At 35.5% G+C, this 101,650-nt stretch overlaps 3 protein-coding genes across 3 annotated transcripts; 2 read left to right on the top strand and 1 right to left on the bottom strand.

The window, feature by feature from the left end:
* Positions 1–8,585: 8,585 nt before the first annotated feature.
* LOC110112059 (plastidial pyruvate kinase 2) lies at positions 8,586–39,823 on the top strand. Its single transcript, XM_020844141.2, has 12 exons — positions 8,586–9,030; positions 9,556–9,843; positions 10,660–10,825; positions 12,509–12,643; positions 12,820–12,930; positions 13,067–13,155; positions 13,264–13,326; positions 33,883–34,058; positions 34,870–34,972; positions 35,079–35,227; positions 35,372–35,480; positions 39,493–39,823. Exons 1-12 carry the CDS (start codon positions 8,791–8,793, stop codon positions 39,598–39,600), a joined length of 1,737 nt encoding a protein of 578 aa, XP_020699800.1. The 5' UTR covers positions 8,586–8,790; the 3' UTR covers positions 39,601–39,823.
* Positions 39,824–49,389: 9,566 nt separating this feature from the next.
* Positions 49,390–49,797, top strand: LOC114580382 (fructokinase-1-like). Its single transcript, XM_028697751.1, has one exon. The coding sequence runs from the start codon at positions 49,390–49,392 to the stop codon at positions 49,795–49,797; it is 408 nt and encodes a 135-aa protein (XP_028553584.1).
* A 5,569-nt stretch (positions 49,798–55,366) lies between these two features.
* LOC110112060 lies at positions 55,367–56,572 on the bottom strand. The gene has a single exon (XM_020844142.2). It carries the CDS (start codon positions 56,397–56,399, stop codon positions 55,476–55,478), a length of 924 nt encoding a protein of 307 aa, XP_020699801.1. The 5' UTR covers positions 56,400–56,572; the 3' UTR covers positions 55,367–55,475.
* Positions 56,573–101,650: the final 45,078 nt, after the last annotated feature.

Genomic DNA, 101,650 nt, shown 5'->3' with positions numbered 1-101,650 from the left:
AAAAATCTCAACATATTTTATATAGGCTTCATTTGGGACTGTTTTTTACTTCTTAATTAAAGATGCTTTTTAAAACAAAAATTTTAATTTTTATACTAAAAAGCTGCTTTAGTAGCAGTAAAAAAGCCGTCTTGAATAAAATCATAATCTTTAATATTATCTCAACCCAAAATAGACATATAATTCACCATATAATGTATTTAACCACATTAATTGCAGTTGTTCCAACAATACCACTCAATTATTTTCTCACATATAATTCATGTACATTTCTTAGTAGTTCATTAATTTACTCATTCCTTGCATTTCTCTTTTGATGGATTGGCGAAGAGCAATGGGATATGCTAACCTCTTGTTAGAGAGTTTTCTCTCTCATGCCCCGACAACTACCATCCATGAAGAGATATTTATAAATTTTGATTAGTTGGCCTTAGCCAAATCCTTTTTTTTTTATAATATAAGCACCAGATTCTTTGACAAGGAACTAGTTGGCTATGTGGTCAGTCCAATTTCAAAAATAGGTTTCACATTGAGCTAATAAAAATGGATTGGGAGCTGGTTGGCTAGTCGGTCAGGGCTATTTCAAAATATGGTTTCACATCGAACAAAAAAAAAATTGATTTGAACTAGCGGTTCAATTGGTGAATTAAAAATGACGGATTCAATTGCTATTTCATTTAAATATTTAAATAAATTAATTTAATAAGTCCAACATTATATATTTAGCTTATTAAATTAAATTAAAAAATATATTTTAATTTTTGAAAGAGCATTAAGTTCTTATAATAATCATTGTCAAACAAACACAAACTAACCATTTTCACGTGGTCATACCATTCATGTGGCTTCCTAACTCATATACAAAACAAAAAAGCTATATAAACAATACTAACTCAAAATTTCCAATTGATGTTCAACTAAATATGTAAAGTGAAATTCTTAACTTCACAATACATATATTATATATTTTAAATAAATTTTCTTATGCAAATTATTTTTATATTATAAATAATAATATTTAAATTTTTATCTATTTAGTTTATTTATTTACACTAAAGAAAAAACTAATTTAAATATATTTTTAATTATAAATGATCTAACATGAATTTATAGATGTTATTTTATAATGTGAATTTAATACATAATCTATATGTGCAAATTATATAAAAAATATAATAGAAATTAATAATGATTTATATTAAATTTATAAACTTATATGTAAATTAATTTTTTATTAAATATGAATTTAATTTAATAATTGAATGTGTTAAAATTTAAAATTACAGAATACATTATTTACATATAAATTTTATTTATTTTTTAGTAAAAAATTTAAGCTATTGCATAATTATTATATTATTATTATGTTATTTAGATATCAATTAAGTAATTATAATACTTATTACACTATCTATTTCGAATCATTGAACCTTGAATTTCTTTTTTCTTTTTTTAAGTTATATGTGCGGTCCAATTTTCATAACCTTTGATATATCATCCAAAAATTATCTTGATCGGGCATGATCTCGAGGAAAAATTGAGTTGAAAGCTTCTAGAATTAAATATGGGACTATCCAAACTCCAAATTCAACTAACTTATAATCGAACTGAACGTCTCGAAAAGATGAACCCAGCGACATCAAAATTAGCCTAATCCGAGCCCAATTGAAACCAAATCAAGGGTCCAAAGCATGTTTGGAATGTTCAAAGCATAATTTGGATTACCAAATGAATTCTAAATGTGACATGCTTATAAGCGAATTGAATAGCTTGATGAGACAAATCCAATGAGCCTAAGATCGCCAAATTCTGATATCATTAGGACATTCAAATAACTAGTAAATGGTCCACAATCAAGGAGATCAATATCGCTCGCCCATTCAAACCACTCACATCTTGAACTTGATCCTCCCCATATTTACAAGCCATGTCATTCCCAAAAAACTATAAATAGCCCCCCATTCTTCACATGAAGTGGAGAGGAGAAAGAAGAAGAAAGGAAAGAATGAGAAAATTTTGGGAGTTTTATTGCCATCGACCACCACCAGAGTTTTTCTTGACCGCCGCCAACCTTTGCTCGTTCATTGACCATCATCAGAGTTCTTCTCGATCGCCTTCAAACCTTTGCTCATTCGTTGACCATCGCCAGACCTCTGCTCATTTGTCAACCACCGCTGGACTTCCGCCTTATCATTGACCACCGCCAAACCTCTGCTTGTTCGTTGACCATTGCCGAACTTTTGCCTGTTCATCAACCGCTGTTGGAATTCTTCCCTACCATTGTTGAATATCCGCTCATTCTTCAACCACCATTGGACTTCTACATATTCATCAATCATTGCAAAACTTTTGCCCACTTCTCCAATCTATTATAATTCCACCATCTCCAAGTAAAGGAGTGAATCAAGCTTTTTAATTCATTCAAACTTAGTTGAACTTTCTCATCTAGGCCAGGCCCGGTGGTTTTTCCCTTTTTGGGTTTTCCACATAAAAACTTATGGAATTTTTCTATCTCTCAACTATTTATTGGTGTACCAGATATACGTATATTGCTAAGATGCTTTATTCTCTTACTCTATTATCCCATATATTCTCATCCGCAACAGTTTGGTTTGCTATCTATGGAAAACTATTTCCAATACTTCTTCTTTAGTGGCTAATTGAAGTAATACCAATAATAGATTCTCTCGCTCCAACACTCGTCAAACTAAATTTCCATATGGCAATCATGGACGTCATAATTACTCAAAAGAAGAGCCTTATTCCTTGGAAATTTGAATTCGTAGGATGGAGGAGCAACATGCACAAATCTTATAAATATTGGAGGAGGCAGACCAACAAAGGATATCATCTCAAAATGATGAAGCTCCTCTCTCATATCCTCATCAAGATAATATGAGTGGGCAATTCAAAAATGATCATCGTCAAGTTAATGCTCCTCCTCAATAATGTAATGCAAAGATAGACGATTCTGCAAGTTCAACACATCCTCCACCTAGAGCCCATCAGATACAAAATCTTTAACCCTCTATAAAAACTCCTCGCGATGTCGTATGAGATGAATTACAATGTCATGTCCAAGAAGAATTCCTAATAAGGGATATGAAGCATTTTAATTTCTAGAGATGTTTCTCAGAATCTTCTTTACGACTTGCAAAATTCTCCTACACCATATTCCAACAACAAGCTACTAACTATTAATACTTACAATGGATCATCTAATCCCTATGAACACATTGATCATTATAGAACAAACATGCACATATAGCGAGCTTTTGATGCCCTTCTTTGCCAAGTTTTCCCTGCCACCCTCAAGGGTCAAGCTCACACCTAGTTTTACTCTCAACTTAAAAATGCAATCCAAAGCTTTGCTCATCTTACAAGGCTAAAAATTCATCGCATCTCTCTAGAATCCGTCAAAATGAGAGAGAATCTTTGAAATACTATTTTAAAAGTTTTCCTCTAAAGATTGACAAATCCTAGGAGTGGATCCTGGGCTACTATGAGGTGAATTTCTTGGAGGACTATATCCTTGATCATTTTACTCTTCATTGATGTGATAGATAGTTTGTTCCTATACTGACCTAATTCATAGAGTGGAGGCTCAAATTACTGTTGATGAGACTATCAATGTTCATCAAAAATAATTTAAACAGCCTTCTAATAAAGAAAGAACAGACACAAAGCTGGGGCCAGAGCCCTAAAATCTCATAAGATGAATCAAGATCTTCCACCTCGACCCCTCAGCAAAATAGAGATTATAATCCAAAGAAGGAATACACTCCGTTAAATACAACTCGTGTTAATATTATCATGGCTATATAAAATGAGTAGAATATTAAATGGCCCAATCCACTATAGCCAATTTCTTAAAATCAAGATTAATATTGACACTTTCATTGAAGTCACAAACATACGACTAAAGCTTACAGATAATTGAAGGAAGAAATTGAAAGGTTGATTGAATAAGGATATCTTCATCAATTTACTCAAAATCCACCTGCTCAAAAAGAGGCTAATCCAACTGGGTGGTAAAATTAATAGCAATAGAGACAACAATATGCAAACTGCAAAATAGTTGGAGAAATTGAAACTATTGTGGGAGGACCCCTAATATCCTCTCAAGTTTTACTTACCATCCCAAAAGAACCAATTTTAAAGAAGGCACGATCTGATCACTCTATCATTTTTGGCAATTCTGACTTATAAGGGATTCATACTCTGCATTAAGACCCACTTATCATCAATGTTGGTATTGAAGATCTATGTTATAATGTCAAAAGAATCTTAATTAATAATGGGAGCTCTGTAGATATCCTGCTCTACTCAATTTTTCTTAGCATAGGATTGGCCAGAGAGAAACTTCTGCCTACCATTAGACCATTGTATGGATTTGATAATCAACCAGTAAGAGTGAGGGAACAATTACTCTACATGTCTAGGATATGTATCTTCAAGGGTCGAGTCTCACTATCTGAATCAAGAAGAATTATATCAATAGTCAGATGATTTACAACATCCTACATCTACCATCATCTCTCGGCATAATCACTTTATCTTTTATTTTTCCCTTCTTTAGAGAGGGAGAGCCAGTTATTTTTGACCTTCTAAAGGATGGCTAGTTGAAGGCTTAAGCACATTGAAATTTACTTATGGAATATTCTCGCATTTCTTTAATTGAATTGCATGTGATCTTCTAGATTGAGTAGAGAGTCTAACTTTAAAAAGACACTCTTCTGCCACACACCGACTAATATAACGCAATTCATGTTGAATACTTTCTGTATTAGAAAAAAAATTAAAATCTTTAGTATCTCCTCCTCTCCTAGATTGGGATAATTTAGCTGCTCCTTTAGCTTCCCCCATTTCTCTAGAAGACCCACTCATTTTTCACTGAACGAAAGAGCTAAACCAATTCTTAAAAGGATCATGTGTTAAACAATTCAACCACTTCTTATTATTCCGACAAGAAACTAGCCTTGAGAATCATTTATAAATTAGTATTTTTTTAATAAATACTCAACAGTCAATATCGCCCCATGCTCTCTTATGAAAAATGTTAAACCAACTATAATTGTTATAGCTTTGCATCTAGGATAAGGAGATGCCACATGACTTAAAAAGCTTAAACAACTCAAGCGCTGGGAGAAATCTCAATCCTATGTGTAACTTCATATTTTACATAGCTAAAAATCTAGGTGGGGGAACATGTATTGTATCAAATCTTTTTGGTGTGATATAAGCACTTTATTTGGTATGTAAAATTTCTTAATGGATCCTTGTCAGGCCATCAGAAGTGATCTTGGATGCGACATCATCAATTGCTCCATGGGATCTTCTACTATCACCGTTCTATAAGGGAGGATGATAATTATATAATCATGTAGAAATTTAGAAAGACAAGAACGAAAAAATATCTACCTTTGGCACTTTATCTTATTTCACCATTCTAGTAGGAGGAATAAATCTTGGTGCACCTCCTGAGAAATATATATATATTATGAAATTAGTTTTTGATGAATATAAAAGTTAATATATAAAAGTACTCCAAAGGAAAAAACTCAAAGTATGATCACCTCACATATTAACTGAAGTGTTGGAAATGCGCGTCTCCCTAAAGATAAATCTAACCTGCTCCGTTGGTTATTAGCTTGACCAATATCCTCCATATATATTTCTAAAAGCCACCACCAGCTACCAACCAGGTATTAAAGAACTTGTTTTATTGGAGATTGATGGTCTTATGACTCCTACAAGACAATCTTTATAGGAAGATAGGAGTCTGAGATGGTGGACTGGGCATTTAACGAAGATTGATAGTCTTGTGACTCTTACATGATAATAAATGGAGGAAAATAAGAGTCTACGATGGAGGACCGGGTCTTTAACGAAGATTGATGGTCTTGCGACTCCTAGAAGACAATCATTAGAAGAAGATAGTAGCTCGTAACGAATGACTAGGCCTTTAATAAAGATTGGCGGTCTCATGACTCAAACATGACAATCTTTAGAGAAAGGAGCCTACGATGAAGGACCGGTCCTTTAATGAAGATTGACGGTCTTGTGACTCCAACATGATAATCTTCAGAGGAAGATAAAAGCCTGCGATAGAGGACTAGGCCTTTATCGACTATTGATGGCCTTACAACTCTTACAAGATAGTCTTTAGAGGAAGATAAAGAGCCTGGGATAGAGAATTGGGCCTTTACCAACTATTGACGGTCTTGCGACTCCTTTAGGACGATCTTTAGAAGAAGCCCAGAGCCCATAGAAGAGGATTGAGCCTTTTCCAACAATAGTTACCTAAAAAATTTAAGTTTTTGTCAGTATGTTTTCTCAATTTTTTAGAGAAATTTAGGACCAACTATATTTTTTTAATTTTCTTAAGCCCCCAAGGGGGGAGTATTTATAGGATTGGGAAGGAGAAGCTAAAAAGGCATTACCAATTTTTCTATAATTTCTTTTGGAAAGTTTTAATAATTTTTTCAAAAATTTAAAAGCCCATAATTAATTATTTTTATATATTTAAAGAAGAAATAATAATAATAATAATATAAAATTAAATAATCAATTTAAAATAGTAATAATAATAATTAAATTATCAATTTAATGCTTTCTAAAAACTAAGAGGTGGCATTCTAGTGCTGCCTTAATGTAGCATCGGACATAATTAAAATTTAAAATAATAATTGAAAATAAGTGAGGTGGCATAACAATCACCTCAATCAGAAGGCGCACACGAGGTTGACGGACGAGCCAATTTGGACATTTTAGGGTACTTAGAATCATTTTTCGACATTCTAGACTAAAATTTGATACTTTTGAAATAATTCAGGACATCAATGCCTAATATCGAGATATTCAAAAGTTTCAAATTGCATAATTTTTTTTTTCCGAAAGTTGTGATATATATTTACGGACTTCTAGAGTTTTGACGTAAAAAATAGGAGGTAATTGTTATATCATCAAAAAATTATCTTAATCGGGCACAAATCTCAAGGCAAAATTGAGTTGAAAGCTTTCAAAATTAAAATTGGGACTATCCAAATTTTAATTTCAAAAACTTATGGTTGAACTGAACGTCTCAAAATGACGAACCCAACCACATCAAAATCAGTCTAATCCGAGCCCAAATGAGCCAAAACTAAGAGTCCAAAGCATATTTAGAGGGTTTAAGCATAATTTGGATTAAAAAAATGAATTTTAAATGTGACATGCTTATAGCCAAATCGAGTAGCTTGACGGGACGAATCTAACTAGCCTAAGATCATCGAATTTTGATATCATTAAGACATTCAAATGGTCAGTGAACAATCCACGATCAAGGAGATTAATATCAACCGTCCATTCAAGTAACTCTCATCTTGACCTTGATCCTCCCATATTTACAAGTCATGCCACTCCAAAAAAACTATAAATAAACCCTCATTTTTTCACTTAAAGAGGAGAGGAGAAAGAAGGAAGGAAGGAAATAAGGAGAAAATTTGGGGAGCTCTTTTTCCACCGACCATCGTTGGACCTCCTCTTGTTCGTTGACCATGCCGAAGTTCTTCTTGATCATCACTGGACCTCCGCTCATTTGTCGACCATTGCCGGAGGTCTTCTTCGCCGAAGTTCTTCTTGACCACAGCCAGACCTCCGCTTGCTTGTTGACTACCGTCAGAGTTCTTCTCAAACACATTCATGGACCCCTGCTGGACTTCTGCTAGTTTGTCAACCACTGTCAGAGTTCTTCTAGAACACTACCGGAGCTTCGTTTGTTCGTTGACCATTGCTGGACTTTCACTCGTTCATCGATTGCCCCGGAATTCTTCCTGACCACTACCAAATTTTCGCTCATTTGTTGACCACTGCTATATTTCTGCTCATTCGCCGTTCTTCTCCAGACTTCAGAAGTGTGATTCTCCAATTTATTATAATTTCCAAGTAAATGAGCGAATCAAGCCTTGTAATTCATTCAAACATAGTAGAACTTTCTCATATGGGTCAAACCTCGTGGTTTTTCCCTTTCTTGGGTTTTTATGTAAAAAACTTTTGGTGGTTTCTCTTTCTCAACTACCAGTTAGTGTGCTAGATATACGTACATTACTAAGACACTTTATTCTCTTACTCTACTGTCGTATATATTCTCGCCCGCAACAACCATAATTAAAATTAAATTCTTAACTAATGGGTATTAACTCTATGACTTCATTTGAGATGATTTTTTTACTGTTTTTTAATATAAATTTTTAATAAAAAATTAAATTTTTATATTAAAAAAATTGTTTTAAAAAATAATAATAAAGCGGTCTGAAATTAAGACTATATTTACGCCAATCAAAGATCATATAAATTTAAGCCAACGCATCCGAGAGACATGAGCAGAACACGTGATTCATAACTGCATTGGCAAATTTTTGTACAAATAGGACCGCATAAATACTTCTACGCGGGGGAAGCATCCGCCGTCCATTTTGAGAATGGCAACGCTCTGATGCGAGGAAAAGTGGCATCTTGCCGGTGCAGGAAAACAACATTTTCAGGCTGATGATGGTGGCATTTTCGTAGATATTCACTAAACGGCGTATCATAATTGTAAAACCTTTCTTGCTTCCTCAATGCAGAGTTGCGAGTTAGCTGTCGGCTTGGAGGCGATGTAATCGAAGTTATGGCGCCTTCTTTTTTAAGACTTCTACTGCGATCTCAGTGAGGAGAAGTTAGGCAAGAGATAGAAGGCGAAGCGGCCGGGGCTCCTGTCGGCGATTCCTAGGCTATCATTCTCTCTCTTACTTCTGTGGCATATTGAGCATGGATCAGGTAATGGCGATTCGATCCGTAGGCAGCTCGTCCGTATTGAGCGCTCGTTCTGCATTCGGCGGACGGAAGGGCACCCTTGATGAGCTCAGACCTTCTAAGCTAGCTGTGAAGTTATATCAGGAGAAGAATCGGAGCAAGAGAGTCCGCGCATCGCCGGTTGTTACTGTGGCCAACAGGTTATCTCCGAGTGAGACGAGTGTTCTTCCCGTTTCACCGGAAGATGCGCCGAAGGTGATTTTCTATTTGATTTTGTGTTTTTTGTAGTCAAGTTATTTCTCCTTTTTTATTTTACACATTTTAGACATTTTTAGCTTGTTTAACTTGATGTTTGTAGTGGTAACTCAAAAGGAAAAAAGTTGGGTCAGCATGAGTTTTAGAATAATTGTATTTGCTTTAGGCTTAGCACAATGCAATGCTTGATTGATTAATTATCTACTACGCCCAGCTTAAAGAAATCCAATGGTTATAAAACCCATCTGGTTCAAATTTTGGTCAGACTATCCTGACCCAAATTTCGTCTACTTTAAAGATGTGATTTGCAGGAAAAAGGTCCTCATTTCAGTGATTTACATTTATTTTAACCCATTCTATGGAAGTTGGAGTGTTTTTTTGCCGATAATTTGTCAGATTAAAGTTTCATTCCTTTATATTAAATGCAATAGATGCAAAATTTTGGGCTAATTGGTTTAGTCCTTGTACTGATTCTTAGATTTTATTGAATTTCCTTGTTTCTTCTATATGGTAATAATGTTTTAGGCGGCAGAGATGGTTCAACAACTTGAAAACATTCAGAAACTTGGGGAATTATCAGCAGGAGTGTGGTCGAAGCCAAATGTCAGGCGGAAGACAAAAATCGTTTGCACCATTGGCCCATCAACAAATACTAAGGAGATGATATGGAAGCTAGCTGAGACTGGTATGAATGTTGCTCGCCTTAATATGTCTCATGGAGACCATGCTTCTCACCAGAAAGTAATTGATCTGGTGAAGGAGTACAATGCACAGAACAGTGAAAATGTGATTGCCATTATGCTCGATACAAAGGTGAAATTTTCTTTTTATTTGTCTTTTTTCAATGTTCCTAAATTGAGGTTACCCCTAGAAGGCTTGACTCATACAACGAACTCATCTGGATTTTCTAAGCCAACAAAAATATCAAGGTCGATGTGATGTTAGTCTTTCCAACATAATCTAATTTTTTATTATTTTATGGAAACGAAAATTAGGTGTCAAGGAAAATATATTTTAAGGTTTATTGCCATCCCAGCATTTCGCAGTTTCTTGTTCCTTCTTATAAACTGCCTGTGTTTTTCTGATTGCGACATGTTTTATTTTATAACACTTTTACCATCGAATATCTACAGTCTAATGGATTTTTTCAGAAGTGTAATGTAGTCTGCACAATAGGCCACCTGTTTCCAATCCATTGGCCTTTTGCTTATGAAAATACTTGTCTTTTTCTTCTCGATTGGGCTGGGTGGAAGCAATCTTATTTTGAAGCCTGAGCAGCCTGCCTATTTATGATACAATATAATTAGTTTTACTTTTTTATGCTAAAAAAACACAGAAAACAATTCAGCTTTCCTTATTTTCCCGCATGCGCCCTACAAAGGACGTAGTGTTGAGTGTTTAAAAGCACGTAAAAACATATTTTCCCACCTTAACTTTGTCATTCTTAAAATATTTCATGCTGATGAAACACTTTTATTCTAGTTTAGGGATAGTGTTAGATAAATAGGATTCTCATTCAATTGGGATGAACTTGACTTTGTGCATGGACAGTTATATATTTGTTTTCTCCTCCTCTTTGTAACTTATCTTCATAAGTTATCATCATTTACTTTGTTTTGGATTTCCCAGGGCCCAGAAGTTAGAAGTGGTGACTTGCCGCAACCAATATACCTGCAAAGTGGCCAAGAGTTCACTTTTACGATAAAAAGAGGAGTTGGCAATGAAAGCTGCGTTAGTGTCAACTATGATGACTTTGTTAATGATGTAGATGCTGGTGACATGCTTTTAGTAGATGGTAAAGAACGACCTTTAGTTCTTATGTATTTCCTTAAACTAAATGGGAATATAAGTTCACATGTGAGAGATTTGAGCATGTATCTTTGAATTTAAACTGCATTGATATTGTCCACCATGTTATATACATACATATATACGTGCGTGCGCACACACACACACATTTATTTATTTATATTTCTCATATTGATGAGATTGCTTTCATTGACCCCTTTGCTTCCTTAAGCTAGCTTCTATGTTGCATTGATACATCTATTTATGAAGGCGCACTTTATCCAATACACCGATACATGGATACGCCTCCAATACGGCACTGATACGCGTCGGATATGACAAAGCCATATCCAATTAAACTACTATTTAATTTCAAAAGGACACGCATATCTGATACGTGTGTCCATTAAAAAAAAATGACTTGTCGTATTTACTTCCGCTGTTGCGAGCTAGGTTCTCTCCTTTTTGAATCTCTTGATGATATGAGATTATTAGAAATTGGTAATCTTTCACTTCATGAGTCTGAATTAGAAGTTATGATATTTATTGAAGATGATATAGAAGTTCAAAGACAACCCACTGAAGAAGCTAATCATATCATTCCTTTTATTAAATAGTTGAAACTTCGTGTGCTAGACAATTTTTGTTTATACTTTTGTTGTTGTACTAGATATTTAATGCTTATTTTTATTTTGATATTATAAGCTACAAGGCTACAAATGATGTTGCTTTCATTTTTTTTTTTGTAATTTTAAATACTATGCTTTGATTGCTTTCTTAATTTTTATGTATGATTTATAAATTATAATGTTGTGTCCGCACCGTACCCGTATCCTGTATTTTTAAGAATTGACGTGTCTCGTATCCGTATCGTGTCGTATGCGTGTCGCCGTATCCGTATCGGTGCAACATAGGCTAGCTTCATAAGCTATTAAAATTTTTCCAAACAAGATAACTTGGCTTTTTTGTTTAATTTTTTTTGGTTATTTAATCATTTTACACAGATTGTTTGTATATGTAGAAACTAAATCTGCCATGCGAATAGCATCATTTGCAATGTTGAAATGGGGATATTCATGGCCTGTCGGTCAACTAAAGACTTACTAATGAAATATTATATGAGATTTACTTAGGATGATTTAGCTGATGATTCGTCTCACTACATATAAATGGTCGCTCGACTTAACATATATTTCTCAATTATGCTTGTAATAAATGCTATACGGGAATACATAATGAAAATAAATATTAAGTTCATTTTGATCTACCTTTCTTTGGCATAATGGTCGGATAAGATTTCATTTACCACTCCATCATACAGTGGAGGTTGAGTTTATTATTAAATACAAAGATTAAGATAAAATTATTAACAAATAAAAAAATCATCATAGTTAACCTAACGGAATGATGATTAGGCATGAACATTTAGGTAGATTTGGTTGATTTACTTTAGATTTTTTTAAATAAGGGTGTTTAGCTTTGAAAACTTTGTAGATTATATTTGGGCATGGTTTGATGACATAGAAACCAACCAATCAACTCTTCAGAAAAGTAAATGATCCACATTTTGAGCGGAAGAAGATGTAAGGGTCCTTCTGCACTTGGAATTTATTATGGATTTGTGTCCAACTTTAGCTTTTACTATTATATGTTAAGCTATTACCCTGTCTGAAGTATGTGTTTTCTTCAGGAGGAATGATGTCATTGCTGGTTAAATCTAAAACTGAAGATTCTGTCAAATGTGAAGTTGTTGATGGAGGTGAACTAAAGTCTAGGCGACATCTTAATGTTCGGGGTAAAAGTGCAACTCTTCCATCTATCACAGGTAAGTTTTTAAATGAATGCAACGTGAAATGAAAACACTGATGTTGGTACATACGTATATGTATCCTTGACAGATATAAGCATGTGGATATATGCTGACATGCTTTTTCACTTCTTTTGTTGCATAATATTCTTCCTATTATTACTCTCTCGTATAACTTGCATTTTTCTTTGTAGATAAGGACTGGGATGACATCAAGTTTGGAGTTGACAACAAAATAGATTACTATGCGGTGTCCTTTGTCAAAGATGCAAAAGTTGTGCATGAGTTGAAGGATTATCTGCAAAGTAATAGTTCAACCAGGGCACCAGTCAATGCATGAGATTTTTTGTATTTTTTAATTTTTGTGCCGTTGAATAGTGCTGTTTCCAACAGAACTTTGGATTTTTATTTCCTTTTTTTTGCGTTTTCTTATTCTGACAGAAAGTGGTGCTGATATTCATGTAATTGTAAAAATTGAAAGTGCTGATTCAATCCCAAATCTTTATTCTATACTCTCTGCATCTGATGGGGTATGCCTTATTCAACTGATCTTTTGTTTTGTCAAAGTTACTTTCAGTTTTCACATGGATGGCAAGTTATTATTCACCCTGTCATGTTTCAAAATTCACTTTTTGCAGGCTATGGTTGCAAGGGGAGATCTTGGAGCTGAACTTCCTATCGAAGAGGTTCCTATTTTGCAGGTATCAACTCTTGCGATTAGCTAAAGAATGTCTAGCTTTATATGCATTGTAATTTCTAAACAAAAATAGCAGTGGTAATGGTATTTGCTAAAAAAAAAAATAAAGTTCCTTGTTTCATTGCTAGTCCTCAACAAATTCCTGACATATATAGAGTCCTTCAATTCTTATTAATTCTGCTCGAGTTTGGCTAGTGTCTATCCCTTTAATGCAGGAAATCTGCCCGTTATACATGTTGCTAAAAGAGGAGAGAAAATGTTTGTAGTAACTTTAATGAAAAATTATTTTTACTTAAAAGGGATTTTCAGAAGGCAAAAGACTTTTCCTTCTCGAAAACTGACACTAGGTTTTAGTGAAAATTTATCCACCATTTTCATAAAAACACAATATTGGTTGTTGTTTTGGCTGTCAAGTTAAAAGGTTAGTTCTTTTGAACATTTTGCATTAGTTATAACCATTTAGAAGGTACTGGGGCATGCTTCTAATGGAATTATCTTTTTGTCCGCCGGGAAGAGAAGGACAGTGTTGGAGATGATGGCCAAGAATATGAAGTTTTTGTGGTTATGGTGACAAATAGCATAAGAATTGAGCAACAGAAGAAGGAAGAGAGGCTTTTGAAATTTAGGAAAAGCTGAAAAGAATACTGGTGCTGGTTGTTATTCTTCTCTTACTATTACCACAAAAACCAGATCCGCATTAAAAAAAAAAAACCCAGCTCCGCCACCTCATTTATCACACTCATTTCAGTCAAATTGTCGGGGCATAAGAAAGGCATGATCGGCCATGCATTGCCATTGTTTTGATTTCTTTCGTTTCCTTGACTAGTCCACATCGCCACATATTCATGTCTAATGGAAAATTGAGGAGATAATGCTACATTTGTTTTTCACCTCTCTCGATGATGTTTACATCAACTCCTTTTCACGATGATATTTTCCTCAACGCTCCTAGTTATACTTATATTAAATATAGGAACCATGGTTTTTAAAACCTATTTGTGGTTTTCATATCTTTTTTAATTTTGGTTTACTTTAAAAAATAAAAAAAGTAAATTCAAAATATAATTGTTGCGTCCTGGAGTATTCGCGGCGGTAGAGAAATATATAGTTTAACGTCTTAGCATTGTATGAAGATCCAGCACACAATCAGATAAGTGAGAGGGTGTAGCGTTCATAAGAGACACCAAAGTTTTTACGTGTAAACCCCTAAAAAGGAGAAAAAACCACGGGGCCTGACCCAGTTTAAATGAATCCACTAGTATTTGCAGTTGATTACAAATGAGGCCCTTCTTAGGGAGAAGGCCTTGGCTTGATGTCACAAATGTACAGCATATAGAGCGCATTACATGGTGTGAGTTACAATATAAACATGTTTGTTTGGTCGGCATGACCATAGTCGATAGGATGGAGGCTGAAAAGAATGTTGTCTGGTGATGGAGGTCGGAAAGACCGTAGTAGGTGAAGCAAGTCGGAAGGATCATAGTCGGTGGGAGATAGGGGTCCGAAAGATCGTAGTTGGCAGGAGACCAAGGTCTGAAAGACCGTTGTAGTAGGGTGGTACTCTAGCAGAATTCTGGGCATCCGGTGGTGGCCTAGTAGAAGTCTGGGCCTTAGGTGGTGGTCCGGCAAAAGTCTGGGCCTCAGGTGGTGGTCCAGTAGAAGTCCAGGCCTCAGATGGTGGTACAGTAGAAGTCTGGGCGTCAGGTGGTGGTTTGGCGGAAGTTCGGGTCTCGGGTGGTGGTCCGGCAGAAGTTTGGGTCTCAAGTGGTGGTCTGGCAGAGCAATGACGTTAGACAGTGGTCCGGCGGAGCTCAGGCACTTAAGTGGTGGTCCGATAGAACTCCGGCGTCAGGCGGTGGTTTGGTGGAGCTCATGCCCTTAAGTGGTGGTCCGACGGAACTCCGGCGTCAGGCGATGGTTCGACGGAGGAGAGGGCCTCAAGTGGTGGTCCGGTGGAGGAGAGGGCCTCAAGTGGCGGTACGGCGGAGCAACAGCGTCAGACAGTTGTCCGGCGGAGGTGAGGGCCTCAAGTGGTGGTTCGGCAGAGCAACGGCGTCAGGCAGTGGTCCGGCGAAGGTGAGGGCCTCAAGTGGTGGTCCGGCGGAGCAACGACGTCAGGAGGTGGTCCGATAGAGGTGAGGGCCTCAAGTGGTGGTCTGGCGGAGCAACGACGTCAGGCGGTGGTCCGGCGGAGCTCAGGGCCTCAAGTGGTGGTCCGGCGGAGCAACGACGTCAGGTGGTGGTTCGACGGAGGAGAGGGCCTCAAGTGGTGGTCCGGTGGAGGTGAGGGCCTCAAGTGGTGGTCCGGCGGAGCAATGACGTCAGGCAGTGGTCCGGCGAAGGCGAGGGCCTCAAGTGGTGGTCTGGCAGAGCAACAGCGTCAGACGGTGGTCTGGCGGAGGTGAGGGCCTCAAGTGGTGGTCCGACGGAGCAACGGCGTCATGTGGTGGTCCGACGGAGGTGAGGGCCTCAAGTGGTGTTCCAGCAAAGCAACAACGTCAGACGGTGGTCCGACGGAGGTGAGGGCCTCAGGTGGTGGTCCGGCGAAGGTCCGGTGGTGGTTCGGCGAAACTTCGGCGGTGGTCGAGGAGGAGCTTCTTTCTTCTCTTCTCTTCTTCTCCTCTTGCTTGGATCCCCTCTCAAGAGAAGTAAGAGATTTATTTATAAATTTTCTGGAGTGGCATGACCTTTAAATAGATGAGATATTAGGGGCAAATATGGAGTGCATCGGATGAACGACTGATATTGAATCCATCGATTGTGGACCGTTTATCAGATATTTTAAGGTCTTAATGACTTCAGAATTTGGCGATCTTGGGCTCGTTGGATTCGTCTCGTCGAGCCGCTCGATTAGACTATAAGCTTGTCAAGTTCGGAGACTGTTTGGTAACACAAATTGTGGTACAAACTTTCCAATAGCGCTTCGGGCCCTTGATTTGGACTCATTTGGGCTCGGATTGAGTCAAATTTGGTGTCGCTGGGTTTGTTTTTCCGAGACGCTCAGTTTGACTATAAGTTTGCTGAAATCGGAGTTCAGGTGATCCCGGATTTAATTTTTGAAGTTCCCGGCTTGATTTTTGTCTCGAGATTCGTGCCCGATCAAGATAATTTTTTGATGATATATCAATAATATATATTTTTATTAAGTTTAAATTAAAAAAAATGTAAAAAATATGAAATGGAGAAATTTAGGTTTGGGAATTATATATAATCATGACGATTAAAGTTTCGATGAACTGAATGCTTAATAATTGGTTTATTTGAGAACATTGAAATTAATAGTAATTTTTTTATGCTCAATCTCTTTAATCCCCATCATTATGATTTTGATATACCATCATTTGGCTTTGTGTAATATAAATAATATTTGTAATGAAAAAAATCACATTTCAGAGGATAATTAAATTGGTTGTTTTATGCTTTGCGTAGAGTGTTGGCTTGGCTTGACGGGTTGTGAGGAAGGAAACCCATGTTCAAATACTATAACTGCCTTCAGCTGGGAAAAAATTAAGAAAAAAAGTCTCATATATACAAGATTTGTTATTTCTAGATTCTTGTTTATTTAACATTAATGCATACATGCTGGTTTTCTAATACAGTTTAATTTTTATGGTATTGTTATTTTATATTTAAAACTCTCTTATATAACTCCCAGAGTTTTCAGGCATACATGCTACTTTAATGTTATGCAACTTTATTCAGTGTTAACCACTAAAAATTATTCTATGATTAATTGAATACGTAAATTTAATTACTGGGTCAATTATATTAATATTGCATTAGCTAGTTAATCCAATCACTTAAACGAGTTAACTATTAAAGGCAAGTTATGTAGGCTGGGGGGGGGTCAAAACAAGTTGGGTTTTAATTTTTGTAAGTTTCTACTAAATTCATTAATGAGCTTCTTCTACTTATTCGGCTCATAAAGTGTCATTATTTGGTTCAATCCCCCTTGTTTTGGCTCTTTGGTTTTCCCCTCCTTCGCTCTTCTCCTCTTGGCTGCCTTTTCCTTTTCCCCTTTTTTGTGTCTCCTCGGTTTCCTTTTATGCTGTTTCTTGTGGCTGCTCTTTCTCCCTTGTTGGCTACTGGTTCCAGTCCCCTTTGTGCCCCTTCGGTTCCCTGCCTGGCTGTTGGTTCGGTTCCTGTGCAGCCCCTTCGGTTTCCTCCCTAGTTGCTATCCCATGGGCTGCTTTTACCCGGTTTTCTGTGGTCTTTCGGGTGTTGTTCTAGCTCCCTTTGGCTATTGTTTTGGTTCCTCCTCGGCTGCCTTTTTGGGTTTCTATGTGACTATTTGGATGTTGTGCTGGACTGAATGTTTGGCCTTCTATTTCATGCTTTTAATTTGTTTAAATGCGGGTTATGGTGGCTGTTTGGCTGCCCTCTTTCCCCTATAAATAAAAGGTGTTTTATATGAATAAAAAGGATGTTATAATATGTGGTATTTTTGGAGACTAAAAACCTGAGGGTTTTTTCTTCCTTATTTGGAAAAGCTTGCGAGCTTGTTCCGTGCTTCCTCTTCGTTTAGGAAAGCTTACGAGCTTCTCCTCCCTTTCGTCTCGACTTCTTATCTCCTTCTTTCTGCAAGTGACCACTCCAATTGTATCTTTCTTCTCAATCAATCAAAGAATGAAAGTTTAGGTGTATGTTTATGTTTCTGTTTGTGTCAAAAGTTATAAGTGTTTTTCTATTATAAAAGTGAAGTTGTTTTTGGTTTAATTGTTGTATTTTGTCTTTTTTGAGTATTTTATATAATTTTCTACTTATCTCGGAAGTCTTTGTTTTTTTGTTTGCAAAAATTAGGCTTTCTCCTAATTTTTGAATGCATCAATTTGGTATCAAAGCCGAGGTTTGTGAGTCTTCCTAGGTTGTTTCGTGTCTTTTCTTAAGTGTTTAGAAAAAATGGAAAATCACAGAAAAATTGAGTTAATCGTGGAAGAAAATCAACCAGTCGATCCTACATTTGAAACTCCAATGGACAGATGAGTTCCGACAGATGGAGATTCAACAGACCCTATTCAAAATGAACTTTATAAGATACGAAGATGGATGTACTTTTGTGATGAGAAATTCAAAAAAAGAACTCAAGTACTTCGCGCTGAATTTAATCAAGAAATGGAATTGATTGAACTAAAGTATGTGCAAAGATTCAAGAGCTAGATACGCCGCCTCCACGGGATAAATCTAAAGCAACCTCATCGGGAGATTGAGTATTTTCAACCGAAGAAGAATTGATGTAGGCTAGGGGGGGTCAAAACAAGTTGGGTTTTAATTTTTGTAAGTTTCTACTAAAGCCAGCTGATTAATGAGCTTCTTCTACTTATTCAGCTCATAAAGTGTCATTATTTGGTTTAATCCCCCTTGCTTTAGCTCTTTCGTTTTCCTCTCCTTGGCTCTTCTCCCCTTGGCTGCCTTTTCCTTTTCTCCTTCTTTGTGTCTCCTCAGTTTCTTCCTGTGCTGTTTCCCGTGGCTGCTCTTTCTCCCTTGCTGGCTGCTGGTTTCAGTCTCCTTTATGCCCCTTCGGTTCCCTGCCTGGATGCTGGTCCGGTTCCTGTGCAGCCCCTTCGGTTTCCTCCTTGGTTGCTGTCCCGTGGGCTGCTTTTACCCGATTTTATGTGGCCTTTTCGGGTGCTGTTCTAGCTCCGTTTGACTGCTGTTTTGGTTCCTCCTTGGCTGCCTTTTTGGATTTCTATGTGACTGTTTGGATGCTGTGCTGGACTGAATGTTTCGCTTGGTTTAAATGGGGGTTATGGTGGCTGCTTGGATGCCCTCTTTCCCCTATAAATAAAAGGTGTTTTGTATGAATAAAAAGGATGTTATAATGTGGTATTTTTGGAGACTAAAAACCTGAGGGTTTTTTCTTCCTTCTTTGGAAAAGCTTGCGAGCTTATTCCCATGCTTCCTCTTCGTCTAGGAAAGCTTGCGAGCTTCTCCTCTATTTCATCTTGGCTTCTTATCTCCTTCTTCTCTCCGCAAGTGATCACTCCAATTGTATATTTCTGCTCAATCAATCAAAGAATGCAAGTTTAGATGTATGTTTATGTTTGTGTTTGCGTCAAAAGTTGTCTTTCTATTATAAAAGTGAAGTTCTTTTTGGTTTAATTATTGTATTTTGTCTTTTTTGAGTATTTTATGTAATTTTATACCTGTCTAGGAAGTCTTTGTTTTTGCTTGCAAAAATTAGGCTTTCTCCTAATTTTTGCATGCATCAATTTGGTATCAGAGCCTAGGTTTGTTAGTCTTCCTAGGTTGTTTTGTGTCTTTTCTTAAGTGTTTAGAAAAAATGGAAAATCACAAAAAAATTGAGTTAGTCGTGGAAGAAAATCAACCAGTCGATCCTACATTCGAAACTCCAATGGACATATGGGTTCTGACAGATGGAGATTCTACAGACCCTATTCAAAATGAACTTTACAAGATACGAAGATGGATGTACTTATGTGACGAGAAATTCAAAAAAAGAACTCAGGTACTTTGCGCTGAATTTAATCAAGAAATGGAATTGATTGAACAAAAGTATGCGGCGAAGATTCAAGAGCTAGATACGGCTCCTTCTTCTCCACGGGATAAATCTAAAGCAATCTCATCGGGAAATGATTATTTTCAACCGGAGGAGAATTGATGTAGGCTAGGGGGGGTACAAAACAAGTTGGGTTTTGATTTTTGTAAGTTTCTACTAAAGCCAGCTCATTAATGAGCTTCTTCTACTTATTCAGCTCATAAAGTGTCATTATTTGGTTCAATCCCCCTTGCTTTAGCTCTTTGGTTTTCTCCTCCTTGGCTCTTCTCCCCTTGGCTGCCTTTTCCTTTTCCCCTTCTTTGTGTCTCCTCGGTTTTTTCCTGTGCTGTTTCCCGTGGCTGCTTTCTCCCTTGCTGGCTGCTGGTTCCAGTCCCCTTTGTGCCCATTCAGTTCCCTGCCTAGATGCTGGTCCGGTTCATGTGCAGCCCCTTCGGTTTCCTCCCTGGTTGCTGTCCCGTGGGATGATTTTACCTGGTTTCTATGGCCTTTTCGGGTGCTGTTCTAGCTCCCTTTGGCTGTTGTTTTGGTTCCTCCTTGGATGCCTTTTTGGGTTTCTATGTGACTGTTTGGGTGCTATGTTGGACTAAATGTTTGGCCTTTTATTTCATGCTTTTAATTGGTTTAAATGGGGGTTATGGTGGCTGTTTGGATGCCCTCTTTCCCCTATAAATAAAAGGTGTTTTGTATGAATAAAATGTATGTTATAATGTGGTATTTTTGGAGACTAAAAACCTGAGGGTTTTTTCTTCCTTCTTTGGAAAAGCTTGCGAGTTTGTTCCGTGCTTCCTCTTCGTCTAGGAAAGCTTGCGAGCTTCTCCTTTGTCACACCCCAGTTTGGCCTACTCTCTAACAAATAAACTAGAGTATAACAGAGAAGGAAAGAAATCTAATTAGGCTCTCCTAACATGTTAACCTATTAACTCCGAACATCATAATGGAAGCATATAATGTATTTTGCTGAACATTGAACATAATTAAAACAAGTACAGAGCTCTACTAAATTTTTTGAAATTTACTTATATACCAAAAGGTTTATACAACTATCCTTCAGATCTCCTCTAAAATCTCTTTGTACAACATAACATATTTACACAAAAAAAAAAGAATGGTCACCTCTTTCTCGCCTAGTGCCCTACGTGCTCCTTTCCCTTATCTGCAGTATAACCATTGCAAAAGAGCTATGACTCAATGAAATACACAAACAATGTATAAAAAATAATAATAAACAAATAAGAAATGCTTAATATGCTAACATAATTAAGCACATATTGAAATGTCATATTGAGCCTGAAAGTGCCTAGCAGTATTATTTATCTTGCCAAAACTATTCCATATCTTTAAATAAGTTATATAATGACTATAAGCTTTTGCACCATTTCAACTTTCCAATTCAAGGTTGAGTCTAACTTCCCAACTTTTTAGAATGGAAGCTATTCTCTCATTCAGGGTTGAGTCAAATTTCTCAACTTCTAAAATTAAGAGTGTAGGCTTACCTCATCAGGTCTTTCGCCTTTACTTGTGTGGGCCTATCCCCCATATATAACTTATTTCACTTTTCATATAATCATCCTATTTAGCCCTAATGACATATGCTTTTGATGACATTATTGCATTTTAGCTGCCCTTTGATTGCCCTTTAGCTGCGCTTTAGCTGCCCTTTAGCTGCGCTTTAGTTGCACTTTAGCTGCGCTTTAGTTGCACTTTAGCTGCGCTTTAGCTGCGCTTTAGTTGCGCTTTAGCTGCGTTTTAGTTGCGCTTTAGTTGCGCTTTATGCTCATTCACTAGTTTATTAATGTTTACCCTTTTATGCTTATGAAATCATTAACATTGCTAAAGATTATCCTTTATATAAACAATTTCATACATATACGACCATATCCATACAAAATAACTAAAATAAATTAAAATACATGCGGTCATAAACATAATCAAGATGAAGTGCAATAATAAAACATTTATTAATTCTTATAACCTTGTTTGGGTATCTCATCTCGTTCTCTAGGGAAGCCAGGTCAATTCGTTCTCCTAAAGTATCCTTGCTTCCTTTCCTCTTATATACAATCTCAAAGAAGTTTCTCTTAATTTACCCCAATGTGACCTCTCTTCTCCTAAGCCTACTACAGAAAAATCACGCATTTCCGGCGGATTTTCCGACGGATTACAATGAAATATTTCCGACAAATTTTTTGCAACTTTTCCGGCAGACTTTCTGACGGATTTGTTTCCGGCAGATTTTAGTAATTTCTGTAAATTTTTTTTTTGCAATTTAAATGATAACTACTTTTATAACTCATTTAATTAAATATTAATAATTAATTTATTTTAATTAATTATTGATTTCAAACCTTTTGACAGATTTTTATATTCAACATAGTGGTTGAGTGCATGTATAAGTATATATACACACTTCGAATCCCATGGCAGTCACAGGCGGATCCAGCGCGGGCGGGGCAATGCCAGGCTGGCCATGCGTGGGTTTGGTTAGGTATGCGGGCGGGCTTGTGCTTGTGGCATGCACCTACTTGAGCTGGCCGAGCCACCTGTGGCGGGGCTAGTTTGCTTTGGCAAAGCGGGCTAGGCTACAAGTGAATTTTTTTTTTTAAATTTTTTTTAGTTATTCCTGCAGAGAATTTCCGCTGGACAGTCGTTAAAATTTTCCGGCGAACCTTGTCCGCCGGAAAATATTTTCCAGCTGATTGTTTTCGGCGGTACAATTTACCGACGCTCGAGTTACCATCGAAATCATTTTCATCGGAAATTCGCCAAAAATTTTTAAAATCTGCCTGAAGATTCAGAATTTTATGCCGGAAAATCCGTCGGTAATTCACGATTTTCCTATAATGGCCTCCTTTCTTCATTTTTCCTCCTTACCTTTTTCTTCAACCCAAAGAGTAACCAGTTCCATCAACTTAGCCTGCATTAGTTTTCACCACTATTCTGCACAACCAGCTTCAGTATTTTACTGAATTCCAACAACTAGATTTCAGAAATTTATTATCTAAAATCTTCCTTCAAAGCATCTCACAGCAGTAGCCTCAACAAGTGGCTCCCGCTACTCAGCTTGAAGTTGGCTTCTGATGTCCAAGGAGGGACGGGTGGGGAAAAGAAGCTAATGTCTCCACAGAATAAATCACACAATTAAAATGATATTAACACTTCTAATTCTACTAAACCTTCTCAGCCATTCCTAGCCCTAGGATTTCCATCAGCTTCATGCTTGCTGGTTTAAGTGGAATTGCTATAGTAATTGAGTGGAATTGCTACAGTAATTGAAGTACATACCATTAAATAATTTACTAATACTTAGGGCAGGGTAATAGAATACAAAGTCACCCACTTCAAACTTTACTGCTCTGTGCTTGGGGTTATAATACTTTTGCTGGCAGTCCTGAGCAGCTTTTAATTTGTCTCTAATTAATCTGATTTTCTCTATTGCTTCCTCCACCAGTTCTGGACCCATTAACTATCTTTCTCCTACCTCAACCCAAGTTAAGGGGGTTCTGCATTTTCTACTATAAAGTGCTTCATATGGTGCCATTTGTATACTGGATTGGTAACTGTTAATGTAGGCAAATTCTATCAATGGTATGTAATATTTCCAGCTACCTTTGAAATCCAAAACACATAATCTCAATAAATCCTCCAGTACTTGAATGGTTCTTTCAGATTGACCATCAGACTAAGGATGAAAAGCTTTACTGAAATGCAAATTTGTACCCAAGCTTTCACGAATACTCTTCCATAGTTTGGAAGTCAATCGACCATTTCTATATGAGATAATGACTTTTGGAATACCATATAATCTGACAATTTCCTTCACATATAGTCGTGCGGTCGTGCTAATTTGTCTACTGAATCAGTTTGCTTAATAGGCAAAAAGTGAGCTGATTTTGTTAGTCTATCAATAATCACCAAAATGCTGTCATGTCCTTATTTAGATCGGGGAAATCCCATGACAAAATCCATTGCAATTTCTCCCCACTCCCACTCATGGATAGGTAGTGATTGCAGTAATCCACTAGGTCTTTGATGTTCAGCTTTCACAATTTGACATGCTTCACACTTAGCTACATAATCAGCAACATCTTTCTTCATAGTCGGCCACCAGAATATTACTTTCAAGTCTTTATACATCTTGGTACTGTCCGGATGAATTGTATAGCCAGAATGACGAGCTTCTTGTAAAATTTTTCTTCTCAACTCCTGATCATTGGGTACCCACAACTGAGATTTCTGCCTAATGCTTCCATCAACATCAACAGAAAGATCAGGTCTTTTCCCTGACTGGATATGCTCTATCAATTTTGAAGATTCACTGCTGAGCTTTTGACCTTCTTTGATACGATCTGTTAAAGTGGACTTTACTGTCATCTGATATAAATATTTCACATTTTTGGAGTCTCTAACCCCCAATTGCAAATTTTCCATTTCCTTGATCAATTGAACCTCTTGAGTAATCATCCAGTTTATCATGCCTGTAGACTTACGACTCAAAGCATCAGCTACAATATTGACTTTTCCTGAACAATATTGGATATCCAAATCATAATATTTGATGAGTTCTAACCATCTTCTTTGTCGCAAGTTTAATTCTTTCTGCAAAAATATGTATTTTAGACTCTGATGATCAGTGAAAATTTCATATCTTATCCCATATAGATAATGTCTCCAAATCTTCAAAGCAAATACCACTGCAGCTAAGCTCCAAATCATGAGTGTGATAATTTCTTTCATGGGGCTTCAACTTTCGAGATGCATAAGCAATCACCTTTCTATTTTGCATTAGAACACATCCCAAGCCCTTCAAAGATGATGCATCACTGTAAATCTGAAATCCTTCTATTCCTGAGGGAAGTGTCAAAACTGGGGCTGTCATCAGATGCTCTTTCAATGCTTGAAAGCTTTTCTCACATTCAGTTATCCATTCAAATTTTAACTCCTTCCTCAATAGTTTGGACAAAGGCATAGCAATCTGTGAAAATCCTTTAACAAATCTTCTGTAATATCGTGCTAATCTAAGAAAACTACGAACTCTGTAACATTCTTTGGTGTTGGCCATTCTATAATTGCTTTTACTTTCTTTGGGTCTACAGAAATCCCTTCACCACTAATAATATGCCCCAAGAAAGAAATACTTCTCAACAAAAACTCACATTTTGAATATTTTGCATACAATCTATTTTTCCTCAGTGTCTCCAAAACTATTCTTAAATATTCAGCATGCACTTTGTCAGTCTTTAAGTATACCAAAATGTCATCAATGAAAATTATCACAAACTTATCTATATAGTCTTTAAAAATCCAATTCATCATATTCATGAAGATGGCAGGAGCATTTGTCAACCCAAAAGGCATAACTCTAAACTCAAAGTGACCATACCTGGCCCCAAAAGCCGTCTTACTGACATCTTCCTCACTTGATGATATCCTGATCTTAATTCAATTCTGGAAAATACCGTGGCACCGGCTAATTGATCAAACAAGTCATCTATGCAGGGTAGTGGATATTTGTTCTTGATTATCACTTTGTTCAGCTCTTTATAGTCAATGCACATTCTCATGAATCCATCTTTCTTCTTAACAAAAAGTACAGGTGCACTCCAAGGGGAATGACTAGCCCTGATAAATCCTTTATCCATCAATTCTTGTAACTAAGTTTTTAGCTCCTGTAATTCTTTTGGGGCCATCCTATAAGGAGATTTGTAAATTGTTGATGTTCCTGGTTGTAATTCTATACCAAATTCAACTTCTCTTTCAGGTGGTAATCCAGGTAGCTCTTCAGGAAATACATCTGAAAATTCAGGGACAACTGGAACATTCTGTAAAGCTTGAACATCTTTATTTAAGACCTCCATTTTGGCTAAGAATACTAACTCACCCTTCCTTAAATATTTACCCATCTTTAATGCATTCACAAGAGAGGAAGTTGTATTCTTCTCACCGGGGAAATAAAAGGTTTTCACATTTGGTAAATTAAATTGTATTATTTTCTTCCAGCATTCAATAGTAGCGAAATGTTTAACTAACCGATTCATTCCCAAGATGATGTCAAACATTTTAATATGCACTCTAATCAATTGTGTTGGAAATTTGTAACCATGAATATTCAAATTTATAAGGCACATCCTATTAGCAGGCAAACTATCCCCCATTGGCATCATAACAGATAAGGTAGGCGTAAAACATGCAGTCTCAACAAATAAATCAGAGCAGAATTCTTCAGATATAAACGAATGAGATGCACCAGAATTAAAAAGAACTCTGCCAAACTTGTTAGAAATCAAAAGTATATCTGTCACTACCTCCTCTGAATCTTTAGCTTCTTGGGGTGTAATAGCAAACACTCTAGCCTTCACAGGTTGATTGCCTTTAACATCTGATGCTTCTCCTTTAAGTTGAACTGGTGATATTCCTTGTACTGTTGGCCTTCCTTGAAATTGAGTTTTTCCTGTCTGATTGCCTTCCAGATATCTCTTATGTTGTGTCTGCTCTTGATACCCCTGATATCCCTGTGGCTTGACATTGAGTTTTCTTTCTTTAGGGCAATCCACCTTGCGATGACCCGTCTCACCACATCTAAAACATCTTCTAGATCCCACCAAACACTGACCAAAATGTCGCTTCCTACACTGCTCACTTAAAGGTTTTTCAAACTGACTCTGCTTTTGTTTATCATCAAACTTTGGCTTCTTATTTTTGAATCGATCACCCCTTTCGAATATCTTCCTTTTGCTTATTGGTTGCTGCTCCAGACTATGCTTAGAAAAATTCAACTCATTTTCAATTCTCTTGGCTCTCTACACTAAGACTGAGAATTCACTGATATCAAAAGGTGCCAATGTAAGTCGTAGCTGATCCCTCAGGCCTCTCAAAAATCTGTGACACTTCTCCTCCTGAGTGCTGACATAGTGTGGCGCATATCGGGACAAAGATGTGAACTCAGTTTCATATCGCGTAACTGTCTTAGAACCATGAGTAAGATTGAAGAATTCGTCTTGCAGAGCCAGTCTGGCTGAAGGAGGAATAAACCAGTCTCTGAATACCCTTACAAAATCGTCCCAATGTATACTGGTGAGAGCCATCTGTCCAAAATTTTCTCTATGTTGTGCTTGCCACCATCTTTTTGCTTCTCCTAGCACAAATGTAGCCAATGGTACCTTTCTGTTTTCAGGACCTATCATACCATCTAGAATCTTTCCGATCTTTAACAACCAGTCATCAGCCACTGTTGGATCATCTATACCCTTAAATGCTGGCGGTTTAAAAGTCTGAAATAATTTTAAATGTCGATCCACTTCACTGTCACTTTCAGATCTGGGTCCACTGCTGGTAGAAGATTTCTCCATAGATGCCATTTTATCTACCACTTGTGAGATCAAAAGCACAATATCTTAAAACACTTTAGACTTATTTTCTCATGCATTCCTGTTTCCGTATCTGGCCTGGAAGACTGTCCAGTCATTCTTTCTGGTAACTCCTCAGACATATTTATCTGTATGCATATAGATTATTTATATAAGCATTTATTAAGCATGTTATGTACATGTGTTATTGTACTAAAATGTCATGCATATTTCTATTAAAATTTGATTCAACCTATAGCTCTGTATATATCAGATTCATAGTATTTCATCCTACCTCTTGACCTAAATCCGATTATGCTTCCATTTGATTTTAATTAGGCTATGATACCAATTTCTATCACACCCCAGTTTGGCCTACTCTCTAACAAACAAATTAAAGTATAATAGAGAAGGAAAGAAATCTAATTAGGCTCTCCTAACATGTCAACCTATCAACTCCGAACATCATAATAGAAGCATATAATGTACTTTACTGAACATTGGACATAATTAAAACAAATACAGAGCTCTACTAAATCTTTTGAAATTTACTTACATTCCAAAAGGTTTATACAACTATCCTTCAGATCTCCTCTAAGATCTCTTTGTACACCAAAATATATTTACAAAAAAAAAGAACGGTCACCTCTTTCTCGCCTAGTGCCCTACGTGCTCCTTTCCCTTACCTGCAGTATAACCACTGCAAATGAGCTATGGCTTAATGAAATACACAAGCAATGTATAAAAAATAATAATAAACAAATAAGAAATGCTTAACAATGCTAACATAGTTAAATACATATTGAAATGCCATATTAAGCCTGAAAGTGCCTAGCAGTATTATTTATCTTTCAAAAACTATTCCACATGTTTAAATAAGTTATATAATGGTTATAAGCTTTTGCACAATTTCAACTTTCCAATTCAAGGTTGGGTCTAACTTCCCAACTTTTTAGAATGGAAGCTGTTCTCTCATTCAGGGTTGAGTCAAATTTCTCAACTTCTAGAATTAAGAGTGTAGGCATACCTCATCAGGTCTTTCGCCTTTACTTGTGCGGGCCTATCCCCCATATATAACTTATTTCACTTTTCATATAGTCATCCTTTTAGCCCTAATGACATATGCTTTTGATGACATAGTTGCGCTTTAGCTGCCTTTTGGTTGCCCTTTAGCTGCGCTTTAGTTCCACTTTAGCTGCGCTTTAGTTGCGCTTTATGCTCATTCATTAGTTTATGAATGTTTACCCTTTTATGCTTACGAAATCATTAACATTGCTAAAGATTACCCTTTACATAAACAATTTCATACATATACGATCATATCCATACAAAATAACTAAAATAAATTAAAATACATGTGGTCATAAACATAATCAAGATGAAGTGCAATAATAAAACATTTATTAATTCTTATAACCTTGTTTGAGTATCTCACCTCGTTCTCTAGGAAAGTCGGGTCAATTCGTTCTCCTAAAGTACCATTGCCTCCTTTCCTCTTATATACAATCTCAAAAAAGTTTCTCTTCATTCACCCCAATGTGACCTCTCTTCTCCTAAGCCTCCTTTCTTCATTTTCCCTCCTTACCTTTTTCTTCAACCCAAAGAGTAACCAGTTCCATCAACTTAGCCTGCATCAGTTTTCACCACTCTTCCGCACAACCAGCTTCAGCATTTTATTGAATTCCAGCAACTAGATTTTAGAAATTTATTCTCTAAAATCTTCCTTCAAAGCATCTCACAGCAGCAGCCTCAACAAGTGGCTCCCGCTACTCAGCTTGAAGCTGGCTTTCGATGTCGAAGGAGGGACGGGTGGGGAAAAGAAGCTAATGTCTCCACAGAATAAATCACACTATTAAAATGATATTAACACTTAAAATTCCACTAAACCTTCTCAACCATTCCCAGCCCTAGGATTTCCATCAGCTTCATGCATGCCGATTTAAGTGGAATTGCTACAGTAATTGAGTGGAATTGCTACAGTAATTGAAGTACATACCATTAAATAATTTACTAATACTTAGCCTTTAATCTAGCTGTCATTTAAACCATTAACTGTAACTAAACACGATCAATTAAACAATTAGTTTGTTAATTTACATATACTTCTATATGTCAAAAATGCTTGGAATTAAAGTGGAATGTATATAAAAATAAGCTAACATTTAGAGGAAGTTAGAGGAAATTGAAGCTTACATTATTTTAAATATTTTGAGAGTATTACAATTCACCCCTGTTGTAAATTTCGTCCTCGAAATTCAGTGTCTTAGTTGTTGTCAAATAATTGAGGAAACTTAAGTTTAATATCTTCTTCTCTCTCCCATGCTGCCTCTTTTTCTGATATGTATTTCCATTTTACTTTAACATAAGGAATCTGACGATTTCTGAGCTGTTTACTATCAAAATATAGTATTCTTTCGGGTGCTTCCGTATAAGTCAGATTCTTCTGTAGCTCAATATCATCATGTAAGATTCGTTGATGGGCATCTGTAACCCATTTCCTTAGCAGTGACACATGAAAAACGTTATGTATATCTGACATGTCAGCTGGAAGAGCAAGTCTATAAGCAACTTTTCCAATTCTTTAAACAATTTCAAAAGGTTCAATAAACCTAGGACTCAATTTGCCTCCCTTACCAAATCTAGCTGTACCCTTCATAGGCTTAACCTTCAAGAATACAAAGTCACCCACTTCAAACTCTACTGCTCTGTGCTTGGGGTCATAATACTTTTGCTGGCAGTCCTGAGCAGCTTTTAATTTGTCTCTAATTAATCTGATTTTCTCTATTGCTTCCTCCACCAGTTCTGGACCCATTAACTGTCTTTCTCCTACCTCAACCCAAGTTAAGGGGGTTCTGTATTTTCTACTATAAAGTGCTTCATATGGTGCCATTTGTATATTGGATTGGTAACTGTTGTTGTAGGCAAATTCTATCAATGGTATGTAATATTCCCAGCTACCTTTGAAATCCAAAACACATAATCTCAATAAATCCTCCAGTACTTGAATGGAGAGGATTATGTTGTCTTTGCTCTGGATGGATTAGGGAGTGGTGGTGAAAATGTTTATTTTTTATCTGTGTTTGTCCTCTGTAGTGGGATAAAGGCTTAATGTTGTTGTTGTTGCTGCTTGTCCTCTGTAAGATGGGAAGTTGTTAATTCTGTTGGTTCCTGTAGAGAAGAATAAGAATGAAAGGGAAGATTAAAGAAAAAAAAATCTAATGAAAAAATGATTTTCTTCATTTTGCTTCTTTCGTTATCTAGCACTTTACTAATTGGTAGAAAATAACCTTATTTTGTTGATCTTGTATCTTGGTCATGTTGAAGAGCATTCTCATATCATTGATCTGATATGGGTTTATGCTCTCTCGTACCACTGATCTTGTATTTGGCTGTGGTTGAAGATTGCCTCATTTTTTAATTTTTTATTTAATTTTTTATTTAATTTTTATTTTGGTTGAAGATTGCCTCATGCCATTGATTTTAGATTCAATTAGGGTTGAAGATCACTTAATGCCTAGGACTATAAGAATGGTGCTTTTGATGAAAAGACCGATAATTTCTAAGGCAAATCTCTTTTATGCCTATTTATTTAGATAACTGATTAAGCTCAAACACATTTTAAATCTCTACATATAAATGAATAAGCTTGGATAGCGGCTCGCTTGTTCTTTTACATTTATGAACATACTCATTTGTTAACGAATTGCTCACTATGAGCTCGATTAAATACTCATTTGATGATGATTTAGCTATTTTTTCATAATTTATTTTTTATTATTAAATCAATTTTCATATATTTTATGAACTTCAAATGTTATTTATATGAGTAGAAGTATACATATGATGAAATGTTGATTAAACAACTAGATGGATATTTTAAAAATCAATTTTTTTTTTATTAATGTTTGGTATAAAAATATTAAATAAATAACCTGATGGATCTATTAGAAAGCTAATTTTATTTTTATAGAACAATTGATAATGAGAATACTGAACAAATGTGTAGATGGATAGATTAAATATCTATTTTTTTAATTCATAATACATTATAAATAATGTTTAGTTATTTATTGTCAATTTTGATAAAAAAAGTATCAATAAATTTATTTTTACTAGTAAGTCTAATTGTAGGAAAGTAGAATTATGAAAAAATTAATTTGAATTTTTTTGCTTGATTTTGTACAAAGTTTGGAAGTATGTATATATATATATATAATTATATATATAATATATATATATATATAATATATTTATATACTATAATGAAAATAAATTAAAGCTAATTATATAAAAAAAGAAAAAAGTCCCTACAAGAGGTTGGCGGGTAAAGGTGAGGCACAAAATTGCAATCTAAATATATAGACATCAATCCAATGTTAGAAATCATTAATCTCTATGCCCAAGAATTCTTTAGCAAGATTGCTTGACTTATAAGTCTCACGTCTTTCAACTTTAATTGTTTATATTATTAGCATTTATTAAAAATCGATAAGAATTAAAATAATAAGTTTGAACAGCTCGGCTTGAGCTCGATAAAAAGATAAATAAATGAGCTTGAACCAATGTTTAAAATTGCGTATTCGGGTATTGATGCATTTTTTGTTCTTGAGGCGAGGCGTAAGCCTCAAGGCGTAAGCCTCAAAATCAAAAGATTACGTAAACATAAAATAATAAATTTTTATATACTAATGAGTGAATAAATAAAACATAAAAAAAAGCATAAGATATGAAGTGAAATCAAAATATCTCAACAATAAGACAACATGAAATATAGTTCAATTCAAAATTCTATCTTTTCCAAATCCTAGTATTCTTTCATTAACTTATAATTCAATTTCCAAAAATAAGCATAGCAAGACATATCAGATAAGAACTCAATCAAGTCATCAGCACTGTCATCACTAAGGGGCATTATGGTGAACTGCTCTCTCCCCTTCCTCCTCTCCTATAGAGTCCAATGTCAGGCATTTACTTTAAGATTTATGTAAGTTTTAATATATATAGCGTGAGGCGTAAGCCTCAAGCCAGTGAGGTGAGGCGGGCCTTAACCAAGTTGAGGCGCAAGACTCATAAAAAAACTCGAGGCTTTTTTTACTGGAATTGCGCAAAGGCGGGCCTCATATTGCGCAATTTTAAACCATGGCTTAAACAACTTAATACTTGGCTTAGTTTGATTCACACACGGCCCTAAGTCATGCCATTGATCTTATATCCAATCAAGGGCAAAAATCACCTTTTGTTGTTGATATTAGATCTAACTAAGATTGATGATGAGTTATTTGATTGAAATTTTAGTATAATCTCATATTGAAAGAGTAGCTTAACCTTGTCATGGATGATTGAAGGGGGAACATTTGATTTAGAAGCATTTAATATAGTGAGACAGATTTGATATGGTGGAGATTGGGAGTGGGGTTATAGTTTCCATTCATTTTGGAGCTGTTAGTTTTGGCTTGTCTTGAAGTTATATTTTGACCTCATCTTTGAGGAGTAGGGGGCCAGTAAAATTATAAGTATTTTATATAACATTGGGTAGTCAATTATGTGGATCTTGTTGCAATGGAAAATATGGTATTCAATATAGAGTGATAGACTGATAGTATATTTAGCCTCATCCTGAAAGGATGATGGATCTTCATGCTGTTTGGGTGAAGAATATAGGAAGTGCTGTTTTGCTAATTTTAGAAAGTTTAGATTTTGACCTGATGAAATTTGGGCTTGAGATTTTCATAAATTTGGTTAAAAGATTAGGTGTATTGGTTTTTTGATGATTTTATAAAAACCTAGATTTTGAGAAGATGGAATTTTTGTTTGAAAATTTTATTAGAGGTGGGTATAGGTGCGAGGTGGCTTCTCTCCTAGTCGTTAGAAGCTCCACAACCCCAGAAATAATTTTTTTGCAGTCAACTTTGGCATAGTTTGGTGAGGGGAAGCTCTCATACGAACTTTGAAATGTTTAGCAAACTTATAAAATAAAAAATTAGAGAAAATTTGAATTTCGAGTGTTGAATAGAGGAAGTTTTACTATTGGTAGAGCTAATGGAGAATACGCTATTCACTACATTTTATAATTTTTTGAGTTTTATAGAAGTTTTTCTAAATTTCAAAAGATGTAGGTGCATGCAACGAAGTTGATCAATTTATGTACGAATATATGACCATTGGCTTGTTTTTTGGGCTATGGAGCTTTTAAGGACATGGATAGTCATTGAGACATTATGGTGGTTGTGTGTAGGATTTGTCTTTTTGGGAAAATGGGCAACATGGGATTCTTTCTAAAATGGCTTGAATGACTTGCTTGAGTGCAAGTAACCACATGACATTGATTTGACTCATCATGGGAAGGCAAAAATTTCAGATTTTTTAACTTGGGATGTTAAAAGCTGGTTTTTATTTGAGTTTGGATTGTCTTGACTTGAAAATTTAGTGATTGAACCCTTTTACATATTATGGTGGCTTGAGTTCTAAGAGGGCATGAAACGGGGAGTTGCTTATAAACTTAAGCTTGTCGTGCCATTGTTTTGAAACCTATTATTCCGTGGATTTAAATTTTACCTTGGTTTGTGGACCATTATTGTTTACCCAAAAATTAAAGCTGAAACATGTCAATTTGGGTAGATTAGAATTCTATTTTACCCAAATTTTTTTTTTGAAGAAATGCCCCCAATGAGATTTTAATTCTAAAATTCTTGAATTGCAGGAAGAGATTATTAGAATTTGCCGAAGTATGGGAAAAGCTGTTATTGTGGCAACGAACATGCTGGAGAGTATGATTGTTCATCCAACGCCTACACGGGCTGAAGTATCGGACATTGCCATTGCAGTTCGTGAAGGTTCTGATGCTGTGATGCTCTCTGGAGAAACTGCTCATGGAAAGTATGGCAATTTCAATTTCAGCTTTGTCAGAGAATTCCACTATTATATACCATCAAATAGGAGATTATTTATTCTTCGTACTGCTTTGTTTTCATCAGCAGATAGTTATCATCTATTACCCCATCCACTTCAATATTATAATTGTCTGGATAGCCTGCATTGCTTAATAATATACCCTGCTGCCTTTTTCCTGTGTCAGATTGAAACGTTTAGACAAACGCTGACATCTTCAACTTTTTTATTTTATTTTTTGTGATGCCTGATGGAGAGAATATCATATAGCAATCTTGATTCTATTTCCAGCATGCTTTCATTTCTAGATAACAAATTTCAAAGACAGCCTTTGAATATTAAACTTCATTCAGTAATTAATTTTAGGTGTCGTACTTTTCTTCTTAAATCATATAGAGATTTCTGTTCTTGCTTTCTTAATGCTATTTTAGTGTAGAAAACTCTCCTGTGATCTAATTTTCTGGCTTCTTTTATGATGGTTAAAGCTTTTCCTTCTATCTTCATAGAAGAAATTGTGCCTATGTATCTCTATTTTTATGTAGTTTCAGTCAATCTGTTCATAATACGTATTTACATGACCACCCTTTAACTGATAATTTTATGCATGAATATCTCAACGCCAAGAAGCATTGTCTGAGTGTTTATCCTCCTAAATATCCTGTTATATTTGACATTCTATCTGAATCTAATAGCTCAAGAATGGAGATAAGAAAACTATAAAAAAATAACTACTGTCAAATCAATTTAGTTTTGGTCATTGGGATTGTCAAAACTGACACCTGGTTTTGTTGTCATGTAGATACCCACTGAAAGCAGTGAAGGTCATGCATACAGTAGCTTTAAGGACTGAAGCAACTATAGTTGGAGGTGAAAAACCAACTAATCTTGGGCAGGCTTTCAAGGTTGGAAGTATAATTGTTTTATTATTTTTCATCATTATAATGATTTCTTTCTTTGTTTTTCCTCATCATATGATAGTGTACCTAAACTTTGTTTTTTATTATGTAGAATCACACAAGTGAAATGTTTGCTTACCATGCAACTATAATGTCAAATACTCTTGGAACATCAATTGTTGTCTTCACAAGAAGTGGATTTATGGCAATTCTATTGAGCCATTATCGGCCTTGCGGCACCATATTTGCTTTCACTGATCAGTGCGTATCCAACTTTTTTAGGTTTTAAATGTGTGATAATATTCATAAAAGATATTTTATTTTAGTAAATTCTCTCATGCTTTTCATTGTCATAACTAGTTCTGAAATTACAAGTACTGATAATGGTATGCATTGGCCATTTAGGGAGAGAGTGAGACAGAGATTGGCCTTGTACCAAGGGATTTGCCCTATATATTTGCAATTTTCAGAAGATGCTGAGAAGACATTCACAGAGGCCCTTTCTTACTTGCAGGTGATTTAAGCTACAGACTTCTTTATCTCCTCTGGGTTGATTTTATTTCAAGGTCGCATAAATAGCAGTGTAAACCATCAATTTTGTGGACTTCGATTCTGGAACCTTGGTCCTTTTTCAATTATTGAAAAAATGAATAGGATTAGTTCTTTTTTAGTAAATGTTTAGCACAATTTCTTTAGTAAATAAATACTTGAAATTTGGGTGCTATGTGTTATAAACATTTGCTTCCCTGTGTTTACTAATCATACAAAATTGGTCGTGCAAAGAGGAAACTGGGAAATCTCTTTTCTGTTTTTATTTTTTTTAAGAAGCTCCTTAGGTTTACTAGTTTTTTCTAGGCTGTTATATAGGTTACTCTCTTCGATGCTTGTCTCAGACTATTTACTTGCACAGATAGTCACCTGCAACTTTTTTATATACGAGAGGCAAGCTAGAGATTAAGGTTCAATGAACCACCTACTTTGCATGTGTCGCACACCAGCAAGTTGCAGTAGACTTCTAACAACATGGACTTTTAGCCACATTACAAGAGTAACATAAAAAGAGGTGATGAGAGGAGGTGATATTTTATGGCTTTTAGCCACATTACAAAAGTTACATAAAAAAGAATTACTTGCAATACAGATAGCAGAGTTCCGTCTAGCTAATGTCTGAAGAAGCTGATGATATGGATGTCCCAACCATGCATGCCAGAGAGATGTGGAAGGATGATAAGTGTGAAGTGTTGAAGTTGTCGGAGATGGAATGGAGTAGAGGTTGTCACGGCTTCGACCACTAAGTATTGGTTAGTTGGTCAAGTTGTCCTTTATGATGAAGCCAAAAAAATCAAAGAAAATAAAATAATTGTTATTAGCTGTAAGCTTGTGAATGGAGAGAAGGTTTGTGGGTGAGAGATGGTACATGAAGTAGATTTTGGAGGTAGAGCTTACGTGGTGTATGAGGTAATGGAAGAAGACCTTGACCGCTTGATGGAGATACTATCAGTGCCATGATATTGTTGAGGTTGTTGTAAGTGGGTAGCATCGGAGGTAAGGTGGGAAGAAGCACCCAAATCCAAGTACCAATCAGTTGGAGGAGAAAAGTGCTGTGGTGTGAAGAGGCCACTTGGTGGGTTGAAGTTGCTTGGAGTGTACTGGAGATTGCTTCGGTGCCAACAATTGATGGTAGAGTGTCCAGTATTGCCACAAATTTGGCAGATAATTATGGGAGTTGCAGAAAAGCGAGGTGCACAACCGGTAGAGTTGAAGTATCTTTGTGAGGAGGATTTTGCTGCAAAGGAATGACCACGACCTGACCTGAAGGAATCAGCTGAATGAACCCGATAGGAGGAGCCATTGAATGCATGAAGGGCTGTTGAGTCTGCAGGAATAATGACTTCTTTAGTGTAATCGTTATGGATATTTATTTCTTCACTGCATAGAAGAGAATAATTAAAGATCATCCAAGCTAATAAGAGTGAGGGATGTGCGAATAACAGTCTTGAATGCATTGTAGGTTGAAGGCAATCCGTTTAAAATGTATAAGATAATGTCCTTGGTGTCTATATGAAATCCGGCTGCTACTATGTTGTCCACCAATGAATTAATCTGCACCAGGTATTGAGTGACAGTGATATCTTTCATGGTAATGTGATGAAGTTCATTATTGAGTTGAATTACTCTTGAATGATTTGTGGGTTGTAGCCATTTCTCAAATGTGACCCAGATTTCATGAGTGGTTTATAGGGTTAGAACATATTGGAGAATTCAAGGTGAGATGGTAGAAAATAATGCAACAACTAGATTTTGATTGGTGAGCTGTCACATTTGATAATGTGGATTGAGTGTAATGTCACCAGTGGAGGAAGAGAGATGTTTTGGAGGACATGTCTTAGAGCTTGAAAGAAAGCCATCAAAGCAATTTGCAGCAAAAATTTTGACAACTTTAAGCTTTCATATGGCATGATTGTCATTGGTAAGTTGAATATTGACAACGTGCTTGATGTTTGAGAAAAGAAATTTTAATGGAGCTGGAATACTGAAATCATTTGTAGTTGCAATATTTGACGATGCTTGCGGAGATGAAGAAATATGGCTGTCTGCCATTGATGTGAGCAGTAACGTGGCTCTTAAGACTATAACTCTGATACCATGAAGTAATCTGTGAGTAGGAGAAAACAGAGAAGAACAGAGGGAAAATGCAATACAGGGGAAAATGCAATACAGGAGAATGTATTTTTCAGTTCATTACGGTTTCAGAATGATCATTTACATATTATGTTAAGTTAGTTACAGAAGGATGAAGGGTATTGGCTAAGTGACTATTATGGAATGTGGTATCCTACTGAAATGATTCCCTGCTGTAGTTAGTGGAGCTAACAGAGTGATAAGTTGGCTTGCTTATCTACAACAGCTTTATCATAGTTGCTAACAGGAAGGACCTTTGGGACCTTTGGGATTCTGCTCAAGCAATTTACTCTCATTTTCACCCAATACAGTTCTATTTCTATGAAGAAAAGGAATATTTTTGATTGATTTTGCTAATTAAATATTATCTATTTTGCATACTAAAGCAATATATTGGAGTATTGGTTTAGTACATTGAATCTACTATAACAAAATATTAAGTATATAGATGGTGACTTAAAATTTAGACTTAATTTGCATGATTAAAATAGAGAAATATTCGAAGAAGGCGGTAAAGATATTATGGATACTTGACAGTAAATTTTATTTTGTAATTAGATAATTATGTATGGGGGTTGATGGGCAATGAAGAAGTTGCTAAAATATATACCAATAAGTTAGATATATAGAATTATTATATAAGGACTAGTAAGCACAAGGGGAAGGTCCACGTTATCATGACTAGAAGCTGTGCTAAAAGATTTGTCTTATTGTTAACACTCTGTGAAGTACTTAACAATAATGAAAGGGGATGTTTAACAAGACTGACACTATATGGTCAGGCAAAATGGCGAATGATGCTGAAGAAATGTTTATTCAGGCTAATTGAAATTACAAAATTAAAAATAAAATGCTGAAAGACTGCTAAAACCTACCAGTCATGTTAATAGTTTGGTTTGTCGAGCCATGGGAACTTCTATTCAAAGCACAATGCTAAAAGACAGATGCTAAGTTTGGTTTCTTGAATCATGTGACTTCACTTATTCCTTTAGCTTACATAAAGCTGGTAAAAGTTGGCTATTTATCCTTTGATAACTTAGGTTTTGTTGGGGACGGCTTTTTGTTACTTCTTAAACCCGCTTTCTAGTAAAAAAATTTAATGATTGAACTAAAAAGTTCTTTAATAAGCAGCAAGAAAGACGTCCCAAACAAAGCCTTAATTTATGATTTACTGTTGTAGGTACCATGGAGTTTGCAAGTAACGCTTTATTAATTTTTTTTTTTCAATCTATATATTGATGTATCAAAGTCTTTTGCACTAGATGCTCACTATGTTTGATTCATTATCTTAAGGATTAAAATTAATCATAAATATTTAATTATTTGAAAGCAGGGCATAAAGTTACTTACAAATAAATATGCATGATGCCAGTTATAAATAAGGAAAGCACAAAACAAGTACAAACATAATTTCACTCGTGAAGCTAGTAATATTTAGTTGAAGATCGCATGCCCTTCTCCTATATTTAGAGCCTATCTGTAGCCTCTACGTTGAGAATCAGAGCATATTCTGTTCAAGCTAGAGCTTCTTTAATACCTTCTAGGATAAAGCTTAAGTCAGTCTTATTGATTGATTGTTGTTTAGCTGCAAAGCATGTGAAATAGCAACTATTTATCCATCAATTGAATACCACTACTTAAGATGGATGCAAATAAAGTTATACTAGCTTCTCTTAGTGTAATCGTAAGCTGAAATGCAGTCTAGTGCTCCATTAAGCTCTATAAAAGCTTACAAAAAAACACTTTCTCTATTTCATCAATTTCCATCCTACTTTGATGACATTGTTGCGTACATTAGACTTGCTATACTGCACTAACTTTCATGTTTTCTTCTGAATATACAGAAACAAGGAATGGTCAAGGAGGGTGAGCAGGTTGCTCTTGTTCAGAGCGGTAGAAAACCCATATGGAGATCACAGTCCACGCATAATATCCAGATCCGGAAGGTTTAGCTTATGAAGTTAAGCTTTTGAAACCTTTATCTTCAAAGAACACGGCTATTTCTGAACTGTCTGGAAAACAGCCTTCTTTCCTGATTTATCTTTATTTTATTGAACTTTATTATGTAATAATATGCTTGCGGTGATAGTTTGCAGCTTTTTTCAGTGACTCGAAGGCTGTTTCTATGTGTTGTAGTTTTTGAAATTTTATCAGCGTTATCAGTTTTCTTCAGTATTTATTTCTGTTCAGATATTTTTCTTTATTATCTTTTCCTATAATATAAACATATATTAAATTTTTTTTTTTTTACTTAAAGCAAACGTCTCCTTTGATAATAAGGACACCAAAAGTATAAGATCTTATATTATTATCTTTAATAAAAATTCTATTTCACATGAGATATGACATTAATTATGAATATGTTTAGACTCAATTATGAATGTTAGCATGAATAATATAAGATGCTTTGTATTCATATTAATAAAATTTTCTATACATTTTATTTTGTACCTAATAACTTCAATAACTTATATTAAAGCTTTTGTTGAGGCTGCCTTCTAAGAACCCTAGCTGCCCTCACCCTTGTTGCACCTGAGTTGCCCCCTCCTCCGGCTTTGTTGGAGGGACTCCACCTCTTATGATCCCTTGAAAGCCCTCTTAAAAGCAGCTCCCCAGTACCCTCCATAAAGGTGCTTAAATCTGGCTTGCTCATAACATTAGAATTCCCTCAGTACAATTGTTAGCAAATTGAAAACCACCAAATCAAATCATTTAACCTACCCTTCATTCAAACCCCTAAATCTCATTTCTAAACTAAAAAAACTCTTATCTTTGTGAGAAGCTCGTTGGTTGCAACATTTTTGATGAGTAACATACTATCACAACATAATATCATTCTCTCAGTGGGGGGGGGGGGGGGGGGGGGGGGGTTTGGTTGTCCAATCAATGGGTTCTTCCATTGGTTGGATATGTTATTGGCATGTAGCCCTATCATGAGGCATTGCTCGTCGCCACAAAAAAATGCGGAATATGAATGGTATTTTACCTTTCTTCTATTCGAATGATAGGTTTTTTTTCTTTTCAATTCCTAATCCCTTGAAGATTATGAAATGGTTTGGTGCAAGGGATATTGGTTTTTCTTTTTCAAACCTTTCTTCTTACAAAAAAAAGGTCCCCCAAAATTTAGACATAAGAGAGAAGAGTTATCCACCCTCCCTCTCTAGATCCAAATACAAGATGACTCTTTAAGCTGTTGGAACCATGCAAGAATCTCTAAAATTATGAGCTTAGATCTCCACTGACTGTAGATACCTTAACTATAGATAAAACTTGTCCAACAATTGCATGTGTTTATGTTCAAATCAATAAAACTACACATTTTCCTATAAAAAAAAAAAAAAAAATCCTATTTTCCTCCGAGGTAAACCTCAAACTCTTTTATAGAATATGATTGGAAACCTTTTCCAAGCCCCACCTATGGATCCATGGTTCATCCTCAAAACTTCTATCCTCTTGGCTCCTTCGATGCACCTATTCCCTTCAACCACAGGGGTTGAAGCAAAAGTAAAAAACCTATATCCAACAACCACCTTTTTTGGCCTCCGTAATTATGAACCAAACTATGAAATCTCCAAGCAGCATAACAAATCACACTGACACCTCTCATATCACACAGCCTTCCACTAAAGCCAGTTGCCAACCCCCTCATGATATAGCCTTCCTTCTACTCAAACCCTCTATAAAAAACTCGCCAACATTAGCCACCCATTAGCAACCTACTATAAATCACAACATTTTTTTCCCTCTCGTATGTACTTGATAACTATTCACTCTTATAAGAACACATCCCTGATCTTAACCAAAAGCTTTTCAAATCAGCTCAAGAAACCTAATTAGTTCTTTGAAACCTCCCAACATCCCTAAGGCCAACAATAACCCAAAATTCCAATGAACTCTCCATCATTTGCTTCTTGGAATGTAAGAAATTTTAATAGGTTTGACAGAGTCCTCAACAACAAAAGTCTTATCTAGTCTTTTAAGCTTATCTTTATATGCATTTTAGAGGAAAAAACTAATGATTATCATCTTTTTGATATTTGGTTTCTCCATAACCATAAACTCTTCTAAAATGAAGAAAGTTGTAACAATTTTTCTTTTTCTAATTCAAGAAGAATCTGGTTGAAGTGGAATGCTTCCATTATTCACTTTCAAGCAAAATATGCTAATTGTCAAATAAAACATGGTGAAATTCTCTTTGGTTGACTCTACTTCTTTTCTCCTCTCTATTGTTTATGCTTCAAACCTACACACTGAAAGAGCAAAACTTTAGAATGCTCTTAAAGACATTAGGCTTGATGTTGCCTCCACATTCAAACCTTGGTCTATTATAGGTGACTTCAATTGTTATAGTCACCATAAAGAGAAAAATGAGGGGCATACCTGATCTCTAACTATAAGATATGAGACTTTAATAGTATGATTTTTGATACATCGTTAGAAGACTTGACTTCTATTGGTATTTATTTCACATGGTTTAACAACCTAAATAACTCTCCAATTTGCATAAAATTAGACTCGGTGCTTGTTAATGATACCTTACACTTTTCCATTCTCCTACTATAGAGTTGAAAGCCCAATATGCTCTGATCACTCTCGTTTGATCATTCACACCCAACAAATTCCCAAAACCAATAAGAGACCTCAATTTAAGAATTATTAGTCCATGCTCTTTACGCAAATTTCTATAGCAAAAATAACAACAATGACCCTATCAATTCTCTATATTCTAAAGTGAAGTTGCTAAAAGACCACATTAAAGGAAAATATTAGAATTTCCCCATATTCCATCTCTTTGAAGTTGAAAGATTTAAAAGCTTATCAAGTTAGATGCTTTGAGCTCTTAAACATTGACGCTTTAAATCATTCTCTTAATGGCATGGCTAAAGATATGGGTGAGGCCACTAATAACACATATTTTTCTTATTTATATTTGAGAAAATCAAAAGGAGGAAAAACTATAATGTCAGTTGAGAAATTTCTATGGATCAAGGAGCCTTTCACTCATCTGATATTGCTTGTGCTGCTATCTCCCATTTCATACATCTGTTTAATCCTTCAACATCAGTATTGATAATTTCATTACAACCAACAATGTAATCCTACCTCACAACCTATCCCTCCTTATTGCTCCTATCTGTGATTGTGAGAGATTAAGAATGCAATCTTCTATGCACCAAAAGATTCTTCACCTAGCCCTAAACGGTTACACCTTTGCATTCTACTTCCCCACTTGGCATATAGTTGGGCCTTAGGTTTGTGCTGCTATTAGACATTTAAAAAAAAAAGCTATCTCAAAAAAAGTCAAATCAATGTGCATTGCTCTCATTACTAAATCTACTCATGCTGGAAACATCACAAACTACAAACATATCCCTTTGCAATACAATTTTCAAAATTATTATAAAAGATATTTCTTCTAGAATTCAATCTATCATGCCTTCCATTATTCACCAAAGTCAATATGTGTTTATTAAAGGTAGAATTTCATATGACAACACCATTTTGACTAAAACAATGCATTCTAAATTCAATTTTATAGAAAATGATCATCTATTCTATGCAAAATTGATGCGTTTAAAGAGTTTGACACTATTTCTTGAGAACATATCCTATGTAGATTACAACTCAATGGTTTTCTCACTCGTTTCATTGGTTGGATCTAAAAGTGTTATGGGGCACTTAGATGGGGGAAGGGGGTGAGTTATGTTGACATTCATATTTATGCCAAAATTGGTACGAGCGAAAGTGACATGAATGACGACTGATAGATACGAGGTCATATGTGGCGAGCATCGAAATGCCTTGACCTTGTTTAAAATCGCTCAAAATTGGTCCAAACGCAAAATGGATTGCATCAATGAATTAAGGGCATCCAATTTACTAAAGGGGAATCACTCATGCTCAAATCGATTGAAATTGATGATGAGCATGATTGTTTGCGAATGCTATGCTACACAAAAAAAAATACCTAAGCAATGTCTGATTACAAAACGAACTTTGTCGTTGAGCTCTAAACATCAAAATTACCCAAGGAGAAACATCTCATGATCGATTTGAGTGAAGGAGACCAAAATCATTGAACTACAAACCTAATATTGCATGATGTTAACCGAACATCACCTGTTCGTAAAATCGACTTTGTCGTTGCATCTGAAACGTCAATAATACATATAAAGGATGTAGTATTGCCTAGGTTGCATGCAAGGGAAAGTACAAAACTAGCAATATTGTCAACAATATAGGAAAACTCGTGATTACCATCGGAGCTTTCGGCAGAAATCTATCGTTGGAAATTACGGTGTTCGAACCGGCGTTTTATTCGACGGTTAAATTACGACAAAATTTACCGGCGTATATTATGCCGGTAAGTTTCTAACGCATTATCTGCTATTAATGTCGTATCAATCTATAAACCTATATTATAATGCGGCGTATTTTCCGCCGATAATTTCTAGCGTACTAACCGACGGATATTATACTGGTGTATTTACCTTGCAAATTGCAAAGAGATGATACGAGCATGAATAATGAAAGATCTTCTAGGGTTGATTCTAATTTCTTTATGCTATTTAATTATCTCTCTCTCTCTCTCTCCTATCTCTCTCACTCTCTCTCTCTCTCTCTCTCTCTCTCTAATCTATCTATCTATCTATATATTATATATAATAAAATATAATTTTTTAAATAATATAAATAAAATCTTATTGTATCCCATCTACTGCTAATTCCTCTCTATATGCTTGCTTGGGTTGCCTAGAATTAAAATTACATTCTTTTGAAAATAAATCTAAAAATTGGATATTAATTTGATTACAAATTTAACAAATATCCTAATTCAAATATATTTGCTCTATAAAATAATTAAAAAATATTGATTTTTAAAAATTGTCATGAGTAATTAACTTTTAAAAATAAAATTTGAATAAATGCTTTCTTATAACATTCACTTAATAGTGTATGAATATAAAACTATTTTTTTAAGATCAAAATTATATTTATTTAAAATCTATTATCAAAATAGACTTATGTTGTTTTTTAAATAAAAAATATAGTTAATATTATGATGTAATTTAATATGAAAATGAGCATAAATTTTTCTATTTTCTTTGAAATTAGTACTCTAGCTAAATAATTAGTATTTAGTAATCTTAAATAGAATTAACAAAATTTAAAATTGGGATTTATAACATACCACTTTATTTCATGCTATTTACATATCTAACACCTAAACTTTTAATAATACATCCTACAACCCATAGAACAAATATGTGTGTATGGAATGAAATACTAAAGTTTATAGGGTGGTATGGGTGGTAAGAATGAAATATGTTAGTGAATATTTGATATTATTAAATTTTATATAAGAGATTAGAAATTGTAATATTAAAGTTTTGGATATTAGATATTTAAATAGCATGAAATAAAGTGATATGTATGTAAATCTCCATTTTATTCTATTATAAAAATTATCAAAATATTATAATAAAAATTTTGTCCTAAAAATTTATGAAATTTAGAACACAATATCAAATGACTAGCTTCTTCAGACGACATCCCCTTTAATTTTTTTTTTTAAAGTCGAATGCTAGTCGTTTAGTATTTAATTTTTTTTAAAGAAAATCTGAAGGCCAGTCTTTCACTACTCAAATGATTGGCGTTACATCAATAGGACGAGCCACATTAGCTGGCCAATTATTACTTAAGCGCATGATTAGAATCAAATTATTATTATTTTTTTAATTTTTTATTTAACAAATAAAGTTTCTGAACAATTTTATTTATAAAATTTGTCAAATCAAATCTCCATTCAATATTTCACAGGCAACTACTCTCTTCCTCATTAGAAATTTTTACGCACGGACATCGGATATGGAGCTACGTTGGGGCTCCAATAAAAAAATGATGTGTGGACTGATATATTACTATGTATTACTGTGTATTGGTGTGTGTATTAGCTATGTATTGGTATGTATTAGCTATTACACAGTAATACATGCCAATATGCAACTAATACACACCAATACATAACTAATACATATCAACACACAACTAATATACATCAATACACGATAATACCTAGTAATACAGTAGTTTACTTCATATTTTCATTGGAGTCTGAAATAGCTCTACGCCCGGTCTCTACATGTAATAATTACTCCTTCCTCACATGCTCTAGTAGACAACAACCCCTTCCATTCTCCATTCATTCAACCTCTCAGTCAAACCCAGTTCTGCATGTATACCTCTCACCAAGGCATATGAAGGAATTAGAGTTAGTAGAGAGCATTTCTCTCATCTTCATTATACTAATGATACCTTAGTGTTTGGCAAAGAATCTCTTCTCAATTTTACAAAGCCTCAACTACATCCTTAGAAAATTCGAAGACTGTTGTTACCTCTATCAACCCTGCAAAGAGCAACATCACTTAACTTCTCTAAACACCCTGAACCAACAAACTAGTTGTGATGTTCTACATATTGTTAAAGATAAAGATGCATTCTCTTACCTAGGGATTCCTATTGTTGCTTGAAGGTTGTTTGTTTCTGATATCTAGCCTCTCAAGAAAAAAAGTGACCCTTCTCCTAAATGTTTAGGAGGCCAAAGATCTCTGTTTTAATGGTAGAATGCAATTCATCAAGTTCTTTATGTTGAACTGCATTGTTGATTAGATCTAGACTCAATTTTAACAAAAAACTTACCTTAAATATATTAAAAAAATTATGTGCCAAATTTGTATACCATAGTGAAATAAATGCTGAAAAAAATCCACCTAATGACTTGGAAAAAACACTTACAGAACTACCAAGTATGATGGCCTTTGTATTCCGGCTATTAATGATTTATTTGATGCATTTGGTTGCTCTTTGATTAGCAGATCTCTCACTCCTAATTATTTGTTGGGCTAGTAGTGGAGAGAAAAATTCCTTTCCTTTTGGTATAATAAATATCATAAACCAACTAAGCGCTAGAAAAGACTTCAAGCTTTAGCTGCTCCCCCATTACTAAACATTTCACATTTAAGATAACGCCTGAATGCAACCTTTTGTTCCTTGGGGCCTCCTGGCTTCGTGGAAAAAAAAAACTTTAAAGAACACTTCAATATCCTTAACGATTCAGTTAACATTCCTAAGACCAAAAAATTTTTTGAGGTCCTTTTGAATGGTAACTGGAACCTACCAGCTTCCCTCCCTGTTCATGTGCAAACTATTATACTAAAAATCCATATTCTATCTACTAGGACTGACAACATCTATTGGATGAATAATTCCAAGCCAAAATTCAAATAGAAAGCTGGCCTCATGTTTGGTGGAGCAAGCAAATATGGCACAAACATTATTCCTTAAGCTTCTCTGGTTACTCCTGACTTGTAATTTTTGGTGGGCTTAAATCCGATGATGCCCTCATTAGCAGAAATATTCATGTTAAACCTTCTTGCAGCCTATATAATGGCTCTTTTGAAGCATAAACTATTTATTTTTTTAATTTAGTTTTTCTTTTAATCTTTTATTAACATCTTTTTCTTCCTATATTCTCTTCCTTCATGTCAGACTCATATTTATCTTAAGTGATGGATTTCATTGATGATTCGTGAACTGCATTTTTTTAGCTAAAAAATGCCTCTAACTTTACACAACGCCGGAAGGCCTGGAATGAGATGCATGCCCATCTTTCTCTATAATTATAGATTAAAAAGGCTATTTTAGCCAAGTTAAAGGGTTGGAAAAAATATGAAGAGGATAAGCTATGCTTTGATTGAATTGGGTGGATCTCATTCTGGTATTGCCCATATACATTTCTTGCTTGTGCCTTCATCGTGTGCTTCCTTTTTTGCTGGATGATGATGAATTATTTCTTCCCTTCATCGGGTAATCGTGAACCCATCTGGCTGATCACTTACCAGATCTTAAATTGTGGTTTGTTGAATCAGTTGAACCAACTGATCTCCAAAAAACCTTTCCAGCTTAGAATCATTCCATACACCATTTAGAATTACTTTATTTAAGTAGATCTCATTATCCTCAAATCCTGGTACATAAGTAGGCCATTCATTCAGCCTCTTGTCCAGCAACCAGTGTCTTTGAACATCCTAATAGATTTTCCATTAGCAATTCTCCAACTTATAATAGGAACTAACGCTTTAGCTCCATCTGAGATAATCTTCCAGGAATTAGAACATCCCTTCTTGAACTCACCATCCCAACTGGCCGACCCATATTTGGCTAGAATTTTTTTTTGAAAAAAACAACTCAAGATTAGTAAAAGTCTTCCACGCCAATTTAGCACGTAAAAGACCCACTTTGCTTACACAAGAATATAAGCCACGGCCACCACACCTCTTAGGCAAGCATAAAACCTTCCAAGATACATAATGAAGCCCATTATAACCATCATTCTTATGCCAAATATACTTCCTGAAAACTTATCTATTTCCATTAAAAACCCCTTAGGAAATAGAACATGTGTAGATAAAAACATTGGAAAAGAGAGCACTATTGATTTAATAAGAACAATTCTTCCCACAAGGGATATGAATTAATTACCCCAAGTATTGATTTTACCCAATGTTTTAACAATGTTACTTCGAAAGTCTGCAGTCACCAATCTTCTCAACGAAATTTTAACTCCTAAATTATCCATTTCCCTCATTGTTTTAAAGCCCATATTACAAAATTTTTTTTCTTCTTCCTTCTTTTGACATATTTCCCAAACAACATAGAAGACTTTTGAGAATTAATACATTGTCCAGACCACTTACAAAATTTTCCAACAATGCTCTTCGTTTCCTTCACCATCTTTACATTTTCCTTCCAGAAAATAAGAAAGTCATCAACGTACAAAAGATACAAAATCCTCTGTCCCATTGGAGAAATCTGAATGCTCATAGTACTTCCTTTATGAAAAAACTCATAATATAGCAATTGAGAACATAGAATAAATAAAAACGTTGACAAGGGACACCCTTGCCTAAAAATACTTCTTGCTTTAATCCAATTAGAAGAAATACCATTCACCAAGATAGAAAAACTATAATCTTCAACACATTCTATAATAAGCCTTGAGAATTTAGAAGGAAAACCAAAATAGCTCAAGACTTGATTTAAAGTCATCCACCTCATATTATCATAAGCATATTCCATATCAATTTTAAAAGTCACAAGCCCTTTACTTGAGTCAAAACATCTGAACTTATGAAATACCTCCCGAGTTATTAAAACATGATTTGATAATAAACATCCTTTCACAAAAGCCACCCGCTCCTTTGAAATCAACTTAGGAACAACAACTTTAAATTTATTAAGAAGAATACTAGCTACAATCTTATAAATTGCCTTACAAAGACTAAGGGTGTGTTTGGGACGGCGTCACTGTTGCTTTGCTTTATAAAAAATTATTAAACAATCGTTTGGGGCGGGCACGGCAGAACTGCGGCAGAAAAAATTCACGGCACATAGCTGCTTCTCGCAACCTTTTACCGAGTCCCGCGGTCCGTTGCTTTCCGCCGAAAAATGACATAAATCCCACAAATATTCACGACCTTTGTCCCTTCGGCGCCTTCCGCGACCCCATCTTGCCGGCGACGAGGATTTCAGTACGATGCTCGCCACAGTTCTACGGGATAATGGTGTCTACGTCGCCGGCATTCGCTTCTCACCCACACGGCGTCTCCGTCGCCTTCCGCGACCCCAACTTGCCGGTGACGAGGATTTCAGTCCGATGCTCGCCGTAGTTCTACGGGACAATGGCGTCTCCGTCGCCGGCATTCGCTTCTCACCCATACGGCATCTCCGTCGCCTTTCGCGACCCCGGTGGTGCTTCGGCAAATGTTTCCATCGCTATATCACGGCTTGGAGGTTTGTCCGCCTTCATTGGAAAGCTTGGCGATGAGGATTTCAGTTCGATGCTCGCCGCAGTTCTATGGGACAACGGCGTCTCTGTCGCTGGCATTCTCTTCTCACCCTCATGGCACACTCTTTTGATTTCTCTCCGTGCCAACGGCGCGCACGAGCTCATGTTTTTTCCCATAACGATTGAAAATTTTCATTCTTATCCGTTGAATGTAGTTTTGGATATTAGATTCGATGTTGAACTTTTTTGGCCTTGTGATTTCTGTGATTATTATTGTTTTTCAATGCTTGTATCACCTTAGGGCACAATTCAACCATAAATCTTTATGCATGTACGCTTCTGGTCTTCGAAAGCTTCAAAATTTTCGTTTCTCCTTTTGAGGAATGGTTTTCATATGCTAAAACATTATAGAAAAAAAAAAATATTATGATATTTAAAAGTTATAAAATATTTCAAAGTTAATACAATTTTTAATTTAGAATTGTTGGTTTATTAGCATATAAATTTTTTGAAAAATTTGACATTTTCATCATTTTTTTCATCTCAATATATAAGGGTATAAAGGTAATTTTATTCTCATACAGCTGCAGCACAGCAACTTGACAGTTATACTTCCCAAACAAAATATATTTCTTTATGTACAATAATTTTTGAAAGTAACTTTATATACAATAATTTTATAACCTACTTTACCGACAGCTGCAGCTGTCCCAAACGCACCCTAATAGGCTTGAAATTTGCAGGAACAATAGGATTATTGATTTTAGGAATAAGTACAATTAATGTCTCCTTCCAATCATCATTCATCTTCCCATACTTTAAAAAGTCATGAATAGCATTCCAAACATCTTCTTCAATAATGTCCCAATACACCTTAATAAAAGAATATGTAATACCATCATTACCTGGACATTTATTGGGTCCAAGATGCTTCACTATGGCTAGAAATTCCACCTTAGATACACCAGCTTCCAAGAATACCCTGTCTAATTCATCCAGCAATTGAATAGGAGATGGCCATCCATCTAGCACACAGTCCCTCACCTTCCATTTATTCTGAAAGAATTTGAAGAAAACATCCTCAATACTCTATTGATCATCAACAACCACACCACTCTCATCTTTGATTTGATGAATCCAATTCCCATTACATCTTACATTTATAAAAGCATGAAAAAATTTAGAGTTGGAATCACCATCCGATAACCACTTCACTTTGGCACGTTGCCTCCACCATATGTTCAACCGTGTCATACTACTATTAAGCTCAATTACCTTGGCCCTTAACAAGAGCATTTGATAAGCAGAAAGTCCCCCAACATTAGCCTCTTCCATTTGCAACTCCATTATTCTCTTTTAAGGTCTTCCTTCAAAGTCATTAAATCTTTGAGATTGGATTTACTCCAATAAAATAGTGCATTCAATGATCTCCTGAATTTGATATTAAGAATTTTAGTATTACTCCCAATCGCCTTTTAAAACCAAGTTTTAGCCACCACAGCCAAAGCAGCCAGATAAGAAACCCACACATCTTCATATTTAACAACTTCTTTAGAAGGCACCTTAGATTTCAACAAGTTAATGACCAATGGACAATGATCAGAAGTTACCCTTGTAAGATGACAAACCACCAACAAATGAGATGAAATCAAAGCTGATGAGTTTACCAAACACCTTTCTAACCTTTCCATAATATGAGCTCCTCCATTTTTATTATTACACCAAAGTGAACTTTGGCCCAATGAAACCAAATTAATGATAATCATTATCCACCATAAAAGCCTTCATCTCCTTGGGTCCTTGGGAAAAAGAGAATATTCTCCCTCCCCTCTTATCCTCCCTAAAGAGAACATAATTGAAATATCCCCCAATAATAGCAGGCTCATTAGGTGATGAAAAATACTCAATTCTACTCCACATCTCCCTTCTTTTAAACACCTCCTTATTTCCATAAATGAAAGAAATTAACCACACAACTTTATTCAAAACATTCAACTCGTCAATGACAAATTGAGAATAAGACTCCAACACCAAAAAAGGAAGCAACACTAGCTTTCCAAAGAACAATAATACCACATGACAACCCTTCAGAAGGAATGCAAAAGAAATCCCACTCATTACCAACAATATTGTTAACTTCATTTATATCAACAAAAGATAATTTAGTCTCCAACAACCCAACAAAAAAACATCAAACTCCTTCACAAAATCCCTTAAATAAAGAGAAGCTTATTTTTTCCTAGCTCCTTTACAATTCCAAAAAGCAATAGAAGACATTTATGAACACAAGGGGAAACCTCCCCGCCCTTGTCTTTACCACCCCCATCAACATTCCTATTCCTAGGAACCTACATAACCGGGCCTAACCTTTTTAATTCCTTAGAAAGCTTCTTCTTCCCACAGGCCAATTCTTCCAAAACCTCCCCAAACTTATCAGAATTATGTAGTACACTAGTACCAACCTCCACATGAGATTTTTTAACACCATCTTTCACCACAACCTCCTCCTCATCATTCACCCATTCAACACATTAAAAGGATTAAGATCAGCATAATTACCATCACTGTTAGTATCCAGAACTACACCAAAATTATGAGAGTTCTGAGATGAATTCACAATAAGAACATCCATAACATACGCTAAATCCTGACTAAGAGTTTGAACAACAACAACATCTTCCTACACAACATCATTTGCAATCGAAGCCTTAACCTTATCATAGGTAATTCCATCAACTAGAATTTCATTAGGACCCCGATTCTTCAACGAATTAAACTTGAACTCATTCCTTCTCCAATAATTTATAAAAATTTCATTGCCATAGTCATCATGGATCCAAGGACCATAATTTAAATCCAAATCATCAATCACACTCTTCCTATCTTCAGCTACATTATTAACCACTGAAGATAAAGCTGAATCCTTGATAGGTTCTTCAATTCTCAAAGATCGACCATCAACTTTATCCAATCATCTAGCTACATACCCAGATCCACCTCCCTTCCAAGCTCAGAACAAAAATTCTTAAAATGATCAATTTTATCGTACTTATAACATAATTTTGAGATACGTTTATTCTCAACTTTCTAAAAAAAAAATCTCTAGTAGCACCCTCCACCCACACACCTAACATTTTCCATCAAGGTTAATGCGGATACAAACTCTAGCAAATTCCCGCTTACCCCATTTAAACATATTTCCATCAATTATATAAGGCAAACCAACCTTCGAAGCAATCATACTAACATTTACTTCATCCCAACACTATAATGGAAGATGTGGAAATATTATCTAAAAACTAGACATTCTCTCTCTTACTCTTTTTTTGTTCTTGAGTTTATTTTATCAGAATTCTGGAAAGTCTTTAGCTACGTTTTCTTAGGAGGCTTCGAATCAGGTGCTATCAAAGGAGTTCTGGAAATGGATTAAGAAACTGAAGCTTAATCCTCGGGTGGAAATTTTTTGGTGGATATTATTTAATGATGGCCTACCTGCTTTTAAGTTTCTTATGTATAGGTAGTTGAAGGAGAGAAACCTTTGCCCAAGACGTTGTGGTATTATGGAAGATTCCGAGCATATAGTGGTGAATTGTAGGAAGATTATTCAGGTTATCAATTGCTTGAACAGATGGGGTTTTTCTTTGCCTTTGATTTCATCCTTGGAAGATTGTTATAAGGGGTTGGAATTTATGGCTAGGCAAAATTCTTTCTTAGCTAATATGTATTGTTCAACAGCTTATTTTATTTGAAAATCAAGGAACAAACTAGTTCATGGAGATTATGAAGATGGAATTATGGTATTGCAGCTAATTCCATCAGCTTTGCTTATGTAGTTCATTTTAGTTTTTGCTCGGGCCTCTTGGGCATTAATCAGCCTTCTCAGCTGTTTTTTATTTGTTGCCACCCTCCACCTCCCGATTGGATAAAAGTAAATGTAGATGCTTCCTTACCAAGATCAAATTTGGTTGATATTGGTGGTGTGTTCTGGGATTATAAAGGTAGGTTATTATGTGCTTTTGGTTTTAATTATATTCATTGGGATATATTTCACTTGGAGCTCTCAGGTATCTCATCCTTGGAATGGTTTATGAAGGATGGGATGTTTCAAGTGGAAGGAATCATTATTGAAGGGGATAATGTAAATGTGATGAAATTTCCTTAAGATTGTTTAAAGAATGGCAAAATAATTGTAAATATTGGGTGGAGCTTTCCTTTCTAAATGACTTGAAGAACGTGGCTTCCAATTTTTCTATTAGAGATTGTAATAAGTTGGCAGATTGGTGTGCTAACTTTGCTATTAATAATTTTTTTTATCAGGATGAGTTAGATAGTGGTAGTATTCCTCCTTCCTTTATTAAGTTGTTAAAGGAGGAATGTGATGGTATTGCTTTTCTTTAGTAGTTTGTATTACGTCATTTTATTTTAATGCAATTTGCATCTTTCAAAAAAAAAAAATAAAAAAAAAATAAAAAAAAAAACTAGCCTCCGTCTTGGTGCAAGCAATCGAGGTGCTGCGAATTTCATTAGATGCAATGGCAAAGTTAGGATTTTTTTGTGAGGCACAAATTATGAATATGAAAAACCCTCAATTTTTTCATATGGGCTTGGGACATGCATCAAACTATTTTAAATTTTTTTGTTAGTCTTATTATATAAAAAAGATAAATTATATAACTAAAAAACATACAATCAAAAGCACATGATATTCATATTTTTCTTGCATTATACCTCTATTTTCTTCCTTCGAGTCTTCATATTTTAAAATCATTGTGCAATCACTTTTTTATAAATATTATTAAAAAAATATTTTTCAATATAAATAATCAAGTAATCATTCATCCAAGAGTCTTCATATGATTGCATAAATGATTCTTTAAAATTTTTATAGCGGAGAATGCTCATTCGACTGCTACTATAGCAATTGGTATTATATGAGCAAGATCTACAAGTAACAATGTAAAGTTTTTTATTTCATAAATATCCTTACATCCAAAATTTATTCCGAGGGCGTTGCCTCTCGACACCTATTTATTCATTGTTGTACGCTTCACAGATATATCAGGGGTCCAAGGGGGCAGCACCCCTTGGCGAGGTTCAACCTGCCCGGTTAGGTTGTCAGGTCAGCGCCCTAGAATTTTTTTTTCTTTTTTTTTTTGGCAGCGCCCCTAGAATAAATTTTTGTTGTAAAGATATTTTTGAATTTTCTTTATTATTTCTCTTTGTATTTGGTTCATCATTATCTAAGAATTACATTTATACATAATGTGTTTAATTATGTTGGGGCAAGTGCCTAAATACCATAGTATTTTAAAACTTTTATGATCCGCCCCTATACATCCCTCCAATCATGAACCTAAAATTAGGTTGGATAATATTATAATAACGTGCTTCATCAAAATTTTTTTGATAATATTATAATAATGTGTAATTATTTGGATTAAAATGAAAAAAAAAATGTTTAATCCTTAACAATTTAAGCTATCTAACCTTACTATAAAATATAAATGAAGTAAATCTTCAAAATAACTTGAAAGTTTTTACAAAAAAAAAAAAATCAACCATACTATTAATAGATATGAGCAGCTTGAAAATCTTTACACAAAAGAACTTCAACTTTTTCTTAAAAAAATTTAATAATTTTTATTTGACTAGCAAAAGGTGACAAATCAAAGGCATATGAAAGATGAGGAGTTCAAAGAAAGATTGTAATGAAGAAGGCGATGAAGGTATTACTTTTTTAACGATATTTACAATTTTCAGAATTTTTTGCAGGTAATAATAATTTTAAGTATTAAATATTTAAAAATAATAATTTTAAGCATTCTGTCTGTAAGTCTGTCAAAATAAAAGAATATATCAAAAATTTGGAATTAAAAAATTCACAGTTATTTCACTTTCCCTACAAATGTAGTTTAGCATCAACTGTTCCACAAGGTACTCTTAATCAAGAAGATCATGATCTGAACTCAGAACTGTCCATCAACGGAGGTACTTCTTCTCATGGAATCCCCACATGGCTAGATTCTGATCAAATGGGCTGGCATGTATCTTTCTCGGAAAACCTAGACCGCACAGCGCCATTTCGCCGCCGCCGCAATTACTCTCATCCTCCTTGATATCTCTATTGCACTCCTTGAGCGCCAGATCCGCGGCAACGGGCGACGGTGGAGTGGAGATTAGCTTGGACGAGTTGGCCCTTCGGAGTTGCGGCCGAGCGCCATTGCGAATGAAATCGCGGTAACCGACCGCTGAGGTTACGGCGAGCGCCTCGGAGACGAAGACGGGGACTCGGGAGAGGACCGCGGCGCCAACATTGAGGATGCCGTGGATGCGGCCTGAGGGGCGCCGAATGCCAACGGCGGCGAAAGAGGGGGAGTCGGGAGGAAGCTTTAGGAGGCCGAGATTGTCCAGGAGGAGGCGGACGGCCCCGACGAGGGAGTCGGGAAAATACCAGCCTCCTAAGGCGTAGATCTCGACGGAGAGTGCGGAGGAAGAATCAGGAGAGAGAAGGGCGGCGGGAACACGGAACACGAATTTTTCGTTCCAGGTAGGGTTCTCGCCGCCGCCACGGTCGACGGCCGTGCGGAGCTTGGCAGCGGGATCGATCCACGCGACAGCGTAGGTTTGGAAACGGCGAGATCCCGGCGGGGACTTTAGCGCTTGAGCGGAGATTAGGTTGATCTCCACAAGATGGGCAGCATCCATCAAGAACGGTGTCGGCGGAGATCTCTCCCGCCGTTTGTTCCGGTGACCGTCGGCGTTGGATCGTCGTATTGGCTTTTCAAGAAATCCTGGAGCGAGGGATTCGATAAAACGGAGAGGGCGCTGAGGAGTTTTGGGGATCGCCGCCGGCTTCTTAGTGCTTGAGCTCGCCGGAGTCCGTTTGGATTTATTCGCATTCATTCTCCCCTTGCTTTTCTTGATGGGCTTTTTTATGGGCTGGGATTTGGGCTTATTCTTTAAATACGTTGCATTTCAAATAAGCAACTGTCTTATGGATTAACAGCAATTTGGAAAACAATTGTAAATAATTTAACGACAAATTTAAAAATTATTAAATTTATTTTTAAACTTTTGCTAGTGAGATTAAGAATTTTTTATACTAATCTTGTATCTCTTATGTTACCTCTTTCACACATCAAGGGGTTTTAAATCACTCAAATCATCTAAATTTACGAGCTATTCCCTATATTGTGCCACATGAAAAATTTTAATTTAATGGATTTTTTTTGAAAAAACTTTCATTAAATTTTTAAAAAATAAGTAAAATGAATATAAATAAATTTAATTAAAATTTAACCTCTTACAAACCAATTATAATAAGGAGAAATGACCTGAGGATCATAATAGTTAATGCCTGACTAGGATTCCACTAACCTAAAGTTCAATTTCAAAATTATATGACATTGATGTTAGCTTCGAAGATGTTGGATTGACTTAAGTTGTGGGTCTAATTAGAAGCCCAAAGGGTAAAAGCTAATTGACTTTCATGATCATAAAATTCTTTCTCTGCTGGCAAATCTGCTCAAGCAAATGACCTCCAATTTTCTTATAATAGAATTAATAGAACATCTAAATTTAGGGTTTAAGAAATTCATGATAGAGCCGATGTTTGATTCCCGGAAATCTAGTTCCTTCATGTTCTATATTATTCAAAAAAATATTCTCCTTTATAACTACTCTTACAAATTCTCCCACATCCATCATCAAAGGAAAATTGTAGAGCATTATTAGCCAATGTTGGGTTGTCAATCTCTCCTCCTCAGTTACGCTCCCAAATGACATTTTAAGGCAATTTAAAGGAATTCTTCCTCTAAAATTTTCATGAACACTTTACTTTAGGGAAAAGTAATAAATTATTCATCATCACTTTTGTCCTAATGAAATATGCTATTTAGTTATTTTTGTAGCAGTTTGTCTTTCTTACTTTTTTTTTTGACATTTTTTTAAAGGACTTCCCCTCTCGCTTACCTTTCAATATATAGGTTTTTTGCTACAACTATCATCAAGGCCTTTTCCACAATTAATTATTTTATGTGGACATCAAACGTCATTCGGAGACCAATCAGAATGCACGCGCAATGTCACTCCTTCGCTATGTACTGTGGCTCCGTACCGCTGACGTGGCTGCACCTGATTCACCTCCAGACATAGAGCTGCGTCCTTCCTCTGCACAAAATAATTTATCATTTTCCACTCTTTTGCGATTATTTTTGCGTTGAATGAAATATCTTACTTTAACCCAAATGGGAAAAAAAAATCTAAAAGGGTACTTAAAAAATTTAGTTGTCATCCAAATATTTGCTTGATTAAATATCAAACTAAATCTAGTTAAAATTTTAAAATAAATTATGCTTAATAATAAATAATATACTACTTTATTTCTTCAAAACATTTAACAAACAAGTATTACAATATTTTTTGAAAAGTAAGCATTTGAGTTCTCCAAATGTTCTTCTCATTGAAATTATCAATGAAGTGAAGTCACTAAGGTCGGTTATCTTTTGTAGTGGTTTTATAACAACAATTTTATTAACTTCATAAGCCTCATGTTCGATTTTAGTAATTTTGATGAGAAAAAAATATTAACTTGGATATTCTAATTTACGTGCTAAGTATTTCACTAGTATTAGTTTAATAGATATCCAAGAAGACTTTTATATGTAATATATATTGTCCTATTTTGATCAATTGAGCATAGAAGAACCCAAGTTTGATCAAGATGAATATCTTGAAGCTTTATATACTTAAGGTTATAAACATTGCGAAGTTTCTTAGAGATTCATAGAATTTTATTTGCATGGTATGGTTTTCTCATAATCTTAATTTGCTTTATATATTTTTAATTAAGAATAAAAAGTTAAAATAAGATATAAAAAAATTTCATGTTAATAAATTTTGATAGTTTTAAATGCTTCATATATATATAGAATCAAATTTATAGAAAGAATACAAAAGTACTTGTTGCGTCTAAGAATATCACAACAGTAGAGAAATATAAAGTTTAACGTCTTAAGTTTATACGAAGATCCAGCACACAATCAGATAAAAGAGGGTGTGGCGTTTCTAAGAGAACAAAGGTTTTACGTGGAAACCCCAGAAAAGGGGGAAAACCATGGGGCCTCGCCTAGTTTGAATGAATCCACTAGTATTTATAGTTGATTACAAATGATGTCCTTCCTTGGGAGGAAGGCCTTGGTTTGATGTAGCAAATATAAATCATACAGAGTGCATTACATGGTGAAAATTGGAAGAACAAATATTGATATGTTCATTTGGTCAGTGAGACCATAGTCGGCTGGCGACATAGGTAGGAAAGACCATATTTGGGTGACGATTGTAGGAAGGACCATAGTCGGCAGGCGATAGAGGTTGGAAAGATTGTTGTCAAGAGATGAAGGTCAAAAGAGCCGTAGTCGGAGGGTGACGGAGGACATAATGATCGTTGCCCTGCAACGGAGGTCAGAAAGGACGAAAGTTGGAGGGCGATGAAAATCGGAATGACCGTAGTTGAGTGAGGGTGGTCAGGAGGACTATGGTCGGGGGATGATGGAGGACAAACGGATCATTTCCAGGTGGTGAAGGTTAGGAGTGTAGTCGGTGGGCGATGGAGGTCATAAAGACCGTTGTTTGGTGACAGAGGTTGGAAAGACCATAGTTGGCGGGCGACAAAGTTCAAAAAAATTGTAGTCGGGTGAGGGTGGTCAGAAGGACTGCAGTGGTGGGCGACGGAGGTCGAAAAGACCATTGTCTAGCGATGGAGGTCGGAAGGGCATTTGTTTGGAGATTGAAAAATCGTAGTCCGTGGGTGGTAGTGATTAGAAAGACCATTGTCTGATGATCGAAATCAGATGGACCATAATCGGTGAGTGACAGTGATAAGAAAGACCATTATATATCGATAGAGGTTGAAAGGACTGTAATTAGCGAGCAATAGTGGATAGAAAGATTGTTGTCTAGCAACATAGATTGGAGGGGACTGTAGTCGATAGACGATGGAGGTCGGAGTGACCGTATTCAAGAGATAGAGGTTAAATGGACTGTAGCTAGCAGAGAATGATTCGACGAAGGTTGGGCGGAGGTCCGGTGAAGCTTGGTGGCCGTGTGGAAGTTCGAAGGCAGTCAGAGGCGGATTGGTGATCCGACGAAGGTTGGGCTGAAGTCCAACGGAGATCAAAGGTTGGGTGAATGTTTGGCAGTGGTCGACGACCTGGTGATAGTTCGATAGCCAGGCGGTGGTCCAACGAAGGTCGGGATGAAGCCATTGGTGGACGGGCGGTGGTCAGTGGTCGGGCGGTGGTCCGACAAAGGTATGGTTGAAGTCCGACAGCAGTCGGTAGCCATATGCATGAACTTTATATATTACTTAATAAGGTTATTAAAAAGTAATAAGCTGATATGCATAAACTTTATATAGTATATTTAATGTATTAATTTTGAAATAAAATTATTATGCAAATTTACTAATAAATATGAGATATTATCCAACTTCATATTTTAGTATGAACATTTAAAATTGATAACTTTTTTTACTTTAATAAAATCAATTTTCTAGTCACTCAATTTAGGCTGATTTTTATTCCATTGGCTTTATGAGATTTTATTGATATAAATTGATAGATTACATCGCTCACTTTTGATTTAAATTACATTAATAATAATTTTTAAATATTACCCAAATTTAATATTGCAAGCTGCCTAGTAATTTTTATATATTTTTGGAGGTATTTGAAGATCTTTTGTCTTAACAATGCCACAAACTATTTGCTAGATACTAAATTTAATATTTTTATAATATAAATTAATTTTTACAAAATATAATATTAATATTTGATAAAATGATGTTAGATTATTAGATTGATTTAAAATTAGCTAGTTTAAATTATTTTCTTCATATAATTGCCCCACATTCTCTTCATGCGAGGGTTGATCCTAAATTTAAAAATTCCAGCACATATCCTCTTCAATTCAATTCATTTCATGCTAAAATTTGAGAGGGGAAAGCTATAATTTTTCTTTCTTCAAGTGCTCAATTCATAAGCTTCAACGCAATCAATCGAAAAACATCTTTTGAAGTTCTCTAAATCATTTTCTTTATAGAAAACATTTTTGTAGGTTTTTCATTTTTCTCGTATTTCTCTTGAACATTTTTATTTTTACGTGACATAACATTTAAACATCTTCGATTAAAGTTTTATATGTTGTAATTCTATACGTCTGCCAATTGATCTCTTGTAGCTGTATGTTGTAATTCTATTGTCTCCTTTAGCTACATAATCTCTTATGAAGTGATGTCTAACGTCTATGTGTTTTGTTCGAGAGTGTTGAATTAGATTTTAGATAAGCAGATTGCACTCGTGTTGTCACACTTGATTGGGATATTTCCTACGGGTAATCCAAGATCTAGAAGTTATTTTTTCAACCATAGTACTTGTGCAATACAACTTTCTACTACTATATATTCTGCCTCGGCCGTGGAGAGGGTTACAAAATTTTGCTTCCTACTAGACCAAGAAACTAAAGATTGCCATATGAATTGGCAGGTGTCAGAGGTGCTTTTTTTATTTACACTACATCCTACAAAATCAGAATCTAAGTACCTTAATATTTCAAAGGAAGTGCTGTGTCTAGGATGCCAAATCCCTATGATCGGAGTGTCTAGTAGATATATAAGGATTCTCTTGATCGCATTTAAGTGTGATTATTTAGGATCAGCTTGAAAACAAATACAAAGGCACACACTAAATATTATGTCTGGTCTACTAGCAGTTAAGTAGAGGAGAGATCAGATTATTCCTCTATATTTTTTCTGGTCGATTAATTTTTCATTCGGGTTTTTGCCTAGTTGAATCATGGAGCTCATTAGAGTGTTCATCAGCTTAGCACTATCCATTTCATATTTTTTCAGAATATCCTTGATATATTTGATATGGCTAAGAAATGTTTTAATATTTATTTATTTTACACTAAAATCAAGAAAGTAATTAAGCTCTCCCATCATGCTCATTTCAAACTTATTACTCATTATTTTTGAGAATTCATTACATAAGATTTTATCTGAAGATCCAAACAAAATATTATCTACATAAATATGAACAATGAGAATTTCATCTTTAACCTTTTGTAGAAAGAGAGCGGTGTCCACACCACCCTTTACAAATCCTCTATCTAGTAAGAATGAGCTAAGTCTTTCATACTAGGCTCTAGGTGCTTATTTTAACCCATGCAATACCTTTTTTAATATGAATACGTGGTTTGGAAATTGTGAGCTTTCAAATTCGGGGGGTTGCTCAATATAAACATCCTCTTTGATTAACCAGTTTAGAAAATCACTCTTTATATCCATCTGATACAATTTAAAACTTTTGAAGCAAGAAAGGCTAAGAGTACCCTTAAGGTTTCTTCAAAGTCTATGCCTTCAATGTAGTTATACCCCTTAGCTATTAGTCTGGCCTTATTTCTTACTATAGTCCCCGAGTCATTCATCTTATTTTTAAAGACCCATTTTGTTCCAATTATACTATGCTCCTTAGGTCTCTTGATTAATTCTCAAACATTATTCCTAATAAACTGGTTCAATTCTTCTTACATTGCTAGGATCCAAATTCATCTCCTAAAGCTTGATATACACTTGTGGGTTCTATCATAGAGATGAATGCAGAATGACTAACTTTCTTCCTAAGTTCGTGCCTAATTCTCACACCTTTCGATGGGTCTCCTAAAATTAATTCTTTAGGATGACTAGAAGACTATCTCCATTCTCTAGGCAAATCTTCCTGAGGTTCTTCCTTTTCTCCTATGATCATAATTTCTACTCCCTCAATTACCTCTACTTCATCTTCTTCAAATTTAGGTTCAAAAGACTTATCCAATTCATCAAACACTACATGGGTGGACTCTTCTACTATTAGGATTCTCTTATTAAAGATATTATAGGCCTTACCTATAGATGAATAACCTAAGAAGGCACCCTTGTCTTCCTTAGGATCAAATTTTCCTAAGGGAAGTTTTCTATTTATTAAGATAAACTATTTGCAACCAAAGACATATAAGTGCAGAAGATTTGGTGTCTGACCCTTAAGGAGTTCATAAGGTATTTTATCCAACTTTGTCTTAATGTTCACCCTATTTAAGACAACACGCTGTGTTTACCTCTTCTGCCCAAAAGTAACTAGGAAGAGTATACTAAGCTAACATTGCCCTAGTAGCTTCTACCAAAGTTCTATTCTTTCTTTATGCTACTCCATTTTCCTGAGGAGTTCTAGGGGCAGAGAAGTTTTGTTCTATTCTTATCTCTTGATAGAAGGATTAAAATCTTTCATTTTGAAACTCTCAACCATGATCACTATGGATTATTGAGATTTCACATCCTAATTTTCATTGAATCCAAGTGGAGAAGGTCTTAAATTCCTTAAATGACTCATTCTTATGTGTTAGGAATCTTGCCGAAGTGAATCTAGTGAAGTTGTCTACAATTACAAAACCATAAATCTTTATACCTAGGCTAGCTATGCTAATAGGTCTAAATAAGTCTATGTGAAGGATTTCTAGTTTTTCTAGTGGCATAAATGTGTTCACATCCTTGATTGAATGAAATGATGATTTTATTTATTTTCCTAGTTGGTAGGCATCACATAGATGATCCTTAGTGAAGTATGTTACAAATCTAAGTTTATGAATTAAACTTTTGATGATAACAAACGTTCATAATTGTCTGCGACTGGCTTGCCTACTAATGTTTAAGGACACAAGATCGAGACTGCAAGATGAACCAGCTCAAGATTGGTAGATTAGGTCTGAGTCAATCTGTTATTTACTTTTTTCATTTCTTGAGTCAAATATAATCCTTATGGTGCCTAATGCTAAGTAACCTTGCACACACACACCTTGGGAATTTTTCTGACTGTTTCTTAGAGTTTATTATTTTTGGTAACATTGGTTGGGAAGATATTCATATTGGCTTGGACGATCGGTTCAAAAATAGAAACCCTAATTAGGGCATCCTGGTTAAGGCAGCTGCTATTAAGCACATCATCCTGGACGATCCCTGTATCGGCTAGGACGATAGGCTCAAATCAGAAAGAATCAGCTGCCAAATTTATTTCGGTAAGATTTATTTTTGGGCATCTGCCAGGTCGATCCATTATATCGGCCTGAACGATTTTACATAATTATGCCTAGATTAATCTGGTAATTAAGGAAAGAAATTAAGGCTTGATTGATACGATCACATCGTCTCAGACGATCAAGCTAATTCTGGATCATCCAGACCTCCTTTCTGAGCAATTATCTTGTCGATATTTTGTGATTTGAATAATCGTACATGAAGATATGCTATCGTCCTAGATGATGTGAATAAAATTTCTTCTGATCGTCCCATGTCGTCCAGGCTGATTAAGCTTAATTTGTACTGATTGTACAGGACGATAGAAATATCATCATGGACGATAATGTCGGTTCTTGAAATTCTATTTAAAGGACCCAAATTTTCTCATGCAAAGAGACCTTTAGCTGCTGTCTTGACCTGAGAGAGCCAAAAGGAGACGGAAAGAGAGGGAGGAACTTATGAGTGGGAGTTTATGAGAGGGATTCACAAAGGCTGCTCCAAGCAAGGTTCCAAGGCATCTTCTCCAGTCTTTGCCCTTCATCCTTGGGGGTTCAAGGGAGGTAAGCTTCAGCAATTGGTCGAGGTTCTCTGTCTGCTTCAGGAGGAAATAAAAGGAGTTGGGTTCTCTGCCTGCTTTAGGAGGAAGCAAAAGGAGTTGGGTTCTCTGCCTCACCGGGGTTAGCGAAAAGGAGTTTTTGTGAGGGCTTCTCCGCCTTGCTGTGGGAGAAAAAGGAGAGTTACTTTTGTAGTGTAATACTCGGAGGGCACCTCCGGGGAGTGGATGTAGGTCGAGTTGACCGAACCACTATAAATTATCTGTGTTCTTTTCTTACTACATTTCCGTATTTATTTTTCTGCACTTTGATTTATGTGGTGATTTTGGTTTGTGATTGTGCTTTAGTTTAAGAAAATTTTAAAAATACCAATTCACCCCCCTCTTGGTTAGTCTCGGGCTAGTTCTTAAGGATTTAACATCCCTAACAAACTTTCAAGTGGTATTAGAGAGGGATTCATAAAAATTAAGTTTGAAAACTTTTTAAATTTTGATCCATGGCTAACAATAATAATCATAATGCAACGGAAGGATATACTATAACACGACCACCTTTGTTTGATAATTTTCCTTTTGATTTTTGGAAAACTCGCATGTCTACTTTTTTATAATCGATTGACTATCGTATGTGGATGCTTATTAAAGAAGGATATTCTCCACCTTCTCGTGAACTTAATGGAATTAAAACTGAAGTACATTTTACTGAATGGACTTTTGATGAAAGTGATTTAGCTCAACTTAATGCAAAGTGTTTGAACTACTTTTTCTATGCTTTAAAATCCAAAGATTACATGCGTGTTTCAACTTGTATAACTGGTAAAGAGATTTGGGATAAATTGTGTATCACCTATGAAGACACTAATGAAGTCAAGCAAGCTCGTTTGAATATTTTATTGCATGATTATAAACTTTCTTGTATGAAACCTAATGAAATAATTTCTGAAATGTATATAAGATTTACTCAGATTGTTACTTCATTATATGTGTTAGGAAGAGAACTTACTAACTATGAAAAAGTGAACAAAATTTTAAGATATTTGCCTTCTTCTTTTGATGCTAAAATCACTGTAATTTCTGAATCTAAAGATTTAAATACCTATTCAATCGATTACTTACTTGGTTCACTCATTACTTACGAGCAAGGGGTGAACCAATGAAATCTTGATTGAGGTGAGAGGAAGAAGGAGAAAATGGTGGCACTTAAGGTGAACGATTCGGACACCGACTCATCTAGGTCTGAAAGCGATGATGTTGCCTTAATCACAAGATAATTTAAGAGCTTTCTAAGGAAGAAGCACAAGAATCATCAGAAGTGGAATAAAGTTAAGGGTAACAAAAATTTCAAGAATTATAATGATATAATTTATTTTGAATGTAGGAAGCCAGGACATGTTAAAACTGATTGCCCTACACTCAAGTCTCACCCAAGCAAGGAAAAGGGTGAGGAGAAACCCAAGTCCAATAAGGACAAGAAGAGATTCCAAAAGACGTTCTGGGCAGATTCTGCATCAGACTCCTCTGAGACTGAACCTGAAGAAGAGACAACAGACTTGCGCTTAATGGAAAACAATAATCTTGGTCAAAGTGACTAAGAAGAGGTATGTGAACCAACTTATGATCAATTATTAGAAATTTGTGAGCACATGCATGCATCATATAAAAAACTCAAGAAAAATCTTGCTAGTTTAAAATTAAAATTTTTACATTTACAGAAAGAGCATGAAATTCTTCTTAAAGATCATTCTTCAATTGATACTAATCACATGGCTTTACTTGATGAGTTTGATGCATTAAACAAAAATATGCTGATTTTTCTGATGCTCATAATTCTTTAAAATCATACCATGCAGATTTAGAAAAAGAATATAAAAAATTAGAAAATCACAAAGCTTTTGAAAATAAACCATTACATGCTTTTCAAAACTTTAAAAGGAAGCATCACCATAGGAGTAGATTAGTGCATCCTTTTCCTGGAATTAAATATTTTTCATGTGGTATGCTAGGATACATAGCACACACTTGCACCATTCACCATAATTCACATTGGGTATGGAGACCCAAGTTACATGACTCACAGCATGCATTTCAATCTACTTTATATAAGAATGAACATAAACATGTTTGGATTCCTAAATCTGACATTTGATAATTTTGTAGGCAAGCTCTCACAAAAGGCCTTATGAGAGCATGTGGTACATGAACAGCGGATGCTCTCGATATATGATTGGCGATGCTATACAATTCATTTTGCTGGAGACTAGGATAGGAGGCAAGGTGATTCTTGGAGACAACACCATCAAGAAGGTGGTTGGTCAGGTATAATTGGTAATTCCAAGAACATTTTAAATTGAAAATATTTTTCTTGTAGATGGACTGAAACACAACTTGCTTAGCATCAGTCAGCTTTATGACAAGGGCTTCATCATAAATTTTTTGACAAATTCATGCATTATTAGCTTAAATAATAACACTGTTTTGCAGGGAAAGTGAATCAACAATGTTTACATGCTTGATTTAAATAACATTGAATGTGCTACTTCAATTTGCTGAAAAACTACTGTTGATGATTCATGGTTGTGACACAGAAGATTATGTCATGCCAGTATAAAAACTCTTAGGAAAGTGACCCAAAAAGACCTATTAGAGGTGTCCCTAAGCTTAAGTTTTTAAAATACCATATTTGTGATTCCTACCAATTAGGAAAGCAAGTCCACTCCACTTTTCACTCCATTAAGGACATTATTACCTCTAGACCCTTAGAAGTCATTCACATGGATTTGTTTGGATCCATTAGCACTGCCAGCTTGGGAGGAAAAGTCTATGGTTTTGTGATTGTTGATGACTACTCGAGGTTTACTTGGATTAGATTTCTATCACATAAAAACAAGTCTTTTGATGAGTTTAGATTCTTCTTCACTTGGATTCAAAAAAAGCTAGGTTGTGAGATCTTGACCATCCATAGTGACCTTGGGGAGAGTTTGAAAATGAGAGATTTAGAGATTTTTGTGAGGACAAGAGGATTAGCCACAACTTTTCAGCTCCTAGGACCCCTTAACAGAACAGGGTAGCTGAAAGGAAGAACCGAACCTTAGTGGAAGCCGCTAGAGCCATGCTTATTGAGTATTCACTTCCAAAATACTTTTGGGCTGAAGCGGCTAACACAGCTTGTTATGTGTTGAGTAGGGTGAATGTTAGAGCCAAATTAGATAAGACACCCTATGAGATCCTTAAGGCTAGGACACCCAATCTTTCCCACCTTCATGTCTTTGGTTGTAAGGTTTTCATTCACAATAATGGGAAGTCTCACTTAGGAAAATTTGATCCAAAATCTGATGAAGGAGTGTTCTTAGGATATTCTAGTGTTGGGAAGTCTTTTAGGGTGTTTAATTAGAGAACTTTGGTGGTGGAGGAAACTACTCATATAGTGTTTGATGAGTCTAATCCTAGAAAGCTTAGAGTTGAGGATAATGATGATGTTGGAGAGATTACCTCTGGAGTAGAAAATTTAGAGAAGAGGGTAGAGCACCAGAACACTGAAGAAGTAGGAGATGTTACCCAAGGAGTAGAAAATGTAGATCTGGAGGAAAGGGTTGAACCTTTACACACTTTGCAAGAGATTGGAAATACTCTTCGAGTCACCCTAAAGATCTGATCTTAGGAGACCCTTCTAATGGAGTTAGGACTAGATATGGACTTAGGAAGGAAGTCAACCACTCTGCCTTTATCTCAATGACTGAACCCACATACATAAACTAAGCCCTTTATGATGAGTTTTGGATCTTAGCCATACAAGAGGAGTTGAATCAATTTATTAGGAATGATGTTTGAGAGCTTGTAGAAAGACCTAATTAACAAAGTATAGTTGGAACCAAGTGGGTCTTTAAGAATAAGGTGAATGATTCTTGAGTGGTGGTTAGGAATAAGGCAAGATTAGTGGCTAAGGGGTATAACCAAATAGAAGGGATAGATTTTGAGGAGACTTTTGCCCCTGTAACTAGATTGGAAGCCATTAGAGTGCTATTAGCTTTTGCCTATTATAAGAGATTTAAGCTTTTCAAAATAGACTTTAAGAGTGCCTTTCTAAATGGGGGATAAATAAAAAAGGATGTGTTTGTAGAACAACTCCTAGGTTTTGAGAGTTTCTAATTTCCAAATCATATTTTCAAATTAAAAAAGGCCTTATATGGATTAAAGTAGATCCCTAGAGCTTGGTATGAGAGGCTTAGCACATTCTTACTATAAAGGGAGTTTATTAAGTTGAGCATAGACACCACACTATTCTTGAGAAAAGTAGGAGATGATTTACTCATTGTAAAGATCTATGTCGATGATATACTTTTTAGATCTTCTAATAAAAGGCTATGTGATGATTTTTATAAAATAATGAGTAAGGAGTTTGAGATGAGTTTGATGAGAGAGTTATCATACTTTTTAGGATTTAGTATAAAACAAATGGATGATGGAACCTTTCTGAATCAATCAAAATATATAAAGGACATCTTAAAGAAGTATGAAATGGACAAAGCCAAGCCAATTAATACTCCCATGTCCTCAGGAATTTAGTTGGACATAGACCCAATTGGAAAATCAGTTAATCAAAAGAAGTATAGAGGGATGATTGGATCTCTACTTTACCTGACTGCTAGCCAACCCGATATAATATTCAGCGTTTGTCTTTGTGCTAGATTTCAAGCTGATCTTAAGGATTCCCACCTGACTGCAGTTAAGATAATTCTTAGATACCTTTTAGGGACCCAAACTTAGAAATTTGGTACCTCAGGCACAACACTTCTTTTGAGATTATTAGATATTCTGATTCTGATTTTGCAGGATATAAGGTGGATAGAAAAAGCACTTATAGAACTTATCAATTCATAGAATAGTCTTTAGTCTCCTGGTCTAGTAGAAAGTAAAAATTTGTTACTCTTTCCACTATTGAAGCCGAGTTCATTGCTTTAGGATGTTGTGTGGCCCAACTCCTTTGGTTAAAATAGCAAGTACTAGATTTAGGATTACATGTAGGCACCATCTCAGTTCTTTGTAACAACACTAGTGCCATATGTATTTCTAAGAATCTTATCCAACATTCAAGGACTAAGCACACTGACATAAGGCATCACTTTATTAGAGACCATGTGACTAAGGGAGATATTGAGTTACACCATATGGCGAATGAGAATCAACTAGCTGACATATTTACTAAACCATTGGCCTTTGACACTTGCAGCACTTTAAGGATCAGATTGGGTGTGATTGACATTAATGCATGAGCTTGATCTCTATTGATTTTTGATCTATTATTTTCGGATTACTTTTCTTTATCTTTTGTTAGTTTTTTAGTTGTTTATTTTTTATGTTCTCTTTGCTTTTGGTACTTTATTTTTTTGTATGCCTTAATTTATTTTTTTTAAATCATCGCTGAATTGATATCGTATGCCTTATTTTTTTTCTTTTTGAAAATTTGTAGTCAATGTTTTACATCTCTTAATCTGCTAAAGGGTAAAAACATTGTTGATTGTGTCTCTTTCTCTAACCTATTTTGGTGATGAAATTTTCTTTTCTAAACAAAAGTCTATCTCAAATTAACAACTGGATTTTGCAATTGAAATCTTTTCTACCTTGCTACAGTAATCTAGCTTATATTATAATAGTCAAAGTCTTTATGTTACTTCAAGATTTCTTGTTATCCTGTCAATGCATCTCTCCTTCTCTATATTAAAGAGTGAGTTTTTCTTCTCTAATATTTAGAAGATATACTCACAACTAAGAATACTTAAGAGTTTTTGGAAAAGAATATAGTTTGCAAAAAAAAAAAGTGGCTAATGATGCCAAAAGCAAAAGTTGCACAATGACGCCAAAAAAAAAAAAAAAATACACAAACTGTATTAAAAATCTAAAGATACACAAAGTGCACCATTCAATGGACAAGAGGCATAAAATAAGCCAATAAAAAAGCAAGCTATCTTCCTTTCTTCTAACTCTTAAAACTTAGAAGATTTCATGTATCACTTGAGATTTTTAAGGACTTGATTTCAAATTTTGCAATTGTAACAAACTACTTTGATATACTATTTTATAAGATATTTTTCTGAAACCAAGTCTTGATCGGATATCTTTTTCTTATCCAATTGATTTTTTCTAAGTTAGGTTAAACTTTTCTGATTATGTTTGTCATCATCAAAAAGGGGGAGATTGTTGCAAATCTAAGTTTATGGATTAGACTTTTGATGATAGCGAACATTCATAATTGTCTGCGACTGCCTTGCCTACTAATATTTCAGGATCAAAGGATCGAGATTGCAAGCTGAACTAGCTCAAGATTGGGTAGATTAGGTCTGAGTCAATATATTATGTACTTTTTTTCTTTCTTAAGTCAAATGTAATCCTTATGGTGCCTAATGCTAAGTTACCTTGTACACACACCTTGGGAATTTTTTTGATTGTTTCTTAGAGTTTACTATTTTTGGTAACATCGGCCGGGACGATATTCATATTGGCCTGGATGATCGGTTCAAAAATAAAAACCCTAGTTAGGGCATCCTGGTTAAGGCAGCCATCATTAACCACATCATACTAAATGATCCATATATCGACCAGGACGATAAGCTCAAATCAGAAAGAATCAGTCGCCAGATCTGTTTAGGTAAGATTTATTTTTGGACATCGTCCAGGTTGATCCATTACATATGAGCCTAGACAATTTTACATAATTATGCCTAAATTAATCTGGTAATTAAGGCCTAATTGATATGATCACATCGTCTTAGACAATCGCAGGATTGTCCGGACAGATCAGTTCAAAAATCCTTGGTTGCTCCTAGACGATTAAACATCGGCCAGCTCTTTTTCGAGCGATGTTCTAGACAATTTTCCTCAGTTTTAAACTAATCGTCCGAAACGATCGTGAGATTGGCCCAGATGATCAAGCTAATTCTGGATCGTCTAGACCTCCTTTTTGAGTGATTGTCTGGCCGATATTCTATGATTTGAACTAATCGTACAAGATGATATGTTATCGTCCTAAACGATGAGAATAAAATTTCTTCTGATCGTCCTTTGTCATCCAAGCTGATTAAGCTTAATTTGTACTGATTGTACAGGACGATAATGTCAGTTCTTGAAATTCTATTTAAAGGACCCGAATTTTCTCATGCAAAGAGACCTTTAGCTTCTATATTGACCTGTGAGAGCCAAGAGGAGAGGGTGAGAGAGGGAGGAACTTGTGGGGGGGGAGTTTGTGAGAGGGATTCAATTTTTTAAGATTTTTTAAAATACTATTTTTGAAACCTCTCTCTGATACCAATTGAAAGTATGAGAAGCGCCAAGAGGGTGGTGAATTGGAAATTTTTGTAATAAAATAATATTCCTAAATAGGAGTTCTAATTTTTTTAGTTTTAAATTTTAAACAATAAAATTAAACTTGATGCGGAAGCGAAAGATTAAAATACGATTATAACAATAGGTGGTGAAAATTTAACTTGCACAATAAAGAACTAAAACATGATTATCATTAATAGTTATATAAAAAAACATAAAATGAAAAATATATTAAAGTGTAATAAAAAGGAAAAATCACATCAAAAGATTTGTAGTGGTTCAATCACTTGACCTACATCCACTCCATGGAGTCCTCCACTATACGAATTTTACTACTCAAAAGTAATTCTCCTTTTGTTCCCACAGCAAGGCGGAGAAGCCTTTATAAATCCTCACTTTCACCAATGCAGTGTGGTGGAGTACCAAGTGCTATATTATCCTCCCGATGATGGCAGTGAACCTTCTCATTTTTCTCCCTCCTAGAGAAGGCAGAGTACCTAAGAGGACACAGACGTTTAAGGATCTCCCCCTTAGAAAGCTTCCCATAAGATTTCTTTGGGCCACATGAGGAGCAATATGCAGTAAGATAGGAGTAACCGTGTGATCTCTCTCACACTCCTCCCTCACAAACTCAGCTTCTCCTTTCTCTTACAAACCTCAAAATCTTCTCAAGTAGCTCTCTCTCTCAAAAAATCCCCTTCTTGTCACATTCCTCTCTCATTCACAATCTCAGAAGATAGAAGATTAATATTTAAAACAGGCTCCAAAAAACCCTAAATTTTTAATATAGCCATTATGTTTTTATATTATGTTCCAAGATCATACAATACAATCAGTTCAAAATAGCCTTCATCATGACACAAAGGAGTAGAAACATGAAAATTTTCTAAATAACATCATACAGTATGATGAGTTATTTTCCTTCTTTTTATATAAGATGAATGCTGGGATGATATAAACTCATCTCTATTCATTGTATGGTATGATTCACTTTGTACTCTATGATATGATAAAAGCTTCATATCGTCCAGTACGACTTTCTCATTGTTCAGTATGATTAGTTCAAAAATCAAGGGATCATACTGTATGATGTTCGGGACAATCAAAAATAGCCTCAATTGATCGTATAGTATGAACCATATCATACAGTATGATAACCAATCAGAAATTAATCCTTAATTTACTGACTAATCATGGGGGTTAATTTAAGTAAGTATTCAAATTATCATATAATACGATCAGTTTAAAATTTATTGTTTAAGAACTTACTTAAATTAATCTAGTGGCTAGAGTTTTTAATTAGAAATACATCATCTAGGATGATCATGATTGTACAGTACAATTAGTTCACTGGTAGCTGTTGAGTCACAGAAGTTCATACAATACGATTTAAACTCATACAGTATGATCTACAGAGATTTAAAAAAAAAATTCACCTAAAAGTAACCCTCCCCCTGTGTGTGTTGTTACGAATATGAATTCATGGATTATGTTTTTAATGATAACAAACACTCTTGTTTCTCTACGACTGCCTTATCTACTGATATTTCAGGTCCAAGAGATCAGACTGCAATTTGAACCAACTCAAGATTGGGTAGACTAGGTCTGAGTCAATTTGTACCTTTTTCCTTTATTGAGTCTATTATAATTAGTGTGGCTCTTGATTCTAAGTAACCTTGCTCACACACACTTTGAAAGAATTTCTAACTGGTTCTTAGAGTTTACTATTTTTGGTAACATCATCAGCGATGATATTTATATTGGTCTGGATAATCGGTTTAAAAACTAAAATCCTAATCAGGGCATCTTTGTTAAGGCAGCCGTCATTAAGCACATCGTCCTGGATAATTTTGTATTGGCCAGGATGATAGGCTAAAATCAGAAAGAATTAACTACCAGATCTATTTAGGTATTACTTATTTTTGGACATCATCCCGGGCATCGGTCTGGCTGATCCAGCATAAGTTTTCCTAAATTAATATGGTATATAAGGAAAGTAATTAAGAGTTTATTACATGATCACATCATCATGGACGATAACAGGATCGGCCGGGACGATCCACTGGACGATTGGACATCAGACAACTCTTATTCAGGGCGATGTTTAGGATGATATTCCCCGATTTGTACTAATAAGCCAGGATGATATATTTATCATCTTGGATAATATGAAATAAATTCTTCTAATAGTCCAAAATCATCGAGGCTGATTGGGCTTAATTTACACTGATCGGCCAGGACAATATACATATCATCTAGGATGATAAAGTCGGCAACTTGCAATTAATGAGCTCATTTTGAGCTTTTCTATTTAGCTTTGACAAGGCACTTAGTAAGTGTCTTTGGCAGCCATTATAAATTCATTCTTTTGGAGGGAACTTGAAGAGAGCTTGAAAGGGAGAGAGAAAAGGGTGGAGTTTGAGAGAGGGAGAAGATCCTTGGAGGGGGTTTCAAGGGAGTGTGGAGGGGGATTCCACACAGTTGCTCCTGCAAGCTTGCACCTTAGTACCATCGAATTCAAGGCTTGTCTTGAGGGAAGTTCTAGGAAGGAGAAGATCTCTTTGGTGTCAAAGGACCCGGCTACTCCGCCGCACCGTGGAAGGTGAAAGTGATTTTGTAAGGGCTTCTCCGCCTAGCTGTGGGAACTAAAGCAAAGACACTTAGTTTAGTGCAATACTCGGAGGGTGCCTCTGAGGAGTGGACGTAGGTCAAGGTTTAATCGAACCACTATAAATCTGATGTGTTGTTTCCTTTATTATTTCCGCATTTAATTTTTGCACTTGGTTTTCTTTGTGGTGAATCTTAGTTTTGGTTTTAAGATTGTGTTTTGATTGTAAGAGATTTTTTAAAATACCAATTCACCACCCTCTTGGTTAGCTTTGGGCTAGTTCATAAGGGCTTAACATTCATAACAAACTTTCAAGTGGTATCAGAGCCAGGTTTATAAAAATAAGTTTTTGAAAACATTTGAATTTTGATCCACAACTAATTTTTTTAATCGTAATATTGTGAAAGGTTATTCAATCACCAGACCATATTTGTTTAAAAATATTACATTTAATTTTTGGAAAATTTGTGTGTCTACTTTTTTGCAATTAATTAATTTTCGAATGTGGCAAATGATTTTAACTGGTTATTCTATACCATTATGTATTTTAGATGGAATTAAAATTGATATTCCTTTTAATCAATGAAGTAGAGAAGAACAAATCAATGCTTAATTGAATACTAAATCTTTAAACTATTTTTTCTGTGCTTTGAATTATGAAGATTATATGTTAGTATCCACGTGTACTACTGGTAAGGAAATTTGGAATAAATTACACATTTTATATGACGGCACTAGTGAAATCAAGCAATCGAGATTGAATATTTGAATGCATTATTATGAACTATTTTACATGAAATCTTTTGAGACAATCTTAGACATGTATACTAGATTTATTTAAATTATGACATCATTGCATGTTTTAGGTAAAAAGTTTTCAAACCTTGAAAAAGTTAATAAAATTCTACGTTATCTTCTTAATAAGTTTAATACTAAAGTTATTACTATTTGTGAATCAAAGAATTTGTATTAATATTCTATTGGTAATTCGATTGGCTCACTCATTGCCTATGAGCAAAGTTTGGGTAAAAAACTTTTGGATATAGGAGAGATGATTGTGCTAAACGCTGAAAATATGGAGGAAAGTGGCTTAATTGGTGACGAAAGCGATGACTTATCAAGCAAATTAAAAACTCACCAAAGTATAAGCATCAACAAAAATAGAATAAAGTTAAAAATCCTAAGAATGTTAAGATTTCTTCTGACGTTGTTTGCTTTTAATGTAGGAAGCTGGACATATGAAAAATCAGTGCTATAATTTGAGAACTCTTCCTACAAAAGAAAAGGGTAAAACTAAGCAAATTATAAAAATGACAAATAATGATAAGCAAAAAATCTCTTGAGCAGACCTAGCTTCTAAATCATCAGACTAAGAGCAAGATGATGTTTAAACCATTGTTTGTGTGCTTTATTTTTTTGTTTTGTTTATTTTTGTGTATTTTTTGTTTTTTTATTTATTCTTTTTCACTCTTCTTTTTCTTTCTTTTCTTTTTCGTTAAAATTTTTAATTTTATTTTTACTTTTTTTTATGTAGTATTTTCTATATTAAAAAAAATAAAAGAAATTGAAAATGAAAAATCTACCTCCTGTTTGTCTTGAATTCTTATGTAAGTTGTGGTTGATTTCTCTAAAAACAATCAAAGAAAGGAAACTCATGATTTTTACTCTCAATTTATATTTCCTAAAAGAGGTTATTCTACTTTTGATTTAAAATTTTAATCATATTTTAAATTAGATTTTAAAATTTAACTTTTTTATCTCGCTACATTTTATCTATCATATAGGAATCTTTTACAAGTTGTTGAATCTACCTCATAATTTACTTAATCAAGTAGTTCGTTGTGTCAATAGAATGTGTTTATTTTTATTTTTAAACTTTCAGAAATGTAGCATATTAAAAAAAATGTCTAATAATGCCAAATAATAAAAAAAAGTAGTCAATGATGTCAAATTAAAAGATACGTAATGACGCCAAATCAAAAGATGCACAAAGTGTATAAAAAAGTAAAAGATGCGCAAAGTGCGTCAAAAAATTGATAAGAGGCTTAAAATGAGCCCATAAAGAGTATGCTTACTTTTTTTGTGTTTACTTAAAGCTTAAGAAAACCCATGATATTTTTGATACTTGAGCTTGAAAATCATGATTCCTAATTCACCAATTTTTGCATTAATCTTCTATTTGATATATTTTATGAAAGGAGTTTTGAAAAATTAGTGTTTCTTTTTCTAATTTATTCCTTGATTTATATATTGGATTAAAAAGTTTTTGAGTCTTTAAAAGAACTTGAGCTTAGATTAACAATTTTTGAATTTCTTACATTTTCTGGATTATGCGTTGTCAATCCATTTCTTAGTTTTTGAATAAAATCAAGAGGTAACTTTCTCATTTTTTAAGACTTTTTTGTGCCCATTCTCTTTTTGATATTGTCAAAGGGGGAGAACTTACTATTTTATTTGTATCTTTATCTTTTTTAAACAACAAAATTTTTTTTATTTCCCCTATTTTTAAAGTTTTATTTTAGTAAGGGGGAGATTTGGAGAAAATATTTTTATTTTTGCAAATTCAACCAATAATGTTTGCCATCATAAAAAAGGGGAAGATTGTTGTGAATATGAATTCATGGATTATAATTTTGATGATATAAAACACTCTTGTTTCTCTATGACTGCCTTGCCTACTAACATTTCAGGTCCATAAGATCAGACTGCAATTGGAACCAACTTAAGATTGGGTAGACTAGGTCTGAGTTAGTTTGTATATTTTCCCTTTCTTGAGTCTATTATAATTGGTGTGGCTCTTAATGCTAAGTAACCTTACACACACACACTTTGGAAGAATTTCTAACTGGTTCTTAGAATTTTTTATTTTTAATAACATCGTCCAGGATGATATTTATATTAGACTGGACGATCGGTTCAAAAATAGAAACCCTAATCAGGGCATCCTTATTAAGACAGATGTCATTAAGCACATCATCCTAGACGATTTTATATTGGCCAGGATGATAGGCTTAAATAAGAAATAATCAGCCGCCAGATCTATTTAGGTATTACTTATTTTTGGACATCATTTTGTGTATCGTTCGAGGCATCGGTCTAGCCGATCCAGCATAATTTTTTTCCTAAATTAATATGGTATCTAAGGAAAGTAATTAAGAGTTGATTACATGATCACATCGTCCTGTATGATCGCAGGATCGTGTTGCGACCCATGACCCCGAGTTTGAGATTGTAATGATGACAAATAATGTTGCCTGAACTAGTCTTCATTGGATATCATTTATTGTTTGCTATTGTCCGTGAGTACTAACATTTTAGGAAGATCACAAGCCACTCAGGATAACAGGAAGACTCAAGACTAGTTAGATTAGGAGTATGAGTCTGACAATGTAATTTGTTATTTATTTTATTTTTTATTTTCTTGAGTCTGGCCACAAAATACAGGTTAATTTGAGCAATCATGCACACACACAGGGCGAGAGGGTTTTTAAAAGTAAAAATATAGTTTTTCATTGTCTGTTAATCGTACTGTACGAAGTTATTTCATACTGTATGATATTATATTATAAACTTGTTCTATGAATAAATCGTACGGTACGAATACTATCATATTGTATGATGTGTTTCAAATCCAAAACCTTAGCCATCACATTAACTTAAGTAAGTTATTCTGCGCCGTTCGTACTGTATGAAGACCTTCATACTGTATGCTCTATTTTAAATACTTAATTTAACCCGTGATTAGTGCAAGAAATCAAGGCTTAATTACAAATTAACAATCGTACTTTATGAATACATTCATAGAATACGATGAATAGAGACGAATTCAGATCGTCCTGGATATCGTCCTGGACGATCCCTTATTTTTGTCTCATCATACTATACAATATCTATCATACCATACGATGAACAGAGACAACATTTGATCATCCCAAAATTCATCCTGGATGATGCCTTGATTTTCACCATTCATACTGTATGATGTATATCGTACCATACGATGAACAGAGATGACATTTGATCATTCCGGATATCGTCCTGTACGAGCAGTAGTGTTGAGGATCGCACTGTACGATTTATTATTGTACCGTATGATTAGATTTTGAACTGGTCGTACAACTTCGTACCAGGATGAAGCCTGTTTATACATGTCGTACTGTATGATGAGAAATAGTAATGTACGATTATAATGGCTACTTTGAAAATTTAGGGATTTTGGAGCCAATTTTATGTGTCAAAATTGTTATATTTTGAGAGAGAGAGAGAGAGAGGAGGGAAACGTGATTAGAGAGGAAATCCTTGGGAGAGAGGTCTTGAGAAGTTTTGAGGGGTTGAGAGAGGAAGGAGAAGGCGAGCTTGGTGAGGGAGAAGAGGTGTGAGAGAGATCATACGGTTGCTCCGATCTTGTTGCATCTTGCTCCTCCTGTGGCTCGGGAAGAACTTGAGGGAGCTCTCTAAGGGGGAGACTCTTCTACATCCGTGACCTCAAGGTACTCTGCCTTCTCCAGGAGGGAGAAAAATAAGAAGGTTCTCTGCCATCACCAGGAGGGTGAAAATAGCTCTTGGTACTCCACCACGCCGGGTTGGTAAAAGGAAGTATTATAAGGGCTTCTCCGCCTTGCCGAGGGGGGCAAAAGGAGAGCTATAGTTTGTAGTGAAATTCTTGAAGCGGAGGACTCTGGGGAGTGGATGTAGGTCATGGTTTGACCGAACCACTATAAAAATTTCGGTGTGTTTTTTCCTTATCGCTTTTTATTCTTGCGTGCATTTTATTTTCATAATACTTGCTTGGTGAAAACTTGTGAAAGAAAAAGGATTCTATTGCTGCACATTGAGTACAATTATTTGTCTTCGTAGTAGTTTAAATTTTCATTTAAAAATTTAAAGACATCAAAAAAATTAGAACTCCTACTTAGGTTTTAATTATTGCATTAAAATTTTTACAATTCACCCCCCTCTTGTCCATCTAATAGTTTCAATTGGTATCAGAGACTGCTTTCAAAAATAGCATCTTAGAAAATCTTGAAAAATGATCATGTCGCATTTTGGTAATCGTAACACCACGTAGGGTTATTCAATAACCCGTCCACCACTTTTTGATAACATTCCATTTGATTTCTGGAAAATTAGGATGTCTACATTTTTGCAATCTATTGATTATCGCATGTGGATGTTAGTCAATGATGGATATATTGCACCTTTTAAAACTATGAATGGAGTGAAAACTCCAGTACCTTTTAATGAATGGAGTTGTGACATCCTTGCATGCTTTAGGTAGAGAAATTTCAAATTCTGAGAAAGTAAATAAAATTCTTAGATGCCTACCTAGTTCCTATGATGCTAAGATAACTGTTATCACTGAGTCCAAAGATCTTAATGTTTATTCTATCGATAACATCCTCGGGTCACTCATTGCATACGAGCAAGGAGTGAGTTAAAGATAAAGTGATGTAGGTGAAAAGGAGCGAACAGTGGCTTTAAAAGCAAATAATTCAGAAAGCGACAGATCTGTAGGGGAGGAAGAAGAACTTCTTAAAGAGAAAATAAAGGCGTCATCAGAACGGCTGGAATAAAGGTAAAAGCTCTAAGTTTAACAAAGTTTCATCTGACACAATCTGTTTTGAGTGCAGGAAGTCAAGTTACGTTCTAGCTGATTTCCCCAACTTAAAGAGCCAACTTGCTAAGGAAAAGAGTGAGGATAAAGTCAAGTATAAGAAAGAAAAAATGGAGACACAAAAAGCTTTTTGGGCCGACTTTGCCTCAGAATTGTCATAAGAAGAAGCAGAGGAGGAGGTAACAAATTTGTGTCTTATGGCTAATGATAACCTTGATCAATTGGATCAGGATGAGGTATGTCAACTTTCTTATGATGAATTATTGCTTATTTCTGAGAATATTCATGACTCGTATAGGAAACTGAAGAAAATGCATGCTAAACTTAATATTGAATTTAGTTCCTTACAAATTGAGCATGCTAACTTAGTTAAAGAAAATTCTGATTTTGATAAAGATCACATGTTACTTCTTGATGAGTATGATGCATTAAATAAGAAGCATATTGAACCAACTAAAATGCATGAAACCTTGAAAGCCACTCATATTGAACTAGAAGAGGCTTTTCATAAATTAGACAAACTTGCATTAGAAGTAGATCACAGTGAGCATTTGTTAAAAATAGAAGTTCATGGATTGATATATCAAAACAACACTTTTCAAGAAAGAATCAAAGAATTAGAAAAGGAAATTGCATCACTCACATTAGCCCAACCTAGTCAATCCCCACCACAACATGCATCACACAACTTTAGGAAGAGGCATCACCACCCAAATAGGTTAGTGACCCATTTCCCGGTGTTAGGTGCTTCTCTTGCGGCATGCTAGGTCACATAGCCCGCACATGCACAATTCACCGTAGGACACACTTAGTATGAAGACCTAAACTGCATCCATCACAGCATAGCATGCATAAATCTCATTCATGCAAGTATAAGGAGAAACCCAAACTCACTTGGGTTCCCAAATCTAATCCTTGAATGAAATTGCAGGGATGCTCTCATAAAAGACCTAGTGAGAGTATGTGGTACTTGGATAGTGGCTGCTCGTGACACATGACTGGAGATATGAAGAAGTTCATCTTACTGGAGACCAGAACTGGAGGCAAAGTAATATTGGGAGACAACACTACCAGGAAAGTGATAGGCTCAGGTACTGTTGTTAATGCTAAGAATTTTTTAATTAAAAATGTTTTATTAGTTGATAGTTTGAAGCATAACTTACTTAGTATTAGTCAATTGTATGACAAAGGTTTTGATATAAAATTTATGTCTGATAAATGCATGATTAGTTTAAATGATAAACTAATTTTAGAAGGAAAATGAATGAACAATGTTTACATGTTAGACCTTGATTGCATTGATAATTCAAATTCATTTTGTTTTAAAACAATAGTTGATGACTCGTGGCTATGGCATAGGAGACTATGCTATGTTAGTATGAAAACACTTAGAAAGATCACTAAAAAAAAACCTAGTTAGAGACATACATAAGTTAGACTTTACTAAGGATCACTTATGTGATGCTTGCCAACTAGGAAAACAAGTCAAATCATCCTTCCATTCAATTAGACATGTGATCAGCTCTAGGCCATTAGAAATCCTACACATGGACTTATTTGGACCCTTTAGTACAGCCAGCCTAGGTGGAAAATATTATGGATTTATGATTGTAGATGACTTCACTAGATTTACTTGGGTAAGATTCTTAGTATATAAGAATTAGTCTTTTGAGGAATTTAAGGTATTCTCCATATGGATTCAATGAAAATTAGGTTGTGAAATCTCAACAATTCATAGCGATCATGGTGGAGAGTTTCAAAATGATAGATTTAAATTATTCTGTCAAGAGATAGGAATAGAACACAATTTCTCAGCCTCTAGAACACCTCAATAAAATGGTATAACATAAAGGAAGAATAGAACTTTGGTAGAAGCTGCTAGAGCAATGTTAGTGGAGTATACCCTTCATAGATACTTTTGGGCAGAAGTAGTCAACACAGCGTGTTATATTTTTAATAGGATAAACATTAGATCTAAGATGAATAAAACTCCTTATGAACTCCTTAAGGATAGGACACCGAACCTTTCACACTTACATGTCTTTGGGTGCAAGTGCTTCATCTTGAATAATGGCAAACATCCCTTAAGAAAATTCGATCCCAAGTCTGATGAGGGTGTCTTCTTAGGTTATTCATCTGTAGGTAAAGCCTATAGAATCTTTAGTAAGAGAACCCTAGTAGTAGAAGAGTCCACCCATGTAGTATTTGATGAATCAGATAAGTCCTCTAAAAATAAAATTGAAGATGATGAAATAGAGGCAATTCAAGGAGTAGAGACTATGACCTTAGGAGAAAGAGTAGAACCTTAGAAAGATTTGCCTAGAGAAAGGAGATATTCTTCTAGTCATCCTAAAGAGTTAATTTTAGAAGACCCATCAGAAGGTGTAAGGACTAGGCATGGACTTAGGAAAGAGATTAGTCATTCAACATTCATCTCTATGATAGAACCTACAAGTATAGATCAAGCCTTAGGAGATGAATTCTAGATTCTAGCAATGCAAGAAGAGCTAAACCAATTCACGAGGAATGATGTTTGGGAGTTAGTCAAGAGACCTAAAGAACCAAGTGTAGTTGGAATAAAATGGGTCTTCAAAAACAAGGTGAATGATTCATGAACAATAATAAGAAATAAAGCCATATTAGTAGCTAAGGGGTACAACCAAATTGAGGGAATAGACTTTGAAGAAACCTTTGCTCCTATTGCTAGAATATAAGTTATAAGAGTGCTCTTAGCTTTTGCTTGCTTCAAGAACTTCAAACTATATCAAATGGATGTAAAGAGTGCTTTTTTGAATGGGGTAATTAAGGAAGATGTCTATGTTGAGCAACCCCCCCCCAGATTTTAAAGTTCATAATTTTCAAATTATATGTTCAAATTAAAAAAGGCACTTTATAGATTAAAGCAAGCACCTAGAGCATGGTACGAAAGACTTAGCTCATTCCTATTGAATAGAGGATTTGAAAACGATAGTGTAGATACCACACTCTTTTTACAAAAGATCAAAATTGAAATTCTCATTATTCAGATTTATGTGGAAGACATTTTATTTGGATCTTCAGATAAAATGTTATGTGATGAATTTTCAAAAATAATGAATAATGAGTTTGAAAAGAGCATGATGGGAGAACTTAATTAATTTCTTGACTTTAGTGTAAAATAAATGGATAATGAAACTTTTCTTAGCCAAACAAAGTACATTAAAGATATTTTGAAAAAATATGAAATGTATAGTGCTAAACCCATGAACACTCAAATGAGCTCAATAATCCAATTAGACAAAGATCATAGTGGAAAATTAGTAAATTAAAAAAAATATAGAGGAATGAATGGATCCCTTCTTTACCTGACTACAAATAGACCGGACATAATATTTAGTGTGTGCCTCTGTGCCTATTTTCAAGCTGATCCTAAAGAGTCTCACTTAACTGCGGTCAAGAGAATCCTTAGATATCTACTAAGCACCCCGAACTTAGGAATTTGATATCATAGGCACATCACTTCCTTTGAAATCTCAGGGTAATAAGATTCTAATTTTGCTAGGTGTAGGATAGATAGAAAAAGCACCTATGGTACATGCCAATTCATAGGACATTCATTAGTTTCTTGGTCCAGTAGGAAGCAAAACTCAGTAGCCCTTTCCACGGCCGAGGCAGAATATATTGTAGTAGGAAGTTGCGTTGCATAAGTACTATGATTGGAACAACAAATTCTTGATCTTGGCCTACCTGTAGGAACCATCTCAATCATGTGTGATAATACAAGTGCGATCTGTATCTCTAAGAACCCAATTCAGCACTCTCGAATGAATATATGGACATTAGACACCATTTCATAAGAGATTACGTTACTAAGGGAGATATAGAATTGCATCACATCGCTACAGGAGATCAATTGGCTGACATACTCACAAAACCACTAGCATTCGACACCTTTAGCATATTGAGGACTAGACTAGGTGTCATAGACATTACTGCATAAAAAAAATCTTCTAAGGCTGTTCCTGATCATCACACACTCACTACACAAAACCATCGAATGTGACATTTTATTATCGTACTGTACGATACACCGATCGTACTGTACGATATATCTCAATCTACAAAAAACATAAACTACAGGCAAATTTCGCCTCTATTTATCGTACCGTACGACCTCCATCGTACTATACAATACAATTGATAGTCATTCAATCCGTCTGGTATGCCATTATTAAGCATCGTACTGTATGATATAACCTCTTCGTACTGTACGATCCATGTCAGCAAACGGATGGGGACAAATTAACTCTGTTTGGTACATTATTATTGGTGTTCGTACTGTGCGATACCTCCACTTCGTACTGTACGATCCACCTCAGTAAAATGGATGAGAACGACATAAAGGAGTCTGGTACGATATAAATGTCGTTCGTACTATACGATACACCTGTTTGTATAGTATGAAACTTTTGTTCAAAAGTCGTACTGACGACCCTCAGGACGTTCGATATTCTTCTAATCGTACGGTATGATATACATCGTATTGTACGCTTTGACCACTTTTTCCCGAAATGATCAGTCAGAACATTTATTACCAATCATACTGTATGAAACACAATCGTACTGTACGATGGTGTAAATTTCTATAAATTGGCTGGCTAGGCATCTTCACTTGCAACTCACTTTACTCACTACACCTGTCCCTTCTCACCCTTCACTCAGCCTCTACACGATGTCTAGTTCCAGCAAGAGGAGTCATTTGACAGTGAAAACTTTGTCTTCCTATAACCGTCACAGTGCTCGTTTCCTGAGTGCTGAAAATGAGGAACTTACCATAAGTATAAAGACTGCAAAATTACACCTTCCGAAATGCTTAATCAGGCTTCCATGAATTTTGAGGTAATGAACCTATTTGCTTCCACCACCTTTTAGTTCCTCCTCACTTTGGCCTTCCCCTACAACTCTGAATTTCGTTTGGAATTTCTAGTAAATCTAACCTACACCATCGACAACACAACTTTTCACTCCTTTGTTTGTCGTCAAAACATAAAAATCACTAGAGCCGACATCGCCCATTATATTGGGCTATCCACTGAAGGTCCTAGGGTTCATTCCTTTCTCACAAATGAATTTGATTGGAGTGAGGTTAATCAAGTCTTTAAGAACGCCGCATTCTATCAACACCAGCCTCTCATCCAATCACTAAATCGAAATGCCAGAATTATTCAACATGTCCTTAGAACCTCTATAATACCCAAAGCTGGCGACTAGATCAACATGACCCCGATTTTATTTGTCGCTACCTACCTTATCATGTTCAACACCAAATTAAATGAGTTCGATTTGATTATTGATTACATTCGCCATATGACTTTTTTTCACCTCCCTACTACTCCCTGGAAATAAAATCTAGCTCTTAGTTACCTTATAGGATACATCCTTTAGAATAAATACTAACTAACCTATCATGGTGAACCCGATAATCTTCCAATCTTTTATACAGATGCCTCTTTCCTTATTCTTTTCCATCAGGGACAAGAGCCTAAAGAACCAATCTTTGATGAAGAAGAAGGAGACGATGCCCCCACAGCAGCTCCAGCTCCTCCACGACAACATGTAGCACCCCGGGCTCCTACATCAGCTTATCCTCTCGATGATTTGGTCGAACGTTTCGACAAACTTCAGACTCATCTCGATACACACTTTCAAGAGCAACATCAGTAATATGAGACCGACATGCAATGGTTTGGGGAACGCTTCAACGTGATTGATCAATGATTTGACACAATCCTTCATTATTTTCAGCCAAACCCACCTCCAACTCCAAGTGATCAGGATCCTTCCCTTTGAAGTGTATGTGTTGTACTTTTCTTTCTTAGTGTTTGCCCCTCTTTTTGGTGCTGTCAAAAAGGGGAGAATGTTGTTGTAGTTTTACTTATGTTGCAGTTTGCTTGCTCTTATGTTAAATATAATGCATTTCCTTTTATTTAGTACTGCATTTTTCCTTTTAGTATTTTTTCTTGTTCTTATGCTTAATTAAAAAAAAAAATCCTTTCAAACTTACTTACAATAAACATTATTTGACATCATCAAAAAGGAGGAGATTATTGATACCCATGACCCCGAGTTTGAGATTTTGATGATGATAAATAATGTCACATGAATTACTCTTCATTGGATATCATTTATTTTTTGCTATTGTCCGTAAGTACTAACATTTCAGGAAGATCACAAGCCACTCATGAAAACGGGAAGACTCAAGACTAGTTAGATTAGAAGTATGAGTCTGATAATGTAATTTGTTATTTATTTTATTTTTTATTTTCTTGAGTCTGACCATAAAATATAGGTGAGTCTGAGCAATCATGCACACACACAGGGGGATAGGGTTTTTAAAAGTAAAAAAATATAGTTTTTTATTATTTGTTAATCGTACTGTATGAAGTTATTTTATACTGTATGATATTATAGTATTATAGTATAAACATGTTATGTAAACGAATTGTACGATATGAATACTATCATACTGTACAATGTGTTTCAAATCCAAAACCCCAGCTGTCACATTAACTTAAGTAAGTTATTCTGCGCCTTTCATACTGTACAAAGACCTTTGTACTGTACGCTCTATTTTAAATACATACTTAATTTAACATGTGATTAGTGTAAGAAATCAAGGCTTAATTACAAATTGACAATTGTAATATACGAACACATTCATACAATATGATGAACAGAGACAAATTTAGATCATCCCAGATATCGTCCTAGACGATCCCTTATTGTTGTCTCATCGTACTGTACGATATCTATCATACCATACGATGAACAGAGATGATATTTGATTGTCCCAAAATTCATCCTGGACGATACCTTGATTTTCACCATTCGTACTGTACGATGTGTATCGTACCATATGATGAACATAGATGATATTTGATCATCTCGAATATCATCCTGTACGAGCAGTAGTGTTGAGGATCGTACTGTACGATTTAGCATCATAAAGTATGATTAGATTTTGAACTATTCGTACAACTTCATACCAGGATGAAGCCTATTTATACATGTCGTACTATACAATGAGAAATCATACTGTACGATTGTAACGGCTACTTTGAAAATTTTAGGGATTTTGGAGCCCATTTTATGTGTCAAAATTGTTATGTTTTGAGAGAGAGAGAGAGAGGAGGGAAACGTGATTAGAGAGGAAATCCTTGGGAGAGAGCTCTTGAGAAGTTTTGAGGGGTTGAGAGAGGAAGGAGAAGGTGAGCTTAGTGAGGGAGAAGAGGTGTGAGGGAGATCACACGGTTGCTCCGATCTTACTGCATCTTGCTCCTCCTGTGGCTCGGGAAGAACTTGAGGGAGGCTATCTAAGGGGGAGACTCTTCTACATTTGTGACCTCAAGGTACTCTGCCTTATCTAGGAGGAAGAAAAATGAGAAGGTTCTCTATCGTCACCAGGAGGGTGAAAATAGCGCTTGGCACTCCGCCACGCCGTGTTGGTGAAAGGGAGTATTGTAAGGGCTTCTCCACCTTGCCGAGGGGGGAAAAAGAAGAGCTATAGTTTGTAGTGAAATTCCGGAAGCGGAGAACTCCAGGGAGTGGACGTAGCTTATGGTTTGACCGAACCACTATAAAAATTCCGGTGTGTTTTTTCCTTATCGCTTTTTATTCTTGCGTGCTTTTTATTTTCATAATACTTTCTTAGTGAAAACTTGTGAAAGAAAAAAGATTCTATTGTTGCACGTTGAGTACAATTGTTTGCATTTGTAGTAGTTTAAATTTTCATGATAAAAATTTAAAAACATTAAAAAAATTAGAACTCCTGCTTAGGTTTTAATTATTGCATTAAAATTTTTATAATTCACCCCCCTCTTGTCCATCTAGTAATTTTAGATCGCCCGGGACGATCAACTGAACAATTGGACATAAGACAACTCTTATTCAGGGCAATGTTTAGGATGATATTCCATAATTTATACTGATCGGCTAAGATGATATATTATCATCCTTGATGATATGAATAAATTTATTCTAATCATCCCAAATCATCATGGCTGATTGGGCTTAATTTACACTGATCGGCCAGGACGATATACATATCATCCTGGATGATAAAGTCGACAAGTTGCAATTAATGAGCTCATTTTGATCTCTTCAATTTAATCTTTGATAAGGCACTTAGTAAGTGTCTTTGGCAGCCATTGTAGCTTCATTATTTTGGAGGGAACTTGAAAGGGAGAGAGAAAAAGGTGGAGTTTGAGAGAGGGAGAAGATCCTTATAGAGGATTTCAAGGGAGTGTGGAGGGGGATTCCACATGGTTTGTCCTGCGAGCTTGCACCTTAGTACCATCAGATTCAAGGCTTATCTTGAGGGAAGTTCTATGAAGAAGAAGATCTCTTTGGTGTTAAAGGACCTTGCTACTCTGCCGCACCGGGGAAGGTGGAAGTGATTTTATAAGGGCTTCTCCGCCTAGTTATGGGGGCTAAATGAGAGACACTGAGTTTAGTGCAATACTCGGAGGGTGCCTCTGAGGAGTGGACGTAGGTCAAGGTTTTACAGAACCACTATAAATCTGGTGTGTTCTTTCCTTTATTATTTTTGCACTTAATTTTCTTTGTAGTGAATCTTTGTTTTGGTTTTAAGATTGTGTTTTGATTGTGAGAGATTTTTTAAAATACCAATTCACCCCCATTTTGGCTAGCCTTGGGACTAGTTCATAAGGGCTTAACATCCCTAACGAACTTTCATGTGTGTGTGCATGGTTGCTCATTTTGCATATACTTTGTGGCCAGACTCAAGAAAAGAAAAAAAAATAAAAAAAAAATAAAAATTATTGAGTTACAAACTTCACATCTTACTCTACCTAGTCTTGAGTCTTCTTTTTATCTTGAGTAATATGTAATCTTCCTGAAATGTTAGTACTCACAGATAAGAGCAAAAATAAAAAAAATTCAGTTAATAATGAAGTAATTTAAATCAATATTATTTATCAGCATCAAAATCTCAGACTAAAAGGTCATAGATTATAACATTAACTACATCGGATCAGATTCATGAAACCCAATTTATGCAGATTGATTTGACTACTATGGTGTGGCCATATAGGCTTACCAGCCTGAAATTATGAGGGTTCAAAACCTATGGTTGCCCATAGTTTGATGTCGGGTGATATGGCTTCCTGAACCAAAACCAAGAGTTTAAAATTGAATGAAATCTTTGAAAGTCTATAGCTCTTAAAATTCTTAACCAAATTTAATGAAATTTGAAACACATGTTTAGGGTAACATAATCTTTCAACACCTAAAGTTTGAAGGCTTAATGTGTTGTAAATTTTTTGTAGTTTCAAATCGAAATTTGAGAGAAAACTTGAGATATCTAACAATCTTAAGGATGAATTTTGTTGTTTTTGGGCTTGTTGGAAAGGTAGTTAAATCCTCTACAACTTCATTAAAGGGTCTAGGAGCTATTAATGGTTGGATTGGAATCTACTACAATAAATGCATTTTCTCTCTCTTTCTCTCTCACTCTCTCTTCTCAAATTATGGTCTTAAACTATGCAACAGGTGGGGGAATGTATGAGGGGGTTTCTCTTATAGATATAGAGGTTAGGTTATCCATGGGATGGGTTCAAATCTGCTGGAATTAGAAAATTTGGATGACAGGGGATAAGGCTAAATGATATGTTTTTTCCAAGAAAAGAGAATATCAATAAGTTCAAATTTCAAAACTTTGAATTTTATTCTAATTATCATAGGAAAACTCAGGAGAGACAGCATATGATCTCGAAAGGTCAAAATGATGTTTAATCAAATGTTTGACTATAATAATCCAGATAAAACATCATTAATTTCATGATTAAAATCACGATCATGATCAAAATCACGACAGTAGAATGATATATTTTTCCAAGGAAAGAGAATATCACCTATTATCAATCATTTGGATATGCCGATAATGATCGTTGAATTTTAAGTTTCCCAAAGATAATTAATTAAAGGTTTTGTAAACTTGATTTAAAAATTAGATACGAATTTCTAAATCTCATACGAGTGTAAGCCATCATAGTTAATTACATCATAGGAAACTTGAGTTTCTTATTAATACTCTCAATTAAAATAATGGTAGAAATTTTATTTAAGAATTCAAAGCTTAATATTAAAGGTGGTATGGTTGGAAATTTCAAATGGGATTGTGTAAAATTTGAGCACTTTTTTATGGAATCAAATGAAGAAGGGTATGAGCTATTTTGAGATTCTAAATTACTTTAGAAACACATCAGTTTATCCTAAGTGTTGGGCTTAAATTTGATTGAAAGAGATTTAAGTTTTAATGATCGATTTTATTAACAAGTTGGGATTCTATACTTAGAGACTGAGGTCTATATATTTTTCCAAGGAAAGAGAATATCACCTATTATCAATCATTTGGATATGCCGATAATGATCGTTGAATTTTGAGTTTCCCAAAGATAATTAATTAAAGGTTTTATAAACTTGATTTAAAAATTAGATCTGAATTTCTAAATCTCCTACTATTTAAAGCCATCATAGTTAATTACATCATAGGAAACTTGAGTTTCTTATTAATACTCTCAATTAAAATAATGGTAGAAATTTTATTTAAGAATTCAAAGCTTAATATTAAAGGTGGTATGGTTGGAAATTTCAAATGGGATTGTGTAAAATTTGAGCACTTTTTTCTGGAATCAAATGAAGAAGGGTATGAGCTATTTTGAGATTCTAAATTACTTTAGAAACACATCAATTTATCTTAAGTGTTGGGCTTAAATTTGATTGAAAGAGATTTAAGTTTTAATGATCGATTTTATTAGAAAGTTGGGATTCTATTCTTAGAGATCGAGGTTTTATATCCTGAGCCAACCTCAGAATCTAAGTCTAAATTGGATACTAAAATCAATAACCAGAACCTAGCTAATGCAATACAGATATGGACTTACCCCGGCCTAGATTAGGGAGCCAACTAAACCACCTAGGCACTTTAAAATCATGTGTCAGATCATTAATGAAAGAATGGTTAAGGATGTTAATTAGATTGAGTTTAAGGAAAGTGGGGATAACACCTATAGCAGATCTTAATTGGCCCCTTAATATATATTAGGATTTGATGCTTAAAGTAAAATGCTATTACATATTTAGACACTTTTAAGTTTGTTACTAATACGATGCATACTAGTTAACTCAATTGAATGCATGAATCAAAATGAAGTAGTTTAAAAATTAGGCTTAAAAAATAGGTTTTTTCCTAGAGATTGCATAACATCAAAGTGACTTGACCGCACCCTCATAGGTTAGATGGCCTGCCAGAACCTGCAGGTGGGGAGGTGCCAAACAAGGTAGAGAAAAGTATAATATAATACATAAAAAAACCCTCGGCGAGTCTGAGTTTACTTCTTAGGACCGTTAGTGTTTTTATGTGAGCTAAAATTTTTAATTGGTTTAAATAAAATAATTTTTATCATACCCTCACAAGCCTCCGATCGAATTCCAGGCTAAAATAAATACAACATGCAAATAAAAAAAGACTATAAAAATATATAATTTATAGTGCATAATTTATTAAATAGATCAATTAAATTAATTACTCAAATTGAGTGTCCATATGGTAAGTGCCTCTTAATATTACATCCCAAAATTATAGAAAAGTAAAGTGGTCAGGTGCTTCTAAGAACAAGCCCGAATTTCTAATCTTAAGACTCAAGTGATATTAAGAATGGGTCTTCTCATTATCCACTTCTTCATCATTTGTCAGGGCTCCTTAGATCGCCTGGTTTGGATATCCAAATGAAAAGAAACTCCCCATCAAGAGGGGTGTTATCTTTCCTCTTTGGATACTTGAAATATATCCTAACATGATCTTTTAAATGGAGGAAGACTCTCCCCTTAGGGATGTCTTCTCCTCTTTGGAATCCAAGTTGGATATAAATATCCCATATCAAATCACTTAATAATTACAACTCAAATAAATCAAATTACATTTGAATTTAAAAAAAAAAATTGAGAGTCAACAACCTACAAGGTTATCCTAAGCTGTTATAATCAAATCATCTCAAGCAGTTAATAATTGAAAGATGCTAAATTTCATAGCCACATTTGGCAATGCTCTTTAAATTTAAAGGGGGGTATGCATTCTGAAGCTCCTGTGTAAAGCATATTATATAGATTTTTTATGCCCTATTTAATATTTATGCCTTATATGAGTATGACCACATGCATAAGATTGAGTATGTATAAATCATCCCTAACCTAAGGGTAGATCTAACACACAGTCAATCACATCACAGAGTGTAAAAAGTAAGTAAACAAACAATCAATCTAAGCTAGCAAACAACATGCAGTTAAAACTATAGTAAACTTAACACACAACTAAAAAGGTAAACACCGGCCTAACCTAAAACTAGAGTTAGTTGTCCTAGTAAATCATCTAAATTTTGTGAGGTAGGCTATGTGGTTTGAGTATGTCCTATGGAGGGCAATTTGTTAAAGTTGCTTAAAGTATTGATTGGTTATAAAGTTTAAGGGAAAATTTAATTAAAGTTTAAATATTAATGATTTAAAATTGATTTTAAGATTGATTTTAATTATTTATTGGATACAACCTTTATTTCTCATCGAGGCCATGTGAAAGTTTGTTAGGGAAGTTAAGCCCTTAAGAACTAGCCCTAGGCTAACCAAGAGGGGGGGGGGGGGGGGGGGGGGGGGGGGGGGGTGAATTGGTATTTTAAAAAATCTTTCTTACAATCAAAGCACAATAAAACTTAAAACTTAATCACCATAAAAATCAAAGTGTAGAAAAATAAATAAACACAGAAGCAGTAGAAATATAACACAGAGATTTAAAGTGGTTCGGTCAACTCGACCTACGTCCATTCCCTAGAGGCGCCCTCTGAGTATTGCACTACAAAAGTGTCTCTCATTTTGCTCCCACAGCAAGGCGGAGAAGCCTTTACAAAACCTCCTTTTTGTCTACCCCGGCAAGGCAGAGAACCCAACTCTTTTTGCTTCCTCCTGAAGTAGGCAGAGAACTTTGACTCCTTTTGCTTCCTCCTGAAGTAGGCACAGAACCTTGATCAATTACTGCAGCTTACCTCTCCCAACCCTTCCAAGGATAAGAGACTCTAGTGGAAGAAGAAGTGGAATAATGCTAAGAGCAACCCTTGTGAATCCCCGTCACAAGCTCCCCCTCACAAAATCCTCTCTTTCTCTCTCTCTCCTCTAGGCTCTCTTAGATCAAGACAGCAATAAAAGATCTTTTTGCATGAAAAAATTTGGGTCCTTTAAATAGAATTTCAAAAACTAACTTTATCGTCCAGGATGATAGGAATACCTTCCTGGACGATCAATATAAAATAAGGTCAATCAGCCGGGATGATTTGGGATGATCAGAAAAAAATTGGTTACATTATCCAGGCCGATACAATATCGGCCTGGCTGATTAGTTCAAATTCGAGTACAATCATCCAGAACTTCACCCAGAATAGATGCTGACCGATGTCAATCGTCTAGGACATCATCACGACCGATTCTACGATAGGCCCGGCTGATGTGATCATATCAATCAGGCTTAATTGATTTCCATAATTGCCAGATTAATTTAGACATAATTATGCTATATCGTTCAGGCCTATATAGAGATCATCCTGGCCGATAATTTAAAACAAAGAATACCTAAATTGATCATGGCAGCTGATTCTTTCTGATTTGAGCCTATTGTCCTGGCCGATACAAGTATCGTCCATGATGATTTGCTTAATGATTATTGCTTAACAAGGATGCCCTAATTAGGGTTTCTGTTTTTAGTTGTATCATCCTGGCCAATATGAGCATCGTCCTGGCCGATGTACTCAAAATAGATAAACTCAAAATAACCCCTTAAGTGTGTGTGTACAAGGTCACTTAGCATCGGGAACTACTTTTACAATTAACTCAAGGAAGATAAAAAATACAGACTTGACTCAACCTAAATCTACACGATATTGAGCTGGCTTTGAGTTGCATTCGATCTTATGGTCCTGAAAAATTAGTAGGCAAGGCAGTCATAGAAAAAATATGAATGTTTTCTATCATCAAAAGTCTAATCCATAATCTCAGATTCACAATAATCTTCCCCTTTTTGATGATGGCAAACACAAACAAAGAATTCCAAGCAGTTATGACAGTTCAGTAAAAATAGTGTGATGAAAAAGCTATTCACTAAGTTCCAGAATTTAAAGTATATGATACATCAGACTACTCCCCCCTTTTGACATCACAAAAAGGAGGAAAACACAACAAAACACAAAAAAAAATATAACAAAAACTAAAACAAAACATAAGAAAAATAAACTACAGAAAAAATGAGGGACCCTGATCATCAAATGGAGGTGGTGGTGGTGGTGGCTGCGGGTGTCTATATTTGACATGACACGACAACCCGACCCGGACCCGACCCAAAAAATTTGGGTTAGACCCGACCCGTTTGATAAAATTTTAAATTTCCCGCTGACCCCGCTCGCTGCCTACTGCCCGCGCTCGCGCTGCCCTGCGTGCCCAGCGTTGAAGCTCGCACTGCCCTGCTGCCTTGCTGCCCTTCGTGCCACATGTGCCGAACCCACGTGCCACCTCTACCGCACCGTCGCCGAACCTGCGTGTTACCGCCGAACCCGTGCCATCGTTGAACCGTGTATTCCAAACCCGTGTGCCTAACCCGCAGCCCTGCTGCCGCGTGTACCATTGCCGAACCCGCGCCATCGCCTCTGCCGCACTGCAGAACCCTCGCGCGTCGCCCACTACCTAGTCGCGGGTCAGGTCGGGTCAACTCGGAAACCCAGCTGGGTCGGGTCCGGGTTGAAATGCCTGACCCATTTACAAAAATGGGTCGGGTTCAGGTTGACCCATTTAAATATAGGTCGGGTCGGGTTCGACCCGAACCCGACGGGTTGACCCGAATTGACACCCCTAGCTGCTGGAAGAAACTAGAAATCATAGAAAACTGTGTCCTAAACCAGGCCATGTCCTTGTCATGCTGCTACTGCTGGTGTACAACATAGGCATCGAACCGCACCTCCCACTGATCAAACCTCTCCACCAACTGATCTAGCTGAGAGTGCTGGCGGAGAGGAACATGTTTAGGAATTGGAGCGGAAGCGGGAGCCTCCTCCTCCTTGGCCCCCCGAGCTTCCCCATCCTCTGGGTGGAGACGAGTACTGTGGAGGACTTTGAAGGAACTATTTAAGTAGATGGGTGGCTGAAGGTCGGGAGGAGCAAGATATTAAAGCTAGTATTTAGAATCTAGAACATAGGCAATGAGGTGTCCTAGATCAAGATTGGGTTTCCTCTTATGACCTGGATCGTGGATTGTAGTTAAATGCTCAATGTAGCAGAAAAATAGGTCAGTAGCATTGAAATCTCTATGGGCCAGAACATAAAAGGTAGTAAGTGAAAGCAATGGAGTGATGTGGACTCGCTCCCCGACTTTTGGAATAACAGAAGTGCGAAGGACATGCTGGATTGTCCTAGCATCTTTAAGTAAAGAGCTAGTCTCTACAACATGAAAAGGTGCATTGGTATGGCGAAGAAAGTGATTTGCAGTGGACCAGTCGAAGTCAGGATCAGAGACAAGGGTCTGCAGCTTATCCCTGGTGGTGGACAGCTGCAACAGTTCAGCATAATCCTGATATGTGATCTCGACAGGACGTCGATTCATATAAGAGGTGAGAGCAGTATAGGAAGAATTTATGCAGAGGTTTGCATAAAATTCAAAAAGATGTTCATAACTAAAGGGGACTGTGAGGGTGAAAAGATCTAGTACCGGATAGGAGAGATAGTCTAGATTGATTGTTCAGGAGAGAGTAATGCCACACTCTTTGTAACGGTGGTAGGCAGCCTGATTGTCTGCCTCCTAAAAATGAAGGTCCAGCGTGCCCCTCGAGGAGCTTCCAGATAATTGACGAGCACATTTTTCGCCAGCTATTAGCAGAAAACGTAATGGGAAAACAAGGAGAGGCAAGCAAGGGAAATAGATTGTGTAGAATTTATAGCTGGAAGGTTCTAAGTTTAAAGGATCGGCCGAATCGTCCAGGCCGATCGCAGGATCATCCAAGATGATCCAGTGCAATTATTATGAACAGGCTGATTGGTCAAAAAGGCGGTCTGATTAGCTAGGACGATCAGACATTGTCTGAGATGATTAGACAAAGACGATCGTCCCGAGGAGTCAGACTGAATGACCGTTTAAAAAGCAGATCATCCAGGATGATTAGGTGGATCGTTCAGGATGATGCTCAATAATGGATTGTACAGGTCGAATTTAAAATGTTTTAAATTATGGGCCACGTATATCATCCAGGATGAACAGTGCATCATCCATGACGATTGTCCAAAAATAGATCATCCAAGGTGATTTTAAGGATTTTAAACGTACTGACATGTGTATCATCCATGACGAACAGGTGCATCAGACGAGATGATATCCAATGAATTCATCATCTTGAATGAAAAAGTTATCAGCCAGGATGATCAAGATGATTATAGTAGAGGTCAATCATATCATCCAGGAAGATAAAGGATCGTCTAGGACGATGAGAGTAGAAAAATCAGAACATTCAGTAGATGGAGCTTTTGATGAAAAAAGAACATATCGTCCAGGACGATAAAGGTATCGGCCAGGACGATGTGACAAAAATTTTGAACTCAAAGGAAGGATGGAGATGATCAGAGAAGTCCCAAAAATAATAAAATCAACTAAGAACAATAATGCTAAAACATGAAAAAGGTATAAAAACTATCAAATAAATAAGTTTTTTTTATTTAGCAAGACATGCATATGATAAATGCTCCAAATAATTAAATTTTAAATATTTGTAAGATCAATGAGTTAACAACGTCAAAATCTAAAAATGGTAGAATTCCGATCCTGTTAACCCTAGCTCGGACTTCTTTCAGGGCAATATCATCTTTTGAAAACAAAAGCTCTAACTCAGAATAAACTAATTGGAAAGAAAAAAGATCCGTTCAAAACTTGCTCCAAAGAAATTATCTTATAGAATAATATACCAAAGCAATTTGTCTCAATCATGAAATTTGAAATCAAGCCTTTGAAAATACGAAGTAACCCATGAATTCTTCTAAAATTTTTAAAAGTTTGAAAGAGGGGTAAGCTTGTCTTTTGTGGGCTTATTTTATGCCTCTTGTCAATTTGAATGACGCTCTTTGCGCATTTTTTAATTTTTGATACACTTTTGTGTATATATTTTTTCAATTTGGTGTTATTGCACATCTTTTGTTTTTAGAATCATTGGCCTTTTATTTTTTATTATTGCAAGCTAGATCCCATTTTCAATAGCTCTTAAAATATATTTAGCTGTGCGTAGATCTTACAAATATTAGAGAAAAGAAAGTCACTCTCTAATATATGGAAGAATAGACCACAAAGCAGACTTTAGCAATTATATGATAAATGTAATGGCAAAATTTCAATTAACTTGGAAGATATATAAAAGCTCTGAATATTATAAATATAAGGTTGATTGTTGTAGCAAGGTAGAAAAGATCTTAATTTCAAAAACTAGTTGTTAATTTGAGTAGACTTTTGTTTAGAAAATAAAATTAGGCCACTAAAAGAGGTTAGAGGGAAGGAAACCATCAACGGTGTTTCTCCCTTTAACTGATTTAGAGATATTAAAACATTAACTAAAAATCTCAAAAAAAAAAAATAAAAATAAGGAGAAAATATTAATTCAACGATGATCCAAAAAGAAACATGCTAAAACAATAAAAGTAAAAATGATAAAAAGTAGAGAAAGAAACAAACTAAATAAAAAGTAAAGAATTGATAAAAAAATCATGTAACTCAGATTTAATTAAGCAACAAAAATAAGCAATTAAGAGTTATGAGCCTCTGCAGTCCTAAGTACCATATGCTCTCACAAGGTCTTTTGTGAGAGCACACCTGCAAAATCATCAATTGTCAGATTTCGGAACCCAAATAGGTTTGGGTTGCTTCTTATGAAAGAAGAATGTGATGCATGAGTGTTATGCAGTGGATTATGCAATTTGGGTCTCCATACCCAATATGTACTATGGTGAATGGTGCAAGTATATGCTATGTGTCCTAACATGCCACATGAAAAATATTTCACTCCAGGAAAAGGATTTCTTAATCAATTTGGGTTATAATGCCTCTTTCTAGTTATTGGCTTTGGATCAAATGTGGGTGTCATCCAATTTTTCTTACATGCATCCAATTCAGTTTTAAACCTCAAGTGAGCATTTTCTAAATCAATTTCCAAACAGTGCTTTTTATGCTCATTTTCTTTAGTAGAAGATTTAAAATCATATTCAAACGAGGTGTAGGAAGCTTTCAAAGAATCATACTTAATTATTAATTCAGAGTACTTTTTATTTAAATCATTAAATTCATCAAGTAGAGACATGTGATTTCTATCAAATTGAAAGAGATATTTTCTCAAAATTTAATGCTCTTTTTGTAAATTCAAAAACTCCAATTTCAAACTAGCGTGAGTTTTCTATATGATGCATGTATTTTATCACATATTTTAAGCAATTGGTCATAGGTTGGTTGACATACCTCTTCTTGGTCAGATTGTTCAAAATCATCAGCCATTAAGCACAAGTTTGTTGTCTCCTCTTCAGGTTCAGTCTCAGATGAGTTAGATGCAGACTCCGCCCAAAAAGCTTTTTGGGCTCGCTTCTTATCCTCTCTGAACTTAGGTTTATCCTCATTCTTTTCTTTCCTTGAGTGATCCTGAAGTGTAGAACAATCAGCTCTGACATGTCCAGGCTTCCTGCATTCAAAACAAACAACATCAGAAGAACCTTTAAAATTTTTGTTATCCTTACCTTTTCTCCAATTCTGATGATGCTTGTGACTCTTCCTTAGAAACTTTTTGAATTGCCTAGTGATGAAGACAACTTCATCGCTTTCAGAGCTGGAAGAATTTGAATTTGTTTCATTTGCCTTTAGTGCTATGGTTTTCCCCTTCTTTTTCTCACATGCATCCAAATTTCTTTGATTCACTCCTTACTCGTAAGCAATGAGTGAGCCAAATAAGTTGTTAATCGAATAAGTATTCAAATCTTTATATTAAAAAATTGTAGTGATTTTAGTATCAAAAGAGGAAGGTAAACATCTTAAAATTTTGTTCACTTTTTCATAGTTAGAAAGTTGTCTTCCTAAGGCATGCAAAGAAGTAACAATCTGAGTAAATCTTGTATACATATTAGAAATTGATTCATGAGATTTCATACGAAAAGTTCATAATCGTGTAAAAGAATGTTCAAATGAGATTGCTTTACTTCATTAGTACCTTCATAGGTGATACACATTTTATCCCAAATTTTTTTACCAGTAGTGCAAGTGGAAACACGCATGTAATCTTTCGATTTCAAAGCATAGAAAAAACAATTCACACATTTTGCATTTAATTGTGCTAAATCCCTATCATCTAGAGTCCATTCAGTAAAAGAAAGTGGAACAGTAACGCCATTCAATTTTCCAGTCATAGGTATATAACCATCCTTAACAAACATCCACATGCGATAAACAATTGATTATAAAAATGTAGACATACGAGTTTTCCAAAAATCAAAAGGGATATTATCAAATAAAGGTTGTCATGTAATAGAATACTCTTCCGCAGTATTATAATTTTCGTTGTTAGCCATGGACCAAAATTCAAAAGTTTTCAAACTTAGTTTTTATGAATCCTGGTCTGATACCACTTAAAAGTTTGTTAGGGATGTTAAGCCCTTCCCGAGGCTAACCAAGAGAGGGGGTGAATTGGTGTTTAAAAAAATCTTTCTTACAATCAAAGCACAATAAAACTTAAAACCAAATCACCATAGAAATCAAAGTGCAGAAAAATAAATAAATACAGAAGCAGTAGAAATAGAACACAGAGATTTATAGTGGTTCATTCAACTCGACCTACGTCCACTCCCTGGAGGTGCCCTCTGAGTATTGTACTTCAAAAGTGACTCTACTTTTGTTCCTACAGCAAGGCGGAGAAGCCATTACAAAACCTCTTTTTTGCTTACCCTGGTAAGGCAGAGAACCCAACTCCTTTTGCTTCCTCCTGAAGCAGGCAGAGAACCTTGACTCCTTTTGCTTCCTCATGAAGCAGGTAGAGAACCTCGATCGATTACTGAAGCTTACCTATCCCAATCCTTCCAAGGAAAAGAGACTCTAATGGAAGAAGAAGTGGAACAATGCTTGGAGCAACCCTTGTGAATCCCCCTCACAAGCTCCCCCTCACAAAATCCTCTCTCTCTCCCTCCCTCGCTCTCTCTTCTTTAGGCTCTCTAAAGTCAAGACAGCAGCAAAAGTTCTTTTTGCATGAGAAAATTTGGGTCCTTTAAATAGAATTTGAAGAACCGACTTTATCATCCAGGATGATAGGAATATCGTCCTGGCCGATCAGTACAAAATAAGCTCAATAAGCCGGGTTGATTTGGGATGATCAGAAGAAAATTGGTTACATCATCCAGGCCGATACAATATCGGCCAGGCCAATTAGTTCAAATTTGAGTACTATCATCCTGAACATCACCCGAAATAGAAGCTAGCCGATGTCAATCGTCCAGGACATTATCTTGGCCGATTCTGTGATCAGCCCGACCGATGTGATCGTATCAATCAGCCTTAATTGCTTTTAATAATTGTCAGATTAATTTAGGCATAATTATGCTGTATCGTTCAGGCCAATACAAAGATCATCCTGACCGATAATTTAAAATAAAGAATACTTAAATTAATCATGGCGGCTGATTCTTTCTGATTTGAGCCTATCATCCTGGCCAATACAAGTATCGTCTAGGATGATTTTCTTACGGCTGCTTAACCAGGATGCCATAATTAGGGTTTCATTTTTTAGTTGTATCATCCTGGCCGATATGAGCATCGTCCAAGCTGATGTACTGAAAATAGAAAAACTCAAAAAACCCCTCAAGTGTGTGTGTGTGCAAGGTTGCTTAGCATCAGGAACCACTTTTATAATTGACTCAAGAAAGATAAAAAATACAGACTTGACTCAACCTAAATCTACCTGATCTTGAGCTGGCTTTGAGTTGCATTTGAAAGTGCTCAGATGACACTAGAAAGTGCTCTGATACCACTTGAGAGTGCTCTGATGGCACTAGAAAGTTTGTTAGGGATGTTAAGCCCTATAGAACTGGCCCAAGGCTAATAATGAGATAGGGAGGTGAATCAGTATTCAAAACAAACATAATCTTAAATCCAAAAACAAGATTCATCACAATCAAATCCAACGATGCTGAAATTAAATGCAGAAGCAAATAATAAGAAAGAACACACCATATTTACAGTGGTTCGGTCAAACCTTGACCTACATCGACTCCTTAGAGGCACCCTCCAAGTATTGTACTAAAACATGTGTCTCTCTTTTAGCCCTCACAGTTAGGCGGAGAAGCCCTTACAAAATCACTTCCACCTTCCCCAGTGCGGCGGAGTCGCCGGGTCCTTTGACACCAAAGAAATCTTCTTCTTTGGTGAACTTCCCTCGAGACAAGCCTTGAATCCAATGGTATTAAGGTGGAAGCCTGCCGGAGGAACCGTGTGGAATCCCCCTCTACACTCCCTTGAGTCCCCCCTTACAGGATCTTCTCCCTCTCTCAGACTTCACCCGTTCCTCACTCCCTTTCAAGCTCTCTCTTCAAGTCTCCCCCACAAGAATGAAGCTACAATGGCTGCCAAAAACACTTACAAAGTGCCTTATCATAGCTTAATTAGAAGAGCTAAAAATGAGCTCGTTAATGCAAGTTTTTGACATTATCGTCAAGGATGATAGGCATATCGTCCTGGCCTATTAGTTTAAATATGAGGAAAATCATCCTGAATATCGCTCTGAAATGAAGCTGGCCGATGTCTAATCGGCCAGGACGATCTTGTGATCGGCCCGGATGAAATCACCATTAATTGTTTTCCAAAATTGTG

Source organism: Dendrobium catenatum, unplaced genomic scaffold (genome assembly GCF_001605985.2).
Source record: "Dendrobium catenatum unplaced genomic scaffold, ASM160598v2 fragScaff_scaffold_114, whole genome shotgun sequence".
NCBI classification, from domain to species: Eukaryota; Viridiplantae; Streptophyta; class Magnoliopsida; order Asparagales; family Orchidaceae; genus Dendrobium; species Dendrobium catenatum.
This window is presented reverse-complemented; position numbering and strand designations above follow the sequence as displayed.

Coding starts and splice junctions, on each gene's coding strand:
- LOC110112059 (XM_020844141.2), top strand. CDS start 8,791: ATGGATCAGGTAATGGCGATTCGATCCGTAGGCAGCTCGTCCGTATTG. Junction 9,844..10,659: donor CCATTATGCTCGATACAAAG/GTGAAATTTTCT, acceptor TGGATTTCCCAG/GGCCCAGAAGTTAGAAGTGG. Junction 12,931..13,066: donor GTTGAAGGATTATCTGCAAA/GTAATAGTTCAA, acceptor TTATTCTGACAG/AAAGTGGTGCTGATATTCAT.
- LOC114580382 (XM_028697751.1), top strand. CDS start 49,390: ATGGCGTCTCCGTCGCCGGCATTCGCTTCTCACCCATACGGCATCTCC.
- LOC110112060 (XM_020844142.2), bottom strand. CDS start 56,399: ATGAATGCGAATAAATCCAAACGGACTCCGGCGAGCTCAAGCACTAAG.